The 142,456-nt window shown below is 35.6% G+C and overlaps 16 protein-coding genes across 18 annotated transcripts; 12 read left to right on the top strand and 4 right to left on the bottom strand.

Annotated features, from left to right (window-relative positions):
• The first annotated feature begins 2,526 nt into the window (after nucleotides 1–2,526).
• On the top strand, nucleotides 2,527–5,726 carry LOC133858557 (CRIB domain-containing protein RIC5). The gene is made up of 4 exons (XM_062294036.1): nucleotides 2,527–3,154; nucleotides 3,312–3,418; nucleotides 3,682–3,763; nucleotides 5,041–5,726. The coding sequence occupies exons 1-4, from the start codon at nucleotides 3,097–3,099 to the stop codon at nucleotides 5,499–5,501; spliced, it is 708 nt and encodes a 235-aa protein (XP_062150020.1). The 5' UTR covers nucleotides 2,527–3,096; the 3' UTR covers nucleotides 5,502–5,726.
• Nucleotides 5,727–21,328: 15,602 nt separating this feature from the next.
• LOC133858556 (metalloendoproteinase 2-MMP-like) lies at nucleotides 21,329–22,455 on the top strand. Its single transcript, XM_062294035.1, has one exon. The coding sequence runs from the start codon at nucleotides 21,363–21,365 to the stop codon at nucleotides 22,308–22,310; it is 948 nt and encodes a 315-aa protein (XP_062150019.1). The 5' UTR covers nucleotides 21,329–21,362; the 3' UTR covers nucleotides 22,311–22,455.
• A 4,291-nt stretch (nucleotides 22,456–26,746) lies between these two features.
• LOC133872824 (uncharacterized) lies at nucleotides 26,747–27,253 on the top strand. The gene has a single exon (XM_062310473.1). The coding sequence runs from the start codon at nucleotides 26,747–26,749 to the stop codon at nucleotides 27,251–27,253; it is 507 nt and encodes a 168-aa protein (XP_062166457.1).
• A 20,557-nt stretch (nucleotides 27,254–47,810) lies between these two features.
• Nucleotides 47,811–49,067, top strand: LOC133858586 (metalloendoproteinase 3-MMP-like). The gene has a single exon (XM_062294065.1). The coding sequence runs from the start codon at nucleotides 47,850–47,852 to the stop codon at nucleotides 48,795–48,797; it is 948 nt and encodes a 315-aa protein (XP_062150049.1). The 5' UTR covers nucleotides 47,811–47,849; the 3' UTR covers nucleotides 48,798–49,067.
• Nucleotides 49,068–53,920: 4,853 nt separating this feature from the next.
• LOC133858643 (metalloendoproteinase 2-MMP-like) lies at nucleotides 53,921–55,156 on the top strand. The gene has a single exon (XM_062294115.1). It carries the CDS (start codon nucleotides 53,963–53,965, stop codon nucleotides 54,908–54,910), a length of 948 nt encoding a protein of 315 aa, XP_062150099.1. The 5' UTR covers nucleotides 53,921–53,962; the 3' UTR covers nucleotides 54,911–55,156.
• Nucleotides 55,157–57,604: 2,448 nt separating this feature from the next.
• Nucleotides 57,605–58,756, top strand: LOC133858697 (metalloendoproteinase 2-MMP-like). Its single transcript, XM_062294169.1, has one exon. It carries the CDS (start codon nucleotides 57,633–57,635, stop codon nucleotides 58,581–58,583), a length of 951 nt encoding a protein of 316 aa, XP_062150153.1. The 5' UTR covers nucleotides 57,605–57,632; the 3' UTR covers nucleotides 58,584–58,756.
• A 4,679-nt stretch (nucleotides 58,757–63,435) lies between these two features.
• LOC133872737 (protein FAR1-RELATED SEQUENCE 5-like) lies at nucleotides 63,436–64,583 on the top strand. Its single transcript, XM_062310363.1, has 2 exons — nucleotides 63,436–63,724; nucleotides 63,880–64,583. The coding sequence occupies exons 1-2, from the start codon at nucleotides 63,436–63,438 to the stop codon at nucleotides 64,581–64,583; spliced, it is 993 nt and encodes a 330-aa protein (XP_062166347.1).
• A 10,324-nt stretch (nucleotides 64,584–74,907) lies between these two features.
• On the top strand, nucleotides 74,908–85,875 carry LOC133872652 (receptor-like kinase TMK4). The gene is made up of 3 exons (XM_062310257.1): nucleotides 74,908–75,060; nucleotides 83,263–84,718; nucleotides 85,288–85,875. The coding sequence occupies exons 1-3, from the start codon at nucleotides 74,908–74,910 to the stop codon at nucleotides 85,722–85,724; spliced, it is 2,046 nt and encodes a 681-aa protein (XP_062166241.1). The 3' UTR covers nucleotides 85,725–85,875.
• Nucleotides 85,876–89,672: 3,797 nt separating this feature from the next.
• LOC133873645 (receptor-like kinase TMK4) lies at nucleotides 89,673–92,718 on the top strand. The gene is made up of 2 exons (XM_062311383.1): nucleotides 89,673–91,540; nucleotides 92,150–92,718. Exons 1-2 carry the CDS (start codon nucleotides 89,806–89,808, stop codon nucleotides 92,614–92,616), a joined length of 2,202 nt encoding a protein of 733 aa, XP_062167367.1. The 5' UTR covers nucleotides 89,673–89,805; the 3' UTR covers nucleotides 92,617–92,718.
• Nucleotides 92,719–95,224: 2,506 nt separating this feature from the next.
• On the bottom strand, nucleotides 95,225–100,132 carry LOC133873638 (kinesin-like protein KIN-10A). The gene is made up of 6 exons (XM_062311372.1): nucleotides 99,233–100,132; nucleotides 98,000–98,155; nucleotides 97,805–97,912; nucleotides 97,565–97,675; nucleotides 95,830–97,470; nucleotides 95,225–95,588 (listed from the first exon to the last, which is right to left on the bottom strand). The coding sequence occupies exons 1-6, from the start codon at nucleotides 99,866–99,868 to the stop codon at nucleotides 95,298–95,300; spliced, it is 2,943 nt and encodes a 980-aa protein (XP_062167356.1). The 5' UTR covers nucleotides 99,869–100,132; the 3' UTR covers nucleotides 95,225–95,297.
• A 915-nt stretch (nucleotides 100,133–101,047) lies between these two features.
• Nucleotides 101,048–105,774, bottom strand: LOC133873628 (plastid-lipid-associated protein 6, chloroplastic). Its single transcript, XM_062311359.1, has 4 exons — nucleotides 105,413–105,774; nucleotides 103,436–103,672; nucleotides 101,649–101,775; nucleotides 101,048–101,531 (listed from the first exon to the last, which is right to left on the bottom strand). Exons 1-4 carry the CDS (start codon nucleotides 105,752–105,754, stop codon nucleotides 101,317–101,319), a joined length of 921 nt encoding a protein of 306 aa, XP_062167343.1. The 5' UTR covers nucleotides 105,755–105,774; the 3' UTR covers nucleotides 101,048–101,316.
• A 6,548-nt stretch (nucleotides 105,775–112,322) lies between these two features.
• On the top strand, nucleotides 112,323–116,944 carry LOC133873617 (KIN14B-interacting protein At4g14310). Its single transcript, XM_062311350.1, has 4 exons — nucleotides 112,323–114,119; nucleotides 114,548–115,161; nucleotides 116,063–116,594; nucleotides 116,777–116,944. Exons 1-3 carry the CDS (start codon nucleotides 112,425–112,427, stop codon nucleotides 116,592–116,594), a joined length of 2,841 nt encoding a protein of 946 aa, XP_062167334.1. The 5' UTR covers nucleotides 112,323–112,424; the 3' UTR covers nucleotides 116,777–116,944.
• A 2,859-nt stretch (nucleotides 116,945–119,803) lies between these two features.
• Nucleotides 119,804–125,857, top strand: LOC133873589 (long-chain-alcohol oxidase FAO1). Its single transcript, XM_062311324.1, has 3 exons — nucleotides 119,804–120,073; nucleotides 120,157–120,429; nucleotides 123,991–125,857. The coding sequence occupies exons 1-3, from the start codon at nucleotides 119,852–119,854 to the stop codon at nucleotides 125,728–125,730; spliced, it is 2,235 nt and encodes a 744-aa protein (XP_062167308.1). The 5' UTR covers nucleotides 119,804–119,851; the 3' UTR covers nucleotides 125,731–125,857.
• On the bottom strand, nucleotides 123,472–127,389 carry LOC133873599 (uncharacterized). 3 transcript variants are annotated; one of them, XM_062311334.1, is made up of 2 exons: nucleotides 126,786–127,379; nucleotides 123,472–123,541 (listed from the first exon to the last, which is right to left on the bottom strand). In XM_062311334.1, exons 1-2 carry the CDS (start codon nucleotides 127,196–127,198, stop codon nucleotides 123,493–123,495), a joined length of 462 nt encoding a protein of 153 aa, XP_062167318.1. In that variant the 5' UTR covers nucleotides 127,199–127,379; the 3' UTR covers nucleotides 123,472–123,492. The 3 variants fall into 3 exon arrangements, 1 of the variants encoding a protein (XP_062167318.1); XR_009901136.1 differs by lacking the exon at nucleotides 123,472–123,541 and adding an exon at nucleotides 123,714–125,701 and having other exon boundaries at nucleotides 126,786–127,389; XR_009901137.1 differs by lacking the exon at nucleotides 123,472–123,541 and adding an exon at nucleotides 123,714–125,681 and having other exon boundaries at nucleotides 126,786–127,389.
• Nucleotides 127,390–129,339: 1,950 nt separating this feature from the next.
• Nucleotides 129,340–130,694, top strand: LOC133872568 (uncharacterized). The gene is made up of 3 exons (XM_062310158.1): nucleotides 129,340–129,481; nucleotides 129,775–130,201; nucleotides 130,388–130,694. Exons 1-3 carry the CDS (start codon nucleotides 129,340–129,342, stop codon nucleotides 130,692–130,694), a joined length of 876 nt encoding a protein of 291 aa, XP_062166142.1.
• Nucleotides 130,695–131,384: 690 nt separating this feature from the next.
• On the bottom strand, nucleotides 131,385–140,721 carry LOC133873580 (phosphate transporter PHO1). Its single transcript, XM_062311315.1, has 15 exons — nucleotides 140,408–140,721; nucleotides 139,465–139,548; nucleotides 139,062–139,296; nucleotides 138,078–138,396; nucleotides 137,353–137,401; nucleotides 135,939–136,010; nucleotides 135,525–135,654; nucleotides 135,233–135,353; nucleotides 134,239–134,497; nucleotides 133,049–133,153; nucleotides 132,920–132,964; nucleotides 132,489–132,650; nucleotides 132,058–132,345; nucleotides 131,807–131,937; nucleotides 131,385–131,703 (listed from the first exon to the last, which is right to left on the bottom strand). Exons 1-15 carry the CDS (start codon nucleotides 140,651–140,653, stop codon nucleotides 131,613–131,615), a joined length of 2,337 nt encoding a protein of 778 aa, XP_062167299.1. The 5' UTR covers nucleotides 140,654–140,721; the 3' UTR covers nucleotides 131,385–131,612.
• Nucleotides 140,722–142,456: the final 1,735 nt, after the last annotated feature.

Genomic DNA, 142,456 nt, shown 5'->3' with positions numbered 1-142,456 from the left:
TTTTTGTTGTTTCGCATTAACAGGTTGATCTCTTTTTAATCAGCTAATTGTAGTTAACATTTCCTCAGAAATTGAATATACCACTTAGAGTGGCACGAAGATTCCACTTATTAGCCTTGATTTTAGAGCCCTATCAACCATTGGTGCTGAATATCGATGTTTTGACATTTTCATACAGAGTAGTAACATCTATCCAACACGTAGCTAAGAAGAAGGGTATCTGGAATAGCAATTAAGATATATATATATATATATATATATATATATATATATATATATATATATATATATATATATATATATATATATATATATATATATATATATATATATATGCTTTACGACCTTTGTAATTTTTTTAAACAATAACTGATTTAAAGATTAATTATGACGACACGTCAACACATTAACTTGCATTACTCTTTTTATTCTTTCTTTGAGAGTTAAGAATAAGAGCTTAAAAAATAAGAATCAGAGCATTATAATGGGGAGTTTGGGAGAAAAATTGTCTTCAATTTGGTTTGGAAAATTTCTCTAAATAACGTCGATAGTTGAGATTAGAACAGAAATTCCCCCCCCCCCCCCCCCCTCCCAAAAAAAAAAAAACTCTAATATGGCCCTCAAAAAGTCTCAACTCAATCGACTTCACAAATCAATTTTTACAAGCTGTTACTGAACGAGGATTTATGCTTATTTTCCCTAAAAAAAAAACTTCTCTTATTCAAAATTAGGGAAATAACATATCATAATCTCTCTCTCTCTCTCCTTTTATTTTAATTTTTTTTTTTTTTTATTATTTATTTTTTTATTTTATTAAAGTATTATTATCTTGAATTTTGGATCTGCTTCAAATCGATCACTTATTGTGTTTCCAATTTTCCCAATAAGCCCAATAGGTTTCAGTTGATTTTCAAATAGATCATTTTTGTTTATTTGTTTAATTAATTTTTAATAACAGTTATATGAAATATCAATTATATTTCTAAATAATAAAACTACAAAAGAAGTTGGTGGAGGCGGTCTTAGGCCTAAGGTGAGGGGATGATTGAACACTCCTCATAGATTTTTTTTTTTTTTTTTTTTTTTTTTTTTTTTTTTTTTTTTTGTATTTTCAATCATTTTCACGGGTACAGTTGAAATTTTACATACTTATTTTGAGAAATTGATGGAAAATCTAATGGAACGATCTCAACAACTAATCCTTGGTTTCACGTGATTTTAATTTAGCCCTAGATTGTTTTGGTATAATTTTTTTTTTTTTTTTTTTTTTTTTTTTTTTAATTTTTTTTTTAGTGTTTAGCGGAACATAAACTATTGGTTAACTTGAAAATATTTTTATTTGAGAAAAAAAAAAAAAATTCTCGAGGAGTATTACAGTTTACGTTTCTTATATGTGTAAATCATTTTTTTACGCTCTCCCACGCTCACCAACAAGCAATTGTTAGAGAGCACCTTATGGGGCCTAATTGTCCGAGTAGGTTTTCGACTGTCCAAACATCTGCCTGGACATGTGGGTCATGTTAGCGATAGTGCCTTAAAATTTATTTTTTTTAATTATTTTTTTTGGTGATATTTCCATTTAAAAATAAAGCTGTTTATTTTCTGAGATAAATTAAAACATTGAGCATAACTTTATTGTATAAGTTTCTAATTTTAACAACTAAAGTAATTTGCATTTATAAAATTGATTCTTCAATTGCTTTTCCCATCCAAAAAATTAATGGGGTTAGCATGTTGATATTTTGCCACGTCATATACACTAACATCAATGCACGTTGAACAGAGAGAGGAAAGGCTGAGGTGTCGGTCATAGAGCCCACTTTGGGATCCAGCCTCATCGAGTGGGTGGAATTGTGGAAATAGGGAGAGGCGGTAGCAGCCTCCCCTCCCCCCACTTCACGACCTACACCCCTGAAGGGTTGGAAGGAGGGGAGGGCCGGAGGCGGAGGTGGCCTCCCTCCAGCCATTCCATGAGGAGGTCACAAAGTAGTCTTTCACGGCCTCTACTATTTTTTTTTGGCTCTGCTCGCTTGCTCTTATTTATTTATTTTTTGAAAATATCGTTTGACTCTCTACACAACGTGGCATGTTATTGACGCTGTAGTGGTGCAAATTAGTCATTCTAATTACTTTTTTTTAGGATGGAAAGTCAATATATGTAATGATTAATTTGAAGAAAAAAACGCGTATACTTGGAGTACTGTTAATTGTTTTTTTTTTTTTTTTTTTAATATAAAAAAAAATCACAAATTCTATATAGGACCCAAAAATTTCACTAGCTAGTATCAATTTATGGGCTAATTACCCCCACCATACGAGTGTCTCTGGCTTGTATTTTTGGGGGATTTTTGGACAGGATTAATTTGCTTAGTTTGATAAGCGTATTTTTTAAACCACAGGTTTTTATAACTCTAATTTGAATAAAGAAGCAGTAATTAAATGCGTAAATTAAAGCATTGTTCTCCATTGGTGCCATACATTTCATTACCAACCGTTTTTCCGCGCTTTCACAAACGGACAGTTGAGAAAGCCGCCCATATTTAGCCAGCCCAATGGCCATGGATTTGTAGCTCTACCTTTCTGGATGTACGTGTGCCTGAAAATCCGGTCAGCTGTACGTTGGTTTTTACGTGACAGCTGTCAGCCGGAACGAAAACCGCGTCGTCGACGTACACGGGGCCATCGAACAAAACCCATGTTCCTGCGATTTTCCATACACAATGTAACAGTTAAGAATTGCTAGAGAGAACAATTTTACATATTTTCGTGTATTTCTTGTTTCGTAAGTTTTGTTGTTCACATGGTTACAATGTTTTCAAGACATGATTGTTGCATATACAGTTGAGTAGTTATGCAACGGTATGGTCGAAAAATGCGATTTTGAATCCAACATAAGCACACCAGCCAGGAATGTCGTGCAGTTTTGCCAACTTATGTTCTTCTTGATCGTCTCTGCGTGTGAACAGATCTCACATTGAGGGAATCGTATAAATTTTCTTTGTTTCTTTACGTTTGAAGTCCGGAAGCCGGGCCTGAACTCTGCCGGTGTAAGGTCGATCTGATCTCTGGTGCATATAGCGAAGTGGTTGAGCCGAAATGACGACCAAGGTGAAGGGTATTTTGAAAGGCCTAAGATACATATCACAGATATTTGGTTAGTTTACAGCAATTCCTCCTTACAATTAAGCAAGCTTGAGCATTTCTTCTCCTATAGATTCTAATCAATGAGTAAAGTTATATAATTGTTTTCTCAATCTAAATTGTAAAAGAATGCGAGGTGATCACAAAAACTCTGGATTTTTTTTTTGCAGATGATCAAAAAGAACCAGAAATGCAAATTGGGTACCCCACGGATGTAAAGCATGTTGCCCACATTGGGTGGGACGGCCCATCTGCAAAGTCGAATACGCCGAGCTGGGTATATATTGCTAAATTACTATTTATTCTAAAAATTTAACCTTATAAAAAGAGATAAATTTAATTATTTAATCAATAGTACTTTAACGTACATATACTATTCATTCTCTCTCTTCCTTGCCTCCTCAATCTCTTGATATTAATTAACCAGAGGCAATTCGTTGATGTTTCCAAGTTTCGTTAACACCAAGATTAATTGGGCATCAACCGCATTTTCTGTAGATTATTTACAAAACTATGATTGCGCTGATATGGTTTGTGCAGATGAGGGGGTTTAATTCTACAGTACCAGAAGTCTCGTCCGGGCCATTCGATTCTTTTGGAGCAGCTAAATTGTCACCTGAAGGTTTGCTTCTTCTAAAGTCATATCATTTAATTTACAAGTATATTGCTGGAATTAGGCCTTCAAATTAGATAGCCAATTTGGCAATTTTTAGCCATTTTTGTTTTTAAATTTTTTTTTTTTTTTAAGTCGATGGTTCAGTATTGAAAAGATCAAACAAGGAAAAATCATAGATGATAATGGTTTAGTGGCCTTCAAGAAATTTTCAGAGTGATGCTAGGATGAGAGTTCGATTCGTAAAATAGAAATCTTTAATTCTATTAATATTAGTCGCTTGGATCCATACCTTGATGAGGTTGAGTTAAGGCTTTTTTTATTACAAAAAAAGTAAGGGGAAACTTAATTGACTTGTACCCCCAAAATATATATGAGTAGTTTTGCAATTATATACGCACAGTTTAAAAATTTATATAAAGTTGATATCCCATGTTTTAGTCCTTTTTAATTTTACTAATTTTTTGTTAAAATGCCCATAATGCCCCTCTTTTTGAAAAAGAAAAAACTAGTGAAAATTGGTCACTAAACCTACCGCCAAGCCGTTGGTGAGTCCAAAGCATTTATTATTTTATTTTATTTTTGGTTTTATTTTTTTTTTTTTTAAAAAAAAAGGAATTTTGGGCATTTTAATAAAAATTTGGTGAAATTAAAAAATGCTGAAACATGAGATACCGATACCAACCTTGCAAATTTTTAAATTATAAGGTTATGATTGTAAAATCGCTTATGCTTCAAGGAGGGGTTGTAAGTGAATTAAGTTTCCAAAAAAGAAAAAAAAATAAAACTGAATTTTGAATTTTTTTTCACATTATTTGGCACCTGACAAGACACCAGAGCTGAGCACGAGCAACAGCTTCCCTTAAAACTTTTCTTCAATTTAGGAAATTAAGTCACTTTTTGCTTTCATATCTAAATAGCTTTCCTTATCCTTTTCCTATATCATTTATATATATTTATTTATTTTAAATGCTAGGAAAAGAGAGAGGAAAGATAAATAATTTAAATATTTTTTAATTTAAATAAATGCTACAAAAATGAGAGAGAAAATAAAAAGTTTTTTTTTTTTTTTTTAATTAAAATAATTTGTTAAAAAAATCATTTTTTTGCTTATCTAAATTTATAGTACAACTTTTAATTTTCTTGATGTTTACTTAATCTAGAGAACAACAAAAGAATATGATTTAATGACTTTTTTAAAAGAAATTTCTACGTTTAAGAAAGTGAATAAAATTTAAAAAAACTGCTACCGGTTCTCTAACAGTGGTAAGATGTTTTTTTTGTAGATCACATAAAGCGAAGTGGCGCTGGGATTAAAGAATCCCTGCTCCAACATATTAAATCAGCAGGAAGTGGCCATGGCTCACCTGCTAACTCCCCTCGACGGAGCTGTGATGCACCAAAGCACTCCAGGCGCCACCGCTCAACGGATGCATCAGTACTAATGGATTCCCCATGCCGAGATTCACCAGGCAGTGCACGGCACACGAGACGGCACCGGAATTCGATAAATGGAAAAGAGTTGCCATCACAAGACCTGCCTGCTGTCCCCAAACAATCTCGCCGGAGGAAGTCAAAGGGCGGCGGGTCAATAAAGTCGTCGAGGTCAAAAGAACAGAATTCTTTACCGGACATCCATTTCACAGATGTGGGATCTGATTCCGGATCTGGGCATGGGCTGATGAAGAGCAATGATCAGAACCACCTTATAAACTCGGTTTTGGAAAAGGAGGGAGTGAGGATATAAATGAATAATGATGAGAGTTGAAGAGGAAATGTGTGATAAATTAAAATAAAATAGATGTTTAAACTCGATCAGTCGCAATATTCATTGTTTTCTGCCGTAAGATCACGAAATGGATGTGAATATATATATATTCAAATGGATCTCGTCAAGCTGTACGTGGAAGGAACTCAAACCACAAAGGAACCTATATATATGTGTCGTTGAAATCTCCATCAAAGATTATCAGACGCATGCAGCAGGCTTAAATAGACTAATTAAGGAACATTCAATTCCAAGCAGAAGTTGCTTCATAGAGCTAGCTTTCAAATTCCAGAAAGTTTCTGAAACTTTGTCCAAGAGATAAAAGGAAGCTAGATAGCACATGCATGAACCACTAGAGGTGTTTTTTTTTTTTTTAAAATTTTTTTCCTGTTTGTAATTGACCCTGTTGGCATCACGTCTGAATAAGCTGTAAGGAAGATACTTTCGCCATATTTTCTAATTAAATATTATAGATTATGTAGAGATACAAATTGATGATGATCATGAGGAATCCTTAATTAGTTTCGGAAAAATCTTTTCCTTGCATGGCAACTTTGATGGTTTACATGGTTGTACATCAAGAGTAATGGTCTCCCCAGTCCATGTCTTAACAAATATCTGGATCAAGCTATTTTTAGAGGTGGATGATTCGTGTATGTTAAATCACCATTTATTTTAAAAGTTTAAATTGATAGAAAAATAGTAAATTTAATAATTTAATTAATATTCTAATACTCTTCTGCACTTGTAGATTCAAACTCTCCCTTAATCAGTAAGACCCAACACGTGAGATATTTAATTAAAATGAGAGATCGATGAATTGATGGAGACAAGGTTCGAACTTAAGACTTTTAAATCTGATATCATGTTGAGAATAAAGCTGTATAATCTTGAATCATACTAAATATTCTATAGAAGAGGCCTATATATACATGCCAACAATATAGATATACTAGGCTTGGTAATTCGGGTTCGCGAGTCGGGTTTGTGTCAATCCGACTGACCCGATTAAGTAAATGGGTCTGACACGAACCCGACCCGATTGTTAATCGGGTTGTAACACGTGACCTGAACACGACCCGATAAACACGACTAATAATCATGTAACCCGTTAACCCAACCCGACATCAATTTCATAGTATGGTTGCTGTATACTACAGTAACTGGCCGGAACAGGGCTTGGCCGCAACACCTAAATAACCCCCAAATCAATCCATACACAGCTAACATCAAAATACCATCCAAAATCACCACGGCCACCTAGTTTCAATCGGCTAACATCAACCCAAAACCCATAAATTCAATCAAAAATCAGTTCTTGCACCACTACTTAGTCAACACATACACACATTCAAAATTTTATACCACAATAGCCCAACTCCATTCTTATGATCAGCCAAAACAGGGGAGATCACACCCCACACCAAAAACCAACAAGAAATTCACATTAATTACATACCCATAAATCCATAATCAAACAACACAAAAATACTCCAGAATTTATCACTCAATCAATTACAAGAAATTACCCTTAAGAGTTTATGAGAAACCCATCGGAAATCATCAAAGGGGTAGTTTTCTTCCCAGTCACCGGAAATCACTTCAAATGGCTAGAAATCACCTTCTGCTTCGCCGGCGTTGATCCACTGAAAGATCGGGTCCTGGTTCCCACGGCGTCGACAGTCACGGGGTTCATACTTCATAGGGTCTTCTCCCGCTTTTCTAGCTCTCTCTCCTTGTTTCGTCTCTCTCTCTTGAGTCTCTTCTGCTTGGTCCCTCTCTGTGTGTCTCTCTCGGGTTCTCTCCCTCTCATCTGCATCTCTCCCTCAACCGATCTCTCTCTCTCTCTCTCTCTCTCTCTCTCTCTCATCTGCATCTCTCCTTCAATTTTCATATGTTTTACAGAATCAGTGAATTACAAATGGGCATTTCGTTTCGGACTTTCAGGTTAGTGTTTTTTTTTTTTTAATAACCGAGTCAGAATCGTGTCTGACGGGTCAACCCGCCAGACACGATTGTAATCGGGTTGACCCGATTATGACCTGAACCCGATTATATAAAACCCAAACCCTATTTTTCAGTGTCTTGTTCGTGTCGGGTTCGCGGGTCCTGTCAAAAATTGACAACCCTAAGACATACACACATATGTAATCAACTTGGAATATATATATATATATATATATATATATATATATATATATAAAAGAGTACCATCGTACGGAGGGTGGAATCCTTAAGGACATGCACCATATATATAACTTGCTAGATCACGGTTGTCTTCAAGCCTTTTCCCATTGAATAACTAAATGCTCCGACGAAAAAGGGAAATTCCTCTCTGACGAAGCTTGTCCTCGACTTCTTTGATGGTGTTACATCGTTGTACATCAAGAGTAATGATCTTCCCACACCATGTCTTAAAAAATATCTGGATCAAGGCAGGAAACATCTCTAAGCTAGATAGTTTCTTCTTTGATGTCATAATTAAGAAGCCAATGTCATGTGATCTTCAAGTTGCTTTCCAGCTAGCATAGATCAGGTTCCAATAATCGTTCAGAACACCTGCCAACTTCTGAAAAATCTTGTCGTCCTTGACATCTTTGATGGTTTTATATATATTAATGCACATCAAGAGTAATGCTCGTCTCCCCACTCCATGTCTTCACAAATATCTGGATCAAGGCAGGAAACATCTCTAAGATGGTTTCTTCTTTGATGTCATAAGAAGCAAATGTCATGTGATCCTCAAGGTACTTTCCCCCATAGATCAGATCCCAATCATCGTTCAGGACATCTGCCATCCTCCCAACTATTGCTTTGACATCACGAATGGTAAACAAAACTTTAACTTCAAGTTTCAAGGCTTTGACGTGTAGATATAGGTCATAGGTCGAATTACATTAATTCTCTGTATCTCTTTCTTATTCTTATCTATTCCTAAATTATGTGTTTTTACAGTGTCGTCAATTAGTTGATTTTGTTTATTCTACTATTCATATCATTTTTCAAAAGACGCGAATTAAACAACAAAAATTTTGTAGTGAGCAACAAATGTTCATGGCGTGCACATCTAAAGAGATGGCCAAAATACTATCATTTGATCGATGAATCTCTGGATCGAATCTTCTTTTTCAAAGGAAAACTCAATATTGGCTACAGCTAGGGTTTAGGAACATATATATGTGCCACATTAATACAACCTAACCATCAAGAATCACAAAAACTAAATAACTAAAAAAATCTCAAAAAATTAAAAATAAAATGACAATAACTTTTATTATACATATGTAGCAATTGAAACGAAGAATTTGAGACGAAATATAGGGACCTCGTCCTCAGTAAACTGGGATTGCGACTTCTCGGTGGTTCCATAGAAACGCAAAGCAAAAATTGGACAAAAAGAAAACCTGAAATATTAATGATTCAGACGAAAAGCCCTAGAATTTGTATATATATCTCATGACTCTATGGGCTATGGAGGTGTACGTCTTTTAACTTTAATTAATTTGTTGCTCTAATTAAGGCAAAGTGCACTGATCAGGATCCCCTCAAATTTTTTGCCCGAATTTGATACAATTCGGGCAGGTTGTTGTGAGTAAGCATTTATGAGATTCATCTGACCGGATAAGCAGTTGGGCAGCCCAACTTTTATTTGGTCAGGTGGGTCTCATAAATGCTCACTCACAACTACCTGCCCGAATTCTATCAAATTCGGGCAAAGAATTTGAGGGGATCTTAATTCAAAGTGCACCGAGCAAAAGCCAAAAGGGCACCAAGCAAAAGAAAGTCAATGGTTCTACATTACTCTTTTGAAAGGCAACTTAATTACTAGCGCTAATCCATGCAAATCGAATATTTAATAATAATAATAAGAAATATGATTTCCAGCCAATTTTTCACACAACTAAAAACACAACTATTCTATGTGGTAGGAAATCATAGAGTCATAGACTCTTTGAAAAAGAGGAAATCACTACAAAAATTCACATATTTTTGGACGATTTTGAACCGTCCAGAACTTCTTGAAAAACATTCCTGACGGTTAAACTACACGGTTATGGGGTATCCACAATTATATAATTATATAGGTAAAAAAATGAGTCCATAGTTTCAGTATAAAACATACTAAGACCTCAGTGATATTAAACTAACTGAGTTTTCACAAAGAATTAACATTTCTTTTTATTTTTAGTTATGCGAGCACTATATCAGCCGCAATTTACCAATAGCTAATACAGTAAACACGGAGTATCCAAAAAACATTTAAAATATACTATATAGTTGTGAACATATGTAGAAGTTCTAATCATCCATCCTTGAAAGTTTCTACATATAGACCCCTCTATATAATACTTTTGAATGGTGGCTCAGACATACACTACAAAAAAAATTGCAATTTGCCACGTGTATGGCACCCATCCATGTGGCAAACTGTTCGCCACGTGTCATTGGCGACGTGTCGGCAGCGTGGTAGATCCGGTTGTTACGAAATGTACAATTTGCAACGTGGCTACGTTGTCTACGTCGCCATTGTGCCACGTGGCAATCTGACCATGTCGCGACACGTCAGCTACGTGTATTAACCATGTGGCTGACGTGTCATCCATATGGACTGGATCCACGTGGCATAATAGCCACATGGATTATTGTCCATGCGGCTACAATTGGCAACGTGGCTCGAATCCACGTGGTCGACTGTGGCCACGTGTACAATGGACATGTGACCAACTACGACCTTGTGGACCATAATCCACGTGGTCACAGTCGGCATGTGTCATATGCCACGTGGCAGAATGCAAATTTTTTATTTTTTTTCAAAAAAAAAAATTAAAAACCACATTATATATAAATCTATTTTTTTCCCCCAAAATATCACAAAAATATTAGGAGAGAGTGGGGACGGACAGTGGTGTGGCTTGCCAAAGGGTGGAGAGAGAGAGAGAGAGAGAGAGAGAGAGAGAGAGAGAGCGAGCTGAGAGAGTTGAGATCGACGAGAGAAATAGTGAATAGTGCTGAGAGAGAGAGAGAGAGAGAGAGAGAGAGAGAAATTACATAAACCCTAACCCTAATTAAATATATATTGAAATACGCACTTAACCCTAAACTTTAATCCTAAGTCTATATACTATATGTATATATAGCACTAAACTAGTTAGGATACGTAAGAGTCTATTAAATTAAATATTTAAAGTAGTTTCAGACTTTTTTAACATGAAAAATTTAAAAATGTATATATTTTTTATAGTACGCAAAAGTAAACCCCAACTATATATACGTACACATACTATATATGGCACAAATCTAAGGTCTGGGTATATAAATTGTATATGTAGAATATTATATATATATATATGCAAATTAATTGGAAGTTATTTGGCATATATTTTCTAAAGTATTTAAATTGTACACGAATGTAAACCCTAACCCTAAATAACCCTAAATGTATATATCACATATAGCACTAGAATACAAAACTTTAGAGTTCAATAAATAAAGCACACGCAAAAAAGTATATATGTTGGTATATATAAAGTAGTATTAATTTTTCAAAGTGCAGATAAAATATATATGTTGGTATATATACTATATATAGCACTAAAATAATGTTAGAGTTCAACATATAAAATATACCATTAACACATGTATTAAGATAAACAATGGCTTAATTAGTATTAATTAATTATGAGATAAAATACCAAGATGTATATATAGTACGTACCCAAGTTAATGTAAACCCTAACCCTACATATGTTATATATAGCTTCAACCTAGGGTTATTTTTTAATAAATAGTATATGTACAATATTATAGATATAGTATTGCATGAAAGTTAATTGGCATATATTCTAAAAGGGATATATATGACACGGATGTAAACCCTAACCCTAAGTATATATACTATATATAGCACTAAACTAGGGTTAGAATTCAATATATAAAATATACGGAGAAAAGTGTATATATAACAAATTAAAGCAGTATTCATTTATTAAAGTATAAGGTTTAAATATATATATACAAATCTAGGGTTAGGGTATATAAATTATATATATACATTATGTACATAGTATTAACCTCCAAGTTGAATAATATATTTTTTGCAACATATATTTTATTTGTGTACGTAGTACACAAATCTAAACCCTAGTTATACGTGTATATATACTATATATAGCACTAAACTAGGGTCAGGGTTCAATATATTAAATATACTGTTAACACACACACACACACACACACACACACATATACATACTATACAATGACTTATACGAGATTTGTGTAATACACAACCCTAACCCTAAGTATATGTTTTATATGTGTACTACACAACCCTAACCATACGTGTATATATATATATATATATACACACACTATATATAGCACTAAATTAAGGTTAATGCTATATATACATTATGTATATATATACGAAAAAAATATGTATATAGTATTAATTAAAATAAGTATATATTCTTAATGTAGATATACCATATATATCTATATTGTATATATTACACAAAAATGAACTTTAGAATAGCCACATAAATACTTAATGTACTAGAGTTAATTAAAGTTCAAATCGTAGAATATACCAAAATATATATGTATGTAGTATTAATTAAAAGTTTTATTTATTTTTTTAAAACATTTAATTTACATGTAAATATCTATTTTATCAAATACAAAATAAAATAAAATAAAATAAAATAAAAATTACAACAGTTAGCCACGTGTACACATGATACGTGGCCATTTTGCGACATGGAATTAACCCACATGGCTATGCGGCCACGTGGTTCTTGAACATGTGGCTAGTCGGCCACGTGGTCTAATCCACGAGGTTGATTGTGGCCACGTGGAATGAGGTCAAGTGGCCACATGGTCGCGTCCTATATTTCCACGTGGCCACATGTATTAATCCACGTGACCATGTGGCCACATGCATTAATTCACGTGGCGACATGGCCACGTGCTCAAATTACACCCGACCATGTTGCCACGTGTACTAATTTGTAACGCCTGAGAAATAAATAAATTACTTAAAATATGAATGTATCGAAATGTTGGATAAATAAAAGTTTAGTTAAAGTATAAATGTAAGAATATGTTTTTGGTAAGTGTGAATATGCACATGTGAGAATATTAGACTTAATTGGCCTATGTATAAATGTATATGTATGTAGATGTGTCTAATTAATTCTTGCATGAGGTTCTAATTATATGATGTGCTATATAATTATATAGGGATATTTATATATGTATTTATGTGACCAACCGGATTAAGAAACATAAACTAAGATGATGACATTAGAGCACCGGTTTTCTAGCTTAGTGAACTAGGTGGGAAACATCTATTGTGTGAGTATTTTTGGAAGTGTGAACTATCATCAAAGACCCCATAAAAACCCAGCTCAAATGAAAACAAATCAGGCCATGCAATAGGTTCGGTAGTTTGGGATGAATTAGAATTCATAATTGAGGGATACAAGGGTTTTAGAAGCTGAAAGTTACTGAGTGAACAGTAATTGAATGCTTAGTTGGAAATGATATTTTTATTTAGTGATTATCTTTGCTAATGGGATATTTTGGGGTGAAAACGAGTTGGAAAGTGAGTGAGTGAGGAGTCCTAGTTCGGATGAAATCAGGAGATGGTTAGTTAGCTCAATTAGTTAGGATTCAAATTATAGTTAAGGGAGATAAGAGATATTTAAGAGAACTAATGATGATTTTTATCCTAAATCCAGCATTCACCGAACACCTAGTTGCTCCCTAACCATAGATCATTTTGCTTGAAGAGATCTGGACCTCTCATGTTCTCTATAGATATGAGATCAAGCTTTAGCCATTGTCCATGAAAAATATCACCGAATTTCATTTCTGCATTAGAATTCCTGCAACATTCCTACTTTCGGATAGAACAGAAAATCCAGAACTGAAATCATCCCCTCATTGCCGTTTCTGTTATCAAAACATGGAGAAGAGCTTAGAAAGTCATGCACATCTTTTCCTCCTTGTGACATTAACCAACTAGTAGCAGGTCAACCGAAAAGAAAATGAAACTTCAGCTTTCTGTTTTTCTTACACTTCCTGTCAACCTTGTTGTTTGAAGTTCTTGAGAGCAAGTGTAACACCTTGTGCTTGTCCCTCCATGGTGTATTCCATATCCAACAGAAAAATGAACCAAGGAACTCAGTTTCAGTTCATTCCTCACACCTTCGGACAGTAACCTTTGAAAAGACAAAGAAGAGTTCAACTTGAGTCTCAACCCAACCTGGAATTTTCGGACAGCAGCTCTTGGTTTTCACCTCCAGCAATAGGTCCTCTATTTACCTAGTTGAACAGAGGAAATCTCCTTACAATCATGTCCTCATTTGTCCATCTTTTTATATGATTGTTAGTGAGCTTTGGATTCGGTTGACAGCAGCAAAATGAGATAAGTGCAGCACTTATTTCATTCAAGCAGAATCGGGTAAGCTTCCTAAAGGTAGAAGAATAACATGATATGTATATAGGTAGATAAATGTTTAGATGGAGGAATGATAAGCATGATTTGTTGCATGTATATATATGTATATGTACATAGCAGAACCGGTAGTAATATATTTGTATATATATATATATTAAACAGAACCAGAAAAATGATGTGTTTATGCTGTGAGACAAACCTAACCTGTTTGCTAAGAACTGACCGTGTAAAGTGTGAATGGTTATAGATGTGAGGTTGTGGATATATATATAGTGCTGAAACAGAAAAATAAAAAGGTGTGTGTGTGCTGTGCATGCTGTGATGAAACAGAAGAAACAAAAAAAAAGGATGTGCTGTCATGCATGTAGTGGAATCTGTGTGTGCTCTGTGTGTGTGTCCAGGTGGGTGTTTAAGTTCAAGGTGCTGTACGTGGAAGTGTGTTAGGTGGAGAGGTACTGTGTTTTCATGATAAAAGTGTACAAATATAGTGGAGGTATATATATATATATGCACTTAGACATGAAAAACCGTGTGTGTGCATGTGTAAAAAGGTGTATGGGATTAAGTGCTCATGCTGATGCTGTTTAATAAAAAGTGTTTGGATTGTGATTTTGCTGTCAAAGAAAAGTGAACGTGTGTGAAAAGTGAGGGGCAGATCTGTAGTTCAGATTAGTGTACAGAAACTAATGGAAAAATAGTGAATGAAAATAGAAGGGGACTAAGGGAGACACATGGGTAGAAACAAAATTTGCTTATTGGTAAGTAAGTGTTCAGGTTAGTGCAGAAAAGTGGGATAAAATCTGTACCAAAAGGGAGTCAAATTTATAAACAGTGACTATAGGGTGAAGTATATAAAAAGTTAATCAAATGGGAAGTCCATGGATTGCTTACTTAAGCACTAAAAATATTAATATAGTCACATATGTATATGTATACTCTTGATGTGAATATATGAAATATATATATATAATTTCTGTTGTTATATGTATATATCTATGAGTATTGTACACAACATGAAATATATATGTATACCTATATATTGCAGTGTCAAATACAAGAAATTATAGATTCCAAATATAGTGTTAAAAAGAAATGTATATATAGATAAAATCTCTTTTGTTAGTATAAAAATGATAAGGTTGCAAATGAAAATGTGGTTATAGCCAAACAATTAATAGTTCCATGTAATAAAGGACTAGAAGAGATGATTATAAATGATTATTTTCTTAGCACTATTTACTAATTTCATATTTCATGAATATAACCCTGCAGTTGATATTTTTGTGGACCCTGTGGAAGCGAAGGACTATAAGTATAAATTACTTACTGAGGGTAGCACTGGATTTCAATAATGTTGTGTTTATGTTTTATTTTAATTGGATGCGTGTGACTGATTATTGCATACTGTTAATAATCAACCTATTAATATTGGGTGCAACGTCTCCCAAAGGTTCAGGATGGTAAATGTGCCTGAAACCGGAAACAATAATAATCATATTGATTGGAACGTCTTTCAAAGTACTAGAGGTGGGAGGTCTCTGATAGTGCGAAAACAAGTTAATCAAAATGTAATGTAGAGGGAACGGCCTCGAGATAGACGCTGACCGGGGGAACGACCCTTACAAGAGAGGAGTGTAATGACTATATTGAACTGTTAAACTTTGCATGAAAACTATCACTACATCATTATGTTATCTCTGTTCCTTAAATAATGCATAAACCATGATGTTGTTGAATGACAGTTAGCTCACTTATGGAACTATGGGTTTGTGGTTATAACCACCTTCTCATAGATGATTGTGCAGGTATAGACACTGACGAGTATCAGGATTATCAGGATCCTTGTGATGATCCTGGTTTCATAGATGAGACTATCTAATGTCTCCTTTTTGTGATAGACTACTGAACAACCTATCTTCTATGTTGTTATTAGGTTTTATTTTATGTACCTTCTAGACATCTTATGCTTTATTTTATGGTTTGTAATATGACTACTATTACGTAGGATGCGAGCCGCATGTGACCCTTATGTTATTGCTTTTGTGTGTATTTATTTGTAAGACCTTTTATTATTATCTTAATTTAAGTTGAGGTATTTCAGTCAAAGCTCTACATATGCTGAAAGGGAATTGTCCCTGTTGGTTAAAAAAAAAAAAGATATTCGTATTTTCCGCTGCGAGATTTATCGTCTCTGAAAGGTTAATGACACGTAATTATCTAGATATAATTACTTACGCTCTTTTATAAAAAGCGAGTCGTTACAAATTACACGTGGCCAGATAGTTACTTTGTCTTTTCTGCTACATCTTGCCATGTGGTCATAAAGACACGTGGCTATCTGGCCGCGTGGCTACAGTAACGTGGCTACAGTAATGGCTACTGTAGCCACGCGGCGAATCTCTTGATTTTTTGTAGTGATATGTGCATACAATCACTCTATTACAGATATCACTTCTACACATAAGTCTTAAGTAAGAAAACATGGCATCTTACTCTTCCATACTAGGATATTATCCTTCAACATAATACTCACAACACCATCTCTAATCGTATTTTAGCTTCGTGCCTTAAACGTCAGTAGATCATGTGAGCATTAGAGTAAAATTCTATTATGCTAACACATCTTTCTTGAAGAACAATAACAGTCGACCTTCTTACTTATAGACATGCCATTACTCGCACCTAGGCAATCATGAATCCTTATACATTCAAGTTTAATGTTTCTTAACATATGCAACCAACTGATAGAAATATACATAAATGCTTTTCATTTAAGACACTTATGCATACTAACTAGTCTAGTAAAAACTACTGATAACATAAAAACATCACTCATAAAACAATGTTATACATGATATGCATGAAATTGGGTACTGGGGCTTAGGTCCCCCACGATGCTGATAACTGCTGTTTAACTGTGTAAACTGCGTTCTGTTACTGTTGTATGTATGCTCTGCACTACATGCTCTATGCTCTGTGCTTGACCCGTATATGTTTCATTACTGTATCATACTATAAAATCATGCAGTTGCTAAATTATGTTCTCTCAAAACTAAACAAATCCAACATTTCATCAAACACTTTGAAGTCATTCAAATCATAATTTCTTTATCAAACATAAATAGTTTCAACATGACATATTCTCAAACAATTTGCTTAATTTAAATCCCAACTACAGCACCCACTCAAACACTTTAAAACAATTCAACACACTTCACTCATGTATCAATTCTTAAATATCATTGATATAATTTGAACATAATCAAAACTACTCAACTCATCTAAAACATATATTTCAACATATAGTCGGTTTAGTTTCATATATATATATATATATATTATCTATCTGTTACATATAAAAATATATTTTCTCAGTGAGTAGAATACTCACCTCAGATCGTTTGTACTCCTAACTTCCAAACGACTCTAAGCTCAACCGTAAAATGTCGCTAAAAATACAATATATTGCATTAATTAGCATTCTAACCAATAATCACACTAGGTAGCATTTTGAATTGCTCAAAAGCTACATTGGTAATTTACCCATAAAACCCTAAAATTCTTAAATATGTATCCATAATTTCTAATCACTTTAAAATAGTACTTTAACAAAATACTTAAAAACTAAGGTCTATGAAAACTTATCAAAAATTCGCCACGCCAAGACCAAATGCTTGGGAAGCTCCTAGCAACTCCAAACCATACAAAATCTAGAGAAAATACAAAGTTAAACTCATTTCTAAAAGATTTATTAAAAATCTCAAAAAATTGTTAGTTTAGCGATTTACCTCTAAATGTTTGGTCAAAACGTAGACCAGGCTTCAAGGATTATGTTATCAAAGTCGGATCTAAGATTGGACGGATGGATTTCAAGATATCACGATTTTTAGGTGAAAAACCGTATAGAAATACGAAGGAAAACGGAGTTGCTGAGAGAGAAATGGACGTTATGCCATCTTTAAAACGGGGCCCGTCCGGACGGGCATCATAAACCGTTCGGACGCACGTGAAATGAGGCGTCCGCCTCATGCATGACAGGCACCGTCCGGATTGGCATTGTCTCCCGTTCGAATGCACATCCATTTGCGGACGTGGGCCCAAGAAGGGACGTCCGGACGCGCCATATATATTTATATATTTTGTATTATTTTTTTTCATTTATTTGCTTTTCAATTCATTTTCTTATTCCTCTTATATAAATTATTTCTTTGGACCATAAAATATTTCTGCACGTCCTATTGTATTTTCCAGTCATCAAATTAACTTTAGTCATTTATCCATTAAATTTTATTCTAAAAAACGTAACTAAAAATTCAGAACATCACAATATATATATATAGGGATAATTGCACCAGTGGTCCCTGGGGTATGCAATAATTACGAATCACTTCCTATGGTTTAAAAAGTTTATAGAAGGTCCTTGTGGTAAACTATAATTACAAATCAATCCCTAAAGTCAAATTCTGTTAAAAAATTTGACAGATTTTGTTAATTGCCATATCAGGGTCACATTAAACTAATAAGATGACGACACATGTCCATAAAAAAAAAACTTTTTTTATAAATAAATATAAATAAAAAAAATATAAAGAAAACAAAAAAGGAAAGGGGTGGCTGGGCCACCTCCAATGGCCGGTGGTGGTCATCGGGCCACCCCTAGAAGGTCCAGGGGTGGCCCCCCAGGCCACTGGGCCACCCCTTCCTTTTTTGTTTTTTGTTTTTTTTTTCTTTCTTTTTTGATTTTTATGTTTTTATTAAAAATAAGTTTACTAATAAGTTTATATTTTTTTTTTATTAAAATGAACACGTATCACCATCTTATTGGTTTGATGTGGCACTGGCATGACATTTAACAGAATTTGTCAAAATTTTTATCTAAATTTGAATCATTTGACTCAAGGAATCAATTTGTAATTATAGTTTACCAAAATCAAGTATCTATCCACTACAAAAATGATATACACAAAATAAAGAGTACGATATTAGTCTCACAAAACATAAGGCATCCAAAGCCTAATCCATAATAGCTTAGGTACAAGGCTACTGGGTCATCATCTTCTTCTTCTTAGCTTATTGCTTGCAACAAGAGTGTCTATGCAATTGTGGGGTCACCACAATAACATAGGTAGACATGTGAGTCCATATTTCTAAGCAGTATAAGAAATTACTAACTTTAAACAATAAATCCTTTTTAATTTTCTACTGTGAGTTTACAATAATTGTTATGATAGGTTTTTATATGTTATTCAAATAAACCATAGCTAATAATGTAAGAAATGTAGAGAAATAAATCTCTTCCACATATGACCTTAGTTGTGAGAATATATGCATATTTCGTATCCTGACTAAAAATATGCACTTACAAAACTATTTAAATCATAGCATAATCTCAATATATATATATAACTTAGCTATATGTATACATATTACATGCATTCCACAACATTAATTAAGTGAAATACGAGCATATGTGTATGACTAATCAAAAACCAGTTCATAAACACCAATCTCAACTCATGCATTACATTTCATAATCATCAATACAAAACATATACAATGCATTCTTGTATCCATTCAATCCATTCCAATTTCATTCTTTTGCATATTTTCATCCTTTATTACTTTCATTCTCTCACATTTCATTCCGTTTTATTTCCATTCCTTTAGACTTCCATTACTTTAACATTTCCATTCCTTTTAACCTCACAAAAGGGACCGCTTCCTTCCGCTAACAAGCTCATTTTAGTGCATAACAAGTAGGGGAGGAATCACGATTTTAGATGAGGGAGACAAAGTTGAAAAAAATTAAAATAAATAAAAAAAAAAACAAATTAAAAGAAGAAGAAGAAGATTTCTTAGTATAAAAAAATTAGGGGAACTAGTGCTCCCAAAGCAAGAGATGGTTTCGTTTATGAGAGTAGGATAAATATGGAGAGTGGAGTGCATCTGGACATCATAAGTGGACTAGCAACAACTTTTTTAAATCTCATTTCATTCCTTAAATGTAAGGAAAACTCCTAAAAAATCATCAACAACAGACTCTCTTAGTGTTCTCTGAACCCTCTCTAGCTTTAAGCATGAAACAGTTCGCACTATTTTTTTTTTTTTCAATTGAGAATGGCAATGGACTTGGGACAAAGAAAAACAACATACTGCTGAAGTCCTTGAAACAATGAGAATAAAATTTGACTAGAGCGCAAGAACACAAACAACTATGTAGTAGGCACCATGTGTTACAAGCTAGTCAAAATATGAAAAATGATATTCGATCGGTTCATATTACATATACACAGAGAATAATTACTTCTATATATATATATATTCTAGAAACGAGAAAATGGTAAAAGGATAATAGGATTCAAACACTTAATTAAGAGCAATTTCAATAAAGTAGTTACAGGGTTCATAATAGTTAAATATAGCTATTATGCGTTTTTTTTTTTATTTTTTGGGTCTCAAGTAGAATATGTATTTTAGAATTTTTGCGACAGTGAATGGGTTCTTCTGCCCACTGTGGACACTAGATTTATTTATTTAATCTTTTCTCTCTCTCCCAATCCAAATCCATTTGCCTCTGCTTTTCTGATCTCTTGCCCCCATCTTCACGATAGATCTGTTCTTGAGCAACAACCCATTTTTTTCCAAACGCCATTGAAACGTACATTTTATTTTTTTGGTAAGTGAAGCAATTGAAACTTAAATTATACGGAGTTTTGACTTTTTTTTAAGTCATTTCGAATCATTTTCAGAGTTATAATTAAAAACCAGCATTTGGTAAAATAGCATATATAGTTTGATTTCTAGAAAGCCTGCGTCCAATATGGCCGGTCAATAAAGTATAGTGCATAAGTTTTTTCTACTCTCTCCCTGCTGAACTTTGGCGCATGTGGAAGCTAGCTAGGAGTCTAATGCTATTCAGAGTTCCAAATTAAGGAGATTAATTATTTAATTAAGATCATGAGGATTACTGTTTAGCGTTTGCTTTCTTCTTCTTCTTTTTTTATTAATTGGGATTCGAGAATATAATTTCTCCAAACTGTGGAAATTAAACTATATATATATAATGCTTCAATCTTAATGCGTGGAATGGAATCCAAACCAAGACTCATTTGCTGAGCAGGACTTCTTCCGGGAGTCAGTCTTGTTCAGTCTAGCGTGGTAATCTTAGTCTATACGCGCGTCAACGCTAATATAATTAATACTTCCTCTAAATATTGCGCAACTTCCGGAAAAACTATCGATCTCGAATTCTAGCAAAAGAAAAATCAATCTGCTTTCACAACGTCCTCACCACTATAAAAAGCCTCGAGACTAAGAGACTTTTGCAACATCCAACAAGTGCTAGAGCTATAGCTTCGTTACAAACCATAGCAACCATGGCTTTCAAACCTTTCTCTCTCCTCTCATTGACTCCCCTCCTCCTCGTCCTCCTCCTCCTCCCTCTCCTTTCTCATGCAACTTCACCAAAGTCGCATGACAAAAAATCTTCACCCTTCGAGTTTCTCAAGCACCTTCAGGGATGTCACAAGGGTGATAAGATCAAAGGCATCAACGACCTCAAAAAATACCTCGAAAAATTTGGTTATCTAAGCTATAGCCATTCCAAAAATAACACCCATGCCAACGAAGACGATTTCGACGAGCTCTTGGAATCGGCCATCAAAACTTACCAACTCAATTACCATCTCAATGCGAGCGGCACTTTGGATGACAAAACAGTATCAAAGATGATGATGCCTCGTTGCGGCGTGGCAGACATCGTCAATGGTACAAATTGGATGCGTCCGGGAAAGAAGGGGCATCACAACGGCCATGGCTCATTGCATACCGTCTCTCACTATTCTTTCTTCCGCAACAGTCCAAAGTGGCCGCCCTCCAAGTATCACCTCACTTATGGATTTCTCTCTGGCACCCCAACCGCAGCCATGAACCCCGTTGCACAAGCCTTCCAGACATGGGCCTCACGCACACACTTCTCCTTCTCACAGGCTCAAGGCGTTTCAAACGCGGATATTAAAATTGGTTTTCATCGTGGGAATCACGGAGACGGGAACCCTTTTGATGGAGCCGGTGGCATCCTGGCTCATGCTTTTGCCCCAACTGACGGGAGATTCCATTATGATGCAGATGAGTCATGGAGTGTGGGTGTGAGGCAAGATGCATTTAACTTGCAGACAGTTGCCTTGCATGAAATTGGGCACCTTCTTGGACTCGGGCATAGCGAAGTTGAGGGAGCTATCATGTACGCTAGCATCTCTGCAGGAGTGAGCAAAGGTCTGCATGCTGACGATATTCAAGGAATTAAAGCCTTATATAGCGTTTGAGAAGGAATAATTAATGTATGTCTAAGGATTTAGAATAAAGTGTTCCGATCCCACCATTTATAAAATAAAGTAGCTAGGATCGATGATGCTCATGAGAGTAAGCTATATATTTTACCAAGAGAGAAAGAGAGAGAGATTAATTAGCCTTATATATATACAGTTAATAAAAAATTTTACTTTTGCTTCAATTAATGTACTTTTTCTTCATATATATTGTAACAATAACGCCTGTTTCGATCTATTGTAATATGGATATTATGGAATCTTGAATTTTGGAACTTTGCTTTTCTGCTTACTCGTTCATCGATCTTTGCAAAAATTATGAATGGCCTTTAATTATTGGGTTCTTAATTTGGTATTCTTTATTAGCTATAACATTCTTTTAATTTACCTGGCCGTAATTATGGTGGTTGTTCGAGTTCACACTCGAGAGATTCATTATTAGAATCACCTAGACGTGCTTACTTTGATTGTTCTAGTGGACACCCGAGAGCTCCATGACTATTGCTTATGTTGAGAATTCTAGTGAACTTCCATAGAGCTCCATAACTAGAGCCATCGCCCGGTTGTGCTAATGTATGCGGATATATTCAATGAAATTTCAAAGAGCATCGTCAATTGGACCATGGAGGTTTATGCCCATACAATATGGAGTACTTCTATGGTTGTGGGACTTTAAACCAATTTTTTTTTTTTTTTGGATTTCCTTTTTTATATATATATATATATATTATTTATTTAACCAAAAAGGTTGCCTATGGAGGTCGAATCTCTATATATAGCCCTGGCCATGGCCTAGTTTCATGGAGTTTGGTTCTCGCGGTAGCTAGCCTCCATGACTGTGGAGGTTGATCCCATAGACCACCATGGTCTATGGTCATGGCCCATGGAGTATGTATGGACCTCCAATCTAAATGAGTACTCTAAATATCTTGGATCAGAATTGGTCTAAAGTACGTTGGATTTTTAAAATTACGAAGTTAAAAAATGGAGTGTAGTCTCTTTTAGAAGCTCTGAATGGCATTAATTAGGACCACAATCTGGTTCAAACACATATTTGTACATCTACATAAAATTACAAGCGCACACAAACAATGCTAAAAAAATAGAATAGTTTTGATATGCTTCCACATGCGCCAAAATTCAGAGAGTAGAAAAGGCTTTTTGTTGTTCTTTTCTCGTAATTAATTGTTCCACAAATTTTATATGAAATCACAAACAGAATAAAGTTATTGCTTTTACATGCATGAGTGATGTTTTATGTAACTAATGTCATATCTATATATGATGATCCATATACAGTCTAGACCCTACACCCAAGTCTAGCTAGCGAAAAAAAGAAAGAAGGGAAAATACATTTAACCCCCCTCCTGACAATGGACCCATTTTCGATCTGACTTTTAACATTTAAAAAGTAGCAATCAACTGCCCAAAGTTTCAGTAGTTAGCAAGTTTGCCCAAATTTGGCCTTTTCGAATTCGTTGATTGAAAATGACCCATTTGCGTCACACGAGTTTTTATAGGATAAACTCCCCAAAACGCCTCGGCCATTCGGTTTCTGTCTCAGTTGCGGGGAAATCAATTTTAAAAATGTGTCTTTCGTTTGTCTCTTCTCTTGTTTGTCTTCTCCTTCAAGCCGACAGCTTCCATAACCTAGGGTTTGTTAGATTTAAGGAGAATAATGGATCTCTCAAATTAGGATGCAATCTCAGGGTCCACGCAGAGCGGAGCAACATCTAGAGCCAAGTACATTTGCTATTGCAAGTGGCCGGCCGGTTGTTGTTAGAACCTCCCACATTGAAAAAAATAAAAACAAAAAAATCAATAGAAAGTTTGTGAACTACAAAAATTGCAAGGCAAATACTTTACTCAATATTTTGTTTTATTTTGTGCTGGGTAGTTTGAGCTTTATATATATTTTTCCCATTTTTGTGCTGGGTATTCAAGAGATTTTGATTCTCTTGTGAAATAAAAAGATGCAATATTTGTTATAGGACCTATTCACGGGGTGGAATAGAACTTTGACATACATGAACTGAAATAAATATTTGTTTGGTATATTAATATTATTTATGTTTATTGACATAAATAAATAAATGTAGTTTGTTAGGTATTAAAACTACTTTTAGGGTTCAGTTACATATTATTTGTGAATGAGAAAGAAAAAGGCAGTAGTAGAGAAAGATATAGACTATTAATTTATAAGTATTTTTCCCTTATGAAAATACTTGGTATTGGTTATTCAAATGTAACCTAATCTTGATGCAATCCTCTCCTATAGAGTAATATAATCCTCATTTATGATAAAGATTTTATCCTTATCATATACTTTAACATTCTCCCTCAAACTCAGGGTAGTAATTTGTGAAACTTTGAGTTTGAAAAGCGAAATGATTAATTTTATCCTTATCACGGCATCGATCTCCAACTTGGAAGAATTGGCGGATCGATTTCATCACGGGCACGTTGATGCCTTGCGTTTCAACATCTCCATCATTACCCTTATTTTGATGGTGGTCAAAATCCGAAGGATGCCGGCAACTAGTTGGTCGATATTGAGAAGCTGCTGATGGTCACGGAATGTACGAAGGAGACGGTGTTGTACATGAGAGAGAGAGAGAGAGAGAGAGAGAGAGAGAGAGAGAGAGAGCTAAAACATGAGAACCTGAATATCTTTTCCTCCAACATGTGGATTTATCCAAGTAATTCATATCAAAGCACTTAAGTCTTTAATTATCAACTTTCTATTGTCCTCGTTTATATTTTTTCTTTTTCTCTAGGAAGGTATTCGTGGAACGTCTGCCACTCTTCTCTCTCTCTCTCTGAAAGCTTCTAGAGATAGGGAGAGAAAACTTTGAGCTTGTTCACCTGGGGGGGGGAGGCTTCACATCTCCCCCTCCTGGTGCTGGTCACGGGCTAGGGTGGCTTTTGTCATCCCACTAGACTCCAGTGGTGGATGTTTTGTTCTCCCAACCTTAGGGTTGTGAAGCTATATATGGTCCCTCCCAGAGTTAGATCCGGTGAGGTTGGTGTTTTCTTTCGTTGTTTTGTTTTTGGTTTTGTTGTTGTTGGTACAAACAGAAGGATTCCCAGGCTCTGGAGCAGCTAAATTGTCACCTAAGGTTTGCTTCTTCTAAAATCATATCATTTAATTTACACGTATATTGCTGGAATTAGGCCTTCAAATTAGATAGCCATTTTTTTTTAAAATTTTTTAATTTAATTTAATATTATTTAATTTTTATTATTATTATTATTATTATTTTTTTTAAGTTGATCGTTCAGTATTGAAAAGAACAAGGGAAAACCATTGATGATAATGGTTCAGTGGCCTTAGAGAAATTTTCAGAGTGGCACTAGCTAGGATGAGATTTCGATTCTTTAAATGTAAATCTTCAATTCTATTAATATTAGTTGCCTGGATCCATACCTTGATGAGGTTGGGACAAGCTTTATTTATTTATTTTTATTTTATTTTTTATTATTATTATTACAAAAAAGAATAAGGGGAAACTTAATTCACTTATACCCTCAAAATATATATAAGTGGTTTTGCAATTATATACGCACAGTTTAAAAATTTATATAAAGTTGGTATCCTATGTTTCAGTCTCTTTTAATTTCACTATTTTTTTTAAAATGCCCATAATGCCCCTCTTTTTTAAAAAGAAAACAATAGTGAAAATTCGTCATTAGACCTACTGCCAAGCCGTGGGTGAGTCCAAAGCATTTATTATTTTGATTATTGTTTTAATTTACCAACCAAGCAAATTTTAAAAATTTAAAGTTATGATTGCAAAATCGCTTATTCTTCGAGGAGGAAGTGTAACTGAATTAAGCTTCCAAAAAAGAAAAAACAATAAAACTGAATTTTGAAATTTTTTTCACATTATTTGGCACTTGACAAGACACCAGAGCCGAGCACTAGGAGCAGCTTCCCTTAAAACTTTGGGTAGTGATACATAAATTACAAGTGCACAACTCCAATGCACATTGGGGTGAGACCCACATATGTGGGTCTTCCCCAATATGCCTTGGAGTTGTGCACTTGTAGTGCACTTGTTGTAATTCTAGTATTTTCCTAAAAGTTTTTTTCAATTTAAGAAACTAAGTTATTTTTTGCTTCCATATTTAAATACATTTCACAATAGCTTCCCTTATCTTTTCACTATACTATTTTAACATTCTTTAAATTAAATACTATGGAAAGAGAGAGGAAAGATAATAATTTAAATATTGTTTAATTTAAATAAATGCTACAAAAATGAGAGAGAAAATAAAAAGTTTTTTATATTAATTAAAATAATGTTAAAAAAATCATTTTTGTTTCTCTAGATTTATGGTACAATTTTTGGTGTTTCTTTAGTTTAAAGAAAAAAAAAAAAAATTTTGATTCAATGACCTTTTTAAGAATTTTTTCTAATTTAAAGAAGTGAATGAAATTTAAAGAAACTGCTAACAGTAGTAAGATGTTGTCTTTTGTAGATCATATAAAGCGAAGTGGCGCTGGGATTAAAGAGTCCCTGCTCCAACATATTAAATCAGCAGGAAGTGGCCATGGCTCACCTGCTAACTCCCCTCGAAGTAGCTGTGATGCACCAAAGCACTCCAGGCGCCACCGCTCAACGGATGCATCAGTACTAATGGATTCCCCATGCCGAGATTCACCAGGCAGTGCACGGCACACGAGACGGCACCGGAATTCGATAAATGGAAAAGACTTGCCATTACAAGACCTGCCTGCTGTCCCCAAACAATCTCGCCAGAGGAAGTCAAAGGGCGGCGTGTCAATAAAGTCGTCGAGGTCAAAAGACCAGAATTCTTTACCGGACATCCATTTCACAGATTTGGGATCTGATTCCAGATCTGGGCATGGGCTGATGAAGAGCAATGAGAACCACCTTATAAACTCGGTTTTGGAAAAGGAGGGAGTGAGGATATAAATAAATAATGATGAGAGTTGAAGAGGAAATTAAATGTGTGATAAAATAAAATAGATGTTTAAACTCGATAAGTCGCAATATTCATTGTTTTCTGCTGTAAGATCACGAAATGGATGTGAATATATATATATATATTCAAATTCACAAATGTTAAGCTTTAAGTATTCCTGGTGATTCAACACAAGGATCAGGATCTCGTCAAGCTGTACGTGGAAGGAACTCAAACCGCAAAGGAGCCTATATATGTTGAAATGATTATCAGACGCATGCAGCAGGCTTAAATAGACTAATTAAGGAGCCTACATTCAATTCCAAGCAGAAGTTGCTTCATAGAGCTAGCTTTCAAATTCCAGAAAGTTTCTGAAATTTTGTCCGAGAGATTAAAGGAAGCTAGCTAGCTGCACATGCATGAACCACTTAGAGGATTTTTTTTTTTTTTTTTTTTTTTTTCCTGTTTGTAATTGACCCTATTGGCATCATGTCTGAATAAGCTGTAAGGAAGTTACTTTCGCCATATTTCTAATTAAATATTATAGATTATGTAGATATACAAATTGATGATGATGATGAGGAGGAGGATGAGGAATCCTTAAGTTTCCGAAAAATCTTGTCCTTGCATGACAACTTTGATGGTTTTACATGGTTGTACATCAAGAGTAATGGTCTCCCCAGTCCATTTCTTAACAAATATCTAGATCAAGCTATTTTTAGAGGTGAATGAATTGTGCATGTTAAATCACATCACAATTTATCTCAAAAACTTAAATCAATAGAAAAATAGTAAATTTAATAATTTAATTAACATTCTAATACTTTTCTGGAGGTGTAAATTTAAACTCTCTCTTAATCAGTGAGACCCAACACGTGAGATATTTAATTGAAATGAAAGATGAATTGATGAAGACAAAGTTTAAACTCAAGACTTTTAACTCTAATATTATGTTGAGAATAAAGCTGTATAATATTGAATCATACTAAATATCCTATAGAAGAGGCCTATATATACATGCCAATAATATAGATATATACACACATACGTAATCAACGTGGAACATAAAATACATACATACATACATACATACATACACACACACACATATATATATATATATATATATATATATATATATATATATATATATATATATATATATATATATATATATATATATATATATATAGTGATGAAACTAGGCAAAAAGAGTACCATACGGAGGGTGGAATCCTTAAGGACACCATATATATATATATATAGCTTGCTAGATCACGGTTGTCTTCAAGCCTTTTCCCATTGAATAAATTAAATGCTCTGACGAAAAAGGGAATTCCCCTCTGACGAAGCTTGTCCTCGACATCTTTGATGGTGTTACATACTTACATCGTTGTACATCGAGAGTAATGATCTTCCCGCACCATGTCTTAACAAATATCTGGATCAAGGCAGGAAACATCTCTAAGATGGTTTCTTCTTTGATGTCATAATTAAGAAGCCAATGTCATGTGATCTTCAAGTTGCTTTCCAGCATAGATCAGGTTCCAATAATCGTTCAGAACACCTGCCAACTTCTGAAAAATCTTGCCCTTGACATCTTTGATGGTGTTATATATATTGATGCACATCAAGAGTAATGGTCTCCCCACTCCATGTCTTCACATATATCTGGATCAAGGCAGGAAACATCTCTAAGATGGTTTCTTCTTTGATGTCATAAGAAGCCAATGTCATGTGATCCTCAAGTTGCTTTCCCCCATATATCAGATCCCAATCATCGTTCAGGACGTCTGCCATCCTCCCAACTATTGCTTTGACATCATGAATGGTAAACAAAACTTTAACTTCAAGTTTCAAGGTTTTGACGTGTAGCTTTAAGCTATAAGTCGAACCACTTTAATTTTCTGTATCTCTTTCTTATTCTTATTTATTTCCTAGATTATGTGTTTTTAAAGTGTCGTCAATTAGTTGACACCGTTTATTCCACCATTCACATTGTTTTTCAAAAGACACAAAACAACAGAAATTTTGTAGTGAGCAACAAATGTTCCTGGCATGTGCATCTAAAGTGATGGCCAAAATACTGTCATTTGATTGATGAATCTCTGGATCGAATCTTCTTTTTCAAACGAAAACTCAATATTGGCTAACAGCTAGGGTTTAGGAACATATATATGTGCGACATTAATACAACCTACCCGTCAAGAATACAAAAACTAAGTAACTAAAAAAATCTCAAAAAATTAAAAATAAAATGACAATAACTTTTATTATACATATGTAGCAATTGAAACGAAGAATTTGAGATGAAATATAGGGACCTCTTCCTCAGTAAACTGGGATTGCGACTTCTCGGTGGTTCCATAGAAACGCAAAGCAAAACTTGGACAAAAAGAAAACCTGAAATATTAATGATTCAGACGAAAAGCCCTAGAATTTGTACATATATCTCATGACTCTACGGGCTATGGAGGTGTACGTCTTTTATTAATTTGTTGCTCTAATTAAGGCAAAGTGCATCAAGCAAAAGCCAAAAGGGCACCAAGCAAAAGAAATTCAATGGGTCTACATTACTCTTTTGAAAGGCAACTTAATTACTAGCACTAATCCATGCAAATAGAATATTTAATAATAATAATAAGAAATATGATTTCCTGCTAATTTTTCACACAACTATCCTATGTAGTAAGGAATCATACTCTTTGAAAAAGAGGAAATCACTATAAAAATTCACATATTTTTAGACGATTTTGAACCATCCAGAACTTCCTGAAAAATCGTCAGGAAACAATTCCTGACGGTTAAACTACACGGTTGTGGTGATATCTACATTTGCATAGGTGAAAGAATGAGTCCACAGTCTCAATATAAAACATACTAAGACCTTAGTGATATTAAACTAACCGAGTTTTCACAAAGAACAAACATTTTTTTTTTTTTTTAGTCATGCGAGCACTATATCAACCACAATTTACCAATAGCTAATACAGTAAACACTGAATATCCAGAAAACATTTAAAACATACTATATAGATGTAAACATATGTAAAAGTTCCAATCATCCCTCATCGAAAGTTTCTACATATAGATCCCTCTATAATAATACTTTTGAATGGTGGCTTAGACATAGACTACAAAAAAAAATTGCAATTCGCCACTTGTAATTTGCCACGTGTATGGGGTCCATCTATGCGACAAACTGTTCGCCATGTGTCATTGGCGACGTGTCGGCAGCGTGGTAGATCCAGTTGTTGCGAAATATGCAATTTGCAACGTGGCAACGCTGTCCACGTTGCCATTGTGCCACGTGGCAGTTTGACCACGTCGCGACACGTCAGCCACGTGGATTAGATCCACGTGGCACATTAGCCACATGGATTATTGTCCACGTGGCTACAATTGGCAACGTGGCTCGAATCCATGTGGCCGTGTGTACAATGAACACTTGGCCGACTACGACCATGTGGACCATAATCCACGTGGCAAAATGCAATTTTTTTTAAAAAAAAATTAAAAACCACAATAATATATATATATATATATATATATATATATATATATATATATATATATATATATATATATATATATATATATATATTTTTTTTCCCCTAAAATATCACAAAAATATTAGGAGAGAGTGGGGACGGAAGGTGGTGCGGCTCGCCAGAGGGTGGAGCTGTGAGACGGTAAGAGAGAGAGAGAGAGAGTGAGCGAGCTGAGAGAGCTGAGATTAACGAGAGAGAGAGAGTGAATAGTACTGAGAGAGAGAATTGACGTATCCTAGCTATATCACTAAATTAGCTAGGATACGTAGGAGTTCATTAAATTAAATATTTAAAGTAGTTTTAGACTTTTTTAACGTGAAAAATTTAAAAATATATATATTTTTTATAGTACGCAAAAGTAAACCCCAACTATATATATGTACACATACTATATATGGCACAAATCTAAGGTCGAGGTATATAAATTGTATATGTAGAATATTATATATATATATATATATATATATATATATATATATATATATATATATATGCAAATTAATTGGAAGTTATTTGACATATATTTTCTAAAGTATTTAAATAGTACACGAATGTAAACCCTAACCCTAAATGTATGTATCACATATAATACTAGAATACGGAACTTTAGAGTTCAATAAATAAAACACACGCAAAAAAGTGTATATGTTGGTATATATAAAGTAGTATTAATTTTTCAAATTGCAGATAAAATATATATGTTGGTATATATATTATATATAGCACTAAAATAGGGTTAGGGTTCAATATATAAAATATACCATTAACGCATGTATTAAGATAAACAAGGACTTAATTAGTATTAATTAGTTATGGGATAAAATACCAAGATGTATATATAGTACGTACCCAAGTTAATGTAAACCCTAACCCTACGTATGTTATATATAGCTTCAACCTAGGGTTATTTTTTAATAAATAGTATATGTACAATATTATGGATATAGTATTGCATGAAATTTAAGTGGCATATATTCTTAAAGGGATATATATGACACGGATGTAAACCCTAACCCTAAGTATATATACTATATATAGCACTAAATTAGGATTAGAGTTCAATATATAAAATATAAGGAGAAGAGTGTATATATAACAAATTAAAGTAGTATTCCTTTGTTAAAGTATAAGGTTTATATATATATATATACACAAATCTAGGGTTAGGGTATATAAATTGTATATATACATTATGTACATAGTATTAACCTCTAAGTTGACATATATATTTTTTGTAGCATATATTTTATTTGTGTACGTAGTACACAAATCTAAACCCTAACTATACGTGTATATATACTATATATAACACTAAACTATGGTTAGGGTTCAATATATTAAATATACCGTTAACACACAGACACAGACACAGACACACACACACACACACACACACACACACACACACACACACACACACACACACACACACACACACACACACACACACACACACACACACAGAGTGGAAAAATTCATGATAAATGCTGTCCAAGAATTATCTCCAGTAAGAAAAGTCTTAGCTAAAAATGATAGAATCATTCTTTGGAGAAGATATTTCTGCTCTAGAAATTTGGGAACAACTTCTTCGTCAAAGAAAATATATTTACCAGAATGAGAAGTGGTGGAGTCAGACAGACATAAATCCTAAGGAAATTATAGATGAAAGTATTGCATTAGATTCTGATGGCACATAACGATTAGAATATTGTATATACTGTAATGAATAGGGACATGATACATTCATGTGTCAATTCACAGAAGACGAATGGAGACCTACATTCATTGACCATGATTATGATCTGTATGATGACTATTACAATGATGATTAAAAGAAAGCAGGAGCCACTACAAAAAAAATTGCATTTAGCCACTTTCATCTAGTCACGTGTACGGACACTGTACACGTGGCTAACAGGTGTCCACGTGTCACTGGCCACATGTTCCACGTGTGTTAGATCCGGGTGTAGCTAAATGTACATTTGGCCGCGTGTACAGTAATACACGTGTCCACTGTGCCACGTGTACTGTAATACACGTGGCAAAATGTTATTTAATTATTTTAAATTATATTTTTTTATTTAATTTATATTATTTTTAATATAATTTTCCAATTAATATAATTTTTACTTTTATTCTTTTTTCAAAATTTAATTGTATTTTTATTTAATTTAATTTTTAATTTAATTCTTTTTTAAATACCTAATTGTATTTTTATTTAGGTTAATTATTTTTGAAATTTGTTTTGTAATTTCTTTTTTTTGTTATAATTTTGTTATTGCCGGCCTAAAATATCGCAAAATCTATTTTACCCCAAAATATCACAAAATTAAATTACACAAATTAATAATTAATAACGTGTTTGTTAACTACACAAATCTTTACAAGCCAAAAATAATTATATAAAATATCTACGAATCTAAAGGGCGTCTCTGCGGATCACAAGGTACTGTCGCAGGTGTGTGCTGGCCACCCGGCGATTGTTGCTCAAGGGACGGTGTAAGAGGCGATGGGGTCCCGACAGGGGAGTGCTGGCTCAGCCGTTGTCCAGAGGGCGACAACGAACCAATTGTTGTCGCATTACCTGCAAATAATAAAAACAATTATAATATAATACTATACGCAAAGTTAGACAAGTAATGAAAAGAAATTTAAAATAATTATGTCGTATATACAATATGAATCATACTTGCAGATGCACTACTAACAGACGACGTGCTACCTACGTTTGCAGGTGAAGACTGCTGAGCACCTACTGTGCCATGCGATACTCCCATAGAGGACATGCCTCGAACTGTCGCATGCGCTGCTCCAAGCTGTCATTTCTCTCTCGCTCGGCACGTAGCTCTGCCCGCAAATCCGCCACCTCCCGGGCATGTTCAGCCAAAGCTTGGGACGTGCCCTCTGATGGAGCCCCCTGTGAGCGAGACCTGTACTAGAAACACGTCCCACGAATAGGAGTAACGTTCAGTCCAACCTGCCGAACCCTCCCCGCGTACTCAGGCTTCCCAATCGCCTGTTCGTCCGCGTCGTTCGGTGCCCAACGCACCGTGTTTTGTGAGACGCTCTGTGTGGCGGCAGGATCAGTGGATAAATTCTGCGTCATCCTCTCCTGTACGTCATCAACATAAAATACACATATATTGAATAATGTCATATCACACACATAACTTAGAAATATTAGTAAAATAGATCAGTAGCATACGCATAGGACCCGTGTGTGTTCATTCAGGTAAGTGCCGTCCTTCCTTGTGTGCGTATTCACGAACGACTTGGCGCGAGTGGGGGGCGTGCCAGATGTACATGCCTATCGCCATCCAGTTGAAATATATAACAAATAGAGGGCGAGAAAATAGTGACAATTAGCAACAATTAGCAACAAATATTGTATTTACATATATTTGTTCATATCTCCTCGTGATTAAATCTAGCATAACTTTTGGATCCTGTACAATGGGGGAGGTCATTCTGCTCGCGCAAACGCTTCATCCGTTCATAGGTCGCCTACGCATTGAACATAATGGTAAAAATGTAAGCATTGACATAATTAAATTAGTAATCAAAATTAAATTAACTGTTATTAAAAAACACAACATTTTTTGGTCATACATTCAAAGACCAACATACCCTTTTTTACTCAGAGCACCAGTCGGTCAGCAGGAACTCCACATCTTCTGCGTCATACTTCTCAAAAACTTTGTTTGGCACTCTTGCACGTATAATCTCGGGTGTGTCACCGTCTCGAATATGTAGCTTGGTTTTGAACTTCGACTTCCACGAGCGGTGCTTGCGACCAATATCATTCCACGTTTCCTGTTGTGCCTTGCGCTCATCTACTGATACAGGTAGATAGAACTCCTCCTGCACATTCAAAGTAAGCATTAATTTTAAAAGTTCAAGAGAAACTTAATCTTAGATTTAATTTAAATAAATAAATAAATTAGATTCATAACCATACCATCAGCGCGTGCCACATAACCTTTTTAATCTGCTTATCTACTTTCGCACATTCGTCTCGCATATGTATGAAGGACCCACTCCTGATAAGTATGCCCTCAGCCCGCCTAAAACGATTGCAAGCTCGTCCTACAGGTTGTATCGCAGCATTGTACTGCAACACAATCTTCTTCCCCCTCGGGAGCACCCATTTTCTCTTTGGGTTCCTAATCACCTCATAATATATGCTTCTGTCTAGGTTGTACCCTAATGAAAAAAATATACAACATTTAATTGTTTAACACTAAAAAACATAATTATATTAATAAATTGTAAATTCAATTTATTTTTCTTTCAAACTTAATATTTACTTTTGGTAACATAATATGAGTTTTAATGGTGTCTAAATATGTACTTACCCATCAACCGAATCTGGTCAATCTGTATGCGCTGGGTCGCCTGCGACCTCCTCACTAACCCCTCTCGCTGGGGGAGCCTGCTCATCATCCTCTGAAAGCATATCCTGGGGGCTATCGGGGGCTAAATGATCGGGACCCAACATCGCAACATCTCCCTCATGGGGAATCTGGCTCCCCCCTAGATCTGGCATCTGACTCTCACCGGAAAGTGGCACCTGGCTCTCACTAGATAAAGGCACCTGGCTCTCTCCAGGCCCCGGGCCTTGACTCGCCGCCGATGCTGGCATCTGTCTCAACCCCATAATCTGGCCCTGCATCGCTGCCTGTGCTGGCATTTGTCCCAACCCCACAGTCGGCATCTGCATCTTCCCGGTCTGTGGCAGAGGAAACCTATCATCCTGTGTCTCACTATCAGATCCACATGGCATAGGTGCAGTATATGTATACGGAAAGTACGGCGCATAACCATGTGGCCCCATTACCTCTCGCACCCACCATCGAGCCACGTTACTTGGTGGGGTGAACCCTATCTAAGATAATGTCGAGGGCTCCGAATATGGAGAACTGCAACATCCAGCTGTGCTGGTCTGCCCGTGATCTGACGTGGGCACGGCCAACGTACCCGGCAACAATGGTCTATAAGCGGCATCTGGGTGGTGTAGCCACGCCGCAATATATAATGCCGTCGAATCTGTGGGTGTGGTCATGGGGGGCACGGGTGGGCGGGGTGCCCGATATGCACAAGGAGGGGGTCTCTGGTGCATCGATACCTGCGAACAAATGTAGACAAATTAATTAAAATTTATATTTTATATATTATTAATGAATATGCAAATTATACAATGAAATTTATGCAAATAAAAAAAAAGTGTATTGAGTTTAAGCGAATTGTACTAACAATGAATATATCAATCATTGTATCACGGGAGCTTCAATCGGATCAATGTCGGGCCTGTCGTACTCGAATTCATCATTTGTATCGAGTAGGTCATCAGTGGCTAGTACGAGCGGTACGCACTCATGATAGGTTGTACCTGCCTCATTACTCCCTTCCCCCTGACCAACGTCGTACACGTTGCGCGGTTTGGTCCTAACTGCACAAACCCAATTTGGGTTCCTTCCATCTTCGACGTAGAATACTTGATCTACCTAAGATGTAAGCACGTATGGCTCATCCTTAATCAGTTCTCCCATGTGGACGAGGTGATTGAAGTTGACAAATATTAGGCCATACTCGTCTATTGTGAATCCTCTGTCCATCGTGGGGTCTGCCCAATTGCACTTAAATAGGACGTACGTAGTCCTGTCATAGTACTCGACCTCAACTATATCGGTTAACTGCCGTAGTAAGTTTCGCCTTCAACGGTTGGAACACATACGCCGCTGTTCTGAGTCCTCCTTCCCACATCATGGGCAAGCATGCAGAACAGTTTTCCATTTACCACGTACCTGTTGTACTTGACTGCTGCCTCCTTCAGCCCTCTACAACGCATAACCAATTTGTGACCCAATTCCTCCCTACGTTGATCGTCCAAGCCATCAACCTATGTTTTGTTTTTAGGGTTAGGGTTTTAGTTTTTTATTAAGGGTTTAGAGTTTTTGTCTTTTTTTTAGGGTTAGGGTTTTAGTTTTTCCTTAAGGGTTTAGGGTTTTTGTATTTTTTTTTTTTTTTGGGTTTAGGGTTAGGGTTTTTGTTTTTTCTTAAGGGTTTATGGTTTTTGTAATTTTTTTTTTTTTTTTTTTTTTTTTTTTTTTTTTTTTTTTAAGGGTTTAGAGTTTTTGTTTTGTTTTTAGGGTTAGAGTTTTAGTTTTTTATTAAGGGTTTAGAGTTTTTGTTTTGTTTTTAGGGTTAGGGTTTTAGTTTTTTCTTAAGGGTTTAGAGTTTTTGTCTTTTTTTAGGGTTAGGGTTTTTGTTTTGTTTTAAGGGTTTAAGGTTTTAAGGTTTTTTTTTTTTTTTTTTTTTAATTTTTATATAAAAAAAAGGGTTTATTGTTACGGGTTTAGGGTTTAGGGCTTAGGGTTAGGGTTTTACGGTTATGGTTTTAGGATTTAGTGTTTAGGGTTAGGGTGTTAGGGTTTTTTTTTTAAAAAAAGGGTTTAGGGTTAGGGTTAGAGTTTTTGTTTTGTTATAGGGTTTTGGCTTTAGGTTAGGGTTTTGCTTTTTGTAAAGGGTTTAGGATTTAGGGTTTATGGTTAGGGTGTTTGTTTTTTTTAGGGGTTTAGGGTTAAGGTTTTTGTTTTTTTTTTTAAAGGGTTTTTTTTTTTCATTAATTATTGATTTTAATTTTGGTTGAAATTGTCGGATACGGTCATTTTATTGTTCTAAAATGGTTTTTGTAAGAAATTACCAAAAAGGATTCCTTCAATTTTATTTTTCTCTCTATAGCCAAAAATGTTGAAATAGTACGATATACTTGTTTCAATTTTATTTTAAACAATTTCATAATTTTATTTTTAAAAAGTGATTTTGTATATGAGGACCATTTTTATGAGTCATTTTTCCATATTTCGGTTTTTTAGAATTTCCAAAAACCAAAATATGATAATTGCCAAAAATGATAATAACAACACAAATTCGTAAATGGTAAAATATATGACCACAAAACATAAAACTTCACGCATGCATATTTCCCATGCATAATAACCAACCACAGCAAAACCAAAAAAATGACACAACAATATATATACAAACCCAACAATATATAGTAATACTGGAATGATAAATAATTAGGAAAAATTATAAACAAATACAGTAAAATGTATGAAATTTATTATAGCCAAAAAATGAAGGAAACAAAATTTGAAAATTACTCACAATCCTGTACTCTGTGGTGTAATATATGGTTCTTGTATTTTTTGTACCTGCATTTTTTGGGAGGAAAAAATTAATACTAACAGAAAAAATTAAAAAAAAAAAAAAACAAACGTTACATTACGGAGAGGCAGAGAGAGATAGAGAGAGAGAGAGAGAGAGAGAGAGAGAGAGAGAGAGAGAGAGAGAAAGGGCCAGAGAAGGTACTGAACCCTTACCCTAAGTGGTGGCCGACCGGAGTTTAGACAGGTAGAGAGAGATAGAGAGGGAGAGAGAGATAGAGAGAGAAAGGTAGAGAGAGAGATAGAGCGAGATATTACACAGAGAGAGAGCAAGAACCGAGCAGAGAGAGCTAGAGAGAGGGCGTGTCACCGGCGGGAAGGCGGACGCGCGGTGGCCGGGGAGTTGGCCGGTGCGGCTGTGACGGAGAGGGAGAGAGAGAGAGAGAGAGAGAGTATACTGAGAGAGAGAGAGAAAACTCCCCGGAAGCTACCCATTTCGAATATATATATATTTTATAAAATAATATATTATTTGAATTTTAAATAATTTATATATATATATAATTCACAGTATCCGACCAGGTGGCGCACGGGAGAACTCCCGCCCAGTTGTCTTGGCCAAACAATTGGACACGTGTACTAAGTACACGTGTCCAATCAGGGACGTGGTATTATGCCACGTCCCCAATGGGCGACGTATTTATGTAGCATTTGTATTTAATAAAAAAATTATATTATAATTATATATATATTTATATAATTTAACCACGTAAACAAAAATACAAACCCATGCAGCCCTATATGTATGTACTGTACATATAGCTAAACCCTAAACGCTAAAACTAAACCGTAAACTATAAATCAAAACTAAACCATAACCCTAAAATTAAACCCTAACACCAAGTATATATACTATATTAAACCATAAATTAAAACTAAAACCTAACCATAAAATTAAACCATAACCCCAAGTGTATGTACTATATATATAGCTATAAACCATAACCCTAAGTATATGTACTATATATAGCCATAAACCCTAACCCTAAGTGTATATGGCTATATATATCATTTTTATTCCCTTTTTTTTTTTTTGGAAATTTAATATTGTATTTATAAAACCCACGTATAGTACATAAATTCAATGATCGATTTACACATCTCTTGTACAAACATGGATAAGAGATATGTAAGAGAATGAAATTAAACATTTCTCTTTAAAGAATGAGAAAAATCAACATTTAGCTTTTTAATTTTTAATTTTTTAATTGTTTGAGGAGATTCTCTCTTTAACTTGATTGAATAAAATTCAACTTAAATGCCGTAAAAAAACTATAAGATATACGTTATAGTTTTTTTTTCATTTTTCCAACTGTTTAGATTTAATATCACAATCTTTCTCATACAAAATTAGAGTAAATATACTGTAGTTTTTTGTAACGAGGAATGCTAGAGCATCTTCTGGTGTTCTCCTGGTGTTCTCCTAGAATGTCATAGATGTAATTTTTTTGATTAAAAAATTGCATTTATGCCATCCAAAAGGACATATATGTAATTTTTTAATTATATTTATGCCATTCCAGGAGAATACCAGGAGAACACCAGAAGATGTTCTAGCATTTCTCTTTTGTAACAGCACATAAGCCAAATTCATTCGAATTTCTATAATATCGGAACAATATAGTTATAATCAATCTAGGATTTAATGTTATATTTAAAAGTGTACAATAATGACACGTGAAAAATATATTGACATTATTATTCATAAAATGTAAAATCAATTAAATTATAACCCATAGCCCTAAGTGTATATATTATATATACCTATAAACCCTAAAACCCCTAACCCTAAGTGTATATACTATATATATCGATAAACCCTAACCCTAAGTATATATACTATATATAGTTATAAATCCTAACCCTAAGTATATATACTATATTTAGCCATAAACCCTAACTCTAAGTGTATGTACTATATATAGCCATTGACCTAAGTGTATATACTATATATAGCTATAAACCCTAAGTGTAAATACTATATATAGCTATAAACCCTAATCCTAAGTGTATATACTATATATATCGATAAACCCTAACCCTAAGTATATATACTATATATAGCTATAAACCCTAGCCCTAAGTGTATATATTTTATATAGCTATAAACCATAACCCTAAGTGTATGTACTATATATAGCCATAAACCCTAAGTGTATGTACTATATAAAGGATTAAACCATAAGTATTTAATTTATTATGTAGCACGAAACCCTCAAAATAATTGCATTTACTATATATAGCCACAAATAGCAAGGTTAGGGTATATATATACAAGTCATTATAAATGTATATAGTTTTTAAACCGTTTACATGCATGCATATCTATATATATAGTATTAATTATAGGTTTTTTTTTTTAACTTTGTTATGTTTTAATTTTTTTTTTTTTGTTTCTAAATGTTGATGGTGTACAAAACTAAACCCTAATTTGAACTATTTGGTTTAATTATATATATATAGCACCAAATTTGGTTTAATTATGGATATAGTACAATATGTAAATTAGGTTAGGGTTTACGTACTTATCAGTATACCATATATATATAAATAAGCTAAGGAACTCAACATGTAAACTCCAAGTATAAAATTTACATATAGCATATAGCCTTAAAACCTAACCTTATGTATATATGCTATGTACACCGTAATTATATATATATAGCACAAATTTAAGATTATGATATATAGTTAATAAAATAAGTTGTTTTTTTTTTAATATATATTTGGAAAAAAATAACAGTTGGCCACGATTATTTATTACACGTGGCAACATATGGACGTGTGTAAAAATACACGCGTCCAATTGGACACGTGTGTTTAATACACGTGTCCAGGTAGACACGTGTAATAATACACGTGTCCAATTGGCCGTGTGGATTAATTACACGCGGCCAATTGGGTTGTTTATACCACTAGCCACGTTGTCAGAAAGACACGTGGCTAGTTGGACGCGTGTCTACAGTAACCGGTACTGTAGACACGTGGCCAATTGTGGTTTTTTTTGTAGTGAGTAGAAGAATTATGGAACAGAAGAAGTGAAGTAGTGCATGGGAAAGTTGAAGGCCATAGCAAAATGCACTAGTAGACATAAAAAAAAATTATGACAAAAGAGGACATGAAGGACATGATGGAGCATTATGACATGGAGACATTATGTAGGAAGTAAGAATCTATGGAGACATCATCAGTTTATGCATCATCTCAGCCGACACAGAAGACAAAATAATAGACTGACAAAGTTTATTAGTATTCAAGAATTATTGCTGCATCTATTGTTCAAATTTCAGAATCAGTTAGAAAATCATAACAATTTTAACTGTTCAAAAGACATGCGGAATCTTTTTACTGTTTATGAATTACTAATATTTGTAATTTTCCTTTTCTTTTAGCCTATATAAGGCCAGCATGATGTATAGGAAGGGCAGAGCGAATTTGAGAGAAAACTCATCTTGAGAAGCAATCATTCTCTAGCCTTTCTAACCTTTCTACCTTGTGAAATTCCAGCACTATCTTTTCCTTGTATTTTTCGACCTTCTTACATCAAGGCTTTGAATTTTGTATCTATTCTAGCTTTGCTTCAATAATATCAAGTAAGAATGTTTATCAGTTTATCTCTATTTTCACTATATGATTCTTCTCTATTATATGTTCATGTTTCTGGATTATTTGTTTCTTAATTATTTTATTAGAATTATTTTAATAGTGATTTAAATCAAGAATTAAAATCTTAATTCTGCATTACATACTTCTTCATTATTTATCTGTCATTCTCAATACTATCGATCACCTGGGTCGTTTTATGGTATCAAAGCCAAGGGTGAGTAGAGAGAGGGTTCAGTGTTTGCAATAATACTCCGAGTTCTAGGTAGTCAGTCCGAACCACTGCCGATTATTATTTATCAATGCTTCCCATAATTGCAAACATTGAACCTTCTCTCTACTCACCCTTGGCTTTGATACCATGAACCGACCCAGGTGATAGTATTGAGAATGACGGATAAATAATGAAGAAGTATGTAGTGCAGAATTAAGATTTTAATTCTTGATTTAAATCACTATTAAAATAATTCTAATAAAATAATTCAGAAATATGAACATATAATAAAGGAGAATCATATAGTGAAAATAGAGATGAGTTGATAAACATTCCTACTTGACAATATTGAAGCAAAGCTGGAATAGATACAAGATTTAAAGCCTTGATGTAAGATGGCCGAAAGATACAAGGAAAAGATAGTGCAGGAATTTTACAAGGTAGAAAGGCTAGAGAATGATTGATTCTCAAGATGAGTTTTCTCTCAAATTCGCTCTGCCCTTCCTATACATCATGCTGGCCTTATATAGGCTAAAAGAAGAGGAAAATTACAAATATCAATAATTCATAAACAGTAAAAAGATTCTGCATGTCTTCTGAACAGTTAAAATTGTTATGATTTTCTAACTGATTCTGAAATTTGAACAGTAGATGCAGCAATAATTCTTGAATACTGATAAACTTTGTCAGTCTATTATTTTGTCTTCTGTGTCGGCTGAGATGATGCATAAACTGATGATGTTTCCATAGATTCTCACTTCCTACATAATGTCTCCATGTCATAATGCTCCACCATGTCCTTCATGTCCTTTTTTGTCACAATGCTTTTTCATGTCTACTAGTGCATTTTGCTATGGCCTTCCACTTTCTCATGCACTACTTCACTTCTTTTGATGCATTACTTCACTTCTTCTGTTCCATAATTCTTAAGAAAGAATAATATTAGAACTAATAGATCAGATTGAAGATCCAGAAAAAGCATCAGGGTATGATTTTAAATCAGTCTATTGTCCTGAGAATTTGGAGTACAGTTTCAGAATTTGATCCAAAGAATTATATGGAAGTCAAACCGGCTCAACACTGCATCCTAATTAACCCATTTGATACTGATCAAGTAGCAGAATTAAGAATGGGAAGGATTCCTCTTAAATTGGATGATCCATTAGGAATATTTATGGCGAACCTTTAAGAAAAAATTCATGATAAATGCTGTCCAAGAATTATTTTCAGTAAGAAAAGTCTTAGCTAAAAATCATAGAATTATCATTTTTGGAGAAGATATTTCTGCTCTAGGAATTTGGGAACAACTTCTTCGTCAAAGCAAATATATTTACCAGAATGAGAAGTGGTGGAGTCAGACAGACATAAATCCTAAGGAAATTATAGATGAAAGTATTGCATTAGATTCTGATGGCACAGAACGATTAAAATATTGTACATACTGTAATGAATGGGGACATGATACATTCATGTGTGAATTCACAGAAGAGGAATGGAGACCTACACTGACCATGATTATGATCTGTATGATGGCTATTACAATGATGATTAAAAGAAAGCAGGAGCAAAAGAATTATGGAACAGAAAAAGTGAAGTAGTGCATCAGAAGAAGTGAAGTAGTGCATGAGAAAGTGGAAGGCCATAGCAAAATGCACTAGTAGACATGAAAAAGCATTATGACGAAAAAAGGACATGAAGGACATGATGTAGCATTATGACATGGAGACATTATGTAGGAAGTGGGAATCTATGGAAACATCATCAGTTTATGCATCATCTCAGCCGACACAGAAGACAAAATTATAGACTGACAAAGTTTATCAGTATTCAAGAATTATTGCTGCATCTACTATTCAAATTTCAGAATCAGTCAAAAAATCATAACAATTTTAACTGTTCAGAAGACATGCGGAATCTTTTTACTGTTTATGAATAATTGATATTTGTAATTTTCCTCTTCTTTTAGCCTATATAAGGCCAGCATGATGTATAGGAAGGGCAGAGCAAATTTGAGAGAAAACTCATCTTGAGAATCAATTATTCTCTAGCCTTTCTACCTTGTAAAATTCCTGCACTATCTTTTCCTTGTATCTTTCGGCCTTCTTACATCAAGGCATTGAATCTTATATCTATTCCAGATTTGCTTCAATAATATCAAGTAAGAATGTTTATCAGCTCATCTCTATTTTCACTATATGATTCTCCTTTATTATATGTTCACGGTTCTTCATTATTTGTTTCTTAATTATTTTATTAGAATTATTTTAATAGTGATTTAAATCAAGAATTAAAATCTTAAATCTGCACTACATACTTCTTCATTATTTATCTGTCATTCTCAATACTATCACCTGGGTCAGTTTATGGTATCATATATATATATACTCTAGAAACGAGAAAATGGTAAAAGGATAATAGGATTCAAACACTTAATTAAGAGCAATTTCAAAAAAGTAGTTAAGGGGTTCATAATAGTTAAATATAGCTATTATGAGGGTTTTTTTTTTTTTTTTTTTTTTTTTTGTCTCAAGTAGAATATGTATTTTAGAATTTTTGCGACAGTGATTAGGTTCTTCAGCCCACTGTAGACACTAGATTTATTTATTTAAACTTTTGTCTCTCCTTTCTCTCTCTCCCAATCCAAATCCATTTGCGTTTGCTTTTCTAATCTCTTGCCCCCATCTTCACGACAGATCTATCATTTCCCCTGTTCTTGAGCAACAACCCATTTTTTTCCAAACGCAATTGAAACGTACATTTTATTTTTTTCGTAAGTGAAGCAATAAAAACTTAAATTATACGGAGTTTTGACTTTTTTAAGTCATTTCGAATTATTTTCAGAGTTATAATTAAAAACCAGCATTTGGTAAAATGGCATATATATATATATATATAGTTTGATTTCTAGAAAGCCTGCGTCCAATATGGTCAATAAAGTATAGTGCATAAGTTTTTTCTACTCTCTCACTGCTGAACTTTGGCGCATGTGGAAGCTAGCTAGGAGTCTAATGCTATTCATGTGATGTCCTGAATATTATTTGGCAATTTTGGGAATAAAATTATTGGGATAGACAACTAAAATTAATTAGACTACTAGAAAATATAATGGGACGCGCAGAGAATATTTTATGGACCAAGAAATAAGTTATACAAGGAGAAAATATGTGAGAATGAAGGAGAAATGAAATAAATGCGGAAAAATGGATTAAATAAATAAAATTAATGTGTCGCGTCCGGACGGCTCAATAGGCTCGTCCGGACGGTACCTTATCGTCACTTGGCGGACGCCTCATTCCACGCACGTCGTGACGCTTGACTTAGTTCATCCGGACGGTTCGCAACGAGCGGCGCACGGTCTTCCTAAACAACGCGCGTTCGGACGGTCTGCTATGTGGCGCATGTCTTCTTAAATGGCACGAGTCCGGATGGTGATTAGTGCCCGTCCGGACGGTCTGCCTAAATGGCGTGCGTCCGGATGGTTTGTGATGCCCGTCCGGATAGGGTCCGAATTAAAATGGGCAGTACGCCCATTTCTTTCTGTTTTCTTCGGTTTTCTTCTCTATTTCCTACGGTTTTTCACCTAAAAACCGTGATATCTTGAAATCCAACCGTCCAATCTTAGATCTGACTTCGATAATGTAATCCTCGAAGCCCGATCTTCGTTTTGAACGAACGTTTTGAGGTTTGGCGTGGTTTGGAGTTGTCAGGAGCATCCCAAGTATTTGGTCACTACTTGGTGAATTTTTGCGGCACATTGCGGTTGAGCTTAGAGTCGTTTGGATACTGGGAGTACAAGCGATCTGAGGTGGGTATCCTACTCACTGAGAAAAATATATATTTTTATATGTAATAGATTGATAAAAATATATATTGTTTATGAAACTGAACCAACCATATGATGAATTATATGCTTTGAGGTGATTTGATTAGTTTTGATTATGTTTAAACTATATCAATGATGTTTAAGAAATAGTGCAAGAGTGAAAAGTATTGAATTGATTTAAAGTGTTATATTCTGCTGTTGGAATTTAAATTATGCAAATTGTTGAGAACATGTCATGTTGAAACTGTTTACATTTTATGAAACTATGTTTTGAGTTTGAGAACATGTCATGTTGAAACTGTTCAAGTTTTATGAAGAAACTATGTTTTGAATGTCTTCAAAGTGATTGATAAAATGTTGGGTTTGTTTAGTTTGAAGAGAACGTGATTTAGCAATTGCATGATTTTATAGCATGATATAGTAATGAAATATATACCGGTCAAGCACAGAACATAGAGCATGTAGTATAGAGCATACATACCCCAGCAGTATCAGTATTAACAGCATAACAATATCAGCAGCATAACAGTATCAACAGCATATCAGTATCAGCAGCATATCAGTATCATAAGAGTCTTAATGGAAAAGATCTTATGTATATTTCTATCGGATGGTTGCATATGTTAAGATGTCATACATTGAACTTGAAAGTACATGGATACATGACTACCCAGGTGCGAGTAATGGCATGTTTATGAGTAAGAAGGTTGACTGTTATTGTTCTTCAGGAACGACGTGTTAGCATAATTGAATTTAACTCTAGTGTTCACATGATCTACTGACGTTCAAGGCACGAAGTTGAAATACGATTAGAGATGGTGTTGCGAGTATTTTGTTGAAGGATGTTATCCTAGTATGGAAGAGTAAGATGCCATGTTTCTTGCTTAAGACTTATGTGTATACGTGATATCTGTGATGGAGTGATCGTGTGCACGTTCGTTTGAGCGACCGATGAAAAATATTATTATAGAGGGGTCTATATGTAGAAACTTCCAAGGAAGGATGACTGGAACTTCTACATATTTCATCAGCTATATAGTATGTTTTAAATGTTTTCTGAATAGTCGGTGTTTGCTGCATTTGCCATTGGTAAATTGAGGCTAATCTAGTGCTCGCACGACTAAATATAAAAGAAAGGTTGGTTCTTTATGAAAACTCAGTTAGTTTTATACCACTGAGGTCTTAGTGTGTTTCATGCTAAGGCAATGAACTCATCATTTCACTTATGCGGATGTGGATGCCACAACAATCGTGTAGATGATATTCCTGTGATTGCAGGTACTCCTGAGGCGAATGATGATCCGGTAGCACACTATTTGGGTTACTACGATTGAAGCCCGTATCGACAGTCGTAGTGGGAAAGGACTATGGTGTCCTTATTTTTTAGTACTTTTGTATATGGCTTGTGACGTGTGTGTCACATATTATTTTGTATAAGCCATAATTTTGTAATAGTTTTATGTAGTTAAACTTTAAACAGATATACTTGTGTTATGGTTCACATTTGTATAGATAACAGGTATGTTTATAGTTATGCTTTTCCACTTGTTTGATGGTATCATGATTTATTCCGCTGTAGATGTAACTCTGTATAACAGGTGAATGTTATGGGCATGTGCCTATATTGGTTGGGCGATACGTAGTCGTACCACTACGATGACTCGTTTTGCGTTTTGTATATATATATATATATATATATATATATATATATAAGGATCGTCACAATTCAGAGTTCCAAATTAAGGGGACCAATTATTTAATTAAGATCATGAGGAGTACTGTTTAGCGTTTGCTTTCTTCTTCTTCTTTTTTTTTATTGGGATTCGAGAATATAATTTCTCCAAACTGTGGAAATGAAACTACAAATATATAATGATTCAATCTTAATGCGTGGAATGGAATCCAAACCAAGACCCATTTGCTGTGCAGGACTTCTTCCGGGAGTCAGTCTTGTTCAGTCTAGCGTGGTAATCTTAGTCTATACGCGCGTCAACGCTAATATAATTAATACTTCATCTAAATATTGCGCAACTACCAGGAAAACTATCAATCTCGAATTCTAGAAAAGGAAAAATCAATCCGCTTTCACAACGTCCTCACCACTATAAAAAGCCTCAAAACTAAGAGATTTTTGCAACGTCCAACAAGTGCTAGCTAGAGCTAGCGTCATTACAAACCATAGCAACCATGGCTTTCAAAGCTTTTTCTCTCCTCTCATTGACTCCCCTCCTCCTCGTCCTCGTCTTCCTCCCTCTCCTTTCTCATGCAACTTCACCAAAGTCGCATGACAAAAAATCTTCACCCTTCGAGTTTCTCAAGCACCTTCAGGGATGTCACAAGGGTGATAAGATCAAAGGCATCCACGACCTCAAAAAATACCTCGAAAAATTTGGTTATCTAAGCTATAGCCATTCCAAAAAAAACACCCATGCCAACGACGACGATTTCGACGAGCTCTTGGAATCAGCCATCAAAACTTACCAACTCAATTACCATCTCAATGCGAGTGGCACTTTGGATGACAAAACAGTATCAAAGATGATGATGCCTCGTTGCGGCGTGGCAGACATCGTCAATGGTACAAATTGGATGCGTCCGGGAAAGAAGGGGCATCACAACGGCCATGGCTCATTGCATACCGTCTCTCACTATTCTTTCTTCCGCAACAGTCCAAAGTGGCCGCCCTCCAAGTATCACCTCACTTATGGATTTCTCTCTGGCACCCCAACCGCAGCCATGAACCCCGTTGCACAAGCCTTCCAGACATGGGCCTCACGCACACACTTCTCCTTCTCACAGGCTCAAGGCGTTTCAAACGCGGATATTAAAATTGGTTTTCATCGTGGGAATCACGGAGACGGGAACCCTTTTGATGGAACCGGTGGCATCCTGGCTCATGCTTTTGCTCCAACTGACGGGAGATTCCATTATGATGCAGATGAGTCATGGAGTGTGGGTGTGAGGCCAGGTGCATTTGACTTGCAGACAGTTGCCTTGCATGAAATTGGTCACCTTCTTGGACTCGGGCATAGCGAAGTTGAGGGAGCTATCATGTACGCTAGCATCTCTGCAGGAGTGAGCAAAGGTCTGCATGCTGACGATATTCAAGGAATTAAAGCCTTATATAACGTTTGAGAAGGAATAATTAATATATGTCTAAGGATTTAGAATAAAGTGTTCCGATCCCACCATTTATAAAATAAAGTAGCTAGGATCGATGATGCTCGTGAAAGTAAGCTATATATTTTACCAAGAGAGAAAGAGAGAGAGATTAATTAGCCTTATATATATAGTTAATAAAAAATTGTACTTTTGCTTCAATTAATGTACTTTTTCTTCATATATATTGTAACAAGAACGCCTGTTTTTATTGTAATATGGATATTGTGGAATCTTATAATGAATTTTGGAACTTTGCTTTTCTGCTTACTCGTTCTTCGATCTTTGCAAAAATTATGAATGGCCTTTAATTATTGGGTTCTTAATTTGGTGTTCTTTACTGGCTATAACATTCTTTTAATTTACCTGGCCGTAATTATGGTGGTTGTTCGAGTTCACACCCGAGAGATTCATTATTAGAATCACCTAGACGTGCTTACTTTGATTGTTCTAGTGGACACCCGAGAGCTCCATGACTATTGGTTATGTTGAGAATTCTAGTGAACTTCCAGAGAGCTCCATAACTAGAGCCGTCGCCCGACTGTACTAACGTATGCGGATATATTCAATGAAATTTCAAAGAGCATCGTCAACTGGACTATAGAGGTTTATGCCCATACAATATGGGGTACTTCTATGGTTGTGGGACTCTAAACCAATTTTTTTTTTTTTGTTTTGGTTTTCTTTATAATTTTTTTTTTAATCATAGACATAATAATATTTTCATATTATTTCTATTATTTATTTAACCAAAAAGGTTGCCTATGGAGGTCGAATCTCTATAAGGCTGATATGGCCTAGTTTCATGGAGTTTGGTTCTCATGGTAGGGGCGGAACCATGATTTTAGATGAGGGAAACAAAACTGAAAAAAAAAAATGAAAGAAAGAAAGAAAGATTTCTTAGTACAAAAAAATTAATTGGGGGGGACTAGTGCTCCCAAAGCTAGAGATAGTTTCACCTATGAGATCCGGATAATTATGAAGAGTGGAGTGCATCTGGACATCATAAGAGCACTACCAACAACTTTCTTAAGTCTCATTTCATTCTCTAAATGTAAGGAAAACTCTTAAAAAAAATTACTTGCAACAAATTCCCTCAGTGTTTCCTAAACCCTCTCTGGCTTTAAGCAGGAAACAATTCACACTATTATTTATTTTTTTTTTTTTCAATTGATAATGGCAAGGGACTGGGACAAACAAAAACAACATACTACTGAAATCCTTGAAACAATGAGAATAAAAATTGACTAGAGCGTAGGAACACAAACAACTATGTAGAAGGCACCATACAAACTTATATAGCCAACCTTAGCTGCAGTTTATGGCATTTGTTACAAGTCATAATATGGAAAATGATATTCGATTCATATTACACATACACAGAATAATTACTTCTCCCTCTCTCTCTCTCTCTCTCTCTCTCTATATATATATATATATATATTCTAGAATGAGAAAATGGTAAAAAGATAATAGGATTCAGACGCTTAAGTGAAATTCCAACAGAGTAGTTAAAGGGTTCATAATAGTTAAATATAGCTATTATGAGCCTTTTTTCATCTCCAATAGAATAGGTATTTTATAATTTTTGCTACAGTGAATAGGCTATTTTGCCCACTATAAACACTAGAATAGGTATTTTAATTCTCTCTCCCTTCACTCTCTCCCAACCCAAGTCCACTTGCCTCTGCTTTTTTGATCTCTGGCTCCAATCTTCATCATAGATCTGTTCTTGAGTCACAACCCTTTTTTCTATTGAATTTAAATGGCGAAATATAGAGCAAACGTCATTCCAGCCTGTTCACCACCGCTTGATGGAACGATTCTCTATTGAGTAAGCCCTCGCTACCACTGACGACGCTTGGAGCTGCCTCTCAATCGAAACCTCCTTGAGTTTCAACTTGTTCAAAGTTTCGATCGCGGCATGATCTCCGGCTTGGAAGAATCAGCAGATTTCATCGCTGGCACGATGATGCCTTGGGCTTCGACAACTGATTCTTCTCGGCTAGGGATATTCAGAGAATATCCTCGAAGGCGTCTGTTGCAGCTGCGCAGCGGCTGAAGAAGGCTTGGTAGGCTAGTTTTGAAGAGTGATGAGTGCCGGGCTTTAAGAAGAAATGCTAACCAGAGTAAACCGATAAGGATATCAGAACAAGTAGTGATTGCATGCAAGCTGTACATGTGGGTAAAATTGCTAGAGTTTCTTTGATTGAGCAAGAGGGTGGCTGATGGATCATCTAAATGGAGCAATGGAGGTTGAAAGCTTGTGGGGAGAGAGAGAGAGAGAGAGAGAGAGATAGAAAAAATAAAACAATAAAAAATAATATTTAAATCAAATAGATAGTAGAATATAAAATCTGTTGAAGTGTGTATAAAAGAAATAACTGAAGTAAAAGTTTGTACTTTTTCAGTAGCGATTTTTGCTACTATTGCTGGAGATGCTCTGACTGAAAGTACGAGCATGTATCATAAACAAATCAAATCAAAATTTTATGAAAACATTTATGTGCAAATGTAAGAAAACAAACACCTAATACACACTAAAGTGTAAGGTCATGCCCTATTTCCTTCCCCTAAATCTCTTCATAAATTAAGTGTATGAACTATTGTTGAATTTGCTCTTTTAGTGGACCATTGTCTTCATAACATGTCAAGGAAACGATTAAAATCTACACTCAATTAAATTGGTCTTTTTCCGTTTTATACACGTCAAGATCTTCAAAGTCTCAAATTAACCTGAACCATGCATGTGTTAGAGCACTCTCAGCAGTTTCCTTTTGACTTTTCATAAATTTAGGAATAAAATAACTTTTTGCTTCCCTATCAAAATACATTCCATAATAGCTTTCCTCATCTTTTCCTGTATCATTAATATATATATATATATATATTATATTTTCATGTACCATTGAAATATTATTTCTTTACAAAATGCAAGTTCCCTACGTACTTTCACATTTTTTACAAAATCTCAATACAATTCCCAACAAAAGGAAAATAGAATGGAGAGGAGAGAGAAAAAAATAATATTTTGTGTTAAAATAATGGATATGGAAGCCAAAGTACAATCTAATGCATTGGGTAGCATTGTAGCTTACCTAATGTTTAGAGAATATAAAGGATATCTGCTGCATGTGGCCGTAATGATTTGTCCAGAAGAGGCATGTTCAATAGTAGAGTTAGCGGTAGGTTATGGGGTAGAGCGAAATTTCAGGGAGTTTTCATATATTGAAAATAACTACCACTTTATTACAAATAATGTTGCCGTTACGAATTATGATCGTCTACAATTATTCGCCCGAATTTGAGAGAATTCGGACAGGTGATTGTGAGTGATCACTTATGAGACTCACTTGACCAAATAAAAATTTGGTTGCCCAACAAATTATCGGATCAGGTGAGTCTCATAAGTGATATCTCACAATCACCTGTCTAAATTTACTTAAATTTAGACAAATAATTATAGACGATTATGATCCTCGCGAAGACTTCGAGTCCAAGCTCTGGGAAACGATAACGGTGAAGAGAGGAACGCAAATGTCGAGAATCCAATCCCAAATAATCGAGAAAATGTGGACACCATGCAAGTATTGGGAGCGATGAACCAACTGGCCACTGTGTGGAAGGGGCTTGAAGAGAAGAGCACCGGAAGGAGGAGAGAGGTTGCTCATTCAAGAATTTATGCACCCATCTCAGTAAAAATAAATAAAAATAAAAAATTGCGCCCATCATTTCCCTTATTTTGATGCAAATGGATTCTTTTTTTTTTTTCAAATGAAATGGAGAGAAGCCGGTCCCTTATAAAACAATTGGTAAAATTGTCCAAAAAAATGAAATGACAATTTTATCCATTGTTTTATAAGGGACTGGTTCCTCTAAATAAATGGGGCTGGAGGATCCGTTTCCTATTTTGATGGGGTCAAAACCCGATGGACGCCAACAACCAGTTGGTAGCTATTAAGAAGAAATGGAGAGGAGCCGATCCCTATTTTGATGGGGACAAAACCTGATGGACACTAACAACTAGTTGGTAGATATTGAGAAGCTGCTAATTAATGGTCACAGAATGTACGAAGGAGGAGAAGGCGTTGTACCCCGTACCACAAAGAGAGAGAGAGAGAGAGAGAGAGAGAGAGCTAAAACATGAGAACCTAAATATATTTTCCTCCAACATGTGGATTCATCCATGTAATTCATATCAAAGCACTTAAGTCCTTAATTATCAATTTTCTATTGTCCTCGTTTAGATTTTTTCTTGTTCTCTTTCCTTACAATTTTATATTTCCTTTAAAGCATCTGATAAAATTGGAAAAATACAGAAAATCTTATACGATGGTAGCCAACTAATGGTCATTTAGGCTTGAAAATCTCCTAAGACAAAGAAAGAGCCTCACAAAAGGTTAATTACCAAGGGCCAAAACAAACGTACAGAACCTAATTAGGACCAACGACTCCACGCAGGGAGAGCAGAATATATATAAAAGCAATTGAAACTTAAATTATACGGAGTTTTGATTTTCTTTAGTCATTCCGAACCATTTTCAGAGTTATAACAACCAGCGTTTTGTAAAATAGAAAAGTTTGCATTCTAGAAAGCCTGCCTATAACTAATATGGTCAATTAAGTACGGTGCAAAACCATTTTCTATCTACTCTCTCCCTGTTGAACTTTGCGCGCATGTGGAAGGAGTCTAATGCTATTCAGAGTTCCAAATTAAGGAGACTAATCATTTAATTAAGATCATGAGGAGTACTGTTTAGCGTTTGCTTTCTTCTTCTTGGAGTGTTTCATTATTTAATTAAGTTCGAGAATATATATAATTTCTCCGAAGTGTGGAAATTAAACTAATGCTTCAATCTTAATGCGTAGAATGGAATCTAAACCAAGACCCATTTGTTGTACAGGACTTCTTCCTGGAGTCAGTCTTGTTCAGTCTATACGCGCGTCAACGCTAATATAATTAATACTTCCTCTAAATATTGCGCAACTTCCGGAAAAACTATCAATCTCGAATTCTAGCAAAAGAAAAATCAATCTGCTTTCACAACGTCCTCACCACTATAAAAAGCCTCGAGACTAAGAGACTTTTGCAACATCCAACAAGTGCTAGAGCTATAGCTTCGTTACAGACCATAGCAACCATGGATTTCAAACCTTTCTCTCTCCTCTCATTGACTCCCCTCCTCCTCGTCCTCCTCCTCCTCCCTCTCCTTTCTCATGCAACTTCACCAAAGTCGCATGACAAAAAATCTTCACCCTTCGAGTTTCTCAAGCACCTTCAGGGATGTCACAAGGGTGATAAGATCAAAGGCATCAACGACCTCAAAAAATACCTCGAAAAATTTGGTTATCTAAGCTATAGCCATTCCAAAAATAACACCTATGCCAACGACGACGATTTCGACGAGCTCTTGGAATCGGCCATCAAAACTTACCAACTCAATTACCATCTCAATGCGAGCGGCACTTTGGATGACAAAACAGTATCAAAGATGATGATGCCTCGCTGCGGCGTGGCAGACATCGTCAATGGTACAAATTGGATGCGTCCGGGAAAGAAGGGGCATCACAACGTCCATGGCTCATTGCATACCGTCTCTCACTATTCTTTCTTCCGCAACAGTCCAAAGTGGCCGCCCTCCAAGTATCACCTCACTTATGGATTTCTCTCTGGCACCCCAACCGCAGCCATGAACCCCGTTGCACAAGCCTTCCAGACATGGGCCTCACGCACACACTTCTCCTTCTCACAGGCTCAAGGCGTTTCAAACGCGGATATTAAAATTGGTTTTCATCGTGGGAATCACGGAGACGGGAACCCTTTTGATGGAACCGGTGGCATCCTGGCTCATGCTTTTGCCCCAACTGACGGGAGATTCCATTATGATGCAGATGAGTCATGGAGTGTGGGTGTGAGGCAAGGTGCATTTAACTTGCAGACAGTTGCCTTGCATGAAATTGGGCACCTTCTTGGACTCGGGCATAGCGAAGTTGAGGGAGCTATCATGTACGCTAGCATCTCTGCAGGAGTGAGCAAAGGTCTGCATGCTGACGATATTCAAGGAATTAAAGCCTTATATAGCGTTTGAGAAGGAATAATTAATGTATGTCTAAGGATTTAGAATAAAGTGTTCCGATCCCACCATTTATAAAATAAAGTAGCTCGGATCGATGATGCTCATGAGAGTAAGCTATATATTTTACCAAGAGAGAAAGAGAGAGAGAGAGATTAGCCTTATATATATTGTTAATAAAAAATTGTACTTTTGCTTCAATTAATGTACTTTTTCTTCATATTGTAACAATGACGCATGTTTCTATTGTAATATGAATATTGTGGAATCTTATAATGAATTTTTGAACATTGATTTTCGGCTTACTCATTCATCTTTGCAAAAATTATGAATGGCCTCTAATTATTGGGTTCTTACTTTGGTGTTCTTTACTAGCTATAATATTCTTTTAATTTACATTGCCGTAATTATGCTGGTTGTTCGAGTTCACACCCAAGAGATTCATTATTAGAATCACCTTGACGTGCTTATTTTGGTTGTTCTAGTGGACACCTGAGAGCTCCATGACTATTGTTTATGTTGAGAATTCAAGTGAACTTCCAGAGAGCTCTATAATTAAAGTCGTCGCCCGACTGTGTTAACGTATGCAGATATATTCAATGAAATTTCAAAGATGGTCAGCTGGACCATGGAGTTTTATGCCCATACAATAAATATGGAGTACTTCTAGGGTTGTGGGGCTCTAAACCATTTTTTTTTTTTTTTTTGGATTTCCTTTTTTTTTTTTATTTATTATTATTATTATTATTATTATTATTATTATTATTATTATTATATATATTATTTAACCAAAAAAGTTGCCTATGGAGGTCGAATATCTATATATAGCCCTGACCATGGCCTAGTTTCATGGAGTTTGGTTCTCGCGGTAGCCTCCATGACTGTGGAGGTTGATCCCATAGACCACCATGGTCTATGGTCATGGCCCATGCAGTATGTATGGACCTCCAATCTAAATGAGTACTCTAAAATATCTTGGATCGGAATTGGTCTAAAGTACATACGTTGGAGTTTTAAAATTACGAAGTTAAAAATTGGAGTCTAGTCTCTTTTAGGAGCTCTGAACGGCATTAATTAGGACCATAATCTGGTTCAAACACAGATATCTATGCATCTACATAAAATTACAAGCACACACAAACAACGCTAAAAAAATAGAATAGTTTTGATATGCTTCCACATGCGCCAAAATTCAGAGAGTAGAAAAGGCTTTTTGTTGATCTTTTCTCGTAATTAATTGTTCCACAATTTTGCCCCTTGTTTTTATAAGCTGGGACTGGCTCCTCTAAATGAAATGGGGAGGATCCGTTACTTATTTTGATGGGGTTGAAACCCGATGGACGCCAACAACTAGTTGGTAGATATTGAGAAGAAATGGAGAGAAGCCAGTACCTATTTTGATGGGGTCGAAACCCGATGGCCGGACGCTGACAACTAGGTGGTAGACATTGAGAAGCTGCTAATTAATGGTCACAGAATGTAAGGAGGGGAAGGTGTTGTACCCCGTACCACAAAGAGAGAGAGAGAGAGAGCTGAAACATGAGAACCTCAATATATTTTCCTCCAACATGTGGATTCATCCAAGTAATTCATATCAAAGCACTTAAGTCATTAATTATCAATTTTCTATTGTCCTCGTTTAGATTTTTTCTTGTTCTCTTTCCTTAAAATTTATATTTTATATTTCCTTTAAAGCATCTGATAAAATTGGAAAAATACAGAAAATCTTATACGATGGTACTAGGCCAACTAATGGTCATTTAGGCTTGAAAATCTCCTAATTCTGTTCCTATTCTCTGTTTTATGAACTTTGTTATAATTTATAAAGCAATAATTTCCTTCTGCATGTCTCTAACTTTCTCATAAAATTCGAAAGAATCATGAGAAAAGAATAATAAAAGAGCTAAAAGACAAAGAAAGAGCCTCACAAAAGGTTAATTACCAAGGGCAAAAACAAACGTACAGAACCTAATTAAGGACCAACGACTCCACGCAGGGAGAGCAGAATATATATAAAAGCAATTGAAACTTAAATTATACGGAGTTTTGATTTTCTTTAGTCATTCCGAACCATTTTCAGAGTTATAACAACCAGCGTTTTGTAAAATAGAAAAGTTTGCATTCTAGAAAGCCTGCCTTCAATATGGTCAATTAAGTACGGTGCAAAACCATTTTCTACTCTCTCCCTGTTGAACTTTGCGCGCATGTGGAAGGAGCCTAATGCTATTCAGAGTTCCAACTTAAGGAGACTAATTATTTAATTAAGATCGATCATGAGGAGTACTGTTTAGCGTTTGCTTTCTTCTTCTTCTTTTTTTATTGGGGTTCGAGAACATAATTTCTCCAAACTATGGAAATTGAGCTATATATATATATATAATATTGTATGTTTATTCTATTTTTTTCCATATATATATAATGCTTCAATCATAATGCGTGGAATGGAGTCCAATCCAAGACCCATTTGCCGTGCAGGACTTCTTGCTGTAGTCAGTCTTGTTCAGTTTAGCTAATACTTGGTCTAAATATTGCACGTCAACGCTAATACTTAATTGGGGTCTAAATATTAAGCAACTTCCAGGTAAACTATCAATCTCTGTATGCATCGACAGACTCACAAAAGAAAAATCAATCTGCCTTCACAACGTCCTCACCACTATAAAAAGCCTCGAGACTAAGAGATTTTTGCAACATCCAACAAGTGCTAGAGCTAGCTTCGTTACAAACCCTAGCAACCATGGCTTTCAAAGCTTTTTCTCTCCTCTCATTGACTCCCCTCCTCCTCCTCCTCCTCCTCCTCCTCCTCCCTCTCCTTTCTCATGCAACTTCACCAAAGTCGCATGACAAAAAATCTTCACCCTTCGAGTTTCTCAAGCACCTTCAGGGATGTCACAAGGGTGATAAGATCAAAGGCATCCACAACCTCAAAAAATTCCTCGAAAAATTTGGTTATCTAAGCTATAGCCATTCCAAAAATAACACCCATGCCAACGATGATGATTTCGACGAACTCTTGGAATCGGCCATCAAAACTTACCAACTCAATTACCATCTCAATGCGAGTGGCACTTTGGATGACAAAACAGTATCAAAGATGATGATGCCTCGTTGCGGCGTGGCAGACATCGTCAATGGTACAAATTGGATGCGTCCGGGAAAGAAGGGGCATCACAACGGCCATGGTTCATTGCATACCATCTCTCACTATTCTTTCTTCCCCAGAAGTCCAAAGTGGCCGCCCTCCAAGTATCACCTCACTTATGGATTTCTCTCTGGCACCCCAACCGCAGCCATGAACCCCGTTGCACAAGCCTTTCAGACATGGGCCTCACGCACACACTTCACCTTCTCACAGGCTCAAGGCGTCTCAAACGCGGATATTAAAATTGGTTTTCATCGTGGCGATCATGGAGACGGGTACCCTTTTGATGGAACCGAAGGCATCTTGGCTCATGCTTTTGCTCCAACTGACGGGAGATTCCATTATGATGCTGATGAGTCATGGAGTGTGGGCGTGACGCCAGGTGCATTTGACTTGCAGACAGTTGCCTTGCATGAAATTGGGCACCTTCTTGGACTCGATCACAGCGAAGTTGAGGGAGCTATTATGTACGCGTACATTCCTGAAGGAGCGGCCAAAGGTTTGCATACAGATGATATTCAAGGAATTAAAGCCTTATATATATAATGTTTGAGCAGGAATAATTAATGTATGTCCAAGGATTTAGAATAAAGTGTTCCCGCCATTTATAAAATAAAGTAGCTAGGATCGATAATGCTCATGAGAGTAGGCTATTTTGCAAAATCAGAGAGAGAGAGAGAGAGAGCAATTTAGCCTTATATATATAGTTAAAATAAAAAGTTCAAAAATAAATAAAAAAAAATAACTTTTGCTTCAATTAATGTAATTTTTCTTCAGATATATTGAAACAATGACGCTTGTTTCTATTGTAATATGGATTTTTTGAAGTTTGGTTTTGTTGCTCGTTCATCTTTGCAAAAAATGAATGGCCTTAATTTTATTGGGTTATTTGGTGTTCTTTATATTACACTCATATAATTTACCGTTTTAGAATTATGAAAAAATGTAAATATTTCCAAACAAGAGTTTTCTTTTATAATATAGTTGTGGATGTTAATTATATTTATCACAGAGACATTATTATTTATTTAACCAAAAAAGGGTAGCTATGGAGGTCCAGCCTCTATGGCCCTGACCATGGCCTAGTTTCATGGAGCTAGTTTGGTTCTCGTGGTAGCCGGCATCCACGGCCTTCATGGTCGTGAGTGTTAAAGGATAGAAATCATTTGTGATAAATGTCGATTTGTAACTCATAAATCAAATGATTTAGATGATTTGATTATAGTAGATTAAGAGATTTGTTAACCATAATCTAAGGGATATGTTTGTATTTGAAATTATTCAAATCACATATAAAGCTCTATAAATAAAGTCTTGTACTCAAATCAAATATGAAGAAAAGATGTAGCCTATAAGGCTTTTACATGTGGATGTAGACCATAGGCCGAACCACCTTAATCTATAGTGCCTCATATAATTATCAAGGATAATTAGGTCCTAATTATGAAATTGGGATTGTTTGACTTTTTCTTGAGTTGACCGAACCAGGAACGTTCCCAATTCCCACTAGGAATTTTTTCTCAAGAACGATCGTGGTCCCCACCACGAACTGTAATGCCCAAAATGATCATTTAAAATTATATTGCAACCATATATGTGTGTATATATATATATATATATATATATATATATATATATATATATATATATATATATATATATATATATATATATATATATATATATCGGTCTGAGGTGGAGATTGATCCACAGGTTGGCTATCAATCCGAGCTAACGATCGTTCCACAAGATTGGTGATCGATCCGCAGTGGCACTCGATCCCCACAGATTGACGCTCAATTCGAGCTGTGCTTGATCCACAGAATGTGGCGCTCGATCGCAGTTGCACTCGATGCCTAAAATGTAGCTCTCGAGCAACATACAACTACAAAGGATTAACTTCACCGAACAACTATCCTCCGATTTTTGTAGAACCAATCATTGCATGCATGACTCACTAGACAGCTCAATGCCCACTTGCATCTTCCCCAGCCCTTGATCATTTAACCTCAAATGATCCTAACCTTTCAACACTTCTATATATAGAAGGCATTCACCCAACGTCTCTGCACCTCTCTTTTGAAAGAAAACAGCAAGCTCTCATTCTCTATTCTTCTTCTTTTCTCTGTTTCTCTCTCAGTTCTTTGTAAATCTGAGCAGCAACAGAAAGGCAGTAGAAGCTCTATTCCTTCTTCTTTTTCTCTCGGCTTGCAACAACAAAGAAAAACAGAAAACTTTCCTTCTCTTTCTCTCGGCTAGAAGCAGTAGTGTAAGTCTTGGGTATTTTTCTAGCAGTTCACTTCCTTCTTAAAACAAGAGGAAAAGCACTTTAAAACTCTCTCTCTCTGTCTCTCACTCAGCCAACAAGGTTGTTTAACAAAGCCCTCTCATGTTTCAACTCACTTTTTTTGTAAGCAAGTAAAGAAAAGCTCTCAAAATCCTCTCCTTCTCTCTCTCGGCCTGCATGGTTACAAAGGAAATAGAAAACTCTTCCCCTCTCTCTGTTCTCTCGGCCGGTTCTTATTTTATATGCTTGGAGTTCTCAAAATATCTCAACCATATTTTGAGGTGTTTTGGTAAGTCCCTAAAGCTTTGGTTTTAGTTTTGTAATTTTAAAGTTATTAGGTTATTTAAAGTTTAATATGTGCTTAAAAGAGTATTTTAAGCCTATGTTTTTTAAGGGGTATATTTATTTACAAAATACATCGTTATGATGCCCAAGTTATTTTAATATTTTATAAAAACGTCATTACGCTGCCCAAAATTATAAAAATGTTTTTAAGCATTAGTTACACTAATGCCGTTATTCTGTCCAAATTTTATAAGGCCGTTATGCCGCCCATGTGTTTTTAAAAATATTATACTGTTATTTAAACTAATGAGATTACTATATCCATTTTTGTACAAAAAGTATTACATTTTTAGCATACTAATGCTGTTATAATGCCTATCTTAGTTTAAGGATATTCTAGGCATTAACTATATAAATGTCGTAGTGATTCCCATATAAAAATATGTGGTCATGCAACCAACCTATTTTATATGCCATCATTATATCCGAACAACGTTAAAAAACTATGTTAAGTTGTTTAGACATCAAAAGTGACCAAAGTGATTGAAAATAATTATTGACTTCTAATTTTAACTAAGTGTGTGTGTTTGTGTGCAAAAAAATATCTCAAATGCGGAATTTAAATAAGACAAGATATTTGTACGAAGTAAAAATTCTGTAAAGAGAAAAACCATTCCGGGGCAGCCAAACTCAAGAAATCCACTATCCAAAAACAAAGCTAGTTACAAGACACTCGTACTCACATACCCTTATGCAGTAGTCATACCTCTAACTTTAACACGAAGCACATCGTGAACGCTTCCCAACCAGATCTTCCACCTTAAGGGGTTTTTAATGGATTCCTTTACCTTAGGGCCGACCCTTAAGATAGACTTCACACGAACAAGGAGCACACACCAGCAACAGCTTGAGAGCTAGCGGATCTTCGATTCTCTCTAAACACCCTCTCAAAGCTAATAGAATTCAATATTGAATTATGTACATAATGCATGCCTAGAGCCCTCTTTATATAGGCTTTACAAATCCTATTCCAACACTGATTCAGAATCTCGGTGCGCGGGTCTGGACGTTTTTCTTGTCCTTCTAGACATTTCTCTTGACTGTCCAGATGGTCATGTTGTATCATTTTTCGTTAGCTTTCCAATGACACCAATTTCATCCCAATCCGATAGTTGAGCAGAAAGTTATGAAAAAAAATACTGGAGGGCGTCCGGACGGCTTAACCGAGCGTCTGGACAGTTAACTAGAACCGCCTTTCCAAAGTAGCGCTGAAAGCTTCCATAACAAGGCCGCGTCCGAACAGTGTTGCCGTAGTATCCGGACGGTTGCACTTCTACTGCACGACTTGCCTTACCAAAGATAGCGTCCGGACGAGAACAACACATCGTCCGGAGGAAGCAGAGGTGTGCTTGGGAATCCGACTTCTACAGCACATCTGCTGTAGAAAAATGGAGGGCCTAGATCTGTTTAAACAAAACATAGCCGTTTAACTTATTGAACAAAACTGAAAAATAAAACGTGGCTAACGTTTTCTACTTACGCCGTTTAACGAAGGAGGAATGACAGTTTTGCTTGAAACAAGAAACAGCGCAGGAATGAGGAACGACAGTGTTGCTTGACTGCAGTATTATGATCGGAAGCATAATATTTTGGAGTGCCTCGCATTGTTTATCCAGCTTAAGTGAACCTGTGCTTTCTAAGGGTCGGCTAATATATATCAACTTCTTTTTGAATCTGTAGAATCTGAATACATGCTAAAATGGACCCTATGCTTTCAGCTACAGAGGTCTTCCAAGACTCCCATGGCAGGTTAGTTTATGTTTTGTGTATTGGGTTTATCATTTTGGAATTTCTTTTTGTTTTTGAAAGTAAAACAGATTTCTTTTTGAGATGGTATTGTGTGAAAGAATTAGTTTGGTTGTGAAAGGGGTGTATTTGTTTTTGAAAGGAAAAAAAATTATGAGCTGAATCGGAGTTTATGCAAAGATTCAATGGGCTATACAAATTTTAGTATCGGGTTATCGGTTTTTAGTTTTGGCAAGAGGCTTCTCACTGTATACTTGATTATTTTGTTTTACATGATTCTTTTACTCATTGTATACTTGATTATTTTTTTTGGAAGAAACTTTAGCATAGAGCCTGTACACATAAGTAACATCCTCTGTTTTCCTATTTTTCTTATGAAAATAAAAAAGAAGTGGAAACCTCACTGACTAAAGTCATCTTCATGATGTTTGTGGCAGTTTTCAGTTTTGCAGATTTTGTTTCTGCATATTTTGTATGCTGCCAGTATCATTGTCTTGCTATCAACGATTTTACTAGTTTCAAATAGAAACAAATAAATAAAAATTGGCAACATAAAAAAAAAAAAAAAAAAAAATGGTTCCTTTGTTTGTGAGCAAACCCATTGGTTTTTAGTAATTTGATTACAACCAGATTTGTAAACAACTAGCATCGTTCACTTCATTAATTAATATTCTAGCATGTTCTAACAAGACTTCTAGATTCTTACACATTTTAATTTATCTTTTGAATAGTTATATGGAGGAGACGAACAAGAACAATGATCAAAATGTGGTTATTGATTATACTCCAAAGCTTGGCACTGAGTTTGGTTCTGAAAAAGAAGCGTACGACTTCTATAATGAGTATGGACGAAATTATGGATTTAGTATTCGTAAAGACTGAGGTAATAAAAGAAAGGTAGATGGCGTAGTGACTTCAAGAAAATTTGTATATTGTAAAGAGGGATTTCGACACGAATGGGAGAGAGATGGTCAAAAAACATATGACCGAGCTGAAACAAGAACAGGTTGCCAAGCGCACATGAAAATTCGAGTTGATAAAAAAAAGGGGAAATATTATGTACATAGTCTTGAGCTCAGTCATAATCATGCTCTTCATGTTCCACAATGCGCTCACATGATGCCATCACAACAAAAGATCTCAAAAGCACAAGAATTAGAAATTGATTTGGCTGAGGCTAGTGGTATAAAATTAAAAGATTCATATGAGTTCATGGGCAGGCAAGCCAGTGGGAAAGATGTTCTTGGTTACACTAAGCAAGATCAAAAGAACTACCTTCACAACAAACGACAACGAGAGCTGAAATATGGTGAAGCTGGGAGTTTACTTAGATACTTTCAAAAGCAAAGCGAGAGAATTCTTCCTTTTATTCTGCAGTAGTGTTGGATGCTGCAGAACAGATAACAAATATTTTTTGGGCAGATCCACAAATGATTATTGATTATAAGTTATTTGGTGATATAGTTTCTTTTGATGCGACATACAGAACTAATAAGGAGTATCGACCGCTTGCAATGTTTGTTGGGTTTAATCATCATAGAGAGGTTGTGATATTTGGGGCTGCACTTCTATACGATGAAACTATAGAGTCCTTCCAATGGTTGTTTGAAACTTTCTTTGAGGTGATGTTGGGGAAGAAGCCAAATACAATCTTTACTGATCAAGATCCAGCAATGGCAAAAGCTATCTCATTAGTGATGCCTGATACTTACCATCAATTGTGTACGTGGCATTTAATGCAAAATGCTTTGAAACATGTTGGTCATTTATTAAGAGGTGAGAATGGGTTTAGAAGTGATCTCAATGCATGTTTTAAAGTTTGGGAAGAGGAAGAGGAGTTTCTTAGTGCTTGGAATGATATACTTCATAAGCACAATGTATATGATAATTCTTGGCTACAACGTTTATTTGAAGTGAAAGATAAATGGGCTAAGGCATATGTTAAGATGTCTTTTTCTGCAGGAATAACTTCGACACAATTGAGTGAAAGTTTGAATGCTGACTTGAATGATTATTTACAATCAGATTATGATATTGTAAAGTTCTTCACACATTTTGAAAGATTACTTAATGATAAGCACTACAAGGAATTGTTGGCAGAGTATAATTTAAGGCAAAAGTTACCAAAAATTAAGATGAAGTCACCTATGTTGATACAAGCAGCATAGATTTATACGTCTCAACCATTCTTGAAGTTTCAAAAGCAATATGAAGAGTTCCAAGGAGCTTTTGTCAAGAAGCATATCGAAAGAAACTCTTCTCATGAATATATAGTAACAATATATGGTAAGCCTAAAGATTATACAGTCATTTGGAACTCTTTAGAAAACAATGTTTCATGTAGTTGCAGAAAGTTTGAAAGATGTGGAATTTTATGTGGTCATACTTTAAAAATTCTTGATGTTGTGATCATCAAGGTACTTCCTAAGAATTACATTCTTAAGAGATAGACAAAAAATGCAAGGAATGAGATTGTGCAAGACTTCAATGGACATGAAATAATAATAGACACCAATTTAAAAGTCACAAATCGATACAAGTCCTTGTGCCCCTTGTATGTCAAGCTTATCAGTCGAGCAGTTGAATATGAAGAAGGATACAAGATAGCATTGGAAAACTATACTGAGTTGAGCAAAAAGATTGAAGATGTCGTGAGAAGGAAATCCAATCTTTACCAAGTTGATCATTCTCTAGAAAATCCATTAGATGAGACGACAGACATAAGTGCTATAGGCCTAAAAAAGAAGCAAGGTTGTAAGGGAAAGCAACGGTTCAAAAGTTGTTTTGAAGTGGCTAAAAAGAAGAAGAAAAATATCAACAATCATCCCTCGCAAGCAAATCAGTATTTACAAGTAATAGTTTGACAACTTTTCTTTTTTTTTTTCACATTTATACATATTATTTATTTAATAAAAGCTTCATTTATTGATTAGAGTGTAACTGAAATAGGGCCAATGTACAACTTCATCTATGCATGGAGCTGATAGTTCTAATCTTCTATCATCATGTCATTCAGATCAGGTACCAATCTTTCACATTTTTCTTGTTTGTTTTTTGTTTTAGATAGTTCTAATCATTTGCATACAATTATTGATTAGTAATATATGACATAGGATTTGTACACGCCTCATTTTGCAAGTGCTAATGACCCTTGTAGTCTTTACCCTACCTCACTACATCAAGTACCATTCTTTCTTCATTTAAATGAAGGCATATACAATGCTAGTGATAATGATTATATTAATTCTCTCTTCATTTTAATTGTAGGATACCGAGAGCAAATCAAGTCTCCTTACAAGTTTGAACATCCATGACACGACTCCTTGGAATTTCTTCCCCAATCTTCAGTTGGAATAGATTGTAGCATGTATGTTTGCCACAATGGATTGCAGTGGTTAGATCTTTTGTGATCTGAATTACAAGAACGATCAATGTTTGATGTCTGTGGGTAGAACTTATGATGTATTGCTCTTTCTTTTGGTAATACACTTCTGAGTGTGCAAATGGAACCGGATATGAGGCTAATTTTTTAAATTAATATTTTCCCATGCTCAGGCTACTTATGAGCTATGACTCTCTTCACCCAATCTTTGCTAGTCTCTTCTAGATCAGCAACCAAGCTTCTTACTATTTTGTAAATAGGTTCTAATCAATTTCAGAATGAACAATGAAATGCAAGAAATCTAGCGATATGAGAGAAAGAGAAGAGAAGTTTGGGAGAAAAGTTCTATGTTGTATTGAAGTGATTCTGAATTACATTGCATGTTCTATATATATACAAGACTAACACAATAACAAATTTGTACAACTCAAATACAGCTCCATAAATTCATCCACCAATTCCCCAAACTTAACCTAGTAGCACATGTTCAACCAATTACTGGCACTGTTTTGAGGGTTGAGCTGACAATAACACCAGACTTTCAGTGGGAGGACAAAGTTCATGGATATGTGGAGCCATTTTTTGTGATTGTGGAGGATAATGATGGTGAATAGATTCTTCATCATGAATATTTCATGCTGAAGCAGCAACTAGTATATCCATTACTCTTTGTCTGTCTTGCAAAATCCAACACCACCACCTCAAGGGAAGAACAAAAAAAAAAAATATTTATGTAAATAATACCCAAGAAAAGCATTGCATAGAAGAAGTACAGCAGTAATGCATCTAAGAAAGGTTGTGAACCTGTCCTTTAATGGCAAATTCATAGGCATATGGTGGCGGATCCAGCTTATCCTCACCAAACTTACAAACTTGGAAGAAATAAATCATTTTAGCACATAATTCAGGAAAAGCAGAACCCTTCCTATAGAAACCCAATGGAAGCATAAGATTTTAATTTAATTAAAAAAATGAAAAACCATTGTTCTCTTCTTAATTGAAATTTGCAGCAAATCAAACTCATCCTTTTTCCCATCAAACTATTTTGCAATGTCAAACTTGTCAGCAGCTGCTAGCACTCAATGTGAATCCAATCACACATACCCAATATCAAATAGCACAAAAACTAACATAAAAGTTCCTCCCTTTAGCTCAAACCCATTTGGGAAACTCACAAGAAACCACGATTCCTTGCATGCCTGACTTTGACAAATACAAATTTCACATAACCCTCATTGATAATTCCTCACTCTAGCTCATACCCAGAAACAAGCTCTCACTCCATCTAGACCCATTTCCCATTCACAATTTCAAAGAAGCTTAAAAAAAACTCATGGAAATTAAACTGCAAACCTTTTTTCTCCCCCATATTTTCCTACATTTTCTCCGCAACCAAACAAACCCTCAAAGAAAAATAAAAAGCAACAATCTAAAGCTTACAACAAATTCCACCACAATAGAATGCTGACGCTGAAGCTCTCCTCTAAGGACTGAGCGTATGGCCTCTTGGATTGCAGTCGCCGCCAGTCCAAGCAATTTGGTTTCCAAAAAGACAAGCTATTCTAATTGTAGAGATGTTTCTTCTCATTCATCTTTGTCGACAGACCCATCGAAGAAACAAAGGCGGTACTGTGAAAGGAAACATGGCACAAAACCTGGCAGCTTTAGATTTGTGGGTACGCAGGGATGTTCGTCCGATGCCTCCATTTTTGCCTTCCTCTCACCAAAGTCAAGACGCAAACTCAAAGGAGTGGAACTTCTTCAAACGGACGTTTCTTGCACATTAGCATCAGTTTTGTTTCACTTAAGTGAAACGATTAGTTTTGTTTAAATAGATCTGGCGCTCCATTTTTCTATGGCAGATGTGCTGTAGTTTAAAACTACAGCACTGAAGCCGGATCCGTGCTTGGGATATGAACATGAAGTTGTATTTATAACTACAACGGACCCTCGTTCTGCCGGGGGGCAGGGGGGGGGGGCTACATAAACATCACGTTTCTTGTAAAAAAAAAAAAATGAAGGGTCAGATTTAACCAAATTTTATTTAAATCAAACGTAGCCGTTTTTTTTTTTAAGTGAAGCAGACGTTTGATGGATTTTATTTATGACCCAGATTAAGCATGCTCTTGTCTTGCCCACCTGATTTCCCAATCCCTCATATATGATCCAATTGGATCTCATCTATCAGAAGTCAAAATACACAAAAATAAAAAGAACCCACCATAAAATTAGCACTCACTCCTACATCTCACTGAACAAAGAAAAACATCTAAAGGCAAAACCCATTAAATTTCAGATTTGAAACCCATAAGAAAAACTCAATTTTCATTTTTCAGCACAAAAATATCATAACTTTTTAATGGGTGTCAAAACTTATCCTCATTCCCGCGTTGTCCTTGAACGAGGAAAAGAAAAACACAAGTCAAGATGCAAGCCTTCTTGTGTGTGCCGTTTGTATCTTTTATCAACAAATATGAAGAAAAGTCGTCGTTTATTTCATGCTTTCAGAGTTTTTGACTTTTGTCAAAATGGCTCGCAGGTGTCGCGTTTGACATTTTCACAAATTTCTTAAACATGTGAGATTTTTAAACTGTTAAATTCTAGCTATGCTTTATATTTAACGGTTCACAATATATCAGCTGTCCACATAAAATAAATGTTATCAACAAAAAGTGGTATCAATAAATGTTTTAGCATTTATTTCATGTGGACAGTTGGCGCATTGTGAACTGTTACAAGTAAAGTATAGCTAAGATTTAACAATTTGAGAATCTCAAATATTTAAAAAAATTGAGGACATCTTGATCTGTCGCGTTTAGCTTCAAGCCTTAAAATGTTTTCTTTTTTCCTACGCTAAAGCCTTCAACGGTTAAACAAGCTAGCATCTCTCAACATTAATAAAACGGCTCATTTTGGTATACAAAAATAAGATTATACGGTCCGTTTTGTCAATCAAAATAAGACTTCTTCTTCAACCTTGTCTTCTTCAATATTGGTTTGGACTCTAACCTAATTATCCAAACGACAGAATATAAAGAAATCATGTCAATCAGTTGTAAATCCCGCTTCTCTTGGAAAAGATTTGTTCACTGACGAATGATTGAGGGTGGGCAACCTAAGGCATCCAAAATTTTTTTTACCAAAAGTAATGGGGATTTTTGGGAGGTGAAGGAGGGCATTTGACCCCTCTCGACCCCCTCCTTCTACCCCTGTATAGATCAATACCCATGTTTCTATTCTCTATTCTCATTGACACCCATTAAAAAGTTTTGATATTTTTGTGTTACAAAATTGAGTTTTTCTTATGAGTTTCAGGTCTGCGATTTAATGGGTTTTGCTAATTTTTTAGAGGAAGAAGGCGTTCCCCACCCCTTAAACGACGTCAATATAAAATTCATCAAACATCTGCTTCACTAAAAATATGATAAGGTTTGGTTTAAAGAAAATTTGATAAATGTGAGATTTTGGTTTAGGTGGCCAAAAAAATACAGCACCTATGCATTTATTTAAGAGTTTAGAATGCAGCAGTTATTATTTATTTTTTTAACAAATAGTATATGCTATCATATATTACCAATGGCAAATTACAAAGAATAAAGGTACAAAACTCCCTACACTCTAAGCCAGATAAATATAACTTAAAACAATAACCTAAACGAAACACAAATATTACATGAACAACATTAAGCCACTGTTTACATTTAAGCACAATCAACAAATAAAAGATGGCAGATCTAGCACCTATGCCAATAAACAGTCTTGTAATATTTGAGCATCACAAAGGCAGATTGTGAACAGATAAAATAAAAACAAAAAAACCCAAAAACAGAAACCAAAACGGAACTGGCGTCGAGAAATGCCATCACTGGCAACAGCGCGTGTAGAACACGGCCACTATCGGGGACCATCCTCTGTAGCAGCCGACCGCTAGAACCACCAAATAACCACCATCCACGTTCTGGAAGACAGGCTGTGACCTTTACGCGCCGGTCCAAGGAGTGACCTCCCTGGCATGTGTTGGCCACTCGCCGAACAAGAAAGGCCAATACGGCCATGGCTAGGGGTTGCTGGACCAGAAGAAGCCAACAACCATCGTGGAGAGGCGTGTGTCTTGATAGACCTAGCCGAAGTTTGTATATCTGACTTCAACGAAACAAAACCAAAAGAGCACTGTCAGAAACTTTGCCTAAGACACACCAAAAAGCTACTCCCCAAAAACAGAAACCAAAACGGAACTGGCGTCGAGAAATGCCACCACTGGCAACAGCGCGTGTAGAACACGACCACTATCGGGGACCATCCTCTGTAGCAGCCGACCGCTAGAACCACCAAATAACCACCATCCACGTTCTGGAAGACAGGCTGTGACCTTTACGCGCCGGTCCAAGGAGTGACCTCCCTAGCACGTGCTGGCCACTCGCCGAACAGGAGAGGCCAATACGGCCGTGGCTAGGGGTTGTTGGACCAGAAGAAGCCAACGACCATCGTGGAGAGGCGTGTGTCTTGAAAGACCTAACCGAAGTTTGTATATCTGACTTCAACGAAACAAAACCAAAAGAGCACTGTCAGAAACTTTGCCTAAGACACACCAGAAAGCTACTCCCCAACACATTCGTCCCGTGAAGTCTTTTGTTAGGAAACAACAACCACCACTGGATTTAACCCAAGAGGAACAAAAACACCGTAGCCCTAATGATTGGGGGATACCTAACCTCCACTAAGTCATTCCAAGAAGGAACAAAAAACCTCCAAAGCCTTAGAGGACTTGGAGGAAACTCACTATCAGGAGGAGGGAGGCGTGGAGCCTCCTAGACAAAAAACCAGCCCCTTTAACTCTCTCTCTCTCTCTCTAAAACTTTTTTCTCTGTCAAACTTTTTAATGCCGCAGTTATTTAAGAGTTTAAAACTAATTTTATTATATATATATATATTCATTTTATTTTGTCCCAACACCTAAAATCCCAATTTCGTCCCTCATTGAATCTCATCTCAGCTCTTACTTTTTACTAAGCATATTCGAATCCCCATTTTTTTTATTTATTATTTTTTATTAACAAAGAGTACCTGCATTCATTAAAAAGGGGACCCAAAGGTCCAATTAAAGCAATTAAGGTGTGCAAAGACTCCCTAAATACAAAATCAGAACTAATTTCGAATTTAGGAGCAAACTACTTAAAAACACCTAAAGATTACAAGAACATATACATTGGAAGCCACTTTTAACAAAAATGCACCACTACTAAAATTAAAAGAGGGCTGATCTACGCTAAAAAGCAAAAAAAATCCAATAATATCCATGCATCAAAGAGGCAGCCTACGGATCTAACCAAAGAAAAAACATTCGACAATAAATCTGGCATCAACAAAGCATGTGAAGAAGATCGCACAAAAAAAAAAAAAAAAAAACACCACGCCAACGACACATAAGATGGTCGGAAAACTGCAACTGAAAAAAAAAATAAATAAATAAAACCAACATCAGAGGTTTGGTTAGGAGAGGAGAGGGGAGGGGAGCCGCCAACAGGAGAATACCGGATCCGCCTAAAACCACCGCTAGCCGACGAGGGGGGAAGGCTGTTGTCGGGTGCTGAACACCACGTGCCGGTGCATAAAGACAGCTAGGGGCACGCTGACCACCAGAGGACACAGAGTATGATGGTGAATCCCAATTTTTTACTCCTATCAGAATGACTCTGTCACTTGCCCTTTTTTTAATTATTTAAATATTAAAAAAAAAAAAAAAAAAAAAAAAAAAAAAAAAAAACTATTTTACTCTTATTAGCTACTTCATCTTTTGCCAACAAAATTCTGATTTATGCCCAAATTTACCAAATCTATTGCCCTTCCGATTTGGTTTCTTCTTGACAGGTTAAAGAGCAGTCACAATGGCCTCTTTATATTTAATTTTATTTTTAAAAAAAAAAATTAACAAAATTTATACAATTCCCCATATAACAAACTCTTTAGCAAATGTTAAACTTAACGTTTATCATTTTTTCTTTACATTTAAAGAGCCAAAAAAAAAAAATTATAATTATTTTAATACTACTTTTTTGCAATCCTCGCGAACCTCTTCTCTCTTTTTTTGGGCACCCGCACCACAAATGTATTCAAGACAATTACTTTTGTGATTAAAATATAATATTTATTTAAAGTATAAACATTTAAAGACTCTGTTTTTTAATAGTTTTAAAAAGTGACTATCTAAATCAATAAAAAATAATTTTTAAAGTTAGATTTGGATAAATTATGAAGATGACATTGTAAGTGCTTTAAGTGGGTTTTTGAATCTGTGATGATTCACTACATTTGTTTTGAGTTTGCAGTAACATATAGTTTGGAATAAGGTGAGTTTAAATCCTATTGTTATGATTATGAATACCCAAAGAGAAATGATATTTAGTAGATTATAATATTATTATCATACAATTTAGATGATGTAACAATGAAAATCAATAATTGATTCTTCTTGACAAAGTCATTGTTAATTCAAATATTGATTTTTATTGTCACCTCATCCTAGGTTGATTTTCATTGTTATAATTTTTAATTTAGGGTATATTAGCAATTTAAAATAAATGTGCCACTTGCCACGTACAATTGGCACATGAAGTTTTGAACAAGAAGCACGTGACATTAATTGATTTGCCTGATATGGCATACCGTTAATTAATTGATGAAGAAACTTATTTAAAACTAAAGGAAAACTTAAATACGTAATTGTCAAAATTAAAAATTTAGGGACTAGATTAAAATCGGGTCAAAATTTAACTACTAAATTTAATTTTTCTCATAAGTAAAAATAATAACATAGGATAATCAAATCCTCTCCATTTTAGTCATAGTAAGGATTTAATGTTGTATTTATCAGTGTTAATGATGTCGCATATCTTAACACGTCATTTAAAAAATTTATATAATAGAATATTTTATTTACAATAACCAGGGGTGAACCCACGTATGGGGGTGGGGGGTACTTACCATCGATGTTTGCAATTGTCTGGTATCCCTCGATCTGTAGAGATAGGGCTCATTAATATCTTCTTCTTCTTTTTCTTTCTTTTTCTTTTTTTTTTTTTTTCAGATCATATTCACAAGTAAACCGTGAGATTAATTTCAGTTACTTTTGCTCCATCCATATATATATATATATATATATATATATATATATATATATTGGGTAATACTTGGCTGAAGCAAAATTTCCGGAAGAATTCCGGAAATTTTGCTTCAGCATAGCAGTGCTCATATATATTTGCCGGCAACCCTTATACCGAATGCATGCACGGGATTCAATACCTTAGAATTTGACAAAACATAATTAGAGAAAAAATGGGTGGCGTCCAAGTCACGGTATATCAGGGTGATTTAACCCTACCTTAATTAATAGCCATTTTGAAAGTGATCAAAAGAGATGATTCGGCCGCTTCGAATAGTCCCTTCCATGGCTTGCATGACACTCATTTTCTCTTTTATATGTTATCATGTTTTGGACTATTCATTTCAAATAAACGCCCGGATTAGATATTGCAAAGATCTTAATCGATCGTTCGTGATCCTTCGTGCCCCTATAATAGAAATTGTTTTACTTAATTTCTTTCATTTATAGGATATTCACTTTTTTTTTTCTCCCTATTTGTCTCCATATTGTTTGCGTTGTATAAAAATGTTTTTTACTTTTTATTTTCTTTCCATTTTTTTCTTCTAATCCCGGTAGAATTTTTTATTAACCTTTTTTTTTCCCCTTCTAAATTATTAATTTAAGTAAAGATTTACAGGATATAACTTATATTACTGCTCTTGCACTTTTATTAATGCAAGTCCGAACTCTAACTAAAAATAGTTATAAATTTTTTTTTAGATGGTTTAAAGAATTTGAAACAAAATTGAAAAAAGAAAATTTGATAAAGCTTACATAGAATTTTAATTAAAAAAAAAAAAAAAAAAAAAAAAAAAAAAAAAAACTCTAACATGCTTTTGAAAAATAATAAAATATAATTAAAAAACATTCGTTACCCAAACATGCCCTTAGAAAACTCACCCTAAAATTTAAAAACTCTAAATTTAGTTCCAAAACTCTCACCCTCTTGTTGACTTTAGAAACCCAATGGGTACTAAATACATTAATTCATGAGGATTTAATGTTATCAATAAAACAAAAAGGTTTTGTCATTTTAATTTTCTCTTTTATCAACTAGTTCCTTAAATATTGTAAATATTCTGAAATCATCTTCTTAATGATCAGGTTTACATTGATGAGTTAGGTTTACTTAGGTTTAATGTGTGACTTACGCCTATAATATGCGTCAATTGTTAGATATTGTCTCTATATATGGCCTATATGCCACATATACAGTGTTTATTATATTTATTATAAATATAATATACAGTATTACGGTTAGGTAATTTAATTAATTTAGATTACCGTAATGGAATCGATTAATTGATTTAAAATCAATTAATAATATTGTTTCCTTGATGGGAGGAACAATACGGTACTTACCATATTTGAGGGTCCCTGACCTAGCCTATAAATAAACAGCCTGTGTACACCATCAGTACGGCAATATAGTCATAGGCATAGGTTAGAAGATCCCTCAAATAACATTTTCTTGTTCTTCAGATGGATCGTGGAGACGCTTGAGCAAATATGGCTAGAGGTAAGCCTGAATCCTGTTTTATTCGTTTTCCGCTGCGCATGTTAGATTAAGTAATATGTTGATTATTTCTAACATGTGGTATCAGAGCCACCTCTATGCTATTTTGCTTAGCATTTAATTTTGCTATGCATTATCAATGTTGAATTCAGTGTTTTATTTCGTGTTTATAACTAAATCTGTTATTCACATGCGGTTGATAACTCACTGTCGGGATATGAGCATTTTTTCCATTATAATATACAGTTTTTTGCTTTTGATTAGTACACATTGTTTTACAATATTGATATTGTTCATTATTGTTTATACAATATTCCAATATTGTGGTTTTTGTACTGTGATATTCACATACATATTGTGGAAAAAACTGTATAACTAAAGAGCATGAAAATTCTGAATTACTGTTTTGCCCCTGCCTGGAAACCAAGCTAAAGAGCCCCTCTGGTTTGCCGTATGGGTGCCCCTACAGAAAAAGCGGCGACCCTTGGGTCGCCGTTCCGGTACCTCAAGCAGCGACCGAAAGGCCGCTGCTTCTGCAGTAAAACGGCGACCCAAGGGTCGCCGTTCCAGCACCCAAGCAGCGGCCCCTTGGCCGCTGCTTCTGCAGTAAACGGCTACCCAAGGGTCGCCGTTCTAGCATTCCAACTGCAGTGAACGGCGACCTTTGGGTCGCCGTTCCCGTTGCCTCAATCAGCAGCGGCCTTTTGGCCGCTGCTTCTCCGGTACACGGCGACCCATAAGGGTCGCCGTGGTCGTCAGAGCGGCGGCATCTCTTGGCCGCCGCATAAGGGTGGCGGCGGCGCTGAAGGTGGCGGCGGCAAGGAGGCGGCTAGGGTTTCAAGTTTAGGTCTCCTAGGGTTTTCAACCCATTGTGATAATATGGGTCGGGTCTGGGTTTTGTTCTAATTCGGGTAGGGTTTTAATTTGGGCTAAAGGTATTTAGGGTCATCAAGTGGGCTGACCCACAATAAGGTAATTTCGGCCCATTTAGGAATCCGGGTTTTCGGGTTTATGAACCGGGTAAGGTTTCAACCCATCAAGTGAATCCGGGTCGGGCCGGATTAATTTTTAATTGCGGGTCGGATTGGGCACTGGGTATGGTTTGACCCATTCGGGTCAGCCCAATCCAGAAACCCATTAAGCCCTATTTAATTAAAAAAAAAAAAAAAAAAAAAAAGGGCCCATTAAGTGGGCTGATTTATTTTGGTCAGCCCAATACAGATACCCAACTCAATTAAGTGGGTTAACCCAATTGGGTCAGCCCAATACAGCAACCCATTTAAGTAGCCCATCAAGAATTAAAAAAATAGTAGGCTCATGTGGGGTTTAGAACTTGGGTTCACCAAGTGTAAAGGGCCTTGGCCACCTACTAAACCATTGGGCTATATTTTTTATTATGTCCTCATATTGCAGTTTTATTCCACTTATTATTTACAGTGTTGTATTTTAAGATTATTGGTTCTTTAATACATATATTGAGGAATATATTTTAATTGTTGAATTTATATTGTTATATATAAATTGTTTGATGCCTATAGACCTAAGAATAATCAACAATACCATAAATACTGGTGTGTTTACAGTAATATCTAAGAATGCAATGTCGGGGAAAGTTCTGGCAAGGAAAGTCTTGGGATTTAAGTGTGTCCGGTGTGACCCCCCTCACTTTCCTGGGAGCTCATCTGCTTGCACCTTGGAGAATGCTGTTTACCCCATTTAAGTATTGGTTTGTTATATTCTTGGGCTATTAAAGGGGCATCTATAAAGTTGTTAGATGTTAATGAAGTCGCAATTATTATTATGATTTTGGGAGAGTCAAAGCATCCCAATTTTTGAATAATAATTGCATCAAGATTACACACACGTAATTATCATGATAATTATGGGAGAGCCAAAGCATCCCATTTTTGTATGATAATTACATCATGATTACACGCATGAACCTCATAAAGATTTATTAGATGTTCATGAATTACAACGTGATTATTATGATTTTGGGAGAGCCAAAGCATCCTAATTTTGTAATAATTGCATAAGGATCATACACATGAACTTCATATAGAAAAATTAACATCGTCTTGTAGTTAATTCATAAATGTAATTACTTATCCCCAAAGGGAAGTTTTTATTTTTATTACTTAATTAGAATAAGATAACAAATTTAGTATTAAAAGTAAAATTTCTTTCGGTTGCCCAAAGGTACGAAGAATTTTATTTATTAATATTTAAATTTGCTTTAGTCTTGTTAATAAAGAGTAAATTTCATGCATGATGCAACCTTTGCCCACAGGTAGGTTGAAATTTACTATTTACTATTTAAATTGGCATTGGCTAATTTGAAATAAAGTTACTTCATAGCATTAAAGTATTTTTATTTTTTATTTTCTTGGTTATTGCAGCTGTTCATATTACTCTACTTTTGTGGTTTTATATTCCAATACATTATGGTAATATTTTTCTGACTGGAAAAAGATTAATATACTTTTTCATTTGAGCGTTTCTAATTCCATTATGGGAATGAAGGATATTGTAGTTTAGCTTAAGTCCCTAAAGATTGAGATTTTTAAGTCATTATTGGTCTATTTCAATTTTTTGAATTCTCTCTTCTAAGTGTAGAATTTTATCTTGTAACACACGTAAGGATAAATTGTTAGTAAATAAACTTCTAACCATGTGTGTTCAAGGATATGAGAGAATTTATAAAGTGTTCACATGATTATTCATGTCAAAGGAAGGACCAATAAATGCAATCATGTCCAACACTTAAAGCATGAGAATAAGGTGCCAATAAAGCATTATGGCAATCAAGATACATATTTCTCATGAAATAAGGAAAATTAAGGGCATATAAAGAAAGATTGCATGAAGTATAAGAAATGACTTAAAATAAAGATAATCTCTATATCTAGTATGTCGTGAATCTCTTTTAGTGACTCAATCAAATATATTGTGGATTGATTATGGTTTAACAATCCACATTGTCAACACAAATGCAGAGTCCTTTTTAAAATGGATAACACGTGTTTATAATTTGAGCTTGTTGGGATCTATAGGTTAATTTTAAAATTCAGTTATAATTTTGACCTCAAAAATGATTTATATTCCATAATCTTTTTGAAATCTATTTTCTAGTTTGGCTTATTAAAAATTTCAATTTTATTTTAAACTTGAAATTTTTCTTATTTTTTGGTGGAATATTGGTTGGGGTTTATTTAAAGTCTATTTAAAATTGACCTACGTCCCAATTTTTGAAACAAAATTATTTGTTTATTTCTGCATAGTGATGTTGACGTAAAGTAGAGTCTTTGAGAATTTAAAAAATGCTCTGGTTATGGCTTTGGAGATTGAAATATATCTCCATACAGTAAATAAAAGTCGGTAATTCACTGACTTTGGTTCTTGTGTGGGCTGCATAAGAGAAAGCATACCAACAAGACCACTAGAGGTGCCAAAGAGAGCATTTTGAGATTCTTGAGATCATGTACATTGAAAGGTGTTGACCTTTTCATACTCATTGCCTAAATGGTCAGAGATATTTTTTATCTCTTTTAGTGATGACCATATAAAGTTTATGTATCTCTATCTTCTAAATATTAAAGCTGGGGTATTGAATGCTTTCAATACCTATAAGGAAGAAGAAGAGAAACAATATGAAGATCATAAGATCTAATATAGGCATAGAGTATTAAGGTAGGTACACACAAAAGGAAATGATTAGTAATACTAATCTGCTATCACCCTTATAGAGTAAAGCTTTGAAAACCGTTGTGTATATGTTAAATAGGATTCCATCTAAGGTTATTCTTAAGACATTTTTTTTTTTTAAAAGTATGAAAAAGATGGAAGCCAAGTTTAAATTATTTACACATATAGGGTTGCCTTACTAAAGAGGGGATTTATAATCCTCGCCTAAGGAAATTAGATTCAAGGACAACCAGCGGATCTTTTATAAGCTATCTAGTAAACTTTAAAGGGTTTTAATGTTTTATTATCCTTCATATAATCCTAGGGTTGTTGATTATAAAATTTCTAGAGGATGTAGAACCTAGTGGGAGTGCTCATTCACATAAATTGGAATTTGAGGAAGCACTAGAGTTGGCTAAATCTCCTCCTCATAGAGGATGATTGATTGTATTCAGGGAAAATCAGATTGATTATCCTGAGCCACAATCAGTTCTGGAACAACCAACTCATACAGAACAGGTTCAAAAGTCTATTCTCCCATTGCAAAAATGCAGAGGAAGTAGAATTAAGAAAAATCCTATAGAATAAGGAGATCAACAATTCTTAGTGATCATGTTGTATATCTCCCAGAGTCTGATATTAACATTGGACATAAAGATGATCCAAATTTGTTTTCACATGCTATGAGTGGAGAAAACTCCACATTAAGATTCAGTGCCATGAAGTAAGAGATAAATCCATTGCTCAAAAGTCAAGCTAGACTCGTAGCCAATGTTTTTACTCATAAGGAAGGCATTGATTATCGTGAAACATTCTTTCCAGTGTCTAAGAATGGTTCATCAAGATAATCATAGCATTAGTAGCTCATTTTGATCCAGAGCTACATCAAATAGATGCGAAAACAACTTTTCTGAATGAGGATCTTAAAGACGAGATTTACATGAAACAATCAAAAGGTTTTATAAATAACAGTCAGAAAGCTTGCAAATTAAAGAATTCTATTTATGGGCTGTGATAGATCTCTCAATGGTAAAATACTTTTTACAAGGTTATTAGAAAACCTTGTTGATTAGTATATATACCTTAAGGTCAGTGGGAGTACAGTAATCTTTCTAGCCCTATATTTGCAAGTGGTGATTTAGGTTTGCTACATAAAGTTCACAAAACTTTGAAATGAAGGATTTGGGTGAAACCTCTTATGTCTTTTGACATAGAGATTCACAGAGACATAAAAAATATTAACATTGTCTCGGAAGGCCTACATTGAAAAAGTTTTGGAAAAATTTAGAATGAAGGATTTGCACCTTCAGTAGCAATTAAGAGGGACTAATTAAATACAGATTAATGTCCCAAAAAGGTATTGGAGTAAGGGCAGATGAAAAGTTTTAAGTGTCTGCATTATACATAACCATATGACTGACAATAAGTATATTGAGTCAATAAAGTGCTGCAAATAAAGTCTTGCGGTATATGCAAGGAACCAAGAAGTACAACTTAACCTAAGGATACACTTTCCATTTGAAGGTGGTTAGTTGTTTAGATTTGAGTTTTACTAATTGTGTAGATAGTAGAAAGTCTACTTTAGGGTATATATCTTTTTATTGAAGGATATATCCTAGAGATGCAGTATGCAGACTATAGTTGCTATGTCTACCAAGAAAGCTAAAAGTCTAGCGTGCTATGAATTTAGTACACAGGCATGATGGTTGAGACATTTGTTGAAAATCTCAATCTTGTCGATTTTACAGTTAGACCATAAAGATATTCTGCGGTAATTCTACCATAATCTTCTTTTATAAGAATAAAGAGTAGAAGCAGAAGTAAATCGACATCAAGTATCTCAGTACGAGAGATAACATTAAGAGACATAAAGGGTCTATTGAGCATATAAGTACTGAATTAATGATTGCGGATCCCATGACTTAAAGTTTACCGATAAAGAAAGAATAAAGTCATGCGGAATATATGAGACTCATTAATTCATTTTCGCTTGGTTTGTCTCTTTTTGGTCTATAGACATAAAGTTATGATAATAAAGATTTTGTGCACATTTTGTTATTTTATCCATGAGGATAAATAAAGTTGGACCCGAATGACTTATAGGAAGTTCATTCATAAAGCTTGATTATCCATAAGGTACTCATGTAAGGAGTGTTTTACATCGTGATACATGGAAGGGACGACCTAATTTTATAATGGTTTTACCGCCATGATTCGTGTGAAACATTTCTTATCTGAGTGGGAGGATTCCATAAGTGATTGGCCAAACTAAGGAACCTAATACCATAAAGTCATGTGTCATAAAGGCCAAGTGGGAGAATGTTAGATATTGTCTCCATATATGGCCTATATGCCACATATACAGTGTTTATTATATTTATTATAAATATAATATACGGTATTACGGTTAGGTAATTTAATTAATTTAGATTACCGTAATGCAATCGATTAATTGATTTAAAATCAATTAATAATATTGTTTCCTTGATGGGAGGAACAATACGGTACTTACCATATTTGAGGGTCCCTGACCTACCCTATAAATAAACAGCCTGTGTACACCATCAGTACGGCAATATAGTCATAGGCATAGGTTAGAAGATCCCTCAAATAACATTTTCTTGTTCTTCAGATGGATCGTGGAGACGCTTGAGCAAATATGGCTAGAGGTAAGCCTGAATCCTGTTTTATTCGTTTTCCGCTGCGCATGTTAGATTAAGTAATATGTTGATTATTTCTAACATCAATCACTTTGCTTTTCTTAATGTGTGACTTACGCCTTAGATACAACGTACCAAGCTGCAGAATCAGCTGCAACCAAAACACTCATTTCACACCATACCAGTTATTCTTAAAAAAGTTGCATTACTCGTTTTAAAAAGAGAAGGTAGGTAGTCATGACTCAGAGCATTCCTAGCAGCTTCCCTTTTTTTCCCCTTCATTTTCCCTAAATATAAGAAATAAAACTACTTTTTACTTTCCTATCAAAAAACACCCCACAGCAGCTTCCCTTCATTTTTCCCTATATCATTAAAATATTATTTTGTTATTTTTACTTTAATTAAAAGTAAGAAAAGAAAGAGATAAAGTAAGAGAGATATTATATTTTTAGAATAAACAATTGAATGGATTGGAAAGCACTGATCACTTCCTAAGGAACAAATAATTGTAGGGAAATTGTTATGGGGTGATTTTTTTGACTTTCTTAAAATTTTTCCTAAAATTTAAGGAACAGATCCCTTGTAGGAAGCTGCTAATAATGCTCCCATGGCATGCAACTTCCAGGTTATGCAAATGGCAAAATGCTGCACGACTTTTGACTAAGCTAACGTACAAAAGTAGGGTTCGTGAAGTCGTTGGGGAAACTTGGAGTATGGATCATTTAATAATGGTGAAATTGCAGAGAAATTTCGGATTGGGTGTGGATATGAGAATCTAGAGGGAAAACTTGTGCTGTACGGTAAAGCAACAGGGTAAGGAATATCGATCCTTCAAAGGGTTTTCAAACGTGCATGATACAAGCTTATCCAAACGTTCTTCAAGCAAGCAAGCAACGCCGGCCAGCATAAATAAATTGTGATTCACGTAATAAAGCAGCCCCACCATAATAATAATAATAATAATAATAATAATAATAATAATGAGTAAGGGAAGGTTTGGGTAACACATTTATTTTTATTTTTTTTTATTATTTTTTTTTAAAAAAAAAAGTCTACGATGATAAGTTTCGTTTATATTGGGCCTTATAGATTATGTTTAGGTTTTTTTTACTAGTTTTTATTTTGCTAGTTGTTTATACAACTGTGTGTTTGTGATGTCATAAAATTAAATGTAAGACTTCAATACTTTTATTTAATATCAATATGCACAAACCTAAATATATAAAGATTTTATATATCTCTATGCTTTTGTATTTATGTAAGTCCATCTCTTCAATAAAAAAAATAAATAAATAAATCGTCTCCCGTACCAAAATTTTTAGTTCCGCCCCTAACAATAACATTAAATTATCACAATGTGAAAAAAACAAAAAACAAAAAACAAAAACCTTGCCCATTTAAAAAGTTCATTCTGGATTAGGACACGCACCTTCAACTTTGACAAAATCCAAGTCAATGAGTCAGTTGAGATATAAATGTTAGTCTTGTTTAGCAAAGACATGCAGAGAGTGGTGGATTGTTAATTTTAAAATTAGTAAAAAGTAATGATGTAATATTAAGTAAAAAGAATTTGTATAGAAAAGTAAAAAAGTTTTGTAATATAATGAATTTTTTTATTTGAAAAATAATAAAAAAATTATTAATGTACTATAAAAAGTGAAAAAAAAAATGTGATTGTTTTGATTTGGATTATTATTAAAAAATATGAAAAAAAAAAAAAAAACATAAATAGTAAAAGACACAATTCTGTTTCGTTTATATTCTTGCCAAACAACTTTGAGTGATAGGAACAAAGACGAACAAGACAGGAAACCCTCTTTGGACTGATACGTGACCCGGCCCACATCGATCATTGTAACATTTTTGGACCATACCCTTATTTATTTCCGCATGGTGACAAAAATTGGCAGTAGACTTGTTTACGTGTTAGGTCGTTGGGTTAGTTAAGGTCCGCTCGGCCCCCCCCCCCCCCCGACAAAATACCCTTTTGGCAGAAGACTTTTTGATCGTTTTAAAAGTGTGAAGCTTCTTCTTCACCCCTTTCTTGAAATTTCAATTTTATCCCATATGGCATGAAAAAATCTTTCTTTGAAAAAAACTACTCCTGCTAACAGTAAAATTGAAATTTCAAAAAAGAGGCGAAGCTTATTGACTTCAAACCATTTAAATAAAAAAAAAAAAAAAAAAGTCATTCTCCCAAATGTCTAGCATTCAAACACAGCAGGTAATATTAAGAAAAAAAAAAATTTTAAAAAAACAGCAGGTAAAGCTTTAAATGAGATAGACTATAAATGGAGAATTGATAAACAGGAGACCGTTAACTATCATTTCTCCTTTAAATGAGATGGGACTTTTAAATGAGCTGGCAGTTTTTAATCCGTAGATTTTTTTTTTTTTTTTTAACAAATCGTAGCCGTAAACCGGCTTTTCTCCATTCATTTGGAACCGTTTCCGAACTAAACAGGGCATAAGTAGGCCAGGAGCCTCGTATCCTCACCACTCCAGCAGAAACCCCCTCCCCAACCCAACACCCTTTCGCAAAACACGCGCAGAGACAACCTCCTCTCCTGTCTCTACAAAAGATCCAACCCCTCTCTCTCTTTCTCTCTCTCTACCTGGCTTGAAGAATATTTCTTTGAACAACAATGAGCTCCAAGGTCCTTTCCCGGCGTTCGGGACCTCTGTGGCCACGGTCACTAATAATGGTACCAATAGCTACTGCATGAGCACCCCGGGGCCTTGTGATTCACAGGTGACGATATTGCTCGAGGTCGCCGCGGCGTTGGGGTACCCGATCAAGCTAGCCAGTTCTTGGCAAGGTAACGACGCGTGCGCTGGATGGAGTTTCATTACCTGCGATTCGCAGAAGAAGATTATAAACGTGAATTTCGGGAAACAGGGTTTTGTGGGGACAATCTCACCAGCCATTGCGAATCTGACATCGTTAAGGACTTTGTATCTAAATGATAATAACTTGACTGGTTCCATACCGGATAACTTGGCCTCCTTGCCGGGCCTGCAGGTTCTTGACGTTTCGAACAATAACCTTAATAGGTCGATACCGAAATTCACGTTGACGGTGAAGTTCAATGCGACCGGCAATCCGTTGCTTGGGAGTCCAGCCGGACCAGGGCCGGGTGGTAGTTCCGTCTCTACCGGTGTGATTGCTGGTATAGTTATTGCTGTTGTGATTTTCGTTGTGGTTTTGTTATTTGTTTCTATTAAATGTTATGTTGGAGGGCGGCATAGGAAGTTTGGAAGGGTGGAGAACCCTGAAAATGGGAAGGAAGTTTTTAAGAATCGCATAATCGGTGGTGATCCTCCAGTTTTTGAGGGCGGAAATGTCGCAATTTCAATCCAAGTTCTTAGACAAGTCACTAACAATTTTAGTGAAGATAACATTTTGGGTAGGGGGGGATCTGGAGTTGTGTACAAAGGAGAATTGCATGATGGGACTAAGATTGCTGTGAAGAGGATGGAATCTGTGGCAATGGGTAGCAAAGGAATGAAAGAATTTCAGGCTGAGATTGCAGTCCTTACTAAAGTTAGGCATAGGCATCTGGTTGCTCTTTTAGGATCCTGTGTCAATGGCAATGAGAGGTTTTTGGTGTTCGAGTATATGCCTCAGGGGACGTTAACACGGCATTTGTTCTATTGGCCTGAGAATGGCTGCTCTCCTCTTACTTGGAAGCAGAGGGTTACAATAGCATTGGATGTGGGACGAGGAGTGGAGTATCTCCACAGCTTAGCTCAACAGAGTTTCATTCATAGAGATTTAAAACCATCCAACATACTTCTTGGGGATGATATGAGGGCCAAGGTTTCGGATTTTGGTTTGGTTAAAAATGTGCCTGATGGGAAGGACTCTGTGGAGACACGTTTGGCTGGGACATTTGGGTATCTCCCACCCGAGTATGCAGGTAAGACATGTCTGAGATTTTTATTATCTTGTCTTAAATTGAATCAATCAGGATGTTGCCAAACTTTCAAATTTACTTGCAAACTATCTCTTCACATCCTGCTCAACTCGTAGAATTCGTATTCATTTTGCTCCCATATGTTTACCCCTTTTATTTGGGAAAGAAAAAAATCATATAAACATCCTGCATTCTGCCTGACAAGCTCCTAATATCCCAAATAGTATTAGTATGAGAATGATTGGAAATGTTAACTGTTAATAAAAGCATTATTTTGGACTTTTAGTTTACATTTTTTGAAACCTTAATTATCAATACAAAACACTGTTATGACTATGAGATCTTGATCATTTGCATTTTGTTCTCCCATAACCAGTTTTGCATTATCACATGGTCAAAACTATTCTCTAACCAATCACCCTGTTAATTTTTTGGGGCTAGGTGTCATACATTTACATACTCAAACATATTTTCCTTTTTTGGGGGGAGTGATGTTTTCTTTTCATTTGCTTGTGTCATATATATGGATTTTGTCTGCACGACATTTCATCATTTTCTTTGTTTGTCAACAGCTTCTGGTAGAGTGACAACAAAAGTGGATGTGTATGCTTATGGAGTGGTTTTGATGGAGCTGATTACTGGTAGAAAAGCCCTGGATGATAGTGTGCTAGATGAGTGGTCTGATATGGTCACATGGTTCCGCGGGGTCCTAATAAACAAGGAGAACATACCGAAGGCCATTGATCAAACTCTTAACCCCGACGAAGAGACCATGGAGAGCATATACAAAGTAGCCGAGCTGGCAGGACATTGCACTGCTCGGGAGCCATACAAAAGACCAGATATGGGGCACGCAGTCAGCATCTTAAGTCCTCTGGTGGAGCAGTGGAAACCATCTTCTCAAGAAGCAGAAGAGAGCAATGGCATTGACTTAGACATGAGCCTTCCTCAAGCTGTGACGTGGTCGCTTTTTAACGTCAATAATAAAAACCACTCACAATCTTTTTGAAACGTCAATAATAAATATTATTCGCAATAGTACGAATTACTGTAGGATAAGTTTATATTAAGAGTGTCAAGCCTCAAGAATTGCGTTGGTTGTATTATAAGTCTTAATAAAACTTACTCTTAACTTTAAAGAAGAGTCTAAATTTTGGTTATTTTTCAACCTACTCTTTATTAACCATTGTTAGTGAAATTTTTGCATAGCTATTAAACGTATATGCACTCAAGTATAAAACTACCGGAAAGTTTTGGCTTATTTAACAGTTTTAGTTACCTTAAAACCATTTAAAATGTTAACTTTTAGTTATTTGAGAGAGATAAATGCAAAATTAATTAATGTGATTGGCATAAATTACAAATTGTTTTCTATCGTATCAAAGTGAACTTAAAAGTTTCTAGGATATGCCAAAAAAACAATTTAGTCCATGAAGTCAAATTTTGTTAAAACATTTGGCAGATTCGTATCACGTCAACGGAAATAAAATAATGACATATGTTATTTTTAATAAGAAATATAAATATATAAAACTTATAAAAAAAAAAAAAAGAAAAAAAGGATAAAGATATGGTTGTTGACTTGTTGCGATCGAGTCTTGAAATCTAAATTTTTTATTTTTTGGCTTCATAATTTCTTCAATATTATTTCATAATTTGTCCAACAAAAGAAATAGGCAACAACAATCACTGCCATCCTAATTGGTACACTCGTCAACATGTTTACAAGCACCAAAAGAGACTCCACGACCACACTCCCATCTTCTCTCTATTATTTTCCTTTCCCCCTCAACCAACTAACAAGTGGATTAATTAATTTCTAGCGATAGACTTAATTTGGAGTCGATCGATGATGGTGCTGGTGTTAATTAATGGACAACGACCGCCATGTGGATGTCAATTAGGCCGTTTAAAAATACTCTATGTTAAAGATATGTTATGTTATTGGGATAATAAAAAATAAAGACACTCATTTTAAAAGGAATTTTTTTTTTTTTTTTTTAAGAAACGCTTTTCTTTATTAAATTAAAACACAGTTTTTTCCTTAAAGTTTTTATACAATATAAAGCGTAAGAACTGGATAAAAATATACTTAATTCTCATTATTAAAATGTCACATTTTTTATATTTATAATTTTGCTTGCCGTTCGATATATGAAACAAGTTAAATTCACATAATTTGAGAATCTACATCCTGATTCGTGAGAAAGAGGGAGTGATTGAATTAAGGGTTAAATATATTTTTGGTATATGTGGTTTGAAACTTTATTTTTTGGTACCTCAGTTTCATTTTTCTTCACAAATAGTACCTAAATTTTGGAAAAAGACGAAATTAGTATCTTTGTTTATTTTTCCGTCCAATATTTAATGGTCTGCCACATGTCAACTGTTTTTTAAGTCAGATTATTCTGGCTTAGAGTTTAGGAGGTCCTGTCCCTCTTTCTCACGATGTATTTTGCAAATTTTATAATAGCACATACTATTTGTTAAAAAAAAAAAAAAAAACAAAGAGAACCAGCATTCATTAAAAAGGGGACCCAAAGGTCCAATTATATATATATATATATATTTATTTTATTTTGTCCCAAAACCTAAAATCTCAATTCCATCCCTCTTAGAATCTCATCTCAGCTCTTACCTTTTACTAAGCATATTCGAATCCCAATTTTTTATTTGTATTTTTATTTATTAATAAAGAGTACCTGCATTCATTAAAAAGGAGACCCAAAGGTCCAATTACAGCAATTAAGGTGTACAAAGACTCCCTAAATACAAAATCAGAACTAATTTCTGATTTGGGAGCAAACTACCTAAAAACACCCAAAGATTACAAGAACATATATTGGAAGCCACTTTTAACAAAAACGCACCACTACTAAAATTAAAAGAGGGCTGATCTATGCTAAAAAGCAAAGAAATCCAATAATATCCGAGCATCAAAGAGGCAGCCTACGGATCTAACCAAAGAAAAAACATCCGACAATGGATCTGGCATCAACAGAGCATGTGAAGAAGATCGCATAGCAAAAAAAAAAAAACACCACGCCAACGACACGAAAGATGGCCGAAAAACTGCAACTGAAAACAAAAATAAAAACAAAAATAAAACCAACATCAGAGGTTTGGTTAGGAGAGGGGAGGGGAGCCGCCAACAGGAGAACATCGGATCTGCCTAAAACCGCCTCTAGCTGAAGAGGGGGGAAGGCAGTTGTCGGGTGCTGACCACAACGCGCCGGTGCATAGGAACAGTTGGGGGCACGGCAACCACTAGAGGACACAGAGTACGACGGTGAATCCCAATTTTTTACTCCTATCCGAATGACTCTGTCACTGGCCCTTTTTTTTAATTATTTAAATAATTAAAAACAAAAAACCATTTAACTCTTATTAGCTACTTCATCTTTTGCCAACAAAATTCTGATTTATTCCCAAATTTACCAAATCTATGGCCCTTCCGATTTGGTTTAATTTCTTCTTGATAGGTTAAAGAGCAGTCACAATGGCCCCTTTATATTTAATTTTTTATAAAAAAAAATAAAAAAAAAATAACAAAAATTATACAATTGCCCATATAACAAACTCTTTAGCAAATGTTAAACTTAACGTTTGTCTTTTTCTCTTTACATTTAAAGAACCAAAAAGAAAATTTATAATTATTTTAATATTACTTTTTTACAATCCTTGCCAACCTTTTCTCTTTTTTTTTGGCACCACAAATGTATTCATGACAATTACTTTTGTGATTAAAATATAGTATTTATTTAAAGTATAAACATTTAAAGAGTTTGTTTTTTAATAATTTTAAAAAGTGACTATCTAAATTAATAAAAATAATTTTTAAAGTTAGATTTGGATAAATTATGAAGAGGTCATTGTAAGTGCTTTAAGTGAGTTTTTGAATCTGTGATGATTCATTACATTTGTTTTGAGTTTCCAGCAACATATAGTTTGGAATAAGGTGAGTTTAAATCCTATTGTTATGATTATGAATACCCAAAGAGATATGATATTTAGTAGATTATAATATTATTGTCATACAATTGAGATGATGTAGCAATGAAAATCAATCATTGATTTTTTCTTGACAAAGTCATTGTTGATTCAAATATTGATTTTTTCTTGACAAAGTCATTGTTGATTCAAATATTGATTTTTATTATCACATCATCTTAGGTTGATTTTCACTGTTATAATTTTTAATTCAGGGTATATTAGTAATTTAAAATAAATGTGCCACGTGCCACGTACAATTGGCACATGAAGTTTTGAACAAGAAGCATGTGACATTAATTGATTGGTCTGACATGGCATACCGTTAATTAATTGATGAAGAAACCTATTTAAAACTAAAGAAAAACTTAAATACGTAATTGTCGAAATTAAAAATTTAGGGACTAAATTAAAATAGGGTCAAAATTTAACTACTAAATTTAATTTTTCTCATAATTAAAAATAATCACATAGGATAATCATATCCTCTCCATTTCAGTCATGGTAAGGATTTAATGTTTTATTTAACGGTGTTAATGATGTCACATATCTTAGCACGCATTTAAAAAATTCAAATAATAGAACATTATTTACAATAACATTAAATTATCACAATGTCAAAAAAATAAATAAATAAATAAAAAATGCCCATTTAAAAAGTTCATGTTGGATTGGGACACGCACCTTCAACTTTGATAAAGTCTAAGCCAACGAGTCGTTTGAGATATAAATGCTGGCTTTTGGCAGAAGACTTCAACAACTCGTTTCTTCAAAAAAAGTGTGAAGCTTCTTCTTCACACCTCTCTTAAAATTCCAATTTTACCACACGTGGCATGAAAAAATCATTCCCTAAAAAAAAAAACTGCTCCTAAAATTTACGTGGGATAAAATTGAAATTTCATGGAAAAGGTGAAGCTTCTTGACTTCAAACCATTTCAAAAAATAAATAAATAAAAGTCTTCCATCAAAACTCTGGCGGCCGGAGTCTTATAACCTCCCCAAACCAACACCCTTTCACAAAACACTCGCAGAGAAAATCCCCTCTCCTGTCTCTACAAAAGATACCACTCCTCTCTCTCTCTCTCTCTCTCTATCTGGAAATGGGTCACTCGAGAACTCTTCTCTGTCTCTCTACCTTCATTCTCCTCGCCCTTTCATCCTTCACCGCCGCCGATGACGCCGCTGTCATGGCCGAGCTCCTCGCCGCCCTCAGCCCCGTCCCGAGCGGCTGGTCCGCCAGCACAGCCCCCTGTCAGTGGAAGAACGTGAGCTGCAACAGCAACGATCGTGTCACATCCATCGTCTTGGTTTCCAAGAATCTCTCGGGCACTCTTCCCTCCAATCTCGGCTCTCTCACCCAGCTCATCTCTCTCTCTCTCCAAGGGAACTACTTCTCCGGGCCCCTACCCTCCCTTGCCAACCTCTCGTCTCTTCAACAACTCTACCTTGACAACAACAATTTCAACTCCATCCCCGCCGGCTTCTTCCAAGGACTCAAGAGCCTGAAGTTCTTGTTCCTGAGTTCGAACTCGAATCTTTCACCCTGGACTATCCCCACCGAGTTGAATCAGGCCACTAGCCTGGTCACGCTCGCTGCCGGCACTTCGAATTTGGTTGGGCCCTTACCGGATATCTTCGACTCCTTTCCCAATCTGAAGGTTCTCGATCTTGCATTCAACGATCTCACTGGCCCTTTGCCTAAATCTTTCGGAGGATCTGGGATTCAGAACCTCTCGCTCAACAACCAGGTAAATGGCTTGTCGGGTACCATCGACGTGTTGTCTTCGATGACCCAGTTGAACCAGGTATGGCTCCAGGAGAACCAGTTCACGGGTCCGATCCCAGATTTGTCCTCCTTGCCGGGCCTGCAGGTTCTTGACGTTTCGAACAATAACTTTACAGGGTCGATACCGAAATTCGCGTCGACGGTGAAGTTCACTGCGACTGGCAATCCGTTGCTTGGGACGACTACTCCGAGCTCTGGAAATGGAGGAACATCCTCGGGTTCAAATGGCACAACGCCTAGTGGGAGTCCGGCCGGAACAGGGTCGGGTGGTAGTTCCGTCTCTACCGGTATGATTGCTGGTATAGTTATTGCTGTTGTGATTTTCGTTGTGGTTTTGTTATTTGTTTGGATTAAATGTTATGTTGGTAGGGGGCATAGGAAGTTTGGAAGGGTGGAGAACACTGAAAATGGGAAGGAAGTTGTTAAGAATGGCATAATCGGTGGTGATCTTCCTGTTTTCGAGGGCGGAAATGTCGCAATTTCAATCCAAGTTCTTAGACAAGTCACTAACAATTTTAGCGAAGATAACATTTTGGGTAGCGGGGGATCTGGAGTTGTGTACAAAGGAGAATTGCATGATGGGACTAAGATTGCTGTGAAGAGGATGGAATCTGTGGCAATGGGTAGCAAAGGAATGAAAGAATTTCAGGCTGAGATTGCAGTCCTTACTAAAGTTAGGCATAGGCATCTGGTTGCTCTTTTAGGATCCTGTGTCAATGGCAATGAGAGGTTTTTGGTGTTCGAGTATATGCCTCAGGGGACGTTAACACAGCATTTGTTCTATTGGCCTGAGAATGGCTGCTCTCCTCTTACTTGGAAGCAGAGGGTTACAATAGCATTGGATGTGGGACGAGGAGTGGAGTATCTCCACAGCTTAGCTCAACAAAGTTTCATTCATAGAGATTTAAAACCATCCAACATACTTCTTGGGGATGATATGAGGGCCAAGGTTTCGGATTTTGGTTTGGTTAAAAATGTGCCTGATGGGAAGGACTCTGTGGAGACACGTCTGGCTGGGACATTTGGGTATCTCCCACCCGAGTATGCAGGTAAGACTTGTCTGAGATTTTTATTATCTTGTCTTAAATTGAATCAATCAGGATGTTGCCAAACTTTCAAATTTACTTGCAAACTATCTCTTCACATCCTGCTCAACTCGTAGAATTCGTATTCATTTTGTTCGCATATGTTTACCCCTTTTATTTGGGAAAGAAAAAAAATCATATAAACATCCTGCATTCTGCCTGATAAGCTCCTAAAATCCCAAATAGTATAAATATGAGAATGATTGGAAACGTTAACTGTTAATAAAAGCATTATATTTTGGACTTTTAGTTTACATTTTTTGAAACCTTAATTATCAATTCAAAACACTACTTATCAAAAAAAAATTATCAATTCAAAACACTATTGTGACTATGAGATCTTGATCATTTGCATTTTGTTCTCCCATAACCAGTTTTGCATTATCACATGGTCAAAACTATTCTCTAACCAATTACCCTGTTAATTTTTTGGGGCTAGGTGTTATACATTTACATACTCAAAACATATTTTCCTTTTTTGGGGGGAGTGAGATGTTTTCTTTTCATTTGCTTGTGTCATATGTATGGAATTTGTCTGCACGACACTTGATCATTTTCTTTGTTTGTCAACAGCTACCGGTAGAGTGACAACAAAAGTGGATGTTTATGCTTATGGAGTGGTTTTGATGGAGCTGATTACTGGTAGAAAAGCGCTGGATGATAGTGTGCTAGATGACTGGTCTGATATGGTCACATGGTTCCGCAGCGTCCTAATAAACAGGGAGAACATACCGAAGGCCATTGATCAAACTCTTAACCCCGACGAAGAGACCATGGAGAGCATATACAAAGTAGCCGAGCTGGCAGGACATTGCACTGCTCGGGAGCCATACCAAAGACCCGATATGGGGCATGCAGTCAGCATCTTAAGTCCTCTGGTAGAGCAGTGGAAACCATCTTCTCAAGAAGCAGAAGAGAGCAATGGCATTGACTTAGACATGACCCTTCCTCAAGCTCTTACGGCGTCGCTTTGTAACGTCAATAATAATTACAACTCGCAATCTTTTTGTAACATCAATAATAAATATTACTCGCAATAGTACGAATCACTGTAAGATAGGTCTATATTGAGGGTGTCGAGCCTCAAGAATTGTGTTGGTTGTATTATAAGTCTTAATAAAACTTACTCTAACTTTAAAGAAGGTGTTGTACAGGAGAGAGAGAGAGAGCTAAAAAAATGAGATGGAGTGAATACATAATTAAAGAAGACAACCTGAATATCTTAAAAAATTAGCCTAGCTTATATATACAGTTAATAAAAAATTTTACTTTTGCTTCAATTAATGTACTTTTGATTCATATATATTGTAATAATGACGCCTATTTCTATTGTAATTTGGATATTGTGGAACCTTCTAATGAATTTTTAAACTTTGCTTTTCTGCTTACTCGTTAATATTTGCAAAAATTATGAATGGCCTTTTATTGGGTTCTTAATTTGGTGTTCTTTACGGTGCTTGTGGCGTCCAGACCTTCACTTGAATCTTCAGTAAATTTTTGACGCGCGTCCGGACCGGTAACCCTAACATTCGGACGGTTGCATGAAAACCCTTTATTTGTCCGCAGTCACCGCATTTTCATCTGAACCCTGTACGAACAGGGACTTACTGACTTCAGCGTCTGCTGGGCCATCAAATTTTAGAGTACCGAAAAGAACTAAAATTCAGATCTCTCGCTCTTAAAAGATTAGTAACACCAAGGGTGTATTGATTTTAATTCGTTTGGCACAAAAAGTTGTTGATAACAGTTGTATGTTTAAGATTTCTTCCGATCTGACTCACTATCGTGTTCTGTCTCGTATGTTAGTGAATCGAATTTTGGTCTTCTGAAAAGAATTAAAATTCAGATCTCTCGCTACTAAAGATTAGAAACACCAAGGGTGTACTGATTTTAATTTGTTTGGTGCCAAAAAAAATACTACAACACTCTTAATTCACCTGGCTGTGATTCTGCTAGTTGTTCGAGTGGACACTCGAGAGATTAGTTATTAGAAACATTACTTAGAGCACTCACATTGGATTATGTAAAAGTCCTTCTAAATCTATAATAAATAACAAACTCATAAAAACACCCCTCTATTGGATTATCTATCCTAAATCTAAAATAGAGTTTTGGTAGATTTGTGAATAGTGCAACTCCACCAATCTATCCATTATTTTATTGTTTTCTACATACAAAAAGTGAAAGAAGTAAAATGACAAAAAGTAGAAAAAATATAAAAAGAAAAAAATAAGAGTAAAAAAAGAATATAGAGTTAAGAATAGATAATCGGATGTATGATGCCTTTTAAAATTCATTAGCTAAACTAGCAAAAGTGAGTTTTCGTTAGCTATTCTAGTTGAAATTTTACACGATCAAATGTGAATGCTCTTAGACGTGCTTACTTTTGTTGTTCTAGTGGACGCCCTGAGAGCTCCGTGACTATTGTTTATGCTGAGAATTCCAATAAACTTATATAGAGCTTCATAACTAGAACTGTCACCTAACTGTGCTAACGTAGGCGGATGTATTCAATGAAATTTCAAAGAGCATCGATCGTGGACCATGGAGGTTTATGCCCATACAATATGGAGTACTTCTAGGGTTGTGGGACTCTAAACCTTTTTTCTTTTTTCTTTTTTGGTTCCTTTCTGGTTTTTTTTTTTTATCAGAGACATTCTATTAGTTATTTAACCAAAAAGGTTGCCTATGGAGGTCGAATCTCTATAGAGCCCTGACCATGGCCTAGTTTCATGGAGTTTGGTTCTCGCGGTAGCCTAAATCCTTTTCTGAGTTTTTTCTTTATTTTCGATTTTCGATTTTCAATTTTTTTTTTTTTTCCTTCTCATTTCAAATGTATATTTTTATATTGTTTTTATTAATTATTTAACGAAAAAGTGGCTGGATATTTTAGATCGGAATTGGTCTAAAGTTGGGGTAGGCCTAAATTACGAATCACTCCCTGTGATACAAAAAGTTCATGAAGAGTCATTGTGATAAACTATAATTATGAATCACTCCCTGTGATACAAAAAGTTCATGGAGAATCATTGTGATAAATTATAATTACGAATCACTCCCTAAGCCCATTTTTCGTCCACCAAGTTAACAGAATTCGTTAATTTACCACGTCATATAAATAGTAAGACAACCTCTAAATATCATTTGTATTGTAATCTACTAATGGACTTTGTTTACTTAGTAGACGGAAAACGGGTTCAGGAAATGATTTGTAATTATAGTACCACATGGAGTGATTCGTAATTTAGGTCAACCCCAGAGACCAGTGGTGCAATTATCTATTAAAAAAAAATGGAGTCTAGTCTCCTTTAGTAGCTCTGAATGGCATTAATTAGGACCATAATCTTGTTCAAACACATATATTTAATTATGTCTCTACATAAAATTACAAGCACCCCACAAACATCTCTAAAAAATAGAATACTTTTGAAAATACTATGATGATTTACTCTAGACCCCACACCCCAGTGCTAAAAAAAAAGAGAACAGAACAAACAAGCTTCCTATCCCTTTAAACTCATAATATTGAAAATATGTTGTGGAATCATAATATTGAAAATTGAAAGAAAGAGTTTTGTAGGTTGTGCAGATCGAATGAAAGCAGCCAAGAAAAGAAATGAAAGGAAAGTTTAACTATAAACACACTGATAAGGAAATGGAGGAGCATATTCAATATACTAAAAAAGTATACAGCACCACTCGTTCAAAAGTTCAGACATGTCTAAAGTTGTTCCAACTGATGCCTTCGAACAGTAATAAAGGGGGTAGAACTCAAGTTTGGTGATAAACCGTCGACCGGATGCGAGAAGCAGGAATTTGGGGTGAGTGGCAATTTATTTTCCAGTGGCCTCAATGGAAGCGGGCTTGGTGGGAGATGAGTAGGAGGACATTGTATTCCCTTTGCTGGTCGCAAGCATGCTAAGCGGCCATTCGCCTGGTTGTTGCAAAGTGGAAGTTTGCTGGCCTGTACCATTCCTTCCTTCTCTCTTGGAACTGGAGCTCCATTAGCATCCTGTATAAATTCAGTTTATAGTATTATAGATCAACGTTTATTGATAATAGAGTAGAATTATTATAGAAATAAATCCTCATGCTCTATTTGGTTTTTGGGATATAGTTGGGAAAGCAAAACACAGTTTAAAAAAAAAAAAAAAAATACAACCGGCTTCGGTTCTTTTGAGCAATCAAAGGGTTTCTACAGTTTTAAAATGAGTTTAGCATGCTAAAGAATAATGTGGGAAAAATTAACATACCCCAATCACGAGAAAAGTGAATGCTTGACTGTCTGCTGCACCAAGACTGACTTCAATCAACTTCCTCAGGTCGGCAAGGCTTGCATCCTTTGCCACCTTTAGCGTGGTAATGAACTTCCCAGGAATTTCCCTGGAAGCCTCCCATTTCACATACACTTCAATCTTTGCATCATTGCCATCATATGGATTGTAGTTCTCCTTCAAAGCCGAAGCCACATCATTGTACACTTGCTTCTTGTTCAACTGTGATTCTGTGAGCTTCTTCTCATTAACTTCTTTTACTGATGAAAGTGGCTCCACAGTAGCTGCTGGGCTTTTGGATTCAAAATCTGGAATGGGCATGCATTTCTGGGCCTCCAAATTCTCCTTGTTGAAATTTTTCACAATGAAATCCTCCCCAGTTTTCATTACTGGAGATGATTGAGAATCAATGGTTCCAGACCTCTTTTTTGCAGGTGTTGGGGTCCTGATGTGTTGAGACAACTCTCTGTGATTCCCACAAAGTGTGAATATATTTTGGATTCTCAATCGTCTAGAAGAGGCTGATTCCTTAGAATTTTCTGGTTCACTTATTAATTCCGAGCCCAAAAGCCTACCCTCTAATCTTTCCTTCAGATGGTCTCTTTTCCTTGGGCTTCTGCTAGGCGGATTTAGTGTTTGCTCAACTCTGATTACAGGGCTACACTGATCAACCACGCAGACCCTCTTCTCCTCTATGATTTCTTTCTCCACTTCTTCATCTGACACTCTCTCTTCATTTTCATCCTCTCCTTCTTCTACTTCTTCTTCCTCAAATACAGTGCTCAGACATAACTTGTCACCAAATTTTGACGCAAAAACATCATGATCCTCCACTAGATGAGACTGATCCTCCAAAATTCCATGGATTCCAGCAGGTTTGTAAACAATCCCACCGACATGCTTCACCTCACGAACAATCGGTTCTTGATCATCCATGTCCAAGTCCATTGATTTTACCATTCCTGGGTCCTCATTGGTATAAATCCCCATTAGCCTTTTGGCAAACCTGCTTCCATCCAAGTCCTTTAATGCACTGTCATCAGCACTTGCATCCTTTGAACGGCATAACTCCAACTCAATCTCTTCCAACCGCTGTCTCAGCATTTCAACTTCCTGTTGTTGCTGCAATATCCTTTCTTCCATTCTCCTCCTCTCTAATTCAACGAAGTCATTGGTCATTTTCTGGCACTCCTCCAATCTCTTTTCCAGCTCACGTTTCAGAATCTGAGCCCGCTCATTCACCTTTAAGTTGATCTCCTCCTCACTTGCCCCTGATCCCCTCCCTTCAATAAGCTCTAGTCTAGCTCTAAGTGCAGCAACTTCTTCTTCTTTCTTCAAGAGCTCTTTGTGTGCTTCATTTCGCTCTTTCTCTCTGAGTTTGTTCTCCCTTTGTAGCTTAAAGATAAATTCATCCATGGCAGCAATCCTTGATCCTAAAATTACTGAAGATGAAGAATCTTCAGTGCCAATCTTATCCTTATTTGGCGTATGAGGGCCACGGACAATACATTTTGCTTTTGCTCCATATTCAAGGGTAGAGATCGTCTTGTGTATCTCCTTTGGATCCGGACTTGCACACAGTATCATTAAAATTTTTGACTTGTCATCTTCAAAAGAATCCTTAACAGAAAGAAAACAAAACCTCATTAATCAAACTTCATGTAAACCATCCATCTAAACCACCATGACTGACACTAATATCAACAGTAGTTACCTGCAGAAGCATGGTCAATTTGCTATCTCTAAATGGCACATGGGAATCACCATTTGCAATGGATTCAACCACTCTTTTCAATGCTATGTTTCCTTGGTTGATCTTTGCTGTCTGAGATGTCAACAAAAGTATAAAGTTAGCAGGGAACACCTCTGAGTTCCATACTAGAGAAAATATTGAAAAAGAAAAAAAGAACAGCAAACATTGAAGATAAAAAAACTTAGTCATGACAAATCTTACCTGCATTTTAGCCTCAAATCCAACTTGACCAGCTTGCTCAATATTTTCGGATCCCGCCATGTCCACAAGCATCAGGCGTCCTCCCACTGTTGGGACATTAAGGATTATCTGTACAGGTTTGCAATGCATGAGAATTCCAACGACTTACGAAATTCCAGCAGAACTATATCCAAGTAAAATCTAAAAGAATTATACCAAGCAGTGGCTACGAGAACTTCTTTCATTACAGAGAGTGCTTTTAACAATCCTTCGTTTCTCCACTTTTTGTATCTCCTTAGAAATCTTTCCAGCTTCATTTCCTGAAATATACGCTGCATTCTTTGCCTTTTTCCCCATTACTTCAAGTTTCACCTACAAAAAATGAAGAACGTATTATCGAACAAGAATCCACATAACCCAACGTATTGCCCCTTAGCAAGAAATAAGCATCAAAGAAATTCACGGAAAAATGAGAATAAGCATGTTGGGCCGAGTAAATTTCAAGGTATAACAATGTATCACAAGAAGATGACGCACTTCTATAAGAGTCTCCATGTTCATAAAGACAAAAGGCTGACCCCCTTTGTTACAAAACCAATTTGAACATCAGCCTTACTTGTTCGTTTCAAACAGATGAAGTAAAAAAAAAAAAAAAAAAAAAAACACTTTGTGTACTGATTTGAACCCACAATTTGCAGAGTTTGTGGACCGCTCATAGCAATAGTGCACCATGAAAAATTTTCCTACTTCAATACAGGAATACAGGTATGTTAATGTTCTGCACTTCTTCCAATGATGGAAGTGGCTTGCTTTCGTCCTTATCTGAAATCCAACTACTAATACAGAAGCTTTGCCAATAAGCTCCAACTCAAATTGTACTTCCTCTCTATAAGCTTTGCCAAAAAGCTTTGCCAATAAGTTCAAGGCTCATTGGTGCGTGTGTAACTCAAACAGATGCTTCACAGAGCTAAACGAATTGTTTTATACATCGCACGTTTCTAGAAAAACTAAAATCCAACTAATACACAGACCTAGCCTCATATACGCACACACTGTGTAGTCCTGATTTCATTTTGCCTGGCAAATTACAACCAAGATACGCCCTGTATTTTTAAAACCTCAAACAACAGCAGCCAATTGACTACTTTCATGCTAAACAAAAATTTAAAAAAATATATATATTTTTCTATTTTCCAGATAATTAACCTTAACCCTTTCTTTGTTGAAAGAAAATAACATATTTATACAATATAATTTAGATTGCAATATCCACCCAAAGAGAACCCAACAAAACAAATCCAAGACCAAAACTCCAGAAATGATGCTACCAAAAATCAGGAAGCAACTAAACCTATAAGCACAACAACACATTTCCCCAAAAATCACCAAGAATCCAATTATCTAAAAAAAAAATCAAGAAGCCAAGAAAAACAGAGACCAGAATATTACCTTGGATGTACTGCCCTTAGGCCATCCGAGGCCTAATCCTCCTCCACCGTTGCTCGACAAAAGATCAAAAATTTCTTCGTTATAAATCTCCAAGACCGTTACTTGCACAAACGTTCCACGCACATCATTGCCATCACTTTCTTCCTCCCCACCTCCAAGAATATCCCTCAAAGACCGGTACACAATCCCCGGCTGCTTCGAGCACCCGAACATTGTGTGACTCTTGCCCGAACCAGTCGGGCCGTACATCATTATCGTGCACTTGTCCCCTAACTTCACACTGTTAATTCTCGACTCCACGAACTTTTTGTAAAAGACATCAAGGTCCTCTTCTTCAGACATAGAAACCCCATCGAGGCTAAAGTCCCGGTAGCCAAAATCGGCTCGAACCCGGATAGAATGGTTGTTGGAATTGATTTGCAAAACCGATACGGGTTTTTCTTTTCGATCCGGGTAGTCGCGGATCCGGGTGATAACTTCGACCGGGTGGTCTTGTGGGGCTTCTTTGGCCGCCGCGTGCGGATTCGGAGATGGGTTCGTTTTGTTGGCATTGAAATTAATGCGAAGCTTCGATTGCGGGGTCTTGATCTGGGTCGGGTGGGTTTGGTTTGCTTTTGAAGATGGCGTGGGAGCCATAGGAAGAAAAGAGAACGCAGAAAGTTCAAGATTCAGTTTCGGACTCAGAGGAGAGAGAGAGACCACGAAAGCTGTATGGAGATGACAGATCGACTTGCAGATACAGAGAGAGAAGAGATAAGAGAGACGAGAGATAGAGAGTGCTAGATTTGGGAGTTCTTGAAAAGGAAAGAGAAAGAGGAGTGAGAATTTGAAATGAGATATTTTGAAGTTTAACTAAAATCTAGCCGTTACGTTTCTAACGACTAGTTTTTTGGTATCAGGGGGTCGGGTGACCACGATTCCAGCGTGAGCCAATTTTACTTGGTTGGGGAACATTTTCAGCCTTCCAAATTCACTCAATGGCCCAGAATAATAAAAATAATAATTGACCTGATTAAAAAAATATTATAAAATTTTGTAATTTAGTTGATTTTGATTTTATAAATTTAAGATTCTATTGTATGATTATATTTAAATTCAAGATTTTTCTTATTTTCTCTCAAATAAATAAATAAAATAAAATATAGAAAGAAAAAAAATAAAAATCTCCTATACTTTGATCGATTTGATTGAGCTTTCAATTTTTTTTCTTTTTTTATTGACAGCTTTCACTTTCCCATCACTGGGTCATATAAAATTCAATCCGATTCCCAAACGACAACCTAAAAGATAACCTTTCGTATTGAGGCCAAAGAAAGATGGAAGGGCGCTTTGGTTGTCAGATCTGACAATTTGGCCAAGCATTGCTTGCGAGTCAGTCATTGACTTGGTCTAAGAGAATGCCTAAATTGAAGCTTGGAGTTGATTATCTCTCCAGATTGTTGGGTGATTTTCTGAGGAGATCTAGCTCTTTCCAATGGGAATGGTTAAGGATCCAAACATTGAGAACAGAAATGTGGATGTTTTGTTTAAAGTGGGCTATGGCAACTGTGGAGGGCACAGCATCGTCGTTTCTATAGGGTTTGGGCATTCGATTTGGCGGCGTGCAGGGTCCTAATTCGCTTATCGGTCTCGGCGTTAGTATTTGATGGCCGATCGGTGATGGGAAAGAGTGTTAGTCTTGACCATGGGCATTTACAGTACAACCTTCATCTCAGAAGCTAAAGCTTTTGAAAGTTCTCCTTGAACTAAATTGTTCCAAATAAGTTGGCACAGATTGACCAAATCAAGCGGCAGAAATAGCTTAAAGACAAAGTATAGCCAAATTTGACCATGCAAGCTTGCAGTTCCTCTACATCATTTAAGTAGTTAGGTGCACCTTGTGGCACTGCATATTAAGGGAAGAAACAGTTTCAATTTACAGGTGATATATTTACAATTGCATTATGCTTAAATTGTTCCCAACTGAACACAATTTCCTGTGGTTCAACATACAAATTAACTAAGACAACAATAATAACAGCAGAAAGCAAACGTATAGAAGCAGGAACTGTGACCGTTACACATGACTCTTGAATATCAAGGTATTATGAGATAACAAAAACCCTAATCTCGCCTTTGTCTCCTCTGGTGATGCGGGTATCTGCATCGAGATAGGTAACTTCAAATTCACCACGTCCTGTATTTGATGGAGGCCTAAAATTGTCTGGAATCCGTGGTAGCTCTAATGGAGGCAGTTGTGACAAGTTTCCAGTTGTCTTTACAGTAGTTTTCTCGAACGTGATTTTTATCTTTGCAGATCCTATTCTCATTTAGTTGGAAGCTTAATCAGGATGATTATTTTCTTGTTTACTAAGATAATCATACAGAAGTCGACATAAGTTGAATTGCAAGATATAAGCTTGAAAAGGGAACTAACCTATGAGTTCAAATTTGTGGGCTAATGTGGCAGTCACTTCAACAGGTGGCAGGGGCCATGGAGCACCTAATTCAACCTCCGCTATATTATCAAAATCTTTACTCAAGATGTCAATCCGTTGAAAAACCTAATTACAACAGAAAACATACATTTAGATCAAGATGATAAGAGATTTATAAAAGGTTAATCTTATGCATGATGCCTGGATATACAAGATATGAACCCAAAACCAATTGGTCAGATTTTATATTCTGAAATTTTGACAGGTCGGTTGCTCTTGGAGCATCCAGGCTGACCAAATCCCTATAGTAATTTGTTTGCAGACCATGTTTAATTGGTTGAAGATAACGATGATAATAGAACACATCTCTTCTGTTGATTTACCCGTAATTGATTGGCATATATCTAGGTAAGGTGCTAGAAAACTCTGCCTTAGGTCCAAGGCCCATCTAAAGTTGCTTCCACTTTATAATACGGCCTTCCAAACGGCATTGCTAAGTGATGTACAGGCTATTTTTTTATTTTTTTTTTTTGATGAATAAGAAGATCTATTATAGACAAAAGAATGATACTGTACAACCAAAAAACCAGCCAAAAACTACAAGACACATTACAGACAGAAGACTGCTCTGAAAAAACACCCAGAACACTTAAACCATCAAAAACAACTCACAACAACAAACAAAGAAAGACTAAGCTAAAGCATGAACATCAATATTCCAGCTTTGACAAAGCCGAATGTTCTCCATAGTCTTCGAAAACTTCCCTCTCCCAGAAATTCGATACCGAATCTCCCAAAAAATAAACTTCAAAATCTGCTCTTCAGTTTTAGGCTGGCCTCCAAACTTTATCACATTTCTCTCCCTCTAAATACCATAAACCGTAGAGCTAAGGATTAGGCGACAGATAGTCCCTAAGATATATTTATCCTTCCAATCAGCACAGCCTACTGTAACCATATCATCCCAACTAGTAGGGGGATTCAAAATATTACACCTTTGCATGCAAGTCTTCCAGATTCTGGAGCTAAAACCACATGAGAAGAATAAATGGTCCCTGCTTTCAATGCTTCCATGACAGAAAACACATTTGAGTATCTCCTTTAAAACCCCAAGTCAACGTACAGTCACCAGTGGCAAGTCTATTGTGCATAGCTAACCAAAGTATAAAAGCTTGTTTTGGAATAGCATATTTATGCCAAACAAGATGCCACCAGATCACATTAGTCTTCTTTTTCCTCAAGTGAGTCCAAGTGTCTGTACTAGAATAAGTACCAGATTTGGCAATAGTCCACACAGGTTCATCCATAACACCAATAGGAATTCCAGGCAACCTACTTTGGATGACAACCAGATCCTCCGAAGAAGCAGGTCTCCAACACCATAAGCCCTCCTTTAAAACAGAATCAAGTTTTGCCTCCAACCGACTATGAGAGTCATAAACAGCTCTAAAGCCAAACCGATCAAACAAGACACCCAAAGGATGCCAATTGTCTAACCACATATGAATCCGGCTACCAGTACCAACATCAAATCTGATAAAAGAACGAGCTAGAGTTCAGAGTTTCAATAATTTCCTCCAACACCAAGAACTATTCTGGGGAATACTCACATTCCAAAAGCTATCCCCTTTCAACAAATACTCTTTCATGCAACCCATATAGAGCCCGATTGGACAAACAAATTCCAGATGTAAAGGCTATTGTGTTTAAAGATTACATTAAAGATAACAAATAAACTATAATACCAAGTAGAAGATAATACAATAGAGCAGTTTTGGTAGCACACCTGACCAAGAGTTATAGGGAGTAGCCTTCCTGTGGGGGGTCCAGGACGGCTCCCACCGAGAGTCCGAGATGAGAATGCACTGCTATATATCAATTTCCATCTCCCTTGCAATTTATCAAGATCAACTGAGAGGTCCACCAGTCCTCCAACATCTTCAATCTCCTTGGCAGCGGCATCTGCCTTTCGGAGATCATCTTCATTTGCAGCAAGACCTCTATTTAGCCCAGAAACAGCACTCTGCATTATATTACCCATACATGATTAAGAACAAATCTTTCCAGTATACAGTGGGAAAATCTATCCAGTAAAAGTATTTACTATGACTATTGCACCTCTCTATGCACAAATCAATGTTTGTATACAACTAAGTTCAAAAAAGAGTATACAATTTTAAGGCCAAATTTTGTATGAAGGATTTAGAATTTATAGGCTGCTCAACTTTAACTGAACTCCAGGGAAGATGTGATTGAATATATTTTATTTTTATAGTAATGTGATTGAATATATTAAAAATGTCGTCTTATCTCCAACTCCTTAGAAGAGTTTAAAGAAAAATATCAACACCAGAATGGAAATGAGAACTATAACCACAAGACAATAAATAATTGTCTCCGTAAATTCATCATCATTCAAGTATTTTTAGACCCAGGTCCTTCGTTGGTGTTTTGCATCTTTCAGTTCTCACAGCATGTGACATGCTAAAGCATGATAATATAGATAATTTTTAATTTTTGTACTGATTCATTCCCCAAGCATCTCCAAATCACATTCGGTAATCAACAGACGTTACCATTGGCCTCCCTAAGACCTTGGATCCTAGCTCAGTTTGTAATGGGGTAGACAATTCAATGAAATTAAGCATTACCCAGTATTCATGTATTTGGGACAACAGTTATTCAATAGAGATAATACGCATGAAAAAATGTAAGGTTGCACAATCCCGCTTCTAGGTTGAACCACATGCCAAAACAAAACAAAAAAAAAAAAATATTCAATGTAATTAAATGGAAACTTACTGTAAAGGTCCTTAGGGTTTAACCTTTTTTCAAATCGCGCCAAAACGTTTAAAAATTATCAAATTGCTCCCTAAGAAAAGCTTTTTATCAAATAACTCCCTCCATACACATGTCGTTAGGGTTTTTAACAGAGAACCATGACATGTAGGCTTGCAACCACATCCAAGTCAGTAATTTATCAACATGTGTATATAGCACCGAGCTAGCACCAATCAACTTCGCCAGTAGTTTAGCCACTTCCAAAACTGGTTTATACGGATGGTCGAACCGCCCCATGGCCACAAGCTTACATGTCACAAGTCTCCATTAAAAACTAACAGCGTGTGTACGGAGAAAGTGATTTGATAACGGAGCTTATCTTGATAATTATTAAGTCCTAAGAGAGGATTTGAAAAAAGGTTAAACCCTACGACCTTTACAGTAATTTCTCTAATTAAACTGTACATCCTCTTCTCTTGATATTCCAGCACCAGAAGATTTAACAGGATAACTAATCAATCTTAATAAGGAATAACAGAACCAAAGCACGCAAAAAATGGTTTTTTTTAAACAAGTGGTAATTCCCATGTGATTTGTAGAAAATAGGATCATGTCAACCATATTAGACTGGCCAAACTCATTAATTGATATCAGACAAGAGTGGAATAATAAGAAGCAAGAAGACCATTAATACCCAATTCAAATTTGTTAATTCAAATGCACAATTGAGAGCGCAAGGCAAAACAGCAAACCAACAAAAGCACCAACGGGTATAATCAATAGAACCAAGTTAAACAATACTGGCCCTACAATCAATCAGGAATTAACCACAAGCCACAAGCAGAAGAAGAAGAACAACAAGTAATCAAGTAATCAACTATCAATATATCAGTCTAAACGCAAAAGCAACAAGAAAACAAACAATATATGAGCATAATAAACAAAACCCATAAATGGTTAATCTGCAGTTGGAACGAATTACCAGTAATTTGAGCTTCAAAAAAGCAATAAGCTCTGACTTGTCTCCCCAAGACGGTGGCCGAGGTGGAGGTGGAGGGTCAACTACAGAAACATCGTCCACGGCTGATATTGGGGCGAGGCTTCGCTTACCCGAACGAGACCGTCTTGGAGACATGAATGTGACTGTGAGAATTTTGCCGGGACATAGGCGCCTAATTGAACAAGAAGAAGATGAAGAGTGAGAGACAAAAGGTGGCAGATGAGGAAGAGAGGTTAGAGAGGCCATGACTGCGTGCGTGAGTCCCTGCTTGTGGATTGAGAGTCGAGAAGGGGAAGAAGACAAGTACGAACCAAACAATGGCATGTGGAGAAGTGATTTTATCCGTCATTATTATATGAATGGTTCTGTGGACTTTGTTGTATTGGGTACTCTGCTGTTGTATGTGGAATCTTCCTCTTTAGATCCTTGTTGAGTCGTTGACTATATATTAACGATGGAATATCATTCAAAAATACAACTTTTTACCGCTTTATCTATGTCACAAGGTAGTCTTCTACCTTAATTTATTTTTAAAAAATAAAAAAATTCAAAAAGTAGTAGGGACCACCTTACCATATATCAAGGTGGTGAAAAATTGTATCTTTAGGTGGTATTCAATCATTACTCAATATATATATATATATATATATATATATATATATATATATATATATATATATATATATATATATATATATATATATATATATATTTTTTTTTTTTTTTTTTTTTTTTTTTTTTTTGACATGTCCACACAAGAAAGAATTGAAGATTCGAACTACTGACCTTCGCTTCATAAGGTGTGGTCTGCAACCGATTGAGCTACCCATTGTTGAGTCATTGACTATTTAGGGGTCTTATAAGGTGGACAACCATCTAACGTGCCTTTTTATGCGGCACTAAAATCAAAGTATTAATTTATGTAAGTTTGAGTATAGTAATAACTGTATTATTTAAACTTGAATATAAATTTATATAGTAATTCAAAACGTTCATTACCTCATGTGTGGATAATGGATAATAATCGCATTTAGTAATCGCAATAACCGCGTGGATGTGAATAGTAATCATATAATGCGGATGCAAATATTTAAAAGTGATAACTGCATTTTACGGATGCGAATATTACTAATAACCGCATCTTCATCCATATTTTCACCCCTAAAATTGAGTCGTGTTTTCAAATGTATTTTTCTTTGTTTTTAAAAAAACATTTTTTGAAGGAAAGATTAATCTCTCATTAATCAAGAGAATGGTATATTACAAGCATCATATAAGTGTACATCAGACACCACCATTAAAGTGTATATCTCACCTGAGCCAAAAAAGACTCATACCATAACAGACAGTTGCTACAAATACAAAATCTAGCCAAACAGAATGATGTCTTTGCGTTGACATAAAACTTTTCTTGAACTAGGAGTAGGTCACACATTATGGGCTAAAAGCAATGAAACAGGAAAACTCAAAATAGAGCTGCCCCCTGGAAGAGAACCCGCCACCAGAGACGGAGCATGTAGCACACGCGTCGCCGCCGGAATACTTCCTACATCAGATGTCCACCAAAAGCTTCTAATCACCACCAAAAACAGCAAAAAAAGGGACCGTGGCCATCACGCGCGACCTAAACAGAGAAAACCACCAAGTCACATGATGATCACGTGCCGATCACATAATTTCTGTACCGTCGTAGCAAGCGGCTGCAACACCAAAAGACGACGGTGAATAAGACTAGAGGGCGCGTGTCCAACAGAAGATGCCGGAAAATCACAGATCTGGCCGCCAAGAAAATTGACTTTTGAAAACAAGACCAAAATTTTTGCCGTCGACATGCTCGGGACGACCCCTCCCCTTCAGCACCTCACAATCAAGGTTTCCTGTCAGAAGCCAAAGAAACAAGAAAAACAAACCTCCATAGCCCAAAAGGATTAGAGCATCCCCAGCGGTGTATGTAAACTCAACTCTTAGCTAAAGTAGATGGCAGAAACAATAAAATCCTCCTCCATCAGATTATGCAACCCAACGCCATAATAGCTCCATCGTCCATTTGTGAACAGTATCACGCCACATGGGGTGTGACACTGTTCACAAATGTATCTTATATTTTATTTTTTTTTCTTACTTTTTCTCACTCTCTCGAAGCTTCTTGTTCTTTCTTTGCGCTCGTTGTCTTGCTTGTTCTTCGGCGTTCTCTCTCTCTCAGTCGGTTATGCTTGGAGGATGGGTATGGTGGTGACCGAGAAGAGAACCACCAACGTCGAATCGCTCAGCATCAACGAAGCCTCGCTATCCTAACCCAGCCCCACCAGCGGCGACAATAAAGGCCCAGCAAGCGAAGAAACCCGTGGCCAACACCACCAACGCGGCACTTCGCTGCGCTCGCAAGCCCCTCCCGCACAAGCTTGAGTAGAACCCGTGGGTCACCGTGTTCATCTTCGCCAAGAACTTCGTCCTCCATGTGGTTCTCGTCGGCCTGATCCAATTGATCCGTAGACTCGCCGTGAAACCCAGCGACGCCGTTTTTAGATTGGGATTTGGGAGGATGGGTACGGGTTGCCAATTTTCTGGAAGTTTTTGAGTTGGGGCGTATGGGTTTGGATTGCAGATCTTTTAGAAGTTTCTGGGTTTGGGTTGCCGATCTTCTGGAGGTTTTTGGTGGTCTGGTGCGGTGGTTATGGTTGCCGGTTGTCTAGTGCGATGGTGGTGTGGTGGTGATGCCGTGATGGTTGCCGGTTGTGTGTAGTCTGTGTGGTGTGTCTATGTGATAATTCTGGTTGATTTTGGTTGGTTGATAATGGTGTGGTGAGTTACCGTGGGTTGATTTTGATCTTGAAAGTGCGAGTCGTTTGGTTGATGAAATGCTTGTGAGATGATTTCGGGTCTGTGGAGAGGAGTGGACATGAGGATTTAACAAAAATAATAATAAAAAAAATTAAATGATTATTTTAATAAAATAGATAAAAATTTAAATAATCTGTTGGATGATAGTTTTAAAGGTAAAAGTGAGTTTGGTTATGGAAAATAGATTGAAATTTATATAAGCTGCTGGGGATGGTCTTAGGAGGAAAACACATGCACCTACAATCAGATCTACAGCGGAGGGACAAAACTCCACAACACTAATGACTGGGAAACTGTAACCTCCCTCCCCTCGGCTCTGCCCTCTCCCTTTAGTCTTTTTAGGCTAATGTGGATTTTGTTCCCTGTGTTATTAAACATATGTTTTCAAAACGTTCTTATATTAAGGTGCGGAAAGTTTTTCTAAAAAGTGCTTCTTGTTTTTGTTTTGTAAGAAATGCTGTGATTGTTTTGAAAAGATTATTAGTGGTGGAGGGTCACATTTCAAAAAAGTTATTTGGATAAATATTGTTTAAAAAGTATTTTTTTAACATTTAAAAAGCAAAAGGAGTTTTGCAAATTTTTACCATTTTCTATGGTTTGCATTTCTTCTTTCATTAATCATTAAACTTATTTGCTTATTTAGATGTTGAATGGGTTGGTGATCATTTTGATCATCGCTCCATCATGGGCTATTGATTTCTACTAGGTGATTTACTCATCTCTTGGCATGGCAATAAACAGTCTTTTATTGCTCGCTCAGGTACTAAAGTTGCACTTACTAACACCACCTTTGAGCTTCTCAGTCTACACAGACTGGTAAAATACATAGGTGCTCTTCAGACATCTAGCTTCCCTATATTTTTCTTATTGCCCATAATGGTGCATTCCACGAACGAAATAAACACATCAATATCGATTGCCATTTTGTACATCATTATCTCTTGTAGGGGATTCGTTGCCTCAGTCCTATTGAATTTGTTGATCAGTTGGCTAATGTTGTCACCAAAGTACATTGACGTTGACGTTGACGTTTTCGTCACCTTGTTTCCAAACTCACTTGCCATTTATACACTGCACTAGATATTGATTTATTTACCTATATAGTTTGATATTATTCTGTATTATTTAGTATTAATATTCTAATTCTATTCTTAATTTATTTCTTATTTTGATGGCCATATTATACAATAAATAGGCATAGTTTGTGTATAGTTTGATTATCACATAACCATAAAGTAGGCATGTACATACAGGTGCAGATGCAGCTATAGACATCACATCCACATTCGTATTATGCGGTTCCCACTTTTAGATTACTGCATCAGCTTGCCTATGAGTGTAGTTATTAACCGCTATCTGCACGGTTATTGAAAGCAAAACTGCACCGCTAACCCCTTTTCAGGTAATGGGTTTTTTTTTAGCCTTCTTTGATTCTATCTTTATGACACATTTTAAACGATTTTGAAACTATTTTAGGCCTGTGTTTAAGTTTTTTGTTTTTTTTTTCAAGCTTTAGTGTTTTAGATGATTCCATATCTTGATTCAACATTTCAGCTTAGAATAATAAATAAAATACAAACACCCCACGATGGGGGTTCTGGGTTCATATCCACCTTAAAATAACAAATAAAGCACTTGAAATTCACTTACAACTGAAACAAAACATAATGCATTGGTTTTAAAGGAATGGCTCTTACTCGCTAAACCCATTTGCGAATCAAACGATAAACCGAAAATACATGACACGACACCATCGCTCTCGGGTCAAAGCTTAGTCACAATACGAGCAACATAAATAACAGTAAAGTAAAAGCAATCTACAACTTTGGCCTGAGATGTATTAGCGTCAATCAGAATCAACCCCTGTTGAACCTGGAAGTGGACTCAATGGGAGCGTAGATGTTGCAGCTGATGACAAACAGTAGAGGGCGAAAACAGGAGGAGACAAGGTTGGATGGGAAGGCGACGGAGGTGAGCTTGGATTGAAAATCTTGGAGACAAGAAGTGGAGAGATGCAGCGTTAGTGTGAGAGGAGAGAGAGAGAAAACCCTAATCTAAAGATGAAACCCTATACCGAAACAACATCATTTTGGTGAATTTGTTTATATATATAATAATTACATCTGCATACCGTAAAATTGTTAACGGCATCCGTGTATGCGATTAATGGTTTTTGCTAAACACATCCGCATGCGGTTACACGAACAACAGTTAGTTGCGGTCAATAACCACCTACTTGTACAGTCCTATAATATACCGTATGTTTTTATATTATTTTCTTTAGTTATTTGTATAATTTTAAGAGTAATACTACACACACTTCTATTTTTTCACACTTCCCTATGTGGCTTTTAAAACCACAATTGAATTAAAATCTAATAAAAATTCATCATAAATTCAATAGTGATTTTAAAAGTCACTTTAAAAAGTATAAAAATAAAAAATAAGTATGAAAAAGTGTGTTTAACATTATTTTAATTTTAGTACGGATAAATCCTAAGACTTAAAGTAGTGACGCATATGAGATACTAACGGTTCGTTTGGGTTTGCGATTTCAAAATATATAATTTAAAATAACGATTTTAAAATGTACGATTTGAAAAAGTGATTTTTAAAAACGCAGTTAAGCGTTTGGCAAAATCGCAGTTTAGGCTTTAAAATCGCAAATTAGTCTTTAAAATTATGCGTTTTGAAAAAAATATCATCTTACTTGCGATTTAAAAAAGTAGATTTTCTGTGTTTTCAAATTATAATTTTTAAAAACGTAGTTCCCAAATTATTTATGTTCTGCAATTTTAAACAAAATCGCACTTATTTTTTATGAAATCGTAATTCTAGTGAGAGAGAGAACCACCAGTTTGCTTTTGTGTTTGGGGGAGGGAGGCTTCCACGCCTCCCTCCTCCCTGGTTTTGGCTAGTTGGTTTTTTGTTGAAGTTTTGAGTCTCCCAACCATTTGGGTTGTGGATGTTTAGTTTCCCCGGTGTGGATCTGGTGGGAGGTTAGTTTTTATGTTTTTTAATTTGTAAAGGCAGGAGAGTTCTCTGGTGAAGGTGCCGGTGGGAACTTGCCGTCCATGGCGTGTTGATGGCAGAGATCATGGTCGAGTTTATTCACTGTTAGATTTTTGAAGGCCAGATCTACGAGTTTCAGTCATCTTTTGTTGGACACGCGTCCTTCAGCCTGATTTGCCGTCAGTCTCTGGTGCTCCAGCCGCTCCCTACGATTGTGCGGTCTCTCGGCGGTCGGCGCGTGGTCTTCACGCGCCTGTGTGGTTTTCGGATTAGGGCTGCTCGTGATGGCCACAACTCGGGTTTTTTGTTGTGGCTAGTGGTTCTGGTGGTGATCGGAGGTTTTTGGCATTTGAGGGTTGACGGGTTTGTTTCTGGTGGCGGCGCGTGCCACAGGCGGTGGCTTTTCCGGCAGACAGCTTCTCTGTTGAGCTTTTCCTGTGTTGTTGTTGTTTGTGTTTCCTTGGACAATCTGCTTTGTGTGCACTTTAACTTAGTCTTTAGCAGTCGCCCAGAATGTGTGACCGACTCCCTAATCAAATAAAGATGTATGTCAACGTAGATGCATCATTCTGTTAGTTGGTTTATTTTAGTAGCAACTGTTAGTATTGTTTTAAGATGTATGTACACCTTTAGGGTTTTTGATTATGTTCACTTTTGTGGTGTTTGATGTTGTACTGTTGGTTGTTTTTAATGAAAGATTACCTTTCCATCAAAAAAAAAAAAATAATAATAATAATTCAAAATGCACCCCAAATATAAAAAATTCACGGCCTTCACATTCCGCTTATTGAAGACAGGGCAAACAACATTGAATCAAAAAAAAAAAAAAAGACAGGGCAAATAAACATATAAGTCAAAAGTTATGGATGAAACTGAAATATGAGAATATGCCCATATGCCTGGTTGGCTGGTTTGGCGTAAAACCCTCCAAAAAAGTTTTGAAAACTCAAAACTAAATTTCAGTTCCCGCCCAAAACGACACCGATCTTCTCCTCATCTTTCTCTTCTTTAACATATCATAATATATTATAGTCAAAAAGCTCCATTTTCAAATCCCATCTTCATAATCTCACAAAACCCATAAAATAACTTTCACCAAATAAGTTCATTCTAATTTATTTCGAAACCAACACACCCCCAAATGTCTGCTTCATCGGCTCGCCGGCTCAAGGACCATGGAACTGCCGGCGCAGGCGTCGGCGTCTCTGCCAAGCCTTCCAAAACCCTAACCCCGGTCTGGATCTCCGGCAAAAACCCCCCAGTTGGTTTGCAGAGATCATCATCTTGCGGCAAAGAGAACCCTAGGCCCGCTTCTCGTGCCCGAGACCCGGCCCAGAAACCCGTGATCCGGCCCGTGCCTCGTGTCGACAAGGCCGCCGCCTCCGCCGCGTCTGTGGATCTCGGGAACGACAGCGGCACACGAGTCCGGTGGTCCACGTCGTCGGCGCCGAGAGGTAGGAGCCCTAGCCCTTCTGAGTTGAATAGGGTTTTCTCGGATCGGAGGGTTTCGGTGGGTGCGAGTGGTGGGGGTAAGGGATTGGAGAGTGGAAAGCAGAGGAAGGGGTTTAGGGATTTGAGTGTGAAAGGGAGTGAAGGGAAGTCGAATGGGGTTAGGGCTTTTAGGGATCGTAAAGAAAGTTTTAGAATTGGCGTCAATTCGGAGAAAAGGAGTGGGCTTTGTGAGGATTTGGAGATGAAAGTGGAGGAAAATGGGAAGAATTTGAATGAAATTAGGAGTTTGGAGAACTTTAATGGTAAAGTTAATTTAGGCTCAAATGTGATAAAATTGAATGCTGTTGGTCGCAATTTTGATGAAAAGGTTCGAGATGGTGTTGGGGTTGATGAGTTTTTGAAGTCGAATGAGAAAGTTGTGAACGTTGGAAATGATGTTGATTTGTGTGTGGAGGGGCGTGTTGAGAGCACTTTGGATAATGGGAAGGCTCTGGAGATTCCGAAAGATAAAGGGTTAGATGGTAACAAGTATCCAAGCAAGCTTCATGAGAAGCTTGCGTTTTTGGAAGGGAAAGTGAAGAGGATTGCGTCAGATATTAAGCGGACAAAGGAGATGTTGGATATGAATAACCCGGATGCTTCGAAGATAATACTTTCTGATATTCAGGACAAGATTTCTGGGATTCAGAAGGCAATAGTTAATGTTGGAGGCGAATCAGATGGTAAAATAGGATTGTCGAGAGGAGCTGGTGATGGAGAGAGCATGATTATAGTTCAGAAGGGAAAGAGTAAGGAAGCGGATAATATTAGAAGTTCTGTGAAAGGATTGAGTAGTTCAGAACTAGAAGCTAGACTCTTTCCTCATCATAAGTTGCTCAGAAACCGGACGTTTCTGAAAGCAACATCAGGAGGTTCTCAAAGTCACGAACCTCATTTTGAAGGACCAAATTGTCAGTTAAAGGTGGATAGTAAGTCGTTTAGCCCTATTGATGACAACCCAATAGCAGTGGAGTTCTTAGCTTCCCTGAATAAGGAACAAACTAAAGTCACCATAAGGGACGGGCAGGCTGGTCTGGAATGTTGTGAAGTTCAAGAAATGGATGGTGATACGTCTACAGGAGTATCAGATTGTTCAAATATGTTCAATGAAAAGTGTGATGTTGAGCTAGTTCTCACGACTGACGAGAGACTTGATGAGTTTGATGATCAGGAGAGAATTCAGGGTGCAATAATTGGTGAGGAGACAGAGGATACTTGCATTTATCAGCTGAATGAAATTGGCTGTAAGGCCTCAACAGCAGGATGGTTTATCTCTGAGGGGGAGGCGGTCCTTCTCGCCCATGATGATGGTTCTTGCTCATTTTATGATATTGTTAATTGCGAGGTGTGCAATATAGTTATCTGTTGCAGTTCCATTTCTATTAAGTGTTTTATTCATAAAAAAAAAAAAATTCTAGGAAGTGTTTATGTACTTACCTATACTGATATTTGATTTGCCAATTTCTTTTCTCTTAGAAGTGTGATTTTATCCATCTCCAACTAAAAAACAGTAATAAAAAAACTTCAGATGACTTCTAAATGGTGTGTTGTTTGGATTGATTGTTTTGGTTGAGTTCTTGATTTGATGATTTATTTTCACTATAAATCTCTCTCTCTCTCCCCTTTATAAACCTGAAGGATGTTTATATGAACGAATTACATTACATGTTTTGATAGTGGTGCGAATAGATTGTTGCATGCATGAACGTAAAAAAGGAGTTATCTCTGCATTAAAGATAGCTCTTGTCCTCTGATGGTCCATCTTTGTTTCAGGAGAAGGCTGAGTACAAACTTCCGCCAGGAGTCTCACCTGATATATGGAGGGATTGTTGGATAATTCGTGCCCCTGGTGCAGATGGTTGCTCAGGAAAATATGTTGTGGCTGCGTCTGCTGGGAATGGTATTGGTCCAGGCTTTTGCTGTTGGGATTTCTACTCCAAAGATGTGCAAGCTTTCCAACTTGAGGGTGGAGCAACCACTTCAAGAACAGTACTTGGTCCCTTACCAAATAATATTGTACACAGAAGAAATTCTATTCTTGATAATCTGGTCTCGGAAAATCAACAATGGTGGTATAAACCCTGTGGACCTCTTATCATCTCAACTGCCAGCTGTCAGAGAGGTGTGAGAATTTTTGATATCCGTGATGGGGAGCAAATTATGAAATGGGAGGTGCAGAAGCCTGTGTCAACAATGGATTATTCAAGCCCATTACAGTGGAGAAGCAGGGGAAAAGTAGTTGTAGCTGAAGCAGAGGCAATCTCCGTGTGGGATGTGAATTGTCAAAGTCCTCAAGCACTATTATCTGTGTCTTCATCTGGTCGGAAAATTTCTGCTCTTCATGTGAACAATACTGATGCTGAATCAGGTGGTGGGGTTCGTCAAAGGTGAGTGCCGACCTTTTTCTTTTAGCTTTCTTCATTTTTTGTCCCTCGATATTATTCTGACGCAGGACACAATAGTCACAAAAACTCAATAAAATTAGGGCAAAGAGAGGAGAAAAAAGCTAAAAGAGGAGAGATAAAGAAGAGAGAGAAGAATCTATGGGGGAGAAAGAGAAGCCAGGGAAAGAGAGAGAGAAGAGAGAAAGAGAGAAGAATCAAATTTTCAATTTTTTTTATTCAATCAAGTGGCTCCATTGGTGTACAAATCAAACTTAAATAGACTCATGACTAAACCCTAACCCTAATTTGGGGCAAACCTCATTTATTGAATTATAAAAATACTCTATGGCAATACCCATTTATTGAATTACAAAGAACAACGCCATTGATCCCTGAAAACTAAATGGAACACAAAATTAAATACTAATTACCCAATTAACTAATAGGACCTAAATTAAATTAAATTAAAGTAAAATTCGTGTCTTGCCCTTTGCATCATATTCTATTCTACATTCTCTGTTACCCATATTTTTCATGCTTGGCACTTGTAGCTTGGTCAATTCATTCTAGACTATTTGTTTGTTTGTTTGTTTGTTTGTTTTTTTTTTTTTTTTGGGGTCAAATCAGCTTGTTCTTGTAAATATGTATTTCTTTGTTCCTATAAAGGTATATTTTCTGAAGTCTTAGTACTGTTCTGAAAATCTGATAATTATCTGCTTCTGATTATTGATTGCTTCTCGTGGTAAAATGATGTATAATATATGGGTGAGGAAATACTAGCAGCATTTGAATGCAAGAATGCTTTTTAAAATTTTCTTTTAGTAGTAAACAAAATACATGCATGAAGATCTGGTACCAAATTTCCTTTACTAGCTCTAACATGGTTGATACATGGTAAATGCAGAGTAAGTTCGTCAGAAGCAGAAGGAAATGATGGTGTTTTCTGCACCCCGGATTCCATTAATATTTTGGACTTTCGCCACCCAGGTGGTGTAGGTCTGAAGATGCCAAAACTTGGTGTCAGTGTGCAGTCAGTTTTCTCTCGTGGAGATTCTGTCTTTCTTGGCTGCTCTAATGGAAGGTCAGGAGGGAGAAAACAACCTTCTTCACAGGTGCAACAGTTCTCGTTGCGCAAACAAAGGCTATTTAGCACCTACTCATTGCCAGAATCCAATGCACACTTCCACCACTCAGCATTAACACAAGTATGGGGAAATTCAAACCTTGTAATGGGTGTTTGTGGACTGGGGCTATTTGTATTTGATGCCTTGAGGGACGATCCATTGCAGTCTTTCATCAGTGATTCTGGAAACTCTCAAAATGTTAGAGATACCATTGGTCCAGATGACATGTATTCTCCTTCTTTTGATTACTCATCCTCTCGTGCTCTCGTTATATCAAGAGATCGCCCAGCTATGTGGAGGCACTTATCATAGGTATGATTCATGCCTGAAACCTGTTTGCTTGATTTGTATGGGAAAGGGCACTATCAGCAAAAGAATGTACTGCCTTTTGCGTTCTGTTATCTGTCATGCTTTGTAAGATGTTTGAAACAACATGTATTATATTTATATTTATATTTATTGAAGTTGAACTTATTGCATAAAAGTTGGAACAGGCATCTTGATGAATTTCTGGTGTATATTATGCTTTGGCATGATTGGAAGTTCTAAAGAGAGGTTCAACTTCAGTAATACCAAGAAACAGATGAAAAGAAAAGAGAAGACTGCTGTAGAGGGACAGCCTAATGACATTGAATTATATATTCAAGCTATTTTTCACTTCATCCGAGCCTTTGGATCACCTGTACCTTTTGTTTTATTACTCATCAGATAATTGCTTGTAGGAGTATAAAGGGCATGTTTTGTAATGTTTCTCAAAAATTGTTTTCGAAGACCCGGTTCCACTGCACAACAAGAGTTCATGAGCTTGCGTGCAATTCTTTCTTTTCTCATGCTCTCCTTTTTTTTTTTTTTTTTTTTTCTTTTTCCTTCTTTTTTGTGTTATTGTTAAATAATTATATAAAAGAAAAATATTGTTGTATCACTGTAGATGATATGTGATAAAATATGTTGGCATTTTTTTTTTCTCTATTACTCGCGTTTTTTACTATCCACCTATTGACAGGCGCATTGCGGTATTTAAGTATGCGGGGCGAATGATATATATACACTCACCTGCATACCCATTTACATTCTTTTCTCTTGCCACTCATTTTGACATTTTATAATTAAGATGGTTTTTTCATTATAATTTAACTTAAATTTTTTATTTTTTGCAAAAATATTTTAGAAAAGAATAACAAAAAATATAAACAGTAATAATGAAAAATAAAAAAAAAATGGAGAAAAGAAACATTACAGAGGAATTCCTTAAATTCAAATGATTGTTGATTTTTGCCTTATAGTGATGGTTGGATAGACAGAATTAAATCAACATTAAACAACAAAATACAATTGTTAAATGGTATTTGTCACAAATGTAGCCATCCTTATTTCCTAAAACTATTTTATATATTAAATTTTGGTTATTTTTCAACCTACTCTTTATTAACCATTGTTAGTGAAATTTTTGCGTAACTATTGAACATATATGTACTCAAGTATAAAACTGCTAGAAAGTTTTGGCTTATTTAACAGTTTTAGCTACCTTAAAACTATTTAAAATGTTAACTTTTAGTTATTGGAGAGAGATAAATGCAAAATCAATTAACGTGGTTGGCTTAAATTACAAATTTCTTCATGTCGTATCAAAGTGAACTTAAAGGTCACTAGGGTGTGCCAAAAAACAATTTAGTCCGTGAAGTCAAATTTTGTTAAACAATTTGACAGATTCGTATCACGTCAACGCCAATAAAATGATGACATATGTTACTTTTAATAATAAATATAAATATATAAATTTTTTTTTTTAAAAAAAAAAAAAAAGAAAAAGAACAAAAAAGAGAGAAAGATATGGTTGTTGACTTGTTGCGATTGAGTCTTGAAGTCTAAATTTCTTATTTTTTGGCTTCATAATTTTTTCAATATTATTTCATAATTTGTCCAACAAAAGAAATAGGCAACAACAATCACTGCAATCCTAATTGGTACACTCGTCAACATGTTTACAAGCACCAAAAGAGACTCCACGACCACACACCATCTTCTCTCTATTATTTTCCTTTCCCCCTCAACCAACTAACAAGTGGATTAATTAATTTCTAACGATAGACTTAATTTGGAGTCAATCGACGATGGTGCTGGTGTTAATTAATGGACAACGACCGCCATGTGGATGTCAATTAGGCCGTTTAAAAATACTCTACGTTAAAGATATGTCATGTTATTGGGGTAATAAAAAATAAAGACACTAATTTTAAAAGGTTTTTTTTTTTTTTTTTTTTTTTTTTTTTTTTTGAAGAAACGCTTTTCTTTACTAAATCAAAACACAGTTTTTTCTTTAAAGTTTTTATACGATATAAAGTGTAAGAACCTGATAAAAATATACTTAATTATCATTATTAACATGTCACATTTTTTATATTTATAATTTTGCATGCCGTTCGATATATGAAACAAGTTAAATTCACATAAATTGAGAATCTACATCCTGATTCGTGAGAAAGAGGGAGTAATTGAATTAAGGGTTAAATACATTTTTGGTATATGTGGTTTGAAATTTTATTTTTTTAAACTTCAGTTTCATTTTTCTTCACTAATAGTTTTTAAGTTTTGGGAAAAGACGAAATTGGTACCTTCGTTTATTTTTTCGTCCAATATTTAACGGTCTGCCACATGTCAACCAATGAGAGTTGACACATGGCACAATATAAAAAAATAAAAAATAAAAAATAAAACTTAAAACTTAAAAAATTAATTAAAAAATAAAAATTAATAAAACTTAAAAAATAAAAATTTGAAAACTTAAAAAAAAAAATTAAAAAAAGGAAAAAAGGGGAAAATGGGTGGCTCAGCAAAATGGGGTACCCCATTTAGTAAATTGTAAGATCAAATCAATTTGATCTAGTGATTGAGATTAAATAATTGTGATGTAACATTTATTATATTGATAGTTATTTGATTTGATGGTTAAAATTAAGTGTACGTTCAAATAGCAAAATAAGACTAAACAACAAATAATTTTTGACCTCTATTATATCCGAAAAAAATATTTTAAGTAAATTGGAGCAAATAATTTATTAAAAAAGCGATTTAGGATGATTTCATTTTTCTACGTTCTTCTCCTTTTATGTAACACGTCGTACGGGTCACCCCCTTTTGGAATATCGTAGCACTAGAAAGCCAACAACATATATGTATGAGGTATTTAATTAATTAATTACCCAACCGAATAACTTGTTGGGAAATCTACCTCTATTGGCCAGTGGGCAGTCTCATTTAGTTTATTTTTTTTAATTCCTCATTATCATTTATTATATTAGTCATTTAAGGTTCTTTTTGTGGTTCTTATACATAGCACGTTGTAATTAATGCTTAGGGCAACAAAATTAAAATTAAAATTAAAATTAAAATTAAAGGACTCCCATTTTGTTCATTTCTTTTCTTTTTTCAGGCTTAGTTACAAATTATAATTAATATAAGAAATTGAAGTGTACCAAACTCGATCATCCATATATATGGACCATATGTATGTATATATATATATATGCATACCAACTGCGAAGGGGAGAGAGAGAGAGAGAGAGAGAGAGATGAGAAGAGAGAGGCATCCTTTGTTGAGGGGAGGGAGAGGAGGAGAGAGAAAATACAGTCACACGTTTACAAGAGGTGAGATACAATTACTGGGTAGCGTTTGTGAGACTATATTGCCTCCTTTGCCATTGAATTCTTTGGAGGGAGAGGAAGACCAACCCACCAAGGCTGTGGAGTCCTTCATCAAAGCTTCTGGGTCTCAAACTCCAGTCCCTGATCAGGTACTCTTTCTCTCTCTCTCTCTCTAGTGCCATAAATTTGAGAGTTTTCAGCATCTAAAATTGTCAATTGTCAAGTAGAACAGGTTGCAGAGATTCTTGCGAAGAGGGACGTAAAAGAAATTGCGTTATTAGTGAGAGTGGTTTTATGGTTGCTGGGGACTAGGTTGGGCACCTTGTTGCTCTGTGGATCTCTTTGTTTTTGTGAGAAATGGCCCTTCATTCACAACTTCTCTCGTATATCCTTGGAGAAGAGGGAGAAAGTTCTGCAGAAATGGTCTACGAATAGATTTCTGACACCTATCAGATGTGCTTTCGTTTTCATCAAAGTCTTGTGCCTCTTCGTCTTCTTCTCTACGGTAATTATTGTCATTCTTAATTTCTATGGATGGATGCATATATATAGGTTGCTTCATATTCATTACTTGCCGATATTTCACTGCCTAGAGGATCATGTAGCAATTCGTTTTCACGTCGTGTTGGGAGTATAAATATAAGATTATATAAGTAAATTTTAATCTGATTTATTAAATTAAATAAGTCAAATATTCTTTCGATCATAATCCTCTAATTTTGTATTTAGTTCATGTCAAATTCGTTGATTATGTCAAAAATTACATGTTATTATGTCGCGTATTGAGTTCGGGTTGTATTGAAGTATGGACATAACACTATATAGGTCAAACTTAATCTGACCTATTTAATTAAACGATTTAGACTTTTTAACCCTAACACTTTAATATTTTGTTAAATTCATTTTAAATTCGTGGACCACGTAAAAAAATTATCGGTCCTCTAGATATTGAAAACCACACAAAAAAAAAAAAAAAAAAAATTATCGAAAGCAACACGTATGAATATTTACCAAGAAAGTCAAATGGTAATTGCATCCATATTTTGACAAAAGATTCGATTTAGTCCCGCTGAAAGCAACACGTAGGAACTAGCTATATCTCTCTCTCTCTCTCTCTCTCTCTCTCTCTCTATATATATATATATATATATATGAATAATGATTCAATACTACCTAAATATACAACTTTTCACCACCTTGTTTACGTGGCAAGGTGGTCCCCACTACTTTTTGAGTTTTTTTTATTTTTTAAAAATAAATTAAAGTGGAGGACCACCTTGCCACATAAACAAGGTGGTGAAAAGTTGTATATTTAGGTGGTAGTGAATCACTACTCTATATATATATATATATAAATAATGATTCAATGCCACTTAAATATACAACTTTTCACCACCTTGCCTATGTGGCAAGGTGGTCCCCCACTACTTTTTGAGTTTTTTTTATTTTTTAAAAATAAATTAAAGTGAGGGACCACCTTGCCACATAGACAAGGTGGTGAAAAGTTGTATATCTAGGTGGTAGTGAATCATTACTATATATATATATATATATATATATATATATATATATATATATATATGCACAATTGATTCAATTTTGAATGAATTGCAATTTGGTGAATATTTTAAAAAAGGATAAAAATAAAATGATTAAAATCTCTAAACTGTGTTGATCTTGGCCAGCTTAAGCTGTTAACTTTTGCAGGCTACGGTTTTTCCTCTCCAATTATATTTGTCATTGTTGGCATGCATTTTAATCGTTTAGTTATGACAATAAAATTCTGTCAAAATATTTAATAAATTTTAGGACATAAATTTTCTACAAACCGGTCTATAGAATATTTCATATAACCCACATATAAGAATTATATGTGTCATTTAAACATGTGAGAAACACATGTTTTTTTATTAATACTATTAAAAAAAGCATGTGAGAAACATATGCTATTAAAACAATATGTGCTTCTCACATGTCAAGGGACACATCAATCTTATATGTGGGTTGTATGGAATTTCTTACAAATTGGTTTGTAAGAAATTTATGTCTTAAATTTTATTAGTACGTCATGTTAGCACCAGTAAAATTTTAATACATGTTACACTTAATAAAAAAAAAAATTACATTTATAAAAAGGAAAAAAAAAAGAGTCACCATTACACTACAGTAATGTCATAATTAATATTTGCCTGTTTGGAAGGTGTTTTTAATTATGGCCTTGTTTGGCAAAGGCATGCCATGGACTGAGTAGTGCTTAAGTACTATTTATGTACTTTTTTTCTCACATTTTCATATTTTTCAATAACAATCAATATCAAAACATTCTCACTTTTTTCACTTTTTATATCACATCAATAATTTTTTTACTATTCAAATAAAAAAATTCACTACAATACAATTTTTTTTCCCTTCACTTTTTTATATAAATTCTTTTTACTTTATATCACATCATCACTTTTTTTACTGATTTCAAAATTAACAATTCACTACTCTGTTATGTACAAACATTTGCCAAACAAGGCCTATGTCCTTAGAAACAATGGAAAGGACGTGTGCGATTAATTATGTACCAGATGACTTTGTCTTAAATTTTAGTAATTGTTCCACTAATATACAAATGATTAATGACCTAATATTTGTAGGAATTATATGAATATCACATATATATATATATATATATATATATATATATATATATATATATATATATATATATATATATATATATATATATATGTCATACTCATGTTAGAAATTAGTTATTAGATTTGTAATACTCATACTTATATTCATTTTATGCAGGTTCTTCAAATTTAATGACTCATTTTTCTTTAAAAAATTGCATAAAAAAAAAAGGACAGAAAAAGACGTCTAGCTCCTATGTTAGAAATTTCTTAATTATTAAAGTCTGGCTCACATGCCATATACGTTTTAATTAAACACAAATTAAGATAATACATAATTTACTCCAAATGAGAAATTATTTGTGTAATCATAATTGGAATTGATAATTTATTCCTTAATGGAAAGAATAAATAAAATAAAATTCTAATTGAGAATTCCTAACCTCATTTATAAATAAAGAGCTTGTATATTTAATGTGTGAGGCATTATTGAGAATAAGTTAGAAAGACACATCTCCAGTAAATTTTTCTTCAGGTTTTTGTTGTTGAAATTTTTTGTTTCGCTTGAGCAAATATGGATGTAGGTAATTCTAAAACTTTTTCCGTTACGTATTCTAGTATATTATTATTTTTTATGTGCTAAAACCTATGACTATGAGATCACATTTATTAGTAAATAGAAAAAGTCAAAAAGTAATTAAATAATTTTATTTTGTTTTATCCAACGGTGAATATGATGTCCTATCAAGTCATTATTTAAAATTTTTTAATGACGTGACAATATATTTATCATGTGACATCAAATATATTATTAGATAACATAAATTTTCGTTTCACGTAAAATTTAAAAGACAAAAAAAAAAGAAAAAGAAAGAACAAAAAAAAAAAAGAAAAAAGTAGAAGACAAAAGACAGGATTGTAATGGGCTACAATCCTCTCATGCTTCACGTCCTGTCTTCAAAAGGGCTTAAGCCAGCTACAAGCCTACAAGACCTGATGACGCCTTCCCATATTTGAAACAAAAACCGAAGAAGAGTGAGACACCAACACAGTTTTCGGAGCAAAAGTCTCTGCAACTGGATCAGACCCAAAACTACTAAAAACAACAATTAAAAAAAAAAAAAAAAAAAATCCAGCAAGCAGCAGCATCAGCGGGGGCGTGGTAAGAAGTTAAAAGTTCTAAACTTGTAATCATTCCTTCGAATTACACGATTCTCTCCCTTTCTCTCAATCTCTAGTTCCAAATGATATATATGAACCTCTACATTTTTTGAATGGCAAAGATGAACATTGCGTTTCAGTAATCACGGACTAGGATCCTCTATCTGGTGCAGGGAAATCATAGTCTGTACATAGAATTAGGAGTGAAGAACGGCACCGATTCACCGAAGTTTATTTTAGTATCTACTTTCATCCTTCCCTTATGACGTTTCATTCTACAGGTGGATGAAAATGCTGTAAACCCAGCATGGGAAGCCATTGGATATCACGTGGACAATGATGAGGACCCATCTGAAGTCCCCAAAAAGAGGCCTCTTGAGAAGGGAATGGTAGAAACTATGCACGAAACTGACTCAACCCTTGTGCATTCCCTTGCCCAGAAAGGCATCAAAGCTACACTGGACCCCAGAGACAACCTCTTCAAAATCGAATGTGATGTTGTAGTTGTTGGCTCTGGGTGTGGAGGAGGTGTTGCAGCTGCTGTGCTTGCATGTTCAGGCCACAAGGTCATTGTTCTTGAGAAAGGGAACTATTTCACTGCTGCTGACTATTCTTCTTTAGAGGGCCCTTCCTGGGAGCAACTATATGAAGCAGGAGGAATCTTTCCGTCTGCTGATGGGGGAACGTATATTCTGGCAGGTTCAACAGTAGGTGGTGGCTCTGCTGTTAACTGGTCAGCATCTATCAAAACTCCCGCTGAAGTGTGTCGGGATTGGGCTGAGGACTGCAAGATCCCACTGTTTGGGAACCCTGAATATCGTTCTGCAATGGATGCTGTGTGTTTGAGAATTGGTGTAACAGAGAATTGTGTAGAGGAGAGTTTCCAAAACCAAGTATTGCGAAAAGGGTGTGAGAATTTGGGCCTTAAAGTTGATTATGTGCCTCGAAATTCCTCGGAGGATCATTATTGTGGATCTTGTTGTTATGGCTGTACAAAAGGGAACAAAAAAGGGACTGATTCTACGTGGCTTGTGGATGCAGTGGATCATGGTGCAGTGATCTTAACAGGATGTAAAGCTGAGAGATTCATACTGAAAGAGAATAAGAGTGGAAGCAAACGAGCAAAGAAATGCCTGGGAGTTGTAGCAAAGACTATGACCAAAAACATCACAAAGATACTGCAGATTGAGGCCAAAGTAACCATCTCCGCATGTGGGGCTCTTTTAACACCCCCTCTAATGATATCTAGTGGATTGAAGAACCACAACATTGGTCGCAACCTTCATCTCCACCCTGTTGCTATGGCCTGGGGATACTTTCCAGGATCAAATACAGAGCTCAAGGGTAAAAGCTACGAGGGTGGAATAATCACATCCGTCCATAAGGTGGTAGAGGCAGACTCAAATGTAAGAGCCATTATAGAAACTCCAGCATTAGGGCCGGCATCATTTTCTGTTTTATGTCCTTGGGAATCTGGACTAGACATAAAGAAAAGGATGGTGAAGTATGCAAGGACTGCTCATTTGATTACCATAATCAAGGACTCGGGCTCTGGAAATGTTAGGGTGGAGGGAAGGGTAAACTACAGATTAGACGCATCAGACAGAGGAAACCTCAGGGCTGGATTAAAGCAGGCATTAAGAATTTTGGTAGCAGCAGGGGCTGTTGAGGTGGGCACCCATCGGAGTGATGGCCAGAGACTCAAATGTAAAGGAATTAGCGAAAAGGAAGTGGAGGTGTTTCTGGACACGGTGTCTGCTGTGGAAGGGCCATTGTCACTTGTAGAGAATTGGACACCACTTACCTCTGCCCATCAGATGGGGAGCTGTAGAATGGGAATTGATGACAAAGAAGGCGCGGTTGATGTGAATGGGGAAAGTTGGGAAGCTAAAGGCCTATTCGTTTGTGATGCTAGTCTTCTGCCAAGTGCTGTTGGTGTCAATCCCATGATCACCATCCAATCAACTGCTTACTGCCTTGCAAAGAAAATAGCTGAGTCCATACAAAAAGTACCCTTTTAAATTGGGATGTAAACGTTGGTATAAACTTGACTTTAATACGATTAGTTTAATAAATGAGTCGACAGTACATACAAAATTATGCTCGATTATTAAACGAGCTTATATAGTATATACTAGATTGTATAAACTCGGCTTGACTCATTTAACTTTATTTTTATTTATTCTTTTATAATATTATTTTAATATAAAACATTTTAAGTACACAAGAATTCGATCTCTTCCTAATATAATAGATATAGCTTGAATTATTATTATTGTAAGTCTTAATATAGATATACGTGTATTTGTGTGTATGCATAAATATAAATCTCACTTCTATCAAAAAAAAAAATCTATCTCACTACTAAAACTTCGCTATTTTGCTTTGTTCAAAAAATGACATGAACAGTAGAATAAATGACATCAAACAATTAACAATTGAGGTCGTTTGGTTGACGTTGTTTGTCAACTATCGTGAAACCTTGGGTCGAGAATTTTTTTTACCTCCTTTGTACAACTAAACGACGATAATTTTCGTCGTTACCATGCAAACGACTTAAATTCATTTACGTTGTTTAGGAAATTTTTTACATCGTTTTTTTTTTTTTTTTAACAAATGACGTTAATTTTTTAAGTCTTCTTCTTCTTCTTTTTTATTTTTTTAAATGACGCTAATCTAGTTATATATATAATTTGTTAAAGAAATATCTTATATTTTCCTTCCTCACATTTCTCAACAACCAAACAGAAAATCCAAAACCAACAGAGAACCTATAATCAAAACTCAAATCAACCGATTGAACACTTCGTGCAATTCAGCCATCAACAAAGAACCTAAGTTCTCTCAAACCTATTTGGCCTAGTGGGAAAAATCCTCAAGAAAATCGACACCCAAAATCCCCAAATCAAACCCTTAATTTAGGTATCAATACACAACAAACCCACAACTCAGTTGACCAACCACAAATTTTATCCACAAAATTAATCAAACTCAAAAAATCTTCAATTATCTACAATTTCAAGCATATATAAACCAGAAAACCCTAGAATTGAAAACAAGGAGAAAGATTACGAACCCAAAAAGTATCTCCCTTTGCATAGAAACAGGGGAAGCTCGGAGGTCTCCACGCGCTTCTCCATCAACTTTTTCCGCCACAGATGCAGCTGTTCTTGGTCTCTTTGTTGTTTTTCTGCTTTTATTTTTTCTGTTGTATCTTTGTAGTATTTCTGTCTTTGTGGCTTTTGGTGGGGTTATTATCTCTGTGTTTCTTTGTGGTTTGATCTTGCTGAGGAGATACCTTTTGTAGCTAGAGTTCGTAACTCCTCTTCGACGGTTCCTAATCAGGTTTCTACAGTGCCTCTCCCTCAACAACACTTTCACGGTGGTTGTTGGTGTTGGCTTGTGGGGCCTTAGGAAGGGTTTCTGCTTTTGCATTTGGTTACTGCTTTTTAGCGGCCCTTGCATAGGATCGGATCGTACATTGTTCATTTGGGATCATCTATGGACCCATTTCCTGGTTACCATTCTTCTGTTGGCATTGCTTTTTTCCTTTTGGGTACGTTGTTGGGGAGCCTACTCCCTCATGCTGTAGCCTTTTTTCATATTGATTAGAAAAGAGAAAAAGAGGAAGCTCGTAGGTCTAATCGTTAGAGAGCTCACCAGAGTTAGACCAGAACTAGGTTGCCTGCATCCCTAAAAAAGACTTTCAAGTTTCAACGCTAATGCTCCGTTTATTTTTAAGTAAAATATTTTTCATCATTAAATATTTTCAATGAAATTATTTTTTGACGTTTGATTTATACAAAAAAATCACAAACGATGAAAAATCACTAGTGACAAGATTTCGTCCATTGCTAGCAAGATTCTAGCCACTTTCTTTGGATTTCGGCTACTGTTGCCGGATTCCGACGATGGAGGCTGGAATCCGGCCGTACTGGCTAGATTTCGATTAGTTTTGTCGGAATCTGGGTTAGCCGAAATCCAGCACTAATGGCCTGATTCCGGCAACGGTGGTTGAACGTTGTCGGATTTCGGAGCAAATTGCCAAATTTTAGCACAAGTCAAATTCTGGCTGCAGTTGTATTCCAGCAAAAGTCATCGGATTTGTTATCGGAATCAAGCAAAGTTTGTAGGAATTCAGCCAATGCCACGTGATTCTGTTAATCGGATACCAAAATTCAGAGATCTTTTGAGATAGATTCGAACTGCCAACAAAATCCAATGTCCGATGGTGGCGGATTGCCATAAATGCACGTGCAAAAATGAAAAGTTTAAATCTAAAAAATAATTTACGATTTTTAAAATCATAAATAATTTTTTAAAAATTAAAGAGGTCAGATTTTTACAATCAAATTAAAAATAATTTTCGTTAACCATCTATACAGTCTACGCCCAAACAAACGGATCAAACTTTCGACCACTACACTATCACGCCTCTTCTACTTTCAAGTCCACACAACACAATCGATGACAGATGTTTCTCAGCCATGGCTTCTTCTCCAAGACGTGGATTGAAGGCTCGTTGTACTAATCACCCCCTCTTTGTTTAAGCTGTCGTATTCGTCAAGGACTCCACCGTCGCCTGCCTCTCCATGCCACGTGGCATCATCCTAGTCGCCAGCTGCCTCACCGTCAAGGGTGCCAAGGACGTCCTCAACAAATAGTAGCCTTCGAGCTCTCCACTTTGGCTGAGACCATGTACTTCATCACCAATGCAGAGAAGGAGGACTAGATCAACCCCATCAGGCGGTCGGTAGTGCAGCACTTTAGGTCGGTTTACCTACTTTGAGATCGTCGGTTACGGACTTTGAAATCGTTGATTACGATAGCAAGCGGGGAGATTTCACAAACCGACTAGGTGAGCTCTGTCTTCGTAATTTGGTGGAATTTTGTAGTGCCTCGATCTGTGTTTGCTTTTGTATATTGATTCGTATTGTTTCGTGTGTGTGATATGTTTTAAGAATACTCTCTTTGTTTGGTAATGATCAGTGATTAGATTTTAAATTGCAGTAAATTTTTTGTTTTTTTATGTTCAGTTTTGTTGAATTCATGGTTTGTATCTTTCAATTTAAGGTTTTGGAGGGATAAGATTTGGGGATTTTTGGAGGGATAGGTTAGGGGTTTGAATCTTGTTTGGTTTCTCATAAAATATTAGCTCATATTTTTTTTTTTTAATAAATATTTTATTACAAACGACGTTAACAAGTTAACATCATTTTTTTCACAAACGATGTTAAAACGTTTATGTCGTTTAAGTAAAACAACGTAAAAGTACTAACGTCGTTTAAGATCCAATGACGTCAATTCGTGTCGTTTAAGCATTTAAACGACGTAAGTAAAATTTATTGACCCCGGGTTTCACCGCCCATGATAAACAACGCGAATCAACATTTTTTTTTTTTTTTTGTAGTGCAAGTTTATTTACTACTTTATTTAATTTTGGTGATTGTGATTGTGCTTTAGTTGTGATTGTCTGCAAATACATATTCACTACCCCCTCTAAGTGTTAGTTTGGGGTCTTTGGGTGTTTTTTCATTGTGAAAATGAACTAGTGGCAAACTTAATTTTAATTAGTGTTTGTTTGGAGTGTTTTTGATGTGGACAAGAAGAACTTTCTGGAGGTTCTGCAGATGGCTGAAGGTACCCTCCCGGTAAGGTACCTTGGTGTGCCTTTAATTTCTAAAAGGCTCTCTAAGGCTGATTGTGAGGGTCTTGTGGCTAAATTTACCTCTAGGATGGATTCTTGGTGTGCAAAGCATTTGTCCTTTGCAGGTAGATTACAGCTTATTTCCTCAGTTTTGTTTAGCCTCCAAGTATTCTGGTCCAATGTTTTTATTCTACCCAAAGCTGTTACTCGGCTGCTTGAGCAAAAATTAAATAGTTTCTTGTGGTGTGGAAAGGATGAGCCTGCAAAGGCTAAGTTGTCTTAGAGTAAGGTGTGTCTCCCAAAGAAGGAAGGGGGTTTGGGTCTCAAGAGGTTGGAGGTGTGGAACAAATCTGCCACGTTGAGGCATATTTGGAACATCTTTGCACAATCTGGTTCTATTTGGTTTGCTTGGGTGAAGCAAACTGGATTAAGGGGTGTAGTTTTTGGCATTTATCTACCCCTCAACCTGCTTCTTGTAGTTGGAAACAAATTCTCAAGCTGAGAGAGATAGCAAAAGAATTCTTGAGCTTTAAAGTGGGTGATGGGCAGAGTATTTTTCTGTGGTTAGATAATTGGCACCCGAATGGATACTTGCTGGGTAAGTATGGGCATAGGGTAGTTCATGATGCAGGTAGCACAATTGGGAACAAACTTTCTACTGTTATCAGAGATGGGGAGTGGTGCTGGCCTCCTGCAAGGTCAAAAAATTTGGTGGAGTTACAAAGTAGACTCCTGGAGGTTTCTCTTGGAGGAACTGATGTTCTTGTGTGGAAAAATGGTATAGGAAAGTATAATTGTGTTGATACTTGGAATGCTTTGAGGGAAAAGGAGCCTCGAGTTGACTGGTGAAAGGTTGTATGGCACCCTGCTGCTATCCCTCGCCATTCTTTTATGCTGTGGCTGGTGTTCAAAGGAGCTCTAGTTACTAGAGAGAAGATGTGCCGTTGGGGATATCTTGGTGACTGTCTCTGTCTCTTCTGCAAAGGTTGTATTGAAAGTAGTGATCACTTATTCTTCAAATGTGGGTTTAGTAAGCGTATTTGGAGAGGGCTTATGGAGCTTTGTCTTGTGGAGAATCCGGTTGAGGATTGGGATGATATAAGGGCATGGAGTGGTACTGTTTTAAGGAGGGATTGTTTTAAAACCACATTGTGTATCCTATGCTTGGGGGCTGCTACGCATCATATCTGGAAACAGAGGAATGCCATCCTGCATTTAAACAATATTCTCACTGAGGAAGCCATTATTGGGAGAATTAAATGGGAGTTTAAGGCTCAGATGCTAGCTAAAGGAAATTTTCAGAGATCCATGGAAAATTCCCGGCTGGCTCATCTCTGAAACCTGATTTGATGTAGAGAGCGTTTTGGAGCTGTTGTTTGTTCTTTGCGTCGCATGATGTTTTAGTTTTTAGCTGTTGGTGTACGTTCTGCAACTTGTTTTGTTGCTTGTTTAGGTTAGCTGCTGGGCATGTTTGGCCTAGTTTTTTTTTTTTTTTTTTTTTTTTTTTTTTTTATTTATTTTTTTTTATTTTTATTGTTTCTAGTGTAGGACTTTGTGGGTTGTTGTCCACTTTGCCCTGTGAGTAGTTTGCTCCTGTATGGTGGGATTTTGTTGTTGTATTGGGCTTTATAAAGGTTTTTTTCATCCAAAAAAAGAAAAGAAAAAAAAAAAAATGAACTAGTGGGCTCTCAAGAGGTGCTCCTTGTCTCTTTTAATTTAATTATTTGCAAATTAAACTGTTTCTACATTGTTGTAGAAACGATAACGCGAAATCAATTAGCAGGAAGCCCTAGCCTGTTTCAAATGTTCAAAACGTACTCAAAAATGAGTTTCCATTGATTGCTTTTTCCTAAGTTAATTCAGTTGTCATTTTGGTTAAGTTTGATTAATGCCTGTAGTAACTGCATGCCACTATACATCGATCGGACGACAGAACAAAATTTCAAGTAGCCAACTTAATTAATTAAATTAAGTACTAGATTCACTAAGAAAAGGAATGTCTCAGAAATGTAAATAAAGCAGTTGATATTTATGTCCAACTCAGAATGCCTATTTATTGTCTTAACAATTAACACGCGCTTAATTAATTTCTCCATTACAATTGGCGCCTTAGAATTGTCATTTTGCAGTGGATATATATATAATATGTAACGAATGACGAGCGAGATCGATCTCACATTTTGTTGTTATTTAAAATGATCGATCAGCTTGTCACGGACGTCGATCTGTACATATTGCACGAGTCTAACCAAGGATTCACCCATCAGAATCTATGTCGCGGAATGGTAATGGAACTTCCTTCACTGCCCTGTAGTTTCCAACGTTGTTCAGATGTTCATTCTCCAACCTATATATTTAGAAGATTTAATTAATATAATATTTACGTCACATGTTTGTATATATTATTCTACCAAGAATTAATAATTAAGAGACAGAAATTAATGAAGTACCTATAAAAGTTCCAATGTCCACGACGAATAACTTCCAATGAAGCGCCGAAAAAATCTAGCAAATTTTTCTGATCGTCATGCAATCGAAATATTGTCTCCACCCATGCAACTCTTAGAACAGTATTAAAGGCCTGCAATGTCCACGACGTCGTTTAATTAGTTAGAAAATTAAAGGGCGGGCGGCCGGGGGCGCACGAAAATTGTTATATACATAATAGTATATAAGAGAGAAAGAGATGGAGACAGCTTACTATGGAGATGTAGTAGATGCTTTTCTTCTTGAGAATTAAATCATCTCTTAGCCATTTGTTTCTGGAGTTGCGGTTGAGAAGCCCCCAGTCCTTAACAAAATCCCAGTACAACTGATACACAGTAGCCACCACAGAAGTCACCAAGACTATAGCAAACCATAGGTGGCTGTGTTCATTCTTAGGATTCTGATACGTCAACCTGGCACCGGCTGCCACCATGGCTGAAACATACTTCCCCATGTTAGCCAAATGGTCCACGTCATATTCATCAAACCATCTTCTTGCACACTTGTACGTTGTTACATTGGAAATTAAGCAAAGTGTTAGTTGAAAAATTAAGATCGATATTAATTTGCGGTGTTCCAATTAAACCCAAATGGTTCCTTTTAATGTCAAGGAAGAAAGAGAATATTCTTGAGTGTGCTACCTACCTGCATTGCACGCCAATAGTATGGCATAAACGAAATGACATAGGCCAGCTCCGAGAATACCCTTCCGGTTTTGCCGACGCTGCAGGCCTTGTAATCGTGTGTTCTGAAACTTAATGCCAGAAAGCAGCAGGCTGCGGATTCCATGTGCCTCAGTAGTGGAATCTGTAAAGAGTAAAGAATGTATTATTGGAGATTAATGAAGCTACGTGGAGAGAAGAGAATGAAGCTTTGTTTGGTTACCAAGAACTCGAAAGAAAATAAATACGAAGTTCACATTTCGGATATTATATTGTAACGACTTACTTTCAACGATACAAATTATTATTTACTTTTGACTCTTTAATTCGAGCCATATTTTTCAGTAGGTCAACCAACCTGATACTACTTTTGTGATTGAAACATTGCATTGAGGCTTAAGAGTGGTTAATTACCTGGCTAGTAAGTTGGTCGGCCATGAAAAAGTCTACCAACGCAACCTGCATACATGATACAAAATGCGACAATTAATTTACTAATTTTCATAATATTGTAGAAGGAAATGAGAAAGCAAATAAATGTACCTTATAAAATGGAGAGAAGAATATATTACGAATTATACGGAGGAAGCAGAAGCGTGTCGGGCGATAGAAGAAGTCAAGAGGGCATATGAGCAGAGCGATGAAAAACTGAAAAAAGGGATTTACGATCAGCACAAAGATAGAATCATATTGTACCGCTTACGTACTATCTACTTCTTTGGGAAAATCACGATATTGTAGAAATTAGGAAAATTCAGTAGGCTTTATATGGAGATCGATTAACAGTAAGAATTAAGATGTTTGGTCTATGAAACCTTAAATGAGATTGTGTTATTTAACGTCGTTGCTCAAGACCCATTTCTTCTTGTCATTTCGTGCATATTAAGTGGTGAAGTCAGAAATTTATTATTGTATGGGCCGTGCTAAAAATATGATATATAATTACAATTTAAAATTGAAATTAAGTAATTTTTCACAAAATAAGTGTATCTCAGAAATTATATCTACCAAAATTCATAAATATCTGCCAAAAATTGATTTTAAAAAAGTGATTTGAAGGGTAGACTTTGCAAAAACAACCTTTTTTTTTTAAAAAAAAAAAAAAAAAATCATAGAGAAAGAGTGACAAAAAAAAGCCTAAACTTCACTTTTAGGGAAAGAGATTGGTAAAATAAGTTCAAAGCTCAAGGCTTACAATGCCTGTGCAAAAATGATTCAAATAGTCTTACAAACAAATAGAAAACAAAAATAAAATTGTAGAGCAAGACATGGTAAAAATAGAACTACAAGTTCATACCTTTTTTTTTATTTTTTATTTTTTTATTTGTGGTTTTGTGATATATATATATATATAGACTTATATAAAAAGACACGTACGGCCCGGCCTACACCTCTTTCACACTACAGAAGGAAAAATATTAAAAAAAGGAAAAAAAAATTAAAGAAAGAGTTCACATAAAGACAAAATATTTGTAAGGGCCATTAAAAATTTAAAACCAACTCTGGTTTTTTTTTTTTTTTTAAAAAAGAAAAAACCCTTGAGAGGGCCCTTTTCGGCCTTAACGTGACTCTGCCATGCATATAATTTACTCTAACTTTATTTAAAAACCTAAGAAGGTCTAGGACGTTGTTATAGAAGAATATATATATTAATTAAGGGAAGATTTCTGTAATTTAACTGTGTTTAGTTCTGTTGTTCTAAGTGTAAGAACCAAGGAAATAACGGCACTAACCAAAACAAGAATTCCAGGAATTGTATCAACTTGGCTAGATGGGAAAGTACTGTCCTGTAAGGGCCGTAACAGGAGGTGGACGACCATGGCTCCGACCACAATGGTCATGAAGGTGGTGCAAATGAGGAAGGCATCTTTGTACTTGAGGGATGTATTGGGTGAGAATTCAAAGATAAAATTGTAGTTGATCCTTGTACTCTTCCACATGAACAAGTTGCACCCATACATGAACAAATGCAAACTCAGCAACGCAATAATGCTGCAAAAGTCACAACTTTACAATTAACATCTCAATAATAAATACTTCTTTCATCTTAATTATATTTTGCGAGTGCATGAACAAAATTGATGACATGCATTAATTAATTACAAGTGTTCTGAAGGAATCATACTACTTAATTCCTTGTTGATATTTTATTTTTGTTTGACCTTGTTGATATTATAATTAAGGCTTGGATTTTTGGAATGAATCATTAATAGATTTTGATCCAATGGTAGTTTTCAAAGCCATGTCACATATGGGTGGATAAGAGTCTTGCATGCATATAGCATTACTCTTAATTAGATTTATTGTTGTTAATGTAGAAGTAGAAAAGACTTGTAATGATCAAACTCTTTCTCTATAAATAGAGTCTCGTGCACAATCAAATAAAAATAAAAGACATAATCAAAGAAAATGTATTGACGTGTGGATGTAGGCCGGCCATAAGCCGAACCACCTAAAATCTATATTGTTTCCTCTCTTTCATTTTTCTCTCTTTAAATTTTTGTTAGTTCTTACATATATGCTTGTAATGTATCCCTACAATACTTATATAATACATAATCATAAATCAAAATATATGAGAAATCATAATTAAATAAGATTTCTTTGGTATCCTAATATTTAGTACTACTCAAGTGTACGTTATTAATGTTAAAATCAAATAAAAACAAATAATAAACAAATTAATTTATAATGAAAAAAAATGAGGAAAATGAGAGGAAAAATCACCTGAAAACCGGGTATACGATATTCATATAAATATGGCTTTCTGAGGAGGAGAATATACCCGACAAGTGCGCTAAGAAAGCATATATAATAAATAGGCATACAAAACAACCAGTAAACAATCCTGCAACAAAGCAAACTTTAATCAGATCGAAGTGGAGGGATGCAACAAATTCTTTTGAAAATCAGGCACACTGCGGACTAATCCCACTAAGGCAATTAGTGGCCAGCATTAGCAAGGCTCAAATATTAATTAAGAATTAATATGTGGGGGGTTAATTTAGTGAAAGATTACCAACAAAGAAGGTGAGCATGTGAGATGTTTTTGGCTGTTGGGGGCGCAAGAATTTCATTGCCCTTTTCCTGTCATTGTTGGCGAAGTGCTTTGTGAATATGGACTCCACGTCGTCCATCAGTTTAACAACCTTTTCAAACCAAATATAATAATACGCATAATCCCTATTAGAAAACAGCACCACCCATTCGATCTCCAAATCCACTTAGAGCTAGCATTAAGGAAAAGGAAAAGGAGCAGAAAATAATAATAATAAAAAAAAATAGTGGAATCAATTTTCAATGCAAACTTTTAATTTGAGCCTCATTCTTGTTAGGTAAAGGCACGAGGAATCAAAGAAAATCATGAGGGCTAAGTTAAAAAAGATAAAATTCGAAGTAGTAATATCTGCTTCATCAAATAATAAGAATTTACCTTGCAAGAGCTAATAAAAGGAGATTCCTTTACGTCTTTTAGATAATTTGCAGAAGCTTGCTGATTTGATACCTGTTCACATGAGACATTACTATTTAAAATTAATAATGGAAATTGATCATATTCATGCCATTGACAGAATTAAGAAGATAATACTACATATATAATTACACCCTACAACAAAAAAAAGGTCACTAAAAAAAAGTTCGTACTGTATATATTATTAGCCCCTAAAAAATCACGTGCGATGCATGCGGGCAAGCTTCTTTCATTAAAGAAGATGAAATTTGTTAACGGATGGGTAATATATATTGACAATTTCAGAAACTTCTATGGGTACATTGTCAATTTTTAAACCTCTAGTAATACTATATATATATAAAATGCATTTTTCTCATAAATAAATATATAGATACATATATAATTCCTTTAATTTTTGAGTGTGTGCATGCATTTATGTAAAATAAAACGAGAAAAGTCTCAAACATGTTTGTGGGTATGAAAAGTTAACATTGATAGGCCATGATATAGAAAATAGTGTTTTTATATAGATTGTAAAATTTTTTAGAGTTGCCAAATACCCTCCAACTAGCAATGTATAGAGGTCCGCCCCTACCTTTTTCATCAGTATAGTTTTAATTTGTCTATTTACTTTAGTATAATGCTAGAAATTATATTTTTATTATCTAATTATTCTATAATATTGACGTGTTCGTAACTGTCACAATTAAACCCTTTGACAAGTCATTGTTAAAAAAAATAAATATATAAAAATCCAAGGGTTAATCGGGATTGCCACATCAGCATTTGTATGATAAAAATATGGTTTTCTAGCATTAATTTCTCTTGACTTTAATTAATAGTCCAACTTTCATTTAACAGGCCAGGAAAATTAAACAAAAAGAAAAAGGCAAACTTGGGATGAGTCAGGGATATTGAATGGTTAGGTTTCTTCAATCATGGTGCACTTATAGGAAGAAATAGTTAGGAGTCTCATGATCTTCATGTGAGGTTCTTAGACATCATTGTCTCCGAAACCAAACCAGTTAGCCAAGGCATGCAGGGTATTGAATTCAAGTATTTCATGAATATTTTTCTCCCAACATTAACTTCCTTTCATTTTATTTAAAAAGGGTCAAATTTAATGGCATTCATGAGTGTGAACGTACTGAAGTGCATATATGCCAACTAAAAGCAAATTAATTAAAGCTAGCTTCACTTAATTAATTACCAAATACGTAAAAGACTGAATTTAATCACTAAAATATCTCTGCAATTCCTATTGTTAATTTCTTGTCCCCGGCCCTTCTATGCGTCTCATGTCATGTATGTAACATATGATATTATGATCAGGTGATACATATTCTTTTGGTATATATAGATTTGAGGTTCAGATATTATCATCGATCCATACCTTATCGAATTTCTTCATGATCTTTGTGAATGCCTCCATATTTAGTGAGCTGCCAAAAATAGTTAAATTCGAAAAGAACATGCATATATAATATAGAGAAAATTAAATGTCTTTATAACATCAAAAAAAAAAAAAAACTCACAACCCACAACCAAATTCAATATATATTAGGTAAAGTCACTTTTGTTGCTTTCATCGAAAAGGTGATGGAGCTAGCTAATTGCTAGAGACTTGAGAGTGACAAAAAAACAAAGGACCCATGCATGCATTGAAAATTAGCTATGATCACAAAAATTAAGAGCTTTCATTGTCACAAAACGATTTCAAAAGATCCATTAATTACTGAAGCACACAAACCAATTAAACAGTATTCTTTTACATGGACTTTTTTTTTTTTTTTAAAAAAAAAAAATATATTATTGGAAACCCAATTCATAATTCTGTGCTTCACATAATAATCACATGTGGCCCATGGAGATTTCTACTAGTAAAGGCAAGCGCGCATTACCATCACCCACCGATCATTTATTAAAGGCAGCCTTACGTGGCCTTATGAAGTGCCATGCAGCTAGAGCTAGCTCATGTTTAAGTATCACCATTACCCTCCACCAAATCAAATCAATCTCTCTCTCTCTCGATCTATTATTTCTAACATTTTTCCAAACACAAAGTAATTAATGAATTAATTACCAAAAAGAAAAGAAAAGAAAGAAATGAATAATTACCTGTATTTTCGGAGTAGACCGAGGCCTTTGTAGAGCTCTACAAATGCGGTTCGAATCGCCTTCTCGGCGCATTGAACCTTGTTTCGATTAATATTGGATTCAACTGGGCCTAATTCTTTTCTGGGATTATTAACTAAATCTTCCAACAGGACCGCCGCGGTCGTTGCGGGAGTGTCAATCTTCATCGCCGTTTTAGGCTTCCCTTCCTTTGTTTTTGTCTTCGTTTCCGAGTTAACGAAACTCACACCATTTCTTTGTAGTGCCGCTATTGCTTCATCCGTCTCCGACATCGGGCTTTCAACCAATTCAATCGACCCTTCTGTATATATATATATATAATGATTTATTTATTATTAAAGGCACTAACTTTAATTTCTTAGCTTATTAATTGTAAATGAAATAAGAGCAACATTTATTCGTCAACTGAAATGAGTACGTACGTACTCTCAAAGTAAGTAATTGCCATGTGTTTCCAGTGATTTTATCATTAATTAATTTGGTATATATCCTTTCAAAAAAAAAAAAAAAAAAATCATTTGGGATATATGCCATCTAAATCACGTTTCTTAGAAGCCCAAAATCCTCACCGGCCGGTCCAAAACACATAATTATTTATCTCTTTATTTAATACAGAAATTACGGCATGTTCGACAACGTGTCAGCATGACGATATTGTTCCATGTCTATATATATTGTATATATATAGTCCAGTAACTTTGACCTTACAGAAAAATTCGATCTATAGATTAATTACATGCATCAGCATGTAATAGAGAAATGATTTGACAAATGGAATTTAACCATAATTAATTCCAACCATATTATTTCATAAGAATTTTCCGTATAATATTATTTCAACAGAAAACTACCATTATAATAATTATATTAATATATGCCCCTCAAATCCTATATATATATATATGGTCCGACCATTTGGCTGTTATCTATACTTAATGTTGTGACGAGGGAAAAAAAAAGACTCACCTGAGGAATTAGAACTCCAGGCTGGAGATAAACAAGAACGAGGAGAATTAAGGGAGTTCGTACTCGAGGGAGAGGTTCTCCTGCGACGGTCGTTGCGAATTTGCTTGAGGTAAATCAAAATCTGAAGCTGCTTGTTAAGATTCTTCCCTTTCTCAAGTAATTCATTCTCGGTTTTCTCGTAAAATAGGTTCACCTTATTATGCTCGTCACCCAATTTATCAAAAAACATCTTTACCTAAACATCACTCAAATTAATTAATACGTACGTACCCATAAATAACATTAGCAAAAAAAGAAAAACAAATTAAAAATAAAAATAAAAAATGATGGGTCAGATCAGAAAATAGGTTCACAGTTCACACCATTAATTTAGAATCAGTAAATATATATATACAAGTATTACCTCATTCTCTTCAGAAAACAACTGAGAAAGCTCAGTTTCATAAACCTCCAGATCTTCACCCTCCTCCATGCTTTTACTCCTGACCTGCAACAGAAAACGGATATATATTGGAGAAGCTTCGTGCTTTCTGTTAGGAACTCACGATCTTTACGTGATCGTATGAGTATGTGCCTACAGGCTACAGCTAGCCGTTTCTTTTTGGTTTCGTGAGAGAATATATGACAAATTAACACTAACTCCAAAAGGGAAAGCACAAGACACCAAAAAAGCTTCTAAGATGCATTACTTCTTCATTCACGTCCATTTTTTTCTTTTTCTTCTTCTAGCTAGTATTTTACAGACCCCAAGCATTGAAAACTTTTGTTCAACCAGCACAAACAAAATGGTTGTTTGTTCATCTGTATAGGTAGGCCATGTCTTGTCGCGTATGGGATATATGCTTGCAAATGTACGGTAGATGATCAAAATGGAAAAGTCTTGAGACAGAGAGATCCTAGTACGCAAGCCGAGAGGACAAGGGTATAATTGGTCGGTTGGAGAACCAGTAAAGCTATCAGGTGTGCCGGAAACACCGAGAGACTTTTGCCTGAAAATGACGTCACCTGCTTTCTTGAATTAATAGTTTAAAACATACATGTACGCAGACACAAAAAGACAAAAACCCAAAACACACCGACTTTTCGGGTACGGAAAAAACAAAAACCAAAAAAGCTTTCGCGAATGAAGATAAATCCAGTTAAGAAAGCACCGGAAAAAACTCAAAAAAGTCACCGGAATCCAACGATCGGTCGGCCACGTTCGTTAAGTACTCAACTTCAATTAGGCTGCTCTTGTTTTAAAAGCAAAAGGGTTTTAATTAAACACAAACATTACATATATACATGCATGCATATATACACATGGATGGATTAGCATGTTTGCATATTATGTATTATATATGTACCTGACTTATATCGGTCGTTTTGTTATCGGGATCGTGGAAGTACTTGTCATAGATTTTCTTTGTGAAGTGGTGAATGGGATCGAAAATGGAGAGACCGAGTTCGCCATCCACGCGTTGAGGTCGTTGTTTGGGCAACCTGGAAAGCTTTATTCTCTTTATTAGTTTCTTCAAGTACCTGTAATTCACGAATTTCTCCCCCCACTCGGCAATGATTTGAGCTTCAAGCTCCTTCGAGAACTTCGTCATTTTGTTTTGTTGAAGTGTATGGAGGGGGAAGAGTCAGGCATAAAGGGAGAGCTTAAGAGGTAAGAGAGTGATTAGAAGGGTTTACATTTATAGAAGAGAGAGAGAGAGAGAGAGAGAGAGAGAGAGAGAGAGAGAGAGAGAGCCGTGTAGAGAAAATGAAAGACAGATTTTGCCATTCAGATATGGAAAATTTCAATTTCTTTACGGAATTTTTGTTTTTTGTTTTTTTTTTTTCTTTTAGTTCTTCTTCTTTTTTAACTAAAGGATTTTAGCTTTTGGGGAGCCTTCATGTATAAGTTTGGGTCCATCATCCATGTTGTTTTCTTTCACACTATCATCATGAAAGACATGACAAGGGACGGATTTAGGGGGCGGTATACACCATGGTCCTTCAATTCTAAAAAAGGAAAAAAAATAGGTAAAAAAATAAAAATATAAGATAAAAAATAATAATTTAACTTATTGGTTTCTACAAACAAATTTTTTTGTCGTCCCTAGCCGGTCTGCTCATAAAAGTTTCTAGCTCCATCCCTGTCACGTGACAAAAGTTATTAATTGTATGCCTCAGCATATGAGATCATATGGTAGCTATTGTTAAAAAAAAAATTAATAAAAAAAAAATAAAAATGTTTAATTTTATTCTTTTGCATATTTTTTTTTATTCATTTCCGTGTAAATCTCACAAATTCAATACTATATTTAAAAAATACAAATTGAAAAAATGACACAAAACACAACATCAATGCTTTTATGAAAGTCATTTTTGCTATTATGCACTTGGCGGCCGCTAAACTCCTCATGCGCGTAGCGTGCAAGTTCTCTGTCTTGCTTTTAACAAAAAAAAAAAAAAAAAAAAAACTTTTCGTAAAAAGCAAATAACTAAAAGACATAAGAATTATATTTTTTACCATATTTGAATTACATAGTGCAAATTATTAAGGGATAAATGTAAAATTGGTGTACGTACCCGGTTTGAAGTTTTGACAAATAACTTTATGGAGTTTAAAAAAAGTGATTAAATACTCTCTATGGTTAGCCAAAAAAAGAAGTTATTGTCGTTTAAAAAATTTACAGAATTTATTATGCTACACCAACATTAATCATATTGTGACAAGTGTTAATAACTCGCGAAATTTTTTTTTTTTTAAAGATTAAATATAAAATATATATTTAAAAAGAGAAAAAAAATAAATAAATAAAGGGAGTGGGCAAACCACCCATTTTGGCCAAATGGGAGGTGGCCGAACAACCCCAAGGCCATTGGGGTACATCCGCCTCTAGGCTGGCTAAAAGGGGTAGTTGAACCATCCCCTCCATTTTATTTTTCCTTTATATATATATATATATATATTTAGTTTTTTTAATAATTTTTTATTTTTATTATAAGTGATATATGTCACAATATGATTTGCGCTAATGTGGCACAATAATGAAATATTATGTCAACTTTTTTAATGGCTGGAACCTATTTTGTATTTATTTTTTTTCTTACCACATAAAGTGTTTAGTTAATCACTTTTTTAAACATCAATGAGTGAGATCGGACATAAATTTGTATCATTCCATACTTAAATTATATTGTGCAAATTAATAATATGGCATACTACAAGTTGTTATTAGACCTTTGAAGAAATGGTTTTTTTTTTTTTTTTTTTTTTTTAACCTTTTCTCCTTTTGGATTAACAATTTTACTTATTTCCAGGCATAAAGATGTTCCAAATTTCCAATTCCCTATTCTCTATCCTTGATAGGTTTATCTTGGTAATTGCTTAGTCTAGGACAGAAGATTACGTACACACGTGA

Source organism: Alnus glutinosa, chromosome 1 (assembly GCF_958979055.1).
Source record: "Alnus glutinosa chromosome 1, dhAlnGlut1.1, whole genome shotgun sequence".
In the NCBI taxonomy this organism is placed as follows: Eukaryota; Viridiplantae; Streptophyta; class Magnoliopsida; order Fagales; family Betulaceae; genus Alnus; species Alnus glutinosa.
The sequence above is the reverse complement of the archived record's forward strand: the minus strand, read 5'-3'. Positions and strand labels throughout refer to the sequence as shown.

Bases quoted from the DNA above. Each gene is read 5' to 3' on its own strand.
- LOC133858557 (XM_062294036.1), top strand. From the start codon at position 3,097: ATGACGACCAAGGTGAAGGGTATTTTGAAAGGCCTAAGATACATATCA. The intron at 3,155-3,311 runs GTTAGTTTACAG...TTTTTTTTGCAG, and splicing joins ATACATATCACAGATATTTG to ATGATCAAAAAGAACCAGAA. The intron at 3,764-5,040 runs GTTTGCTTCTTC...TTTTTTTTGTAG, and splicing joins AGCTAAATTGTCACCTGAAG to ATCACATAAAGCGAAGTGGC.
- LOC133858556 (XM_062294035.1), top strand. From the start codon at position 21,363: ATGGCTTTCAAACCTTTCTCTCTCCTCTCATTGACTCCCCTCCTCCTC.
- LOC133872824 (XM_062310473.1), top strand. From the start codon at position 26,747: ATGAAATTTAAAGAAACTGCTAACAGTAGTAAGATGTTGTCTTTTGTA.
- LOC133858586 (XM_062294065.1), top strand. From the start codon at position 47,850: ATGGCTTTCAAAGCTTTTTCTCTCCTCTCATTGACTCCCCTCCTCCTC.
- LOC133858643 (XM_062294115.1), top strand. From the start codon at position 53,963: ATGGATTTCAAACCTTTCTCTCTCCTCTCATTGACTCCCCTCCTCCTC.
- LOC133858697 (XM_062294169.1), top strand. From the start codon at position 57,633: ATGGCTTTCAAAGCTTTTTCTCTCCTCTCATTGACTCCCCTCCTCCTC.
- LOC133872737 (XM_062310363.1), top strand. From the start codon at position 63,436: ATGAAAATTCGAGTTGATAAAAAAAAGGGGAAATATTATGTACATAGT. The intron at 63,725-63,879 runs GTGAAGCTGGGA...TTGGTGATATAG, and splicing joins ACAACGAGAGCTGAAATATG to TTTCTTTTGATGCGACATAC.
- LOC133872652 (XM_062310257.1), top strand. From the start codon at position 74,908: ATGGGTGCCCCTACAGAAAAAGCGGCGACCCTTGGGTCGCCGTTCCGG. The intron at 75,061-83,262 runs GTAAACGGCTAC...CGAACTAAACAG, and splicing joins CCTTGGCCGCTGCTTCTGCA to GGCATAAGTAGGCCAGGAGC. The intron at 84,719-85,287 runs GTAAGACATGTC...GTTTGTCAACAG, and splicing joins TCTCCCACCCGAGTATGCAG to CTTCTGGTAGAGTGACAACA.
- LOC133873645 (XM_062311383.1), top strand. From the start codon at position 89,806: ATGGGTCACTCGAGAACTCTTCTCTGTCTCTCTACCTTCATTCTCCTC. The intron at 91,541-92,149 runs GTAAGACTTGTC...GTTTGTCAACAG, and splicing joins TCTCCCACCCGAGTATGCAG to CTACCGGTAGAGTGACAACA.
- LOC133873638 (XM_062311372.1), bottom strand. From the start codon at position 99,868: ATGGCTCCCACGCCATCTTCAAAAGCAAACCAAACCCACCCGACCCAG. The intron at 97,913-97,999 runs GTATAATTCTTT...AAACCTGTACAG, and splicing joins GTTCTCGTAGCCACTGCTTG to ATAATCCTTAATGTCCCAAC. The intron at 97,676-97,804 runs GTAAGATTTGTC...TTGACATCTCAG, and splicing joins GATTTGAGGCTAAAATGCAG to ACAGCAAAGATCAACCAAGG.
- LOC133873628 (XM_062311359.1), bottom strand. From the start codon at position 105,754: ATGCCATTGTTTGGTTCGTACTTGTCTTCTTCCCCTTCTCGACTCTCA. The intron at 103,673-105,412 runs GTAATTCGTTCC...AATATAATGCAG, and splicing joins TTTTGAAGCTCAAATTACTG to AGTGCTGTTTCTGGGCTAAA. The intron at 101,776-103,435 runs GTGTGCTACCAA...TGTTGTAATTAG, and splicing joins TCCCTATAACTCTTGGTCAG to GTTTTTCAACGGATTGACAT.
- LOC133873617 (XM_062311350.1), top strand. From the start codon at position 112,425: ATGTCTGCTTCATCGGCTCGCCGGCTCAAGGACCATGGAACTGCCGGC. The intron at 114,120-114,547 runs GTGTGCAATATA...TCTTTGTTTCAG, and splicing joins ATGATATTGTTAATTGCGAG to GAGAAGGCTGAGTACAAACT. The intron at 115,162-116,062 runs GTGAGTGCCGAC...TGGTAAATGCAG, and splicing joins GGTGGTGGGGTTCGTCAAAG to AGTAAGTTCGTCAGAAGCAG.
- LOC133873589 (XM_062311324.1), top strand. From the start codon at position 119,852: ATGAGAAGAGAGAGGCATCCTTTGTTGAGGGGAGGGAGAGGAGGAGAG. The intron at 120,074-120,156 runs GTACTCTTTCTC...CAAGTAGAACAG, and splicing joins AAACTCCAGTCCCTGATCAG to GTTGCAGAGATTCTTGCGAA. The intron at 120,430-123,990 runs GTAATTATTGTC...TTCATTCTACAG, and splicing joins TCTTCGTCTTCTTCTCTACG to GTGGATGAAAATGCTGTAAA.
- LOC133873599 (XM_062311334.1), bottom strand. From the start codon at position 127,198: ATGAACAATGTACGATCCGATCCTATGCAAGGGCCGCTAAAAAGCAGT. The intron at 123,542-126,785 runs GTTCGTAATCTT...AGGCGTCATCAG, and splicing joins CAAAGGGAGATACTTTTTGG to GTCTTGTAGGCTTGTAGCTG.
- LOC133872568 (XM_062310158.1), top strand. From the start codon at position 129,340: ATGGCTGAAGGTACCCTCCCGGTAAGGTACCTTGGTGTGCCTTTAATT. The intron at 129,482-129,774 runs GTAGATTACAGC...GCTTGGGTGAAG, and splicing joins AAAGCATTTGTCCTTTGCAG to CAAACTGGATTAAGGGGTGT. The intron at 130,202-130,387 runs GTGAAAGGTTGT...ATGTGGGTTTAG, and splicing joins AAGGAGCCTCGAGTTGACTG to TAAGCGTATTTGGAGAGGGC.
- LOC133873580 (XM_062311315.1), bottom strand. From the start codon at position 140,653: ATGACGAAGTTCTCGAAGGAGCTTGAAGCTCAAATCATTGCCGAGTGG. The intron at 137,402-138,077 runs GTAATTATTCAT...TATTTTTGGCAG, and splicing joins GGTCTACTCCGAAAATACAG to CTCACTAAATATGGAGGCAT. The intron at 132,651-132,919 runs GTAATTAACCAC...TACTCTTTACAG, and splicing joins CCGACCAACTTACTAGCCAG to ATTCCACTACTGAGGCACAT.